This window comes from Magallana gigas, chromosome 6, assembly GCF_963853765.1.
Source record: "Magallana gigas chromosome 6, xbMagGiga1.1, whole genome shotgun sequence".
In the NCBI taxonomy this organism is placed as follows: Eukaryota; Metazoa; Mollusca; class Bivalvia; order Ostreida; family Ostreidae; genus Magallana; species Magallana gigas.
In genome coordinates, this window is record NC_088858.1 from 17240238 (window position 1) to 17362133 (window position 121896).

The window sequence follows — 121896 nt, forward strand, 5'->3', positions numbered from 1 at the left end:
AAACCTTGGAAGTTCTTAATTCACATCGATTGCTTATTACCTGAGGGTGTGTCGTGACCTTGACCCAAGGTCAATTGAGGAAGTTCAAGGTCATTGTTTAAAAAAAATCGGGCTCAGTATACCAATAATTCAAAATGTTATATATTAAATGGCTGCTTGACATGTGGTATTTTGTTTGATCGAGTCATGTTTGTTAACATAAGGATGCAAATGTCCTCATGCATTAAAAGATAACTTGAACTAAAATGAAATTTAAAGAATAGAAATTGGTTTGTGTACTCATATTAGTATTAACAGTTTCAAAAAATAGAGCAATCTTTGACGGAAATTTGTTTGAAAATTTTGGCTAAAAATAAACAGTCATAATTTAACAGGAAGTTGACGTCCGATTGATACAAAAATATATCCCAACATATGGCATGCCAAAACAAATAGTGTGTACAAATTTCAAGCATCTGCGATAAATAGTTGCTGAGAAATCTTTGACGGAATTTGTTTGAAAATTTTGGCTAAAAATAAACAAAGTCGTCATTTAACAGGAAGTGACGTCTGATTGGAACAAAAATACATCGCACGATATACTGTAGCATGCCTATTCAAATACTGTGTAATAATTTGAAGCATCTGCGATAAACAGTTGCTGAAAAATCTTTGACAAAAAATTGTTTGAAAATTTTTGCTAAAAATAAACAAAGTCTTCTTTTAACAGGAAGTTGACGTCTGATTGGTACAAAAATATATCCCACGATATGGCATGCCTATACAAATACTGTGTAAAAATTTCAAGCATCTGCGATAAACAGTTGCTGAGAATTCTTTGACAAAAAATTGTTTGAAAATTTTTGCTAAAAATAAACAAAGTCGTCATTTACCAGGAAGTTGACGTCCGTTTGGTACAAAAAAATATCCCACGGTATAGCATGCCTATTCAAATATTGTGTTAAAATTTCAAGCATCTGCGATAAATAGTTACTGAGAAATCTTTGACGAAAATTTTGGTTAAAAAATAAGCAAAGTCGTCATTTACCAGGAAGTTGACGTCCGTTTGGTACAAAAAAATATCCCACGGTATGGCATGCCTATTCAAATACTGTGTAAAAATTTCAAGCATCTGCGATAAACAGTTGCTGAGAATTCTTTGACAAAAAATTGTTTGAAAATTTTTGCTAAAAATAAACAAAGTCGTCATTTACCAGGAAGTTGACGTCCGATTGGTACAAAAATATCTCCCACGATATGGCATGCCTTAACAAAAACTGTGTATAAATTTCAAGCATCTGCGATAAATAGTTGCTGAGATAAATGCGACAGAAATGTTTGTTACGGACAGACGGACGGACAGACCGACAGACAGACAAGGGTAAAACAGTATACCCCCTCTTCTTCTTACTTGTACAGAAGAAATAAAATGCTTAGCTTCACATTATGGTAATACTCTGGAGGATGTATTCAAGGGACATAGAACAGTCTCCCAGCCTGTCTTTTCAGAAGAAACATTCAAGCAAGAATTTGCTCGTTTTAAACATCAGATGTTTTTGATGAGATATGTTTATTGTTTTTTAACCAGTTTGAATTATTACTAACCAATTTCTTTTTTATTCATATATTCATCAGATGTTGATGTTAATTTTGTATGTTGCTTTAAAATTCAATGTTCAAGTGAATGTTATTTAATTGTTTATTTTTTGACTTTCAGTGCTACTGAAATAGATTTCAATTTTCCATATGAATCAGTCTAAATTAACAGGACTGTTTGACTATTTGTCAACCACTAGACACAGTTCACTTTGCAGTTGTTCAAGTCTAATGTGTACATGTATGTCTTTTTTTTGTTTTTAAATTTAACACATCAATTTACTAACATGAATTTAATTCAGTAACAAACCATGAAATAAATTATAAAATTCACTGTTTTTAAAATAAAACTATTAAGAGTATAGTCGAAAAGCAAGAGGGGTCAGGCAGATGCTAAAAAATCAAATTTATTATAGTTTTCAAACACCAAATAATATTTTAAGGTAAATTGTTGTGAACCTTTTAATCATCCCTTTTTTTTTTACTTTAGACAGAGAGCCTCTGAGGAAGAGTTAGCAGACCCACATTTTTAACTTGGAAAGTTCCAGGGAGACAACATTTTACGTGCTTTTTATCCTGCCATGTACCACCTGATTTTGCTGTCTTGTCTCATTCCAAGTTCCACAGCATGTGTGGAAAGATTGTTCTCTTTAATGAACACAATTTGCACACCTCAGAGGAGCAGTCTTAAGCAACAGAGCTTGGATAAGATAATCAGGGTTGTGTCTAAATCCAATGGGTCTTTGACTGAAATGCAACTTACTAGGGCAATAGACCACTTCAGAGCAACCAAAGACAAATGTTTAAACTTCTAAAATTAAAGAGAAGTTGGCATGCTGAGCTCTTGAATATTATAACCTTGAATAAATCAGAGTGATAACTTTCAGTAAACATGTATAGTTTATTCTGTTTATATTTAATGTTTTTTTTTTGTTAAAATAATCTGTATTTTAACTGGTAAAAAAATTCCCAATTTCTTTCAAAACGTCGCTTTTTTCCCAAATCCATTGGCCCCGGCCCCAGTACCAAAAATGGGAGTGAGAGGCCTGCTATAGCAAGTCAAATTGTTTAAAAAAAATTTATTTTACTTCCAACCCAAATTATGCTTACTCATTCTGGTTCTTTGAATCCTTGGTACTGTCCCGAGCTAAATATATCACGTATCTTTGCTACTGCACAAGATGGGAGGGGAACTCAAACATTCTTTCCAAGGAAGCCCCAACACCAACGAGCTAGTTGACGATATGCTGTATATCTGTTTCTCCTGTCAAAACAATGCATTGAAAAGTAAGAAATTTCAGTACAATACTATATGATGAGTCTTTTTGTATATGTCTTTATTAGAAGTTAATAAAATGTCAAATGAACTTACTCGTTGATGCTGTCTGTAAGTCTCTATACTGGGACCGATACTGGTAGACTCCAGGACATAGACATCTAGACAAACAGTCTAAAATCCAGGGTGCCTTGTTATGCATGTGAGATCATTGCTGTATGACTTGATCTTCTCGGAAATTCTTTGAACTTCTGTGCAGCATCTACTTTCCAAGGCAGTAGGCATAGGTGTGCATGATCCACAATTGCACCTAAAATTTTATTGCTATATCAATAAGCTATTAATGAAATAAACGACCAACGTAAAATTAATATAATAGTACCTTTAAGAATGAAATATCACATATGTCGGCCATGTTTTACACAGCTTGTGTCCCATTAATTTTCGTTATAATAACTTTTTGCTTCAAGTCTGGGTTTTCCTTATTTCTAAGTTTTGAGGGTTTTTTTTCGCATTATGTTATTATAAAAAGATATTTTGAAATAAAATAACGCCAATCATTTAACCAAAATTAAAATAAGGATGCAAAATAGTATTCATTAGGCCTACATGTCTTACCAGTCTGTATTCTCTCGGCGCTGGTCGTCTACATCATCCTTGCTTGTCTCATCCGATTCGTTCGAATCTGTCGCTTCTGGCTCATGTTCTGCAGATGTTCATCCCGATCTTCTTCGAACGATGATACCTCAAATGACATGTTCAGGTCCAAATCGGATGAGGAAGCCGAGGAAGCGCTCGCATCATTGACAGTCGCCATTTCAAAACTGATGTTACGTGACGTCACGCCATGAATTTTCTATTTATAGCAAAACCGGACGTTGCTCACTGACTTTAAACGGGAATAGCCCTCTTATCACGGGTCATTCGAATGTAAAATTTTGGGATATTGAATTTGGGGGTGTTGCTAAGAAGCGGAACGGAAAACGGAACGGAAAGCGGAACGGAACGGAAAACGGAAAAACTTATCTAATGTTATTTACTTGATAGATTTGTTAATCATGCTAAACACATATGCTTTATGTCATTTTTAAAACATTTTTTGTAAAATTAGGAATACTGAATTATTTATTCAAGAATAATATTATTAACAGTACACGCATTGACCACTATATTGAATTCTGTCCCCAAATATCCTCGATTCCCACTTTGCTTAATATGTCTATACCTAAGGGTTCAAGCGTTTCCTTTCAGAAGCATGAACAATTCTCATCATTCCTTCTTTAAAACGTCGATCCTCTCTAGCTCATCAGCTGGTTTCAAAACACGGCTATAAATAAAGAAGTCTACAGGGTTTTGCATTTCAATAGACCCGGATGATAACGTTGAAAAGTTGTGCAAGGTCTTCTGAGTGACTTCCAAATGAAGAAAAGGTGTCAACATTTCCCATTATAAATCTCCGTAAGAAATCTGTTTTTGATCCTGTGAATTTTTCCGATAAAAATGATAATGTGTCAATGAAGTTTTCATGGATATTTCTCGTTTCATCAATTTCAATTGCATCTTTTACAGGTATGTGTATTTTTTTAAAAACCATCCAAATGTGCTGCATGAATATTTTGAGATCGACAGGCTATAGTCCCAACTTGTAATCGGAAAATCAAACCAGGCAACGTATAGAGCTCTCTATTCGGATCATATGTATATATCTGCAGGAATTAACAACTGCCAAGTAATGCAAACGTAAACAAAATTGCATAGCTAAAAATACTAGTTTCACTAAGTACCAGGTATTTTAATGTATTTTTATTTTGAATGTCGTCGCCGTACGGTTTTTTTCATCCTAATGATACTGTATCGCCTGTATGATTTAAGATCGTATAGAACCCCCAAAATTCAGTGTTGATGTAACTATATATATGTATATATATACATCATATTTGAAATATAAAAATACTCATAAAACACATGAAACGCTTTTACTAAGTGCCTACGTTACGCTTATGCCAGCAATACCATACAAGAAAAATAAGTAAAAAGTTACAGCAAATTTACTCGTTTAAACATGTTAATATTTCACAACTCGTAAACATTTCGTACTCAACTAACGCCAATTGAATATAATGCTACATGTATATTTGATAGACACTTATAAGAATATCAATAAGACAGCCACATGTTGATAATCATTCATTAGATATGAATACATGATACAAAGTAAATCGTTTCTGGTCAGTCTATACCCTTTTAAAGCGATAAACGTGATATGATGTTTTCCGTTCCGTTCCGCTTTCCGTTCCGTTTTCCGTTCCGCGTTTTAGCAACACCCTCCTTTTGGGATATTGAATTTCAAGTATTTCTCTACAATTTTAAAGAAACTTTGACTTTGACTTCACGGACACGTTTCGGAGCGTTTGCAATTTTTTGCTTCAATACGGGTATATGGGGGGCATTTTAACTATGGTCAAGGTCTGTCCGGAGTCACAGTTAGATTATTCTACCAAAGCAGATTGTAGTGAAATTAAAAGCATTATTATAGGCTTAAAGCTTGGTTATGTTAATGTCAACAATACGGTGTATCGATGTATCTATTTCGTAAATCTCCTATATCATATGCAATGTCAACCCGTGCACGCACGGGTCAAAGTCTAGTATATATAAAAATACTACATTTAAGAAACATTTACACATTCTGTGCAAGTTTACAGGTATATATATTCACAATTCTGTGATATGAAAAATAATATTTCAAGTAACTGTCAGCATAAAAATTGCAATATATACAGTTAAAAATTTAATCATTCCCTTCCTCCAATTTTAAAACATCATGATAAAATTTCAGAATGTCTGCTTTTGGCTTCGATTTCACTTTCTTCCACTCGGCATTGATTTCTCGTTGTTTATTAGGGCCCCGCAAGGATTTGCGGGTGCCCTATAGTAATCACTCTGTCCGTCCGTCCTTCTGTCCGTCCGTCTGTCACTTTTCCGTCCACAAATTTCCTGTTTTTTTCTAATAACTTTTTTTATGGTTGCCCAATCAAGTTCAAATTTGGTATGGTAGTTCAGTAGGCAGAAATACATATTTTGATGCTAAGTTTGGTTCTCTATGTCTTCTGGTTTGGAGCTGGGGTGGTGGGGTAGACTCCTAACTATGCACAAGAAGAATGGGCAAAGAGAGATAACTGCTGAGAATGAATGGGCAAAGAGAGATAACTGCTGAGAATGTTACCATTGTATACATGGAAGGCTGTGCAATATTTGTCCTTTGGGATTAATTAACCTTCCACAGGAAGAAAATCCTAAGCTTTATCTTTATCTGTCACATTGAGATTAATTACTGCACTGCCTGTGTCTGCAAATGAACTTTGTTTTGAAGTTAAGGTCAATTTTGAATGATGTGTAGTATTGTGTACATTCTTTGAAATATGGATTTAAAATATAATATTCATATTTTATTTCGGTTAAAATACCGTACACAATGATTTATAATAATTTTATTGAATAGAGGCAAAGCCTAGGTATCATTGCATTGGTATCAATTCTTTGTTTTTTTAACAAATTTTATTTCATCCCATGTTAACCCACTTTATCCCGTGGATATGACTCATTGGATATTTTTTTGATATCCCACAGTTGTGACTTTACAACGGGATTTGCCTAGGCATAATGAAGTAAAATAATGTAGAGTTTTATAAACAGTGTAAACATTGAATGCGGTGTATAAAATATGGGATAAATAGAATCTCATGATTTGTGGTATAATATGATTTTTATCCAACTTGTGTGTTTTATCCCCTAACTAAGGCTCAAGACAAAAACACTTTAATTGTTGGATGAAAATCATATCCAACTACAAATCACGAGATCCTATATAGTCCAGTTCTTTACATCTTCTGCTGGGCATTTATTTTTCATCATTGTTAATATAAAGAGGATGGAATTCAAAGTTTTTTTCACTTCTCTATATTAATTGTCATAGCGGGGCCTTTCCTGACTGGTCAGTTTTCTAGTTTTTCCAAGTACTGGGTTCATGCCCTGTACCTTGGTATTTCAGCCATTTCCTAGGCACCTCTTAGCAGAATAGGATGGAAATGCCCTCACCATATCATGATTTCTAAAGATAAAAATAAAAAAAAGTCAATGAGTTATATTTTTATTTATTTACAAAGTGGCTGAAATTACCTTTTCCAGTTTGTCAATGCACCTACAAACATTTCTCCTCATCAGGCACCCCTTTTTGGATCCACATCTTCGTTTTCCTGTTTTGGCCTCTAATATAAAATCACCCCTCACGTGCACCCTTGGCATCACTGCCAGAAACTCTGTAAGACTCCTCAATAAACCCACGTACTTTACCTGGGCACTGAACTCAAACAAATGTGTCCCTCATATATGTCTCCATATAAAATGGCATGTTAAGGCCAAAGAGTAATGATGAAAACTGTTTTAGACACATTAATTGCTGTGGAATTGTTGCGCCGGAGAACTATAAGGAGAACGTCCCATAGCAGCCGAAATATGGCTTTGTCATACCGATCTCATAATGACCCAGTTCTGAAATTGAAATTGTGCATTGTTTTATGGCATAACGATATATTTATTACTTATTGAATAGTGGAGGGAATACTGAATTTCCCGGTTTTATAAAATAATTCAACGAATTATGCACTAGGCAACATGACAACATCGTTGTACTTTCTACATTTGTCTGTGTCAATGTTTAGAGCATGGTCGTAGTTCTTGATGTGGTCCTTAAAATCTGGTTCATCCATGAACTCCATGCCACAATCTGGACAGGTAAACATGTTCTCTACAAAAAATATATTACGATGTTAATTTTGATTCCGTTTGATTTATATGTTTACACCAATAATAATGTATTTTAATATGCGACGAACCGATGATTCTTGATTCAGGAGTATATGGCAAGCTATCACACTTAACCATCGTCCATTTTTCTCTTCTCCCCCACCTTCGCCTTTTCCCAAATGTGATCAAGAACCCGAGACCGTATAAATCGAAATAAATTATAAAGTATAAAATATTCATTCAATAACAATGAACAGTGCGACATTTAACTCCGGACATGACAAAGTCCGGGCTTTTAGCTACCATTTCCATTGGACATAGCTTACTTTTGTTTATATATCTTGGTGGGACATTTTACTTTGATCCTATCATGTCAGCATGAATGTACACATTGCTCTAGTTTTCTTGTAATTGTCTCTCAAATATCAAAATCCCATGGGATTTTGGTGGGATTTTTCATCCCATCTCAAACCCCACCAAAATCCCATGGGAGAAAAAGTATTGTGGGATAAATTGTCCCATGTGGGAGAAAAAATCCCATCATTCATAAAAAATGGGATTAATTCTCCCATATAGGACAAAAAATCCCACATAATAAAGAAAATAGGATATATCCCATGATTTTTCACATAGGATAAATTTTCCCATATATCACAGATATCTTTCTCATGATTTCTCATAATAAATTATTTTCTTTTGTTATTTCACCTTAATTTGCACATAACATTAAACTCTGTCTCATGGCAATCGATTGGATTGATCAACAACTGTACAGACATTTCATATTTTCATCTGATATTAATCTTTTAAAGACATGTGAGATTGTATTGTGTTGATTTTTCAAAATACTGTAGTTGCATGTTTGCTATAAAATGCAGATTCTAATCCTAAATAAATAGTTATTTGGTTCTTCATTTTTAATCCATCTAATTAGACTTTCTTGTTATCTATTTCTTAGGAACTAATAATTTCTTTACATATTATATAGCTCTTTCTGGTAATTACCATAGGCGCTTCCCACCTAAAATCAGTGTATTAAAAATCCATCCGAAAAGAGATGAATATTTCGCACAATGATGTATAGATAGTGAGCGTCTAACAGGTGCAGTTCTTTACCTCAGCAGATAAGAATGACCATTGTAAATGTTGCTGTGCAGTACTAATGCAACGCTAAAAAAATACCTTATGCAGATTGTAAACAACGAAATGTTTGCCCAATGATGACGTTTTTTTCATATCTAATGCTCATAAACTTCTCATATTTCTCATGTACTCATTTCTCAATGTTCCCAGTTTCCATCTTGGAGTGTAATAATTATGTTGAATTGCGAACCCGATTGTTAAATACACCCCCCCCCCCTCCTCCCCCCCCCCCCCTTTTTAAAAGAATTCGGAATACTAGGACAATCTCATATCATGTTTCATGGAGTCAGGTACACAGAACAAGAACCACATCGTCAATAACGGCGATTGTCTACGCCGCATTGTTACCCATTGTACGGATTTTTTTTAATAAAAGAGAGTAAAATATAACCTTTGAAAAAAAATGTTTTATATTGAGTTCAAAATCATGCTTAAATAACTGTATCAAGTTTTGTAGTTTGATTAAGTCATTATAGTGAGACTGTTTGGGGTTTTTTTTTCAATGTGATTGTTGTTGTTTTGATACATGTATGAAGGTAACAAGACTTCAAATTGTCGCTAAGTTTAATAAATTTCATAAACGCTATTTCTATTGGTTGGTTGCACCGAGCTCAGCTTGAGCGAGTTTCTGTACTTGTGTACATTACCTGCATACGTGTAAGTAACAGTATATCAAATAAGTGTATTTTAAAAATACATGCACATACATAGTACAGAAGATCAAAGGTGGCAATGTTGCATACATCAACCCGTTAATTGCCAGACTGTCACCTTGATTAAAATTCTTATCCCTCGGTGGTTCGTTTTATATATACATGTAATTATATCCCCGACTGTTTAAGACTTGTTACCTGTAATTAAATCCGAGATGTACGGTTCTAGGATAACACAAAAGTGAAGTTTTTGTTTAAAATTCAATTAACGGGTTACAATATTATTTCCCTATAAAAGAAATTATATATGAATTAACCATTAACCATTTACCAAATGTTTCATTTTATTTTTTGAAATCTCTCTCTCTCTCTCTCTCTCTCTCTCTCTCTCTCTCTCTCTCTCTCTCTCTCTCTCTCTCCTCATTATTTGCTTGCTTAAGTACTGCTTTAAAGTACACCAGGGACAAACGGTATCTAGACTACCTACATGTAAAGTGCGGTCAATTTTTGATATGATGGAGATCTATATGTGAAAACATCCTGAAAATTTAACTGCGGTCGCATGAGTACTTTTCGAGATATTTGGGGGAAACCCGATTTCACACCTTCAGAACGATTTTTAATCAAGCCGATTTGGCGCGGGATGAACTGTGGCGTCACTGGGTCAACTACTATAATATGAGAAACAAGAATATCGTATGAAAACTGTTTGTTTTCTTTTTAAACCCATATTTTATTGAACAAAAATGCCGAATTTGGAAACTTGTTAACGTTTGCTTCATGAATTTAGTCAAATGTGTGACACATTTTGCATCACATGTGTATCCTATGTAGCAAATTGACAATCAATCAAGGCACTGTTGTTATAATAAATATTTTTTGAAATATTTTTTTGTAAAAGGTAACGTGGGGGTCTATTCCTCGTATGAGACATAAAATTCAGGCACGTAGCATCGGGGGGGGGGGGGGGGGGGAGGAGCTTGCATTTACCATGTTTACATATAAAAAATTGAATTATCATGGAGCCTCCCCCCCCCCCCCACTTTTTGGGGGAGTATGTAAGTATTAATTAAGGAAATTAAGAGTGAAATCGAAGTTACATATATATACCACGCCAGCTCCCCCCCCCCCCCCACGAATAAGGATATTTAAGATTTCAATTTCCCCTTTATTTTTTTGCTTGCTTGTCAAGATTTTTTGGATGAGTCTGATATGTAATTTCAGGCAGGTAGCATCCTTTTTGAATTGTGGGGGGGGGGGGTCAAAAACGATGCTACCTGCCCGATATTACATCAATATTGCCCGATTATTCATTTTAATATTGATTTCGGACTATTAACAATCAAAATAGCATGCACATTTTAACAAACAATCGAGGGATTATTAATGAATCAAGGCGAAATTTAAGTCCAAGATGGCCGCATGATGAAGTTTGTCTCGTAACTTCTTTGAAAATACGATAATGGAATTTTATTTTACACTTATTTACATCCTTTGTCAAGATATGTTAAAGTTTCTTTCAGTTTTAATAATGATTCGGTGTTAGTATAACAATTTAATTTAAGCTATTTGGAGTTAAATTGCTGACTATAGCGCTCGAAAGAAAGGTGTTCTTTATTGGACAAGAAATTAAGACCAGGGACGTAATTACTTCCGAAATTATTACTTCATTATTACTTGATTGCATTTTTTAAACAAGGTTTAAATTGCTGAATTGTGAGTTTTGTCATTTTTTAAATGATAAGATAAGTAACAATTAAGGCATATTTTGAACATTAGTTTCTGTTTGATAGTCTCATGCATGATTCTTTAACCACTGATTGACGGACTATACCTGTGTATTAGCTAATGAATGCTTATTTTACACAGTCTAATTTAATTTATGTTTTAGCTGATAATAATTGAGTAGCTAATTATACACAAATCAATTTACCAGTCTAGAGGTGTGAAACCTCCTCTTTGTTCTCCAGACTCGTGTACCATGTGTATACATACCCCAGACACACACGTGTCTGGAGCAGTAGCTTCGTTAGTTTACCGGTGACATCGTCTCGGGTCATTCGTGTGTGAAGGGAGATTATGTAATCAGCAACTGAATAATGAACATCAATCTGTCCATGCAAGCATTAAAGATATCGTAATCATCGGTAAAAAAGGCGACGAGAATAGCCAAAATCCCTAAAAAGAAACTTGATTGTGCCAAAGTAATTACGGATACAAATTTCTAAATCTACAATACTTAAAATAACTAGATACGTCAAAACATCAGAGCTCTATCAATTTTTTGTAATTTTTTTTACTGCAAAATGGTATTTATTTTGTAAAGCTTTTTAAGGTTATTCCCTTCCTGTTGATCTCGTAACTTCTTTTCCGCATGTTGAATAAGCAAATTAATCAAATAATGTTAAATATGTCGCCTTAACTATAATTATATTATGTAAGTAGAACAAATAATTTTCAATAATATCAAACTGATAGCATTCATGCCGTAAATACTCCATTTCATAGATCTTTATTTGTGATGCTAAATTATTAAACCAATTCCTATATATTTGCTTTGTATATCTGTTTGTATTTTTTGTATTCATGTCGTTTTGTATGTACATGTATATCGAGAAGGTCATTGTGTACACATCACAGGTCAATCACAAGTCAGTGGATTTTATCTAGATTTTTGTTTTCTCTCAACTTGATTAGCTAGTGATTAATTATGCTGTCATTTATAAAGTATTAATTATGAAGAAATTTTGGGGAAAAATCAGCGCCGCGAATGTGATTTGATCCCACGCTGGAACAATAGTGCTACTTACACCGCCCTCCGCGCAGCCACTGCGCCACTCCCGCTTTAGGTGTAAACGCTTTTATTTTAAATATAAGGTAAGGCTATCTTATTTTAAAAAAAGGAAATAAACTGAAATTAAAGTTAAGCTAATTTTTTCTTCGGAATAATATATTCTTAAAAATATAGAGTATTTCACCCCTTGTTATGATTCTTTATTCAAAACTTGAATAATTACATTTCGATGTTTTATAGTACATGTACTACCAGGGACATTTATGTATATATATGTATCACCGGTGCTATAGACACGGAATGCACCGATCCAGCTTTTTTTCCTTGGGGAGGGGGGGGGGGGATAATGATTCGGTGTTAGTATAACAATTTAATTTAAGCTATTTGGAGTTAAATTGCTGACTATAGCGCTCGAAAGAAAGGTGTTCTTTATTGGACAAGAAATTAAGACCAGGGACGTAATTACTTCCGAAATTATTACTTCATTATTACTTGATTGCATTTTTTAAACAAGGTTTAAATTGCTGAATTGTGAGTTTTGTCATTTTTTAAATGATAAGATAAGTAACAATTAAGGCATATTTTGAACATTAGTTTCTGTTTGATAGTCTCATGCATGATTCTTTAACCACTGATTGACGGACTATACCTGTGTATTAGCTAATGAATGCTTATTTTACACAGTCTAATTTAATTTATGTTTTAGCTGATAATAATTGAGTAGCTAATTATACACAAATCAATTTACCAGTCTAGAGGTGTGAAACCTCCTCTTTGTTCTCCAGACTCGTGTACCATGTGTATACATACCCCAGACACACACGTGTCTGGAGCAGTAGCTTCGTTAGTTTACCGGTGACATCGTCTCGGGTCATTCGTGTGTGAAGGGAGATTATGTAATCAGCAACTGAATAATGAACATCAATCTGTCCATGCAAGCATTAAAGATATCGTAATCATCGGTAAAAAAGGCGACGAGAATAGCCAAAATCCCTAAAAAGAAACTTGATTGTGCCAAAGTAATTACGGATACAAATTTCTAAATCTACAATACTTAAAATAACTAGATACGTCAAAACATCAGAGCTCTATCAATTTTTTGTAATTTTTTTTACTGCAAAATGGTATTTATTTTGTAAAGCTTTTTAAGGTTATTCCCTTCCTGTTGATCTCGTAACTTCTTTTCCGCATGTTGAATAAGCAAATTAATCAAATAATGTTAAATATGTCGCCTTAACTATAATTATATTATGTAAGTAGAACAAATAATTTTCAATAATATCAAACTGATAGCATTCATGCCGTAAATACTCCATTTCATAGATCTTTATTTGTGATGCTAAATTATTAAACCAATTCCTATATATTTGCTTTGTATATCTGTTTGTATTTTTTGTATTCATGTCGTTTTGTATGTACATGTATATCGAGAAGGTCATTGTGTACACATCACAGGTCAATCACAAGTCAGTGGATTTTATCTAGATTTTTGTTTTCTCTCAACTTGATTAGCTAGTGATTAATTATGCTGTCATTTATAAAGTATTAATTATGAAGAAATTTTGGGGAAAAATCAGCGCCGCGAATGTGATTTGATCCCACGCTGGAACAATAGTGCTACTTACACCGCCCTCCGCGCAGCCACTGCGCCACTCCCGCTTTAGGTGTAAACGCTTTTATTTTAAATATAAGGTAAGGCTATCTTATTTTAAAAAAAGGAAATAAACTGAAATTAAAGTTAAGCTAATTTTTTCTTCGGAATAATATATTCTTAAAAATATAGAGTATTTCACCCCTTGTTATGATTCTTTATTCAAAACTTGAATAATTACATTTCGATGTTTTATAGTACATGTACTACCAGGGACATTTATGTATATATATGTATCACCGGTGCTATAGACACGGAATGCACCGATCCAGCTTTTTTTCCTTGGGGAGGGGGGGGGGGGATAATGATTCGGTGTTAGTATAACAATTTAATTTAAGCTATTTGGAGTTAAATTGCTGACTATAGCGCTCGAAAGAAAGGTGTTCTTTATTGGACAAGAAATTAAGACCAGGGACGTAATTACTTCCGAAATTATTACTTCATTATTACTTGATTGCATTTTTTAAACAAGGTTTAAATTGCTGAATTGTGAGTTTTGTCATTTTTTAAATGATAAGATAAGTAACAATTAAGGCATATTTTGAACATTAGTTTCTGTTTGATAGTCTCATGCATGATTCTTTAACCACTGATTGACGGACTATACCTGTGTATTAGCTAATGAATGCTTATTTTACACAGTCTAATTTAATTTATGTTTTAGCTGATAATAATTGAGTAGCTAATTATACACAAATCAATTTACCAGTCTAGAGGTGTGAAACCTCCTCTTTGTTCTCCAGACTCGTGTACCATGTGTATACATACCCCAGACACACACGTGTCTGGAGCAGTAGCTTCGTTAGTTTACCGGTGACATCGTCTCGGGTCATTCGTGTGTGAAGGGAGATTATGTAATCAGCAACTGAATAATGAACATCAATCTGTCCATGCAAGCATTAAAGATATCGTAATCATCGGTAAAAAAGGCGACGAGAATAGCCAAAATCCCTAAAAAGAAACTTGATTGTGCCAAAGTAATTACGGATACAAATTTCTAAATCTACAATACTTAAAATAACTAGATACGTCAAAACATCAGAGCTCTATCAATTTTTTGTAATTTTTTTTACTGCAAAATGGTATTTATTTTGTAAAGCTTTTTAAGGTTATTCCCTTCCTGTTGATCTCGTAACTTCTTTTCCGCATGTTGAATAAGCAAATTAATCAAATAATGTTAAATATGTCGCCTTAACTATAATTATATTATGTAAGTAGAACAAATAATTTTCAATAATATCAAACTGATAGCATTCATGCCGTAAATACTCCATTTCATAGATCTTTATTTGTGATGCTAAATTATTAAACCAATTCCTATATATTTGCTTTGTATATCTGTTTGTATTTTTTGTATTCATGTCGTTTTGTATGTACATGTATATCGAGAAGGTCATTGTGTACACATCACAGGTCAATCACAAGTCAGTGGATTTTATCTAGATTTTTGTTTTCTCTCAACTTGATTAGCTAGTGATTAATTATGCTGTCATTTATAAAGTATTAATTATGAAGAAATTTTGGGGAAAAATCAGCGCCGCGAATGTGATTTGATCCCACGCTGGAACAATAGTGCTACTTACACCGCCCTCCGCGCAGCCACTGCGCCACTCCCGCTTTAGGTGTAAACGCTTTTATTTTAAATATAAGGTAAGGCTATCTTATTTTAAAAAAAGGAAATAAACTGAAATTAAAGTTAAGCTAATTTTTTCTTCGGAATAATATATTCTTAAAAATATAGAGTATTTCACCCCTTGTTATGATTCTTTATTCAAAACTTGAATAATTACATTTCGATGTTTTATAGTACATGTACTACCAGGGACATTTATGTATATATATGTATCACCGGTGCTATAGACACGGAATGCACCGATCCAGCTTTTTTTCCTTGGGGAGGGGGGGGGGGGTTCGGAGTGACAATTTAGTTTGCCAGGGGGTCAGAGGCATATTTTCGATATTTCTTTATGTATATTTAAATTTTCAAGGGGGTCCGTCCGGTCAGTGATACGCGTTTTGTCACTGCCGGTTTAGATTTACTTTTGATACTCAGCTTAGCATTAGCTTTGAAATTCATGATCATTTATACGTTCTAATTAGAAACCAATGATATTTTTTCATTATAGCCGAAGCACTTGTTCATGTCTTGAAAATGATGCTCAAAATCACGCATGTATTGCATTTAACTTGGATTTACACGAAATAATTTAATTGAATGATCAGCCCAAGTTTGTGGGATCCCGTTTAATACAGGTAAAGAAGCCCGATAATTAACAGTGTTTTAAAACTTACGCACACTTGTATTGATTGGCAAAATGTGAATATAATAATCTTCGTTTCGGGATGGCATATTCATTCATTTATTTCAATCTCAACACCATTGCACAATGGTACACAGAGATTATAATAATACAATATGTGGTATTTCTTAATAATTAACAATGCATGCGTAAGCGAGAGAGAGAGAGAAAAAAAAAAACCCATATACAACTCTGACTCGTTAATACAAATGTGAAGTATGGGGGTTCTAACCTGGGGAGCATTTTTTATTTATTTTTCTAATAAAAGCACATAATTTCCTCAAAGAACAGTGTTTTGTACTTGCCATTATAAATTTAAAACTAATAGCATTTTTTATTTTTATATTTATATTTGATAAGCATTGCTTGCGTTCTTGCTGCAACGAGTTACAACTAAGTATGTAGTGAAATTCATCTCCTATTTCACACTTATTACAATGAGCACAGAATCTTTCATGTCTGGGAATATTTGCCCAACGTCCACTTTCAATGGGTAGATGGTGATTACATGTTCGAAATCTACAAAATGTAATTGCATCTTTTTTTGATAATGTATCAAAATAATGTTCAAATTTTAACTCTTCCTTATAAATTCTATAATTTAGAGCTTTTGGGGATGATTGTAGAATAGATTGCCAATTTTGTTTGAATTGGTCTACCAACGTGAGTTTTATTTTTGCCTTTAGCCATTGTGAGTTATGTATAGTTTGATTATATAGTAACGGGCTGAGCAAAACCAGGCACGTTGGTGTCTCAATGGCAAAACAACTACCATTTACTTAAAATGATATATGTCGCATTGATCCACGTAAATATCTTATGCCAAAAGCTATCTGATTAATTAATTAAATAATTCATTAATATTGCTAGTAACGATTAAAGTTAACAAAATTGGTTAATAATGTTTACATTCACGTAATAAAAACTGTGTTTGTTTCGTGGAGACGGAAGACCTTAATGATAAGACAGTGTTCGGTGAAAACTTTCTCGCTTCTGAACTTCCAGTAAAAAAAAAATAAGAACCTTAAAAATGAATGAAAAACACTCCAAAATTAATCTAAAGATTCACAATTCACTCCTTGTATGTGTCAATTTTCCATTTTATCATGCAACTTGATAAACTGGTTCACAGTTTCCAAAACTCGGAAGTGGAGTGAAGAAAAACGAGGGGAATAATTTTGTTTTCATAAGCAGTAAGTACATGTTTGTTCTTATTTATTTTCTTCACCCAATTTTAGCCCCAAGCGAGTTCACCTGTGTCACGTGTTTCTGTTCAATCTGGTTTCTGCTCGCACGTGTCTTACACGTGTATATCTCCATTCTTTGTAGAACAATAGGGTGCTAATTAATATACACAGACTGACACCTGTAGATACTGCCATGTAAATTGGTAGATGCTTTAGGACAATAGGATAGTTATTAGGTATACACAGAATGTGTCTCCTTGGTCAGTTGACTTATCTATAAGGAATTCATAATGAACACAACAAAGACTTTTGATGCTACATGTAAAGCTTATTTGTAATTGACATCAACACAATATTTAAAAGTTATTAAAAAGATATTATAAATGAAATGAATGTGCAAGTAATAAAATGTTGAAAAAGTATATTATCATATATAGTCAATGTAATACAAATCATTGCATTCCTAAAAATATATGCATTGATCTAAATTGATAACGTTGAAATACAGTTTTGTTACTATACTTGTATTGTTTTCATTTTAAGGAAATATTTATAAGTAATATGAACAGAACCATATTTTAATTTTGTCATTAGTACAATTGGCAACATTTAAAAAAACATTATACAGTCTGGCATCATGTCTATTATAGACTGTGCACTGTTGTATTCTCTCATGGGGGGGGGGGGGAGTGAAGACTTTTGTTAGGAACCGTTTCTATTGTTATAGTCAAATTATTTTACTACTCCTATTACAAAGTAAACTCATATATCAACTTAGGAGTGAAGACTTTTGTCAGGAACCGTTTCTATTGTTATAGTCAAATTATTTTACTACTCCTATTACAAAGTAAACTCATATATCAACTTATATTCTTCGAATAATATTAATTATACATGTGTATAAAATTATCAATTATTAATGTCTTTATGCAAAGCATATTTTTACCAAAAATTATTAATTTGATGTAATATATCATATACCATATATGATGATTGTAAAACCTTGAATAACTTAATTGAATGAGCTGGACATCTAAGATAGTCTTACCAAACTAATTCAAATTTATATAAGTCCGTTGAATAATTTAAGTTATATGTACCCATACCAAAAAAAAGCACTAAAAAGTTATACCTATGAGCCCTTAAAAAAGTTACAAAAAAGTCATAACTAAGTTAGCACAATTTGGAACCATCTGATCAATTATGGTTCCAAATTAGCATCAAAAAGTTATACCTATATTGTAACTTTTTGCTTAAGTACAAAAAAGTCATAACTAGAGTGTAACTATTGACAATTTATTTTTTTCATAAAAATAAATAGGTATAAAAAAGTTATCAAAAAGTTATAATAAAGTTATCATTTAGGTACAAAAAAGTTACAAATTAAAGTTACAGAAAAGTTATCATTTAGGTACAAAAAAGTTATACATATAGGTATAGAAAAGTTATCATTTAGGTACAGAAAAGTTATAGATGTAGGTACAGAAAAGTTATACATATAGTTACAGAAAAGTTATCATTTAGGTACAGAAAAGTTATAGACGTAGGTACAGAAAAGTTATACATATAGTTACAGAAAAGTTATACATATAGTTACAGAAAAGTTATCATTTAGGTACAGAAAAGTTATAGATGTAGGTACAGAAAAGTTATACATATAGTTACAGAAAAGTTATCATTTAGGTACAGAAAAGTTATAGATGTAGGTACAGAAAAGTTATACATAAAGTTACAGAAAAGTTATTGTTTAGGTACAGAAAAGTTATAGACGTAGGTACAGAAAAGTTATACATATAGTTACAGAAAAGTTATACATATAGTTACAGAAAAGTTATCATTTAGGTACAGAAAAGTTATAGATGTAGGTACAGAAAAGTTATACATATAGTTACAGAAAAGTTATCATTTAGGTACAGAAAAGTTATAGATGTAGGTACAGAAAAGTTATACATAAAGTTACAGAAAAGTTATTGTTTAGGTACAGAAAAGTTATAGATGTAGGTACAAAAAAGTTATACATAAAGTTACAGAAAAGTTACACAGAAAAATTACAGATGTAGGCAAAAAATATCTATCTGTATCATAAACTTCAGATAAAAAAAAAACCAAGGTACATGTACAGGTGTTATATTGATGAAAAAAAGTCCCTAATGTTGACATGAACTTTTCGTCAAATTGTTTTTGCTCTTGAATAGGAATTTAAAATCATATCTGTTCATGTGAGTAGAAGAACACAAGTCAATGTTTTTGTTAATCAATATGTTTACTGAATTATATTTACATCTAATGAGTATGCTTTCCTCCATTTCTTATGGAAACTTATAGTTAACGCCTTGTTAAACGATTGTTCGAAACCTACAATGACCTTAGGAAAATCACTGAAATAATCAGGATGTCAATGCAGACTCACATTCCCATTGAAGACAATTTGGCTGTTTCTTTTAGCTAACGTACTGATGCACATTAAAAATAATATAGTAAATTTAACTTACTCTTTACAATTTATTAATTTGTTAAAAGAAAGATGTAAATATAAACAATATAATGCTTTCTTTGACGATTCATGCAGGTAATGAAGGGAGCAATGATTGCAGAAAAAATTTACATAACTCGCTAATGCGGGTAATGTATTTTTTCTGCAATGTCGCTACATTCATATCCCGCATATGTCACCAAAGAAAGCATTTTATTGTTTACATAATAATCTCAAATCATTACAGACCCTATATGCAAGTTTTTTAAATAAAGCAATAATCTAACATAAAAGCATTTGGGATTTCATGTGTGTCTAATGTTCTTGCTAAATTTGAATAGAAAGTTTGAAAAACATTATTTTGTAAACCAAAATTTGACCAAAACCTTCATAAAGCATGTTTTAGGTTAAATTCCTAACATATACTAGCATGATTTTGTTCCAAACATACTAGTATGATTTTTAAAACAGTCCTGGTTCTAGATGATACCAATGACCTGCAGTAATTTATCAGCAAACAACTGGATCTGTTTCTTGAATCTGTTCCTAAAATGTATAAAAAAGAATGTTTCATTATGGCAATTTCTTACTACATGTACTTTCATTGTAACTGTTAAAATCCTTGACAACTACCTTATACTTAAAACAGAAAATTTTATAGCATACCAAGTTGAATATATATGTGACCAGCACCTGGCAGGTGAAAACTGGTTTCTGTTTACATGGCTGCATGTATTTCTATGGGAACAGTTGCTCTTGCATCTGATCTCTTTCATAGTATTATCCTCGTCCTCCATTAATCTTAAAGAAGGCAATAATATTTAAAACATGATACTGTTTGACAATTTTCAATATATGTAGCATAAATTATTATTAAATATCAGTAAAACTTTTCAATTCTCTGTTGACCTGGTACCCCCCCCCTCCCCCCTTAAAAAAAAAAAGTCAACATTGATACAGCAGTTGCCATTATATTCTCAGATTTTTAATAATTCATTTACTAAAAGATATACATAATATATGGTTAAAAATTTAAAATCTGTATATCTTTACTTGAAAAACACACACACTTACTTTTTTCATCTTGTATTAATGATGTATCTTCAATCTGGTGTACAGTCTACTAGCTGGACTTGGTTGGGATTTTTTCTGCAATACAATGATACTCTTTTTAAAAGAGTCGGCCATAATTTGATTACATATAGAATGTACATCACTAGATATACATGGCTGCATAGGCTTTGATATAGATGGTAAAATCATGCACTTCTTATTAGAATTCTAGAAATATTCCAAATGTAATTCATTTCTAAGTGCAAAGCAATAATATAGAAATTGAGATAAGCAAACACAAATGAATTATTCAAAATGACTTGTTTGTATATCAGACTTACCCTGAATGGAAATGGTCATCCACAACTAAAGCCATATCATCCAGGTCTTAAGCATGTCTATCTTTATGAAACCACTGCTTGCAGTTTCATTACTACATACAACACGCTGTGATTCTACATATTTCTTGAAAAAATCAGGAAAATCTTCACAACAACTCCTGTCTTCTTTGCCCATTTCAAAATTTGATGGCGGAATGGCAATTGTCCAATCAGAATTCACGGAAGTCAAAGTTTGAAATTTTGGCCAATCACGATACAGCCAAGATTAATACCGGGATAAATCTTTAAAATTTATTTTGGTTAAAAAACAATATTATTTACTTAATATTATCTAAAGAATTCTGCATTTAATTGAAACAAATTTTAGTAATATTTTCTTTCCTTACAACCTGTTAGTTTATTAACCGATCATCAAAACTGGGCATTTCCGGTCTCAAGAGCCGCCATTTTGAATAATATGAGGGAATTTTAAAAACTAAATCAATTTAAATACCAATGCATTTTTACAATTGATGAATATGTAAAACCAAAAATTATAACACCTTTTTTAAATAAAACATGTTTCCCAAAGTTTATAACACAGTCCTTATAGCTATGTGCTGTTATAAATTACGATGAGAGATAGGCTAGTACTGGGAAAACATACAGATGGAAATAGCAGTACTGTTCTTTGTTAACCGCATGTCTATTAATCAAATATGTGAATAAATATGATGAACCCATCTCATAATAACAAACAATGCTACCACCCCTCCCCAGCCCCCCCCCCCTTTTCTTCGCATGCATTCGATGTCGTGGGAAAATTCTGAATCAATTTCTAGAAATCTACTCTATTCCTTTATTCATGGGGTAGGCCATGAAAAGTTGGAAAAATTTTCAGTGATAATATAAAGTTGATGCTACCCCTTAGTATTTAACAGTGTTTAAACGAAATCGTAATATGTCTAATGATGTTCAAGAGACAGATAGCAAAATAATGCTTGCAGGAGCAAAATAAAAAATGTCTGCTGGTCAAAACACACACATCAACTTTTTTTCTTAAACAAACATCAGTGTCATCACAGCACGGACTAATCATGACCTCTTTAGACACCCTTTACTGTTAACCTGGGATGTGTGTGCGTTCAGGCGGAAAGTGATTTCCTGTTTCTGCCTTATAAAAACAATAAAATTTTGGACAGGTGTTTGTGTTGCAATTGATAGACTGGATTCCCGTTATAATGGTTATGTCATTGTTTTCAAACAAATCTTAGTGATTTTACTACCCAGTGTGTGATCAACCTACATCTACCCCCCCCCCCCCCCCCCCACTTATCGTGATTTTATTAAAAAAAAAAAAAACAAAGTTATAACGATAGTTTATATTAGTTTTTAGATTTATTGTGATAAAAGTCTACTTTAGACTTGAACCTCTTGGATAAGATACACTTAAATTTTTAGTGTAAAAATGACAAAGTCCAAACACATTCACAAATTGACTAAGTTCAATGTAGGTACATTTTAGTTATACTGAAAAGTTTCTAAGTTCAATGTAGGTACATTTCAGTTATACTGAACATTTTCTAAGTTCAATGTAGGTACATTTCAGTTATACTGAAAAGTTTCTAAGTTCAATGTAGGTACATTTTAGTTATACTGAAAAGTTTCTAAGTTCAATGTAGGTACATTTTAGTTATACTGAAAAGTTTCTAAGTTCAATGTAGGTACATTTTAGTTATACTAAGAAATTTCTAAGTTCCATGTAGGTACATTTTAGTTATAGGGCAAAAAGTTTAAGTCCAATCTAGGTACAAAAAAGTTATAACTTTTATGTGCCTAAATCTTAGGTACATAAAAGTTACACTTTAGTTACAGAAAAGTTATGACTAAGTGTAACTTTTTTTTGTATGGGTAAGTAAGTAAATCATTTATTATTGTGACATGTGTATCTTTTACAACTGAGTAGTAAACAATTACATAAATCAAACACCTGCCCATTGGACTTATGATAAGTCACTGTTAACACTAAGTTATGATTTTATGCATGGGCAAGAACTTAATTAATATGTCTTAATTAAAATGCAGAATGAATAAAATTTGCAGCTAATGTCTTGGAAAATAACAAATGAGAGTTTGGATTTAGAAACTAGAGAAATTAGAGAGATTATTTGGAAAAATAACACTTTGATAAAGTTTTCTTCTGAGACTGTAATCTAAGTTCATTTCAGAAGAAATTGGAATGTGTCCTCTACATGTATTTCATCTACAGAGTTTTCATGTGCACTCAGTCTAGACAAGTTCACCCTGAAATGGTGCAGTCTCTATTTTCAGGGGTAGTACCCCACATCGAAACTGTGCTATTGTTGATCTAGCTAACAATATGTTTAGGAATGTTCATTGAGATGTATAATTTTCTAGGCAAGAATTTTCCTTTGATAGTTTTTATGTTCTTAATTTAGGAGTATTTAATGTGGATATCCATTTGCCATCTTAGTTCATGTTCTAACTGCTGTTTTCTGATATGAGTTAATATATACATGAAGTACATGGGGGCATATTTCCATAGGCTGCCAGTATATCTACATCATCTAGAATAGACATTGTGGTTTTATGAATATAGTCCTTGTTACACTACTACATGTACATTTTAATAAGTGTATTGTCAAACAACAATATTCATGTACATGATATACCATATGACTGCCCAGAAAGACAACAACTTCAGTAAATAATGAGTAACATATATACAAGGCTTTTAGTTACTAAAACATCTTGTCAATGAATAGAAGAAGTCGATCAGAAATAATTAAGTACTACATGTAGGTAACTGCAAGTTAAAAATCAGAATTAATCCTTTAAAACCTATGGCCAAAAATTTTCAGAGAATCAAAAGAAAGAAAACAAACCCGGTATATATAATCATGTTCATATTAATTAACTTTGAAACAAACCGAAATCATTCATTAGGGGAGAGAGAGAGAGTTGTTGAACATTAGGGTTCACTGGTTAAAAATACATGTATGTATTCAGAGCTTTATTTAAGCTCATTGAGCAGAGTATTAGGACCACTGAGACCAACATAATACAACTGCATAATAAATAAATGTTATTCAAGAAATTAATGGGTTCCAGCTTCTGATCCGCCATTCAGTAGATATTTTAAAACAATCTTGACTAATAAATGTCAGTCATATAATAATGATTCCAATATAAGTCGATCAGATGAGCAAATCTAATGTTTTGAGGCTGTATGATCGAGCTATAATTTTTGAGAACCTTAAATTTATCACTATTATGGGACCCAGTTCATTTAACAGGCATGGGACAATTACTTTTTCATAAAGGAAAAGCATGGTACAAAAACTTCCTTAGGTACCCGTGGGATGAACACTTCTTTAAAAATGAGTTACAATTCTCAACTCAAGAGGAACAATTAATATCTTTAAACATATTTTATTTTTAAAAAAATAATAATTTAGGAGGGAGTTACTCTCATTATTATCCAAAACTGTGTGACTTGCTCTCTTTAACTTACACTAAAATTCTATGAAAAGATGAAATTAGAAAGCTAATATGCAATTCTGAGAAAAAATATGCATCATATTGCCAATTCCATTGAGGTCTAAGAAAAATATAGCCATTTAAGTGAACCTACCATTTCCCCACTCCTCTATTTAACACAGATTCATGGGGCTCTCCTTTAGTAAAACATATTAACTTAATCTTTTAGACATCAATTGTTGTTCAACCTCCTTGAATAAGAAACCTTATTCAGTACTACATACATCTACATAATATTACCATGATAAAAGCATCAAATCACTTAGAAATACTCTTACATGTATTACACTCCCCCTATTTTGATTGTCATAAAAAGCATTTATAGTTTGAAATATTTACCTAATATTATGAAATTTGTGGCAATTTTCTAGGGTCATTTCTTACACATATTTGAAATAATCATCACTGATGCTCAGAAATTGCTCTTTTTTTGGTAAATTGGATGATTTGTAGCATTTTTATTCACAACTAGACATGCCATCCTGCATGTGTTTTTTTTCATGAAAATAGAAGTTTAACAATCATATTTAGTGAATATCTTATCTATTCTGGTTTCTAGTCTCCTTTTGATAAACCATATGCATGCTAAAACAGTAGGACCTGCAAGTATGATATGCCTACCTTTAATTTAAATAAAATTCAAACACACCAGGGTAGCTGGAGATGGATAAGAATTTCATGAAAAATGTTCAATTTTTACATGTATTTCTACATTTTTGACGCATATATACAATAAAAGGGTAAACATATGTTGATTCTTGTTCGATTCAATAGAAGTACCATAAATATAGTAGCTAGATGTTATTTGAAGGTCAAGTGTACCTTTACATATCATACATGTATGTATGCGTAATAAAAGAAGAGAGATGATTTTTTAACTAATGTAAAAACATCTTAAATATCACTTTTGCACAGGATACATACACTTGGGTTTTTAAGGTTGATACTATGATAACTACATTTGTTTACATGTAATTACTACATTTGAAAGAGACATATTCTTATAAAAAAAAAATGGGTATTTATAATTAGTCAGGTTTCTTAATGTTATTTCATAAAACCAGGGAGCAACTTCACTGCAGATTTATAAATTTAATGATTAAATTGATAAAAACTGTTTTTATCGCTTATCTCAGTAATTAACTTCAGCCTATAAATTGTCATCAGGATAGGAAATTCCAACTTTCTGGGTAGGCCAAATTTTACTCAAGTGGTGGCCATTCTACACATGTAACCGAAGAGGGAGTATAATTTATAAACTCTCCTTCTGTATGCATATAAAAATATTTGTTTACATTGTACCTTTTGTAATTAAGTCTCCCAAAAGAAGTTTGGAGACATTGTTTTTGAAAGCGGTTTCTTCTTTTTCTTCTTTCTTGCCTTTGAACTTGTCCATCGCGTTTCTCAGAGATGGTTGAACAGAGTTGTACACAACTCAAGGATATGATAGGCCTGCATACCCTGTTTTAAATTTTGAATTTATTGTTTTTAAATTGGGGTTGGGCAACCATAGTTTTGGGGGGTCAAATAGGGGTGGGGTCTAACATTGAATCCTTAGGAAAAAATTATACACTATATTGTAAATGGTTATAACTTGAAAACCGTTAAAGATATTGACATGGATTTTTCAAATGCTAAATATATTGAGTGTTAATTATGGTCAATACATGGTACATTATAGATATGATCCTTGGGGACTATATATATTCCCCAACCCTCAGGTTAATGGGAAATTACTTAATATTTGAAAAACCGTGACTCCTCACCCTTAAACCATAAATATTCTTGTTCCTTTTGTAATGGGGCATCATATGGTATATAGGTTATGGCCATATGGGGGTGGTTCCGTCTACCCCTGACACAGGAAGTGCCCTAATTTAAATATCTCATTAAATTCCTATGAGATCCCCAACCCCAGACTACTTACATTCTTGTCATTTGTGTTAAGGGGCATCAAATGGTATGTAGGTTATGGGCCCTGGGGGTTTTCCTGACCCCCATTGAACAGGAAGTGCCCAAATATCTCAAAAATGGTTGAGATCCCCACCACTAAACTAAATATATTCTTGTTCCTTGTGTCAAGGAGCATCAAATAGTATATAGGTCATGGGCCCCAAGGGTGGCCATGACCCCCCTCCCCCCCCCCCCCCTTTGAACAGGAAGTGCCAAAATATCTTGAAAATAGTCGAGATCCCCGCCCATTAATCATATATTTTCTTGTTCCTTGGGTCATGCCGGTTCACCTGATGTACAGTATCAAATCAAATCATATCAATCAATCAAAATTTTAAATAAAAATGAGTCTCCTTGCAGCAGTGAAAAGTAAGAGTTTATGGGTTTACATAAACAGAAATATTTTCATTAATATTCAATAGAATTGGTAATTTTTGGTATTTATTTTCTCAGAATTTGTTAAATCTTATTGTTATAAGCTCTATTAAGTCATTTCAAGAAGAATATGTTATTGATAGTACATATAATTTAGCACATGTAATTCATTAGATGGATATAATGACATTATCTAATAAATTAATACATTGGTTTTTTGAATACTAGTATTGCTTTTACTAGACTATATGATCAGACAATTGAATCATAAGAGTTTGTGGGTTTACATAAACAGAAATACTTTTATTAATATTCAATAGAATTGGTAATTCTTGGTATTTATTTTCTCAGAATTTGTTAGATCTTATTGTTATAAGCTCTATTAAGTCATTTCAAGAAGAATATGTTATTGATGGTATATATAATTTAGCACGTGTAATTCATTAGATGGATATAATGACATTATCTAATAAATTAATACATTGGTTGTTTGAATATTGCTTTTACTAGACTATTTGATCAGACAATTGAATCATAAGTGTTTAGTTAACCCCAACATACAATCAATCAAGATGATATATTTAGAGGACTTTTTATCCTCTGGGATAAAATATCCCAACATGGTGATTCATAGGATTTTAAATCCTATAAAAGCCTTTTAGAGGATTATTTATCCTATAAACACCAATGATGGGAGAAAAAATCCCACGGGAGTTTATATCCCACAAAGATTTTTTTCTCCCATGGGATTTTAGTGGGGTTTGAGATGGGATGAAAAATCCCACCAAAATCCCATGGGATTTTGATATTTGAGAGACAATTACAAGAAAGCTAGAGCAATGTGTACATTCATGCTGACATGATAGGATCAAAGGAAAATGTCCCACCAAGATATATAAACAAAAGTAAGCTATGTCCAATGGAAATGGTAGCTAAAAGCCCGGACTTTGTCATGTCCGGACTTAAATGTCGCACTGTTAATGCATTACTGCCTCCTTAAAATGTGATCAAGAACCCGAGACCGTATAAATCTAAATTAATTATGAAATATTTATAACAACAACAATGCATAATTGCCTCCTTCTAATATGTATAAATAGTTTATTTTTGGGTTTTATTTGAAATTTTAAAATAATAAAAATTCATTAAGTCGTTGCTTGTAAAAAACAACAGGTCTTAATTAAAGAATATATTACCTAAAGCGTATGTTAAGGACGACAACTGATCGCTCGTTAGTTTATTACTGGATACTGCCTGCAGGAATTATTCAAAGTACTCCATAATACTGAACTTTTTCTTCCTCGCTGCCTCCTCAGTCTCATCTCCGTGCTGAAGACACTGCTCAGCAAATTTGACGTATAGGCTACACAAAAAGGTAGAATGAGGGAATATGAATTCCCTTTTCATAAAAAAGTTAATTGTACTTTAACTCTTAATTTTCATGTCAGATAGTCTCTGTACAATCTCTCCGTCATCCGGGAACAATGTTGAGCAATATAGATGCTGTTTGCAACAACACCTCCGTTTACGGGGCATATCTACAGGAAAGAAATATTAGATAAGAATTTATTTCAGATAAATTAAAATGTGTAATTTATTAGTTATTCAATCTGATGTGCTCATCTTATAACCAGAAACAAGAGCACCGCGAAGCGGAACATCCCCTTGCAAAATGAAAATACTGTGCAGGGAAATGCATTATTCAGAATAAAACATGTAATTGAAGAGACCAAATATTTAACTTGTTAAAAACCATTTGAATTAAAATATTTCGTTTATTCCTATCCCCATGCACGCTCTGTGTGTATCCATGTGGGCTGGGTGCATTGGCGTGGTTGTACAATTGCTCCCATTACTATGGTAACCGCACCACCAACATGTTAAACTTTAGTAATATAATTTATTAATTCTCTTTATCCAGGGACATACATTACGCATGTAGACAATTAGTGAAAGCAAATTAAAGTTTCATATTTCAAAGGAAATGTAGCTAAGATCTGGCGATTTATAGTCTGCTCTATGAGAAAATTCGAGTTAACGTCATCATTCTAACCCCTATATTTCAAAAAGAGTAACATATCTTCAGCTATTAACGTGTCATTGAAATGAATTCCCAGTTAATCATGTTGACGATATTTGTCAAAGTCTCCTCTGAATTATAAACCTGTTCTTCTCTAAGTAAATTGCTAAATATAGCCCGAAATTCGGCTCAGACGGCTGTTTGTTTCGATTAAATAAGGGTGAACCTTATCTCCTGCTTGCTTCAATTTTTCCCTTTAGAAATCCTTTCAACTTCCCATTTCTCCAAAATGTTTGCTTCTTACCTTTATATGGCTTACATCCAACAAAATATCAAGTTGTTGATTTGAAATGTTTACTTTCACGAACCGGAAGTTGTACATAAATTTTCTTAATGTTGTAATTTTAACGATATCTTATAAATATATGACGGAATTCCATGAAAATAAATAGGGTTTGTTCTTTAAACATGCTTATGAGGTGTACGAAGTTTGATACACATGCATGCGAGGGTTTTCTTTAAATTTTGCTAAGAAGGCTGAAATGGACACACACACACACACACATGCATACATATACATACACACGCACAACAGCGATGCTATATTCCCCTCGCAACAAGTTGCGCTAGGGGATAACAACTTTATATCAACAATAAATATAGCAGACCAGAATGCATCAGAATCAAATTCACTGGGTACCGTTTACAAACTTGCACATAATATTATCTTGAATTACATTTTTAAATTTACAGATAAGTTGCAGTAAGCATGCTCATTGGGATTTAATGACTTTGGCAATATGTTAAGTTAAATTAACACTAAGAGAAAATAGATTTCATTTTCCATATTTAAATACGTAATGTAATGTAATGTTGCATGTACGTTAACCTTAATCACTTTTTTTATTCATTCGTGACATATATTTTTAAACGTTTATACAACTTTCCAACAATATTTCCGTAAATGTTTCAATATATTAATTCAAAAGCACAGATACATCAATATTATTAAAATTCTTTAATAATTCTTTTTTTGGCGCACCATACATTCTATATGAAAATATGACCTATTTAATAAAACAGTCTTTGATTGGACAGTTGGTGATCACATGATCATGCAAGGGTTTTAATATGGCTAACTGAACTCAGGTTTTCAGCAGGTAAGCGTAATTATAGCTTAAGTTTAAATAGCTTTAACAACAAAAGTGTAGTCGTAAACATAAAATATACTTACTTTTCACCTTATGTAATGGTACTTCCACATCAGTTGAGGCTTTGATGGCCATATTTGCAGCTGACTTTTTATATACTTGGGTCCCTATGAGCAATCAAGTCCCCTCGCAAAGAAGCGTATTTTGGAAATTCTCGTGCAAAATAATACCGTCAATTTTTATGTAGCCTGTTTAGGTTATCTATATATAGCTCGTTTGGGTCATAATAACCCGTTTGGTATATTATTTTCCAATTGGGCGATTGGTCCCAATCTGTTAAATTGTTGAGACTTTGACCCCTCGACGATTCTTGGGCCTCACAAGTGGTTTAGAATTTGGTGTCTTTACATCCCATGTATAAACAATTGTTCAAGAGATTGTTTTTGAGAAATGCAATGCTCAACATGTGATATGACTATAAAATCATCCTGTTAGAAAAGTGACTAGAATATCCAGGGAGAAATTTTTATTTATAAAGGATCTACATGTAAAATACTACATTGTCCGGATAGTTTGTATTTATTATGACTCCATTCATCTGATTTTATCATACCTGTTGTTCCTCAGGTGAGCGATGTGGCCTATGGGCATGTTATTCTGATATTATTTGATATACATGTTGATTTTGAATGGATGATAATCGATAAAATCAACTCCCATCAGTACTTTGATTGTTCTTGCAACCACTCGATATATTAAAACTGATTATTCCACACAGTAAATAAAAATTGTACAAGATGGCAATACGCTAATAGTATTCTCTTCAAAGAAATTTGCTCAATAACAGAAAAACCAGCAATCATCATTTTGTTGTTTAGTTCATTTCCAAAATCAGTCAATGTATATAAGGTATATATTTTTCATTATGAGAAAAATATATAACGTCAGGTGCAAATGTTCCGAATTCAAATATATACACGTAGTTAATAAATTTAAATACTAAATAAAAACAGACATCCATTGTAATATTTGTTAAAAAAGAGACTATGCATAATATGCAGAAAGTAGGAAAATAAATTATCAGGAAAGTTTGCAAAAAATTATTGTCAAGTCGAATAAGTTAAATAAAAACCGTTGACTACTTGTCAAATAAAAATATGACAATTGTTCATTACTTTGTAAGACAAATATTTTTAACTTCTCAGAATTTAGTACAGGCACCTGACGTTACCCATTTTTCTTATAGATAAGTAAACACTTCACTAACTGCAGAATTGTAGCTTCATGGAACATTCGGTTTGACGGACCAGCTAAAGTTCAGCAGGAAACCCTTTACTTAATGATACAGTATTATTAGGACTGCCTTAAAAGTAACGTTAAAGGCCAGTTTTTGTCGGACATATTTATCGGAGATTATGATGAGTTTACGTCAATTAAAGGCAATAGTGAGAGTTGATGTCAATTTTTGAGAATGGAGACATTAATGGTATTCTGTTTTAGTATACTTGAAAGCAAATAATGTATTTTTTTTCGGGGCTACAAAAATACTGAGAGCAAAAACTAATATATCTAATTAATCTGTCATTGATAATCTTTTAATTCAGTCCCAAGAGGGAACGAAAATCCACTCTATGTAAAAATAAAAAATTGCTAGCACGACTCAACCGTCCAATTCAGAAGCAAAAGCTCTTCTTTTAAAATTTATTTACATTTTAATAAATGGATACAAACCAAATTCTCAGTCTAGTATTAAATGATTATAAAAAAAAAAAAGAAAAATCAACCTTAAACATGTCAAATCACCAAAGTCGTCAAATGTAGCGAAAAATATTAAAAAATTAAAGTTTTGAAACTGAAACTTTCAGGTACATACATGTACATTTAAACCGTGAAAAGAAAGTACCAGTTCAGTTCAAGATAGTTCAAAACTTTGAAGTTGGAGTCAATTTTCAACAGGGTCAATTTTAAACGTGTCGATGTCATCCGAGTTTTGAAAAATATTTTTCAAGCCGTTGAAAAATGACCCCGGGTATAAATTTCATGACTTTTGGTCTCAATTTTCAATCCAGGTCAATATTCTTCGTTACACCGGCCTTCGATTTTTCTTTAGACGGAACCTTGGTTCGACACATTCTAGCGTACAAGAAATGATGCAAACAAAAGGTGATGAATCAATAACCGATAATATGTTACGGAAAACTCGATAAAGAAAGTTTTCAGAGAACAGTTTTTCATGGAAACACAGCAGGTCCAAGTCAGCTTTATGTTTCCTTTCAAGTGAACAGTTTTTCATGGAAACACAGCAGGTCCAAGTCAGCTTTATGTTTCCTTTCAAGTGAACACAGATGGACTGTCATTGTTTCATGGGTCTTAATTACCTCCAAATCTCAGGTATGCGACTATTAAAAAGTGTCATATGTTCTTATAGTAATGTGATATTGTGTAACTGTTGCAGCATCTGGAATTTAAGAGTTGAACCCTCATTTCCAACTTCTTCCCCCGCTTTAAAGGAGGGGGTTATAGTGTTACCCCTGTGTGTCTATAACAAACTTCTGCTGCGATCATACCCTCTAACACTGTTGAAATAAAATACTATGTATTTCTTCTACTTTTTAGTCAAAAAGAATTGAAAGTAAATTTTAAGGGAAGTCAACTTTTACTTGAACAGATAATTTAGTTGATCAACTACAATAACAATAATTTCCAACTTGGATGCTTTTAATGCTTAATGTGATAAAAAAAATTATTTCAGACTTGTGGATTATAGACATATCCGAGGCTTATTGCTGGATGCAGTGTTTGATTTTCACTGCAAGATATTTATTCCAGAACATGATTCAGTTTAATGGTTTTTGTGGCTGCCCATACTGTTACGCTCCAGGAGAGTCTGTCAAGACCAGTGACAGAGGACATACGCTAACATATCCATTAAACTGTGAAAATCCTAATGAACACCTTGAACTTTTCACTCACCTATCCATTACCAGGAACGGTGTAGAAGCGGACCAAAAGAAAGCAAAAGGCTTTAGCAATTTTCCTGGTGCCAAAGGAATTATTTTTTTTAATTATCTGCCAAACTTCGACATTTTCAGAGGAGTATGGGTTGACTATAAGCATTTTTAGGGGTAATGAAAAGGCTGATGACTTTGTGGTTTGACTAGACAAATCGAAATGAACATTTCAATATCTCAACTAGGACAAAGGAAGTGGATAAACGCTTACTTAACGTCACACTCCCGAGTCCCTCACCAGATTTCCCAGGTCTTTAACCGAAATGTCACATTTTAAAACAGCGGAACTTTCTTCTCTACTACAGATTATCGTGTTTATTCGGAATTTTGCCCATAGATCATTTCAACCACGTCTTCCTGTTAGTCTACGCCATTTATGTTTTCCTACAACAGAAAATTACAGCAACAGATTCTCAAATGTAGAAAATACCTCCTTGAATTTGTTATCAATGTACTAGTTCTGTATAGTGCGAGATACATGACATCCAATGTCCATTTATTCCTTGACCTTGAAGATAGTAGAAGACATGGGACCTATTTGGTGCTCCTCCTGCTTTTACTTTGAGGACTTTAGTGGTCAACTAAGAAGCCTTTTTTATGGAACCCAGCATATAGAAAAAGATTGCCTTCCCATCGGAAGTTCCCATAGAGTTTACCAAAAATGGCAAGGTCTTTGAAAGTAGGATGTTGTGAGCAAAATCTTTTTGACAAGACGATGGCGAAAATCGTTAAAAAAAATAAGTGAAAACATTTGTAAAGTTTTTCTTGTTTGCAGATGTATCTATTGCAGCTGCAGACCAATGTTTATGGCTTTAATGAGAGAGATGAACAGAGCTGGTGGCATTCTAATGGAGCAGCAGAGAGTTTCTGACGCTAATCATATAATACCAGTCAGATCACTTAATGAAACTTTCCAGTCAGTGCTAGTGAAAGACATTTCAGATGTATGCGTTTGTGTGAAGATTAAGAACAATTTAAGATTTGTGTCTGTCGTTCCAAAATTGAAAAAGAAAACCACAGCAGAGACAATATGTGAAAGATGAAGAATGTTTAATGACATTATATGTACATAATGACTCCCATAATCGTACTTTCTCAAAATATACGAGAATATAATACTAATTTATAGTTCAGAAGACTTTGCAGTATCAAAATATTATTTTAACCTTGAAGATATTTTGAACTGACAGCTAGTATTTATTTTAGCTCACCTGAGCCAAAGGCTCAAGTGAGCTTTTCTGATCACAATTTGTTCGTTGTCTCTCGTTGTCGTCGTAGTTGTTGTAAACTTTTCACATTTTCATCTTCTCAAGAACCGCTGGGCAGAATTCAACCAGATTTGACACAAAGCACCACTAGGTGAAGGGGATTCAAGTTTGTTCAAATGAAGGGCCACGCCCTCTTTAAAGGGGAGATAATTGAGAATTATTGAAAATGTGTTGGTATTTTTCAAAAATCTTCTTCTCAAAAACTATTCGGCCTGAAAAGCTTAAACTTGTGTGGAGGCATCCTCAGGTAGATTCCAGTTTGTTCAAATCATGGTTCCCGGGGGTAGGAAGGGGCCACAATGGGGGATCACATCGTGACTGATAAAATGTATTGTATCGAGAGAAAAAATATAGTTTTTTTTTATTATATTAAGAAATCGTTGGAAATATACCTTTCATGTAGTAGCTTAAAATGTGGTTTATTTCATAAGGTTCTTCGCAACCTGATAATCCCACCATCAGTTGGCGGTATCCCATAAGGCCTGGTCTACATGGAGACCACAAACACCTCCAACTGCCAAGCAAGTCATTACTAACATTTACCAATAAAGTCTTCACTGACAACTTTTGTCAAATCAATCATATAATGGTATTGTTGTTAATTTACTCTCAGTTCGTATTATTGTATTTTACAGAATAATGCTGACCCCCCCCCCCCCCCGATCCTGCTCCACAAATAGTAATCAGAAAAGAAATGCGACGAAAGACAACTATCAGGTCTATTTCAATTGGAATTATATTTTAAAATACAAGTACTGTAAAATATAGTGGTTTTATAAATTTTAATACATTCTTATAAGCACATAATATGGATACTAGTTTTAACAAGGGCACCGCTAAGCGGAGCATCCCCTCGCGACATGAGTTATTGTGTGTAGGGATGCATTATTTAGCAATATAGTTATGTTAATGAGAAGACCACATTCTACTAACCCTCCATTACTGCAAAAACTACATTTTCTTTACCTGTACTAGATCTAAATCCAAAAAATATCAAGTTGTTGATTTGAACTGCTTACTTTCACTTTGGTTTCAAAGATGTGAAGCGGAAGATTGATAACTCTTACTCAGAAATTTCGATTGATAACTCGTATACAAAGTTGATTAAAACATTGATTTAATGATATAATAATTTGTAATAGTATTTACTGTTTGGAAAGGCACATGCATTTTTTATTTGACTGTTATTTTACAGAAGTGTGCAATCTATGATAAATATTTTTAGTTTTGAACAAATTTTGTCATGTTTGCCCCCCCCCCCCCCTTTACTATGGTGTAATTTTATCTAAGTTTTTACATAAAAATTTGACCAATTAACATGACATTGCATTTGTTTTAATCTTTTACAATGAGGCATATTTGTGCAAAGGTTGAGGAAATTCTATTGGAAGGTTTTTTTTATTGATTTACTAGAAAATTGAAATGGAGTGCACGAACACACACATACACACACACATACATACGAACACACACACGCACGGTAGCGATGCTATATCCCCTTCGCAACAAGTTGCGCGAGGGGATAAAAATAGTACATTTGATATTAAACACCATTGATATGTTATGGATTGTGAATAACAGCAAAAATTCATTCTTCGAGTCTATCTTTTCTTTCCAGCAAATTTTGCTTTGTAAGCAAATGTCGAGATAGACAAGCTCTCTTTTCATAATAAGGATGACTTCTGCGAATTTAAAGAACAGGAAGACATGAATGCAAACACAAGGTTTGTCATGAGGATTAAGGTTCAAGAGAATAAACGGAATGAGAATCTTTACTCCCTTGAATACCATGGGAATGGTTGCATAAGATCACATTAAAACAGGGAATATCAAAAGAAGTTCTCACGACAAAAATTTCAATGTAACTGCCAACTGAATAGTTACTGTCCAGCAATATTTTCTGTTTATGAGAAGGAAGAAAAATCAAAGGCCTGAAGGGCCACAATGGCGTCGAGTTAAAGTTAATTTGAAGAGTAAAAACCTAAATAATTTTTTTAACAAGTGAAAAGCTGTCAATGTGACAGCTAACCGGGTTTTCTTTTTATATGCGAACTGTAACCATAATCCATGTCAACCCATATCCAGTGAAATAAAGTACCCCATATGCAAAATTTTGCTAAAAAGACTTAGTTCAAAAGCTGGTATTTTTTTCATAAATAATCAGAAATAAAAATCCTAGAAATATTCACACCTCTGATACATGTACAATTAATCTGCAAAAGAACAACTTTTTATCCATAAAACTGTAGGAAAAGTTATCTGTACAATGAGGTTACTCTATATGCAATATTTTGCTAAAAATTGACTAACTTCAAAAGCTGGTATTTTTTTCACAAATTATCAGTAATCAAAATCCTAGCAATATGCATACCTCTGATATATGTATAATTGATTTGCAAAAGAACAACTTCTTATCTTGAAAACTGTAAGAGGAGCTATCCGTACAATGAGGGTACGCTATATGCAATACTTTGCCCAAAAATGACTAAATTTTTTGATTTTTTTTCATAAATTATCAGTAACCAAACTCCTAGCAATAAGCACACGTCTGATATATGTATAACTGATCTGCAAAAGAAAAATTCCTATCTTGAGAACTGTAGGAGGAGTTATCCGTACAATGAGGGTACCCTATATGCAATATTTTGCCAAAAAATGACAAAGTTCAAAAGCTGGTATTTTTTTCATAAATTATCGAAAATCAAAATCCTAGCAGTATGCATACCTCTGATATACGTATAATTGATCTGCAAAAGAACAACTTCCTATTTTGAAAACTGTAGGAGGACTTATCCGTACAATGAGGGTACCCTATATGCAATATTTTGCCAAAAAATGACCAAGTTCAAAAGCTGGTATTTTTTCCATAAATTATCGAAAATCAAAATCCTAGCAGTATGCATACCTCTGATATACGTATAATTGATCTGCAAAAGAACAACTTCCTATTTTGAAAACTGTAGGAGGACTTATCCGTACAATGAGGGTACCCTATATGCAATATTTTGCCAAAAAATGACCAAGTTCAAAAGCTGGTATTTTTTTCATAAATTATCGAAAATCAAAATCCTAGCAGTATGCATACCTCTGATATATGTATAATTGATCTGCAAAAGAACAACTTCCTATTTTGAAAACTGTAGGAGGACTTATCCGTACAATGAGGGTACCCTATATGCAATAGTTTGCCCAAAAAAATGACCAAGTTCAAAAGCTGGTATTTTTTTTCATAAATTATCGAAAATAAAAAAAAAATTAAAAATAGAAAATGTTATTTATCACATAACTAATAAAATTACAACTCATTACAAATTTGCTCACCTAATTCTTAAAAAGTTTTGAATTTCAATTGAAAATTTAAGTTTATAGAAATATCTTAGGAGTTAAAAATTTTTTAGATTTTTTTTCTCTATTTTATATGAAAATAAATATTAAAATTATTATTGTGTTTAATCTTATATATTGTATACTGCTGATAACCACTCTGTCTCTCATTATCAATTTCATCTAAAATTCACAAGGATCCAAATGACACGGGCCGAAAAGATCACATACGAAAACTTTGCACTCATTTGAGTTGTTTGGCTCCTAAAAATGTAACTTCCGGACGTACGATCCCTAGATGGCTTTCGAGCTTCGCTCGACGCCATAAAAATGTTTTAAATATATAAAATCTCATACCAACCACCTGTCAATTGAGAACATCATTTTATTTTACAAATACCCAAGGGAATACAAACAGAAATTTTTGGAAGGTTGTCTTTAAAAATACCAATAAGTAACAGTATTAAGTAACATTATTGACAAGACATGGAAGCGACTACCGTAATAACTTGGATGACAGCAAGTACAATTTGAATGATCGAATGATTCAAAACCTTAAGAAAAAAATGGTAGATCCATCTGTAATTTAAAACATCAATGATGCTATTTCTTCTTCTTAAAGGTTGAACTGCTAAAAAGAGAGTACTTTTATCCAATTTTATCATTAAAGCAACGGTATATTGAAGGTAACTTCTCTCCTTTTACTGGTATTAATGAGTAGGAAACAGAGATTTAGAGAGTTTGCCGACATAAAAGAATGTATGTTTTCAACTATAGTCTGTCCCAAGTTATTGCTTCCATCGCTTTTTGATGATTTTTAATAAAATTACATATACCTGTGAAAGAAATACAGATGAAATCGTTAAAAGGGAATATATCCAAGATATCTTCATTGAACAATTATCCCTCTCCACTCAGAAAAATTCACAGGAACGAAAAAAGATTCCTTACGGAGATTTATAATGGGGAATGTTTACATCTTTTCTCCATTCGGAATACACTCGGAATACATCGCGCAATTTTTTAACGTTATCATCCGGGCTTATTTATGGTTGTGGCAATGCAAAATCTCCGTAGACTTTCAATTTCGGGATGTGTATTGAAACCTGAAGCGGTAGAGGGGGCGTTTCAAAACAGATAATCTGGACATTTTTTATATTAGTGGAAGAACGTAGTTTGAGCACAAAGGTATTTACTATTATTGAAATATCATGCAAAAAGTGGTGGAAGCAAAAACTCGGGACAGAGTAATACTTACAGCTATTTCTTTAAAGCTGAACACCACTCGTAAATAGGCACTGTCTCACAGGTACCTAATATTTAAACCATTCGACTCCGTTACAGCCGATTGCACACCTGAAACTCGTGGCCGACGTGAAGTATTCCTTTCGTTGTCTATTAATTTTTATGCGTTTAATTCTTATTTCATGTGCGTATTATGATAAACAAGGGCACCGCTAAGCGGAGCATCCCCTCGCGACATGAGTTATTGTGTGTAGGGATACATTATTTAGCAATATATAGTTATGTTAATGAGAAGACCACATTCTACTAACCCTCCATTACTGCAAAAACTACATTTTCTTTACCTGTACTAGATCTAAATCCAAAAAAATATCAAGTTGTTGATTTGAACTCCTTACTTTCACTTTGGTTTCAAAGATGTGAAGCGGAAGATTGATAACTCTTACTCAGAAATTTCGATTGATAACTCGTATACAAAGTTGATTATGATATTGATTTAATGAAATAATAATTTGTTATAGTATTAATGGTTTGGAGAGGCACAAGCATTTTTTTTTGTAATCTATGATAAATATTTTAAGTTTTGAACGAATTTTGTCAGAATGTATGCCCCCCTCCTTTACAATGGCGTAATTAAGGTCTTCCGTTTCCAACGGAAGACCTTATTGTTATTGCTTTGTTTCTTTTTCCCTTTTATTTTTTTTTTTTTTTCTTACGCTTTTTTGTACAAGCGATTTTTTGAAAACGACTTGACCGATTTTCGTGAAAATTTCAGATCTTGTAGATATTGATAAAAACCTTATATATAATTTTTTATTTTAATGACGTCATTTCCGTTCGGGAGATATTGACGTTTTAGTGATTTTTAGAGGGTCATTTTGTCCTGCTATCTCCTCCTAAACGAAAAAAGATATTGAATTTAAATTTTCAGGGATTGTAGACAAAAGATTGTAGATGTGTTTAAAGGCATTTGTGGTTGTCTGGCTTCAAAGGCGTCGAAGCTCGCCTGGACCCGAAAATCGAGTTTAAAAAAACGACGTAATTTTTAATGGTTTTCGTTCTTTATCTCCTTTCCTGAAAATATTTTAACATAACATATAGAGCAAATAAAATTTATATTTACAAGATCTTCCGTTTGATAACAAGAAAAAGGGGCTGGTCCCTTAAATAAGGGGCCAAAAGGGCTCTAAAGTCTTTCTCCCATAGCACTTTACTGAGAAATATTTTGTAATATGTTTAAGAAGCAAAAATGTTCATCTTTTACTAATTAAACTATACATTATAAATTTTTTATTATGCGTTACGTAATTAGGGGTTTTAAGGGGCCAAAAATCCAAAACTTCGATCGAATATATCTCAAAAAGGACAAATATTTTGAAAAGCAATATAGAATAAAAGATGCTTAGAATGATGTTTTAAACAATATTCAATCATAAAATTTTCGTTATCTGGCCCCAATAAGGAGATTAGGGGTCGGCCCCTAAAATGTCCTTTCCCAGATAGCTCTTAAACGGCAAAGAATTTTTAAACACTTGTTAAACAAAATATGTTTAATATCAAAAGAACTTTCGTATGATGCCAAGAAAAAGGGGCTGGCCCTTCAATTTAGGGGCCAAAATGGCTCTAAAGTCTTTCTTCTATAGCACTTTACTGAGAAATGTTTTGTAATATGTTTAAGAAGCAAAAATGTTCATCTTTCACTAATAAAACTATACATTATAAAAATTTTATTATGCGTTACGTAATTAGAGGTTTTAAGGGGCCAAAAGTCCAAAATTTCGATCGAATATATCTCAAAAAGGACAAATATTTTAAAAAGCAATAAAGAATAAAAGATGCTTAGAATGATGTTTTAAACAATATTCAATCATAAAAGTTTCGTTATCTGGCCCCAATAAGGAGATTAGGGGTCGGCCCCTTAAATATCATATCCCAGATAGCTCAAAAACGGCAAAGAATTTCTAAACACTTGTTGTACAAAATATGTTTAATATCAAAAGAACTTTCGTATGATGCCAAGAAAAAGGGACTGGCCCTTCAATTTAGGGGCCAAAAGCTTAAGTCTGTCTTCCATAGCACTTTACTGAGAAATATTTTGTCATATGTTTAAGAAGCAAAAATGTTCATCTTTTACTAATTAAACTATACATTATAAATTTTTTATTATGCGTTACGTAATTAGGGGTTTTAAGGGGCCAAAAGTCCAAAACTACGATCGAATATATCTGAAAAAGGACAAATATTTTGAAAAGCAATATAGAATAAAAGATGTTTAGAATAATGTTTTAAACAATATTCAAACATAAAATTTTCGTTATCTGGCCCCAATAAGGAGATTAGGGGTCGGCCCCTAAAACGTTATATCCCAGATAGCTCAAAAACGGCAAAGAATTTCTAAACACTTGTTGAACAAAATATGTTTAATATCAAAAGAACTTTCGTATGATGCCAAGAAAAAGGGACTGGCCCTTCAATTTAGGGACCGAAAGGGCTCTAAAGTCTTTCTTCCATAGCACTTTACTGAAAAATGTTTTGTTATATGTTTAGGAAGCAAAAATGTTCATCTCACATTTATTTAACAACATATTATAATTATTTTATCATGTGTTCCGTATTAAGGGGTTTTAATGGGTTTTAAGGGGCCAGAAGTACCAAACTTTGATAACATACCTCAAACAGAACAAATATTTTAAAAAACATTATTTTGAAAATCAATGTAGAATAAAATGCTGAGAATGATGTTCCTAATAAAATTCAACCATCAATTTTTTTTTGTTGCCCTAATAAGGAGATAAAGGGTCAAATATCAAAGTCAAGGTCATATAACCTTCAAAAAATTGCACGGAAGACCTCCTCGTTGCTCGCAACGAGATCGTGTCTAGTTTTATCTATGTTTTTGCATAAAAATTTGACAAATTAATATGACATTGCATTTGTTTTAATCTTTTACAATGAGGCATATTTGTGCAAAGGTTGAGGAAATTCTATTGGAAGGTTTTTTTTTTTTATAAAAATTACTAGAAAATTGAAATGGAGTGCACACACACATACATACGAACACGCACGGTAGCGATGCTATATCCCCTTCGCAACAAGTTGCGCGAGGGGATAAAAATCTTCCTCTCAGAAACTAATCAGCCAGGAAAGCTGAAACTTGTGTGGAAGCATCCTCAGGTAGTGTAGATTCAAAGTTGTGAAAATAATTATCCCCAGTGATAGGGTGGGGCCACAATGGAGGGTTTAAGTTTAACAAAGGAATATATAGAGTAAATCTTTAAAAATCTTCTCAGAAACTAATCAGCCAGATGATTCTTTATAATTGTTAAGACTTTGGCCTCAGGACAATTCTTTGGCCTCACAAGAAGGTTCAGAGATTAATGTAGGTTTATGTCTCATGTATAAACCCTTGTTAAGGATCTTTTTGAGAACTGCAATACTCGACATGTGATATGACTATAATATCATCTTGTTAGAAAAGGGACTTATGGTTATAAACATAAGAATAACCAGGGGGAAAATGGATTTTATTTATGCAGGATCTTCATGTATTATTATTGTCCAGATAGTTTGTATTGTGACTCCATTAAGCTGATTTTATCATACCTATTGTTCATCAGGTGAGCGATGTGACCCATGGGCCTCTTGTTCAATATTCGGAGCTTACACTATCATGTTTTGTGAAAAGTTTCCAGTTTAAAAAAAATCGTACATTTAAACTCAGACTGCAGGTGCATGCTGTTAAACGAAATACTTATTTTACCTAATGCAATTAAATCATTAAAAGTTATTGTTGATAAAGACAACCCATGACAATTATGAGTTGCCTATTAGAAATCTGATATTGGATGGTTTTGATGAAAATGATTTTTCTTACACACTTAGAAACTCATATTTTTTAAAAATCACTTTTACCGGTTACCTAGAATATTCGATCACTTTCAAATGCATATTATAATAGTAAAAAATAAAATTAAACATGTTCAAAGTTTCAGAGTCAAATGTATTTCTAAATTGGCGGTCTGAAACTAAAAAAAACAAAATGAAAATAAATGTGCTATATATGACCCATTGCTCATGTTTCAAAACATTTTGTTCTGCTAAATAGTAGGTCATCATTCCTTTTACAAATTCACAGAGACAGCATCTTATGAGTGATAGCTTATTGCCATACTCATTGAGAATGGCTATTTTAATGTGCAGTTATTTTTTATGTGAAATATGGTAAAGAATTTATATAGTTTTCTTATTCTGCACGATACAAGACCAATTAATTTTGGTCTTTGTTTCATTATACATCTTATTCAAGACCCTATAAATGACCCTATAAATACTGCTAGCTAATGACTGCTTGTCATTGAGCATCTCTTGTTATTATGATTTTCATTTTTAGACAATCCAAACATAAATAATCATAATAATGAGATATTTACAAATTTATAAAAAAAATTCTAAAATAAATCCTTTTTGAATATAAATCAAAGCCTGTATTTACCTCCTTGATTCTGGAATGTGAGGATTTGTTTCAAATTTAAAATGTTTTACACCCATTGCACTGAACAGCAAATACACTGGCTAAACCAAGGCTTCTTGTCTCTGTCAATACAGTTATCGGCGCTTTTCCAGTAGATGCAATGGCATCAACACATTGGCATGCATGCAAAGTCACTTCATTTACATGGCTTTGTAGAATAGTAAGATTTATTAAACGGTATCCTTCTGGACACATCTGTTTCACTTTCTTAATGAAAAGTCTAATAGTGTGGTTGTCACTTAATATGGTAGAAATGTATGACACTTTTCTACCAGTACCAATAGAATGTTTTTTCCAAAGCTTCTGGATTTTGATTTAAATATTTTTGCCACTTGTCCGGCTTCTTTTTAGGATGTAGTGTGGTCTTCCGTGGTGTTTCTCTTTTCTACACTTCTGATGTACACCTATTTCTTTTCCAAACACGCGTGAGGTCTTATTTTTACTACCCATTCTTATAACGTGTACAGTACACTACACTTTTCCCTTCTGGTATTCCATATATTTAATTTTGTAGTTTTGATAATTAAACAAATTTTATTTTACATGACATTCGTATGTGCACACATTTCATACCCATATATATATATATATATATATATATATATATATATATATATATATATATATATATATATATATATAATAATATACTTAACTGTTAAAAAAATTAAAATTGACTAGCTGTGATGTGCAAAATGTTGGGGCCAAAAACACGGTCCTTAGTCTAGAGAGCATGTGGTGATCAGATGAAATTTATACGATTCTTGGTATTAATTTCTTTCTGATTTCTGCAAATCATGTACTAAACGTTCCATTTACAAAATATGCAACGATAGAAAAAAGCAAATACCTTCTGCAGTCGCTCTGAGTCTCGCAAAATCTTCAAAGTTTACATCCATGTGATGAAAGATCAACCACTTTTCCTTTAATTTTTAACTTTTTTTTAACAGTTTCTTTAGATTTTTTTTTCGTACAGCAAAATTTATTCCAAAAACAGAGTGTACATGGTTTAAATAAATATGTCAAATTTATAGTATATATTTTAAACAAAAAATTCATGTGTGTACGCACAGCAGACTTTGATTATATCAGCGGATGAATTTCATCTACTTTCACTTTTGAAAAACATGCGAGACGAGAGGACATGTTGAAAGTTTGAAGTGAAAATTTCAGCTATGTAAAGCTTACATTACGTGATCATTATCATATGCACTTTCTAAAAGCCTTTGAAAACCTCGATATGGGCAATTTTACACTCAGCATTTTGTTGATTACCTATGAACCTAGTCATGCCGAATTTTATTTTTTGTCCAAAATTGCGGTTAATTCTGAAGGGTTGGTGGATTATTTTTAACTATAACTTTCCCATGCGACCGGTTGCAATGGAAAATGAAAAAGGCATTTAAATAACGGTTTACATTTTATTCTGGTTGAAAAAAATGGGTTGAATGGTAGATTAATATAATGGAGAGAAAGAGAGAGAATGTGTTACTTAAACATCACAAGTTATTGATTTTGTATTAAAAAAATCCCTTAAGGATGCATATGCAATGACTTGGATATTTATGGCGTGGTATCCCTTTCGACACACATATTCTGCCTCATTCATCTTAGGGCCATGATGAGAATGAGAGTCGCATCAATAGCACCAAAGATATTGAGAAATTCTGCAATTTGGTATAAATCATATTTAACATAATTCGCTTCCTTCTCTGGAAGAAAAAAAAATTACCTTGGAAAAAAAAATTGAAATGATTTTTTTTTGTATTTACGCTTTTTAATTAGTTAATTAAATAATTAATTTATTGATTTAAAAAAATAAAATGAAATACATTTTGGGAATTGGATATTGTCAAGTCCCTGACAAATTGACGGCTTTTGGGAATTGGATATTGTCAAGTCCCTGACAAATTGACGGTGACGGTATCAACGGCTCTGGATACACTAGTCCTAGAAATGCCGTGTACAGTAAATCAACACACTCGTAGAAGAATGGTGCCTTGGCTAAATACCTCACGGGCACTAGAACCTATGAAATATTAATTAAAATTATCATTGCTTTACAAGCAGAAGCATATTCCAATTCCTAATTCAGAAAAATATGTTGGGGTCAATGGGAAACCTGTCCTCCTGTGGAAACAGGTCCTCCTGTAACGGACTAAATTATACAACCTTGCCAAGGCTAAGACATCAATTGACTTGTCTATGGATCCTCGCATCTTTGCAGGTGCCATGAGTGGCTTGAAAAACTCCTTCGGTTTGAATGTACTGTCGAATATTCCCCTGTTTACCAATATTTTTCGGTAAAAAATGCTCGATTCGGATTGCTTTGGGTAAGAGCCCGTCCCGCCAATCGCTTGTCAATAGCGGTTGCTTTGTGAAGCGCTGGTACTTTTAGTTTGAAAGAAATAAACCCGAAGCCACGTGTCACTGCAGGTGTTAGCACGATAAAAAAAATGGCCCTAAAGTGCCGTGCACGGATTTTATTGCGCTTTTAAACGTATTTCATACAATCAATTCGAAGTAACTTTTAACCAGATAAAATCGTTACACTTTGGTGTATTGTTGAAGAAAGTCTTGACACATTATTCAAACATGCAGTCATTATTCACGGTCGATCACGTGTACACAACAGCATTTAGACTAGCATTACACTCGTGTCATTTTCTCGAGTTTATTATCATAATCTTTGAAGTATGATACAGTTATTGCACAGATTTGTAGAGAAGGTTTATTCTGATTTGTGTATCAATTGTATGTTGTTACTTTAATACGTATTTTGCATGTTTGCACTCATTTGACCTAGTTTTAGGTACCCATATCCTCGAGATGTATTTGAAGGCATCAGTGTTCACAGTTTAATTTGTTATACTAGTATGATATTTTGTACAGTTAAGTAACATAGATCTATAGTCATTATGTTTTGATTCAGTAAACTTCATGTCAAAGATCAGGTTTAGGATGTTGTTCCACCTATGTATCTTTTGATCTACCGGAACATGTATAGTGCTGTTAATACATGTAAATGCAATGTAATGTTGTCATGATACGGTTCAATTAGACAGGTGATGACCGTTCATTTTTGTTGCGCACTTAACAAGAAATTCTTAACTGAAACTTGTTTCTTGTGAAAATGAATGTTTCTTGTACAATTCATCACATAATTGTGTTCACTTACGAAGATATATGTACCTAGTATATAGCTATATTACCTATTGTGTTCTTGTTTATATTGCAAATTGTTTTCCTGCCACCTTAATTTTCATTTGATCAATAAATATGGAAACATCTTTCGAGTCTACTTGGTCACATTTATATTATTGATGTAAAGTAAAACGAAAATGTTCTAGTTGATAATTTATTTTGTTATACTTTCATGTTAAATACTGAAATCTGATTGGTTAAGACGCAGTTAATAATATTTACTATTACCCTCAGCGTTAGCAACGCACTTGGCAACGGGTAACACTAAAAAATGTTACATGCGCAAAAATTATGCGCGTACGGTTCGCTGTAGAATTCACGTTATTCCTATATAAAAGCAGTAAAATTTTCTTAAAAATTTTAAAAAAGACATTCAGTATAACAAAATAAATAGTGCCTGTTTGGGAGGATAACAGTTGAAATTGACACCCCTCGAAAACCATTGTCAACCTCCGCTTCGCGTCGGTTGAAATTGACACCCCTCGAAAACCATTGTCAACCTCCGCTTCGCGTCGGTTGACAATGGTTTTCTCGGGGTGTCAATTTCAACTGTTACCCTCCCAAACAGGCACTATTTATATATTGTTATACTTTCATGTTAAATACTGAAATCTGATTGGTTAAGACGCAGTTAATAATATTTACTATTACCCTCAGCGTTAGCAACGCACTTGGCAACGGGTAACACTAAAAAATGTTACATGCGCAAAAATTATGCGCGTACGGTTCGCTGTAGAATTCACGTTATTCCTATATAAAAGCAGTAAAATTTTCTTAAAAATTTTAAAAAAGACATTCAGTATAACAAAATAAATAGTGCCTGTTTGGGAGGATAACAGTTGAAATTGACACCCCTCGAAAACCATTGTCAACCTCCGCTTCGCGTCGGTTGAAATTGACACCCCTCGAAAACCATTGTCAACCTCCGCTTCGCGTCGGTTGACAATGGTTTTCTCGGGGTGTCAATTTCAACTGTTACCCTCCCAAACAGGCACTATTTATATAATGTTGCTTTAGATCGCCTGGTGTAGAGTTTGATGTAGGTTTATAGCCCATAAATAAGGAATTGTTTAGGATCCTTCGAGAGCCTTTCTCGAAGGATCCTAAACATTTCAACAGTTGATATAACTATAAAATCATCCTATTAGAAAAGGGACTTAATTATAAACATAAGAATACCCAAGGTTTTATTTTTACAGGATCTACATTATATTATACTACATTGTCCAGATAGTTTGAATTATGACCCCGTTAAGCTGATTTTATCATACCTATTGTGGCTCAAGTGCTCAATGTGACCCATTGGCCTCTAGTTACTCTGAAAAAATCAAAAAAACGAAAACTGATATTTTCCAGAGACATATAATTGGAAATGTTAACATCTTTTTCTCCATTCGGAAGTCACTCGGATTATCTCGCCCAATTTTCAACGCTATTATTCGGCAATCTTCATTTTTAGCCGTGTATTGAAATCTGATAAGCCAGAGGGAGCGTTTCAAAGGGGAAATTTTGGGATTTTTGTAAACTATTGAATAAATAAAATTACATTGGTTGAAACTAGGGGTATTAAATATAGAACATTATAAGAAAATTTGCGGCAAAAATATATTGATACAGACTTTCATCAGAATTATCAGAGCTAGGACTTGCTTAAACTTGAAGATTACACAAGACTAAAAATAACTGCCAAAAAAAAAAATTTCATTCGTTTCTAAATTTTTGGTTAGTATATTTTCTGACTTTTATGGTTCTGAAAAGGTATGAGAGTATCGATACCAGTAATATATATGTAGCTTTATACAATTATTGCTGGGTTTATTTTAAGGACAATATGAATATTTAGCTACCCAAGAAGTAAACTATTCATCGAACCGGATGATTCAGCGACAAATTTGATTCAGACATATGACACTCAATGTTATCAGGCGAAGACTTTAGTTTGAAGCCAAAGCCGAACAAAATGAAAAACGCAATATTTAAGTGGACGATCTATTTTTAGTCTAATGTGATAAAATCAAATGTTATATGGATATTCTAGATCACGTGCTGGTGAATATAATGTTCTGTATTTTCCTAGATAGTTGCAAAGAGCTTATCAGAGAGCTAGGAATTAATCATTCATATCATAATTTATATTAATAGTTATGAAGTATTTATATTGTTTTAAGTGGAAGAAAGCCTTTGAAAAATTTTAGAATTTTTTGCATTAATTAAATTATATGTAAGTTATTATTATGATATTTTGAACTAGAGAATGCGTCTACGGTTAATGCAAAGTCTTAAGAGTTTTAGCTTGCTTATTTTTGAATAAATTATATTTATTTTTTATACTATCTTAGGTCTACAATCACACTAAAATATTCACCGATTTCCTAGAAACTGTCATTTGAATATTGTTAGGGGATGTGTGAGATCAAAACCGGTAGTAATGTTGCGCATGGGCCAAATATGTACGTATCCCGAATATTCTCTAACACGGTTATGTGACCTATAAACATGTAATGAATGTTATTCTTGCTAAATAAATTTATTTATAATACGTTACAGATGAAAAGATATCTGCATTTGGCGAAAGATTATGACAAAAGAGGGGCAGTTATATGCAGTTCTTGAAAACAGTATGCTTAATTTCAGTGGCTGCATGAAGCGGATATTCACATGTACATGTATCTTGTATTCTTCCTCAACTATTTCGAATGTTGATGGCAGTTTTCAAAGTAATGTTGTTTTTGAAAGCTAAACAAATACGGACAAATTCATGTTTGCAATTTATCTGATATACAAGTCCCAACCGGGACTCGAACCCAGGGCTCTTACGTACCGTGCCAGCGCTCTAATTACTTAAGTACAGTAAAACTCTGTTATATAGAGGTCCTATGGACCAATGGATTTACTTCGTTATATCCGTATAACGAATTCGTAATAATAACTAGCGAATTCACTATACATCTTTCATTCACTAGACTATAACTTTTGCCGATTGAAGCCTAAAATAAAAATTACATTACTTTGATACCTTTAATAATCGGATTTTGAGTCGAAAAATTTATTTTAAAAAATTCATTTAAACTAAAATGCTAAATGGTAGTGCAAACCTTTTTAAATGTAAAGAAATTCGCTATAAAATTGTTAAATTTTGTTATTATTTACTTCTACGGGACTAAAAAAAACTACGCTATATCGTAAATTAGCTATATCCGAATTTGTTATAACCGTAAAATGTTGCAAAGATAAGTTAAGAATTTGACCGGGGACTAAAAAAAAACTTCGCTTTATCCGAGAATTCGCCATATCCGTGTTCGCACTAAACAAGTTTTACTGTATTAAGGCGCGATATATCGATAGCTGCAGGTCTAAAGCTTCCGGTCTGAAAAAATTCGGATGGACGACCTGGAAGCTACAGTGCGTCCAAAATAAAAGAAAACAATTTACGGCGCACAAAAAATGCGCTATTTTTGGACTGATTAACCCTATGTTCGAACACATTGTATACAAAAATTTGATTCCAAAAATTCATAGGACATTTTACTACAGATATCATCTCTTTACTTGCTTCTGATATTCTTTTTAACTCCATCACAAGCACCGTAAAGTGAAGTGATGCAGTTTGTTAACATTTGAAAATGGCGACTCTCGGGCTCGACGTAAATTTGACATACCTCAATTTCCGAGGTCGATAGGGTGTTTAAGAGAAAGTTTGAGGAAGTAAGGTACCGATATTAGCAGTAAATTGAATAAAGAATTTAATGGTACTAATTTTTTCCACATGTGTTCGGAAATAGGGTCAATCAGTCAAAAACTAGCCTAATTTTTTGTGCGCCGTTAACTGCAGTTTGTTACTATAAGAGGTACTGCAGCTCCCAGGTCGTCCATCCGAATTTTACCAGACTGGGGGCTACAGACCTGCAGTTGGATATATTGACTGACATTCACACACCTGTTATCCCAGTGACATACTACACTTCTTTGTAGAAATTTAAGAGTAGAATTCTACGAGTTGAGGAAATGTTGTGAAACATGTTCCTATGGAGTGACCGTGTGATTTGTACGTTGGGCGCCAAATGTAACAGATGGTGAAAAGTCAAGTCTCAACCGGGACTGGAACCTAGATCCTCCTCTGGCGTACTGTACGAGCGCTCCAACCAATGGGCTATTAAGAACCGATATTGACTGACAGTCACACATCTGCTAACCCGGTGATAAATACAATAAATTATTTCGAAGGAATTATCAGTTCATCTAGATGTATCATTTTAATGCTACAGGGGTGATTAGCTGAATGGATTATTCATCCTGTTGAGATACGGAAAAGATAACAAAATACAATCTTTAATCCCGATATGAAAAAAACAAAACGTGAATTTGGTACCCAATTAATATGGAGGGTAATCGTGTTCAAAAATCCAGACATGTAAACTTGTAAATCCGAATATGTAATCGTGTTGTTGTGCGAGTCTGAGTATGATTATGTGTAATTCTGATCATGTAACCTATAAAACTCCGGGATGAACACTTTAGAGTTGACCACGCAGGCCTTCAATCTAACTTTTCCTGCAGATGCTAATTGCAGCTGTAAAATGTTGTTTGTTATTTACATGTAACTTGCCACTATAATACAAACTTTCTATCTGTAGTCTCTGCATTTGTATTTCCGTTTTCTGAAATATCATGGCTGACATGTTGCAAATCAACAAATGTAAAGTCTACAAGTTTGTCGAATTTTGACATGACCATATATGGAGACAGTGACGTCACCGAAAGGCTAGCTGCAGGTAAAGGCATGCCGTAATCGCCGGAATAGGGACGGAATAAATATAAAAAAAAATATAAGGATGGTCTGTAATCATAATATCTCTGGATAACAACTTTTCTTAGAAAGTACTATTTTACCGATAAGAAAAACAAAGAATATAAAGATATATATTGGTTTTGAGATTTTGATTAATATGAGACATAAGAAGCGCCCTTTAAAAATAAATAAATAAAAATTCCAAAGATAAGACTAACTGTCGTGAAATTAAAATGTTATTAATTATTTTTAAAAATGTTTCTTTTTGCATTGTCAGCAATATGTAGGGAAAAAAGCCTATCATGCAGGTGAAAATTGGCATTTTTTAAAATTTCAAGCAATTATTTCGGAATATGAGCATGACTTCCTGAATGTCGGTTCAATACAGACTCACTTTGTGAAATTGGTTGATAAAAAAATCCTGGAGAGCTATTATAATACAGCTTTACAGCCACTTGTGAACATGTACTGTTTGCCATAAGCAACTACAAAATGTATAGTCTGTCCCAAGATATTTATGCAGCACATTTGGACGATTTTTTAATTAAAATACACATATCTGTGAAAGAAGTGCAATTGAAATAGATGAATGGGAAATTTCCAAGATAATTTCATTGGCACATCTTCCACTCGGAAAAATTCACAGGAATAAAAACAGATTCCTTACGGAGATTTATAATGGGGAATGTTTACATCTTTTCTCCATTCGGAATACTCTTGGATTACATCGCACAATTTTTCAACGTTATCATCCGGGCTTGCTGCAATACAAAATCTCCGTAGACATCACATTTTTAGCATTGTATTTAAACCTGATAAGCTAACAGGGGTGTTTCGACTGACAAATCTTCGAAATTTTTCCAAAAAAGTATAAATACATGTATAGTTACATACATTTTTCCGCAAAAAATTACCAAATCTTTGCAGGTCGTTTATTCTAACTAATTCAGAAAAATAGCAAGAGAAAAGCTGACAATGTAACAGCAAACCGGGTTTTCTTTTGTGTGAACAGTATCCATATTATAATCCATTTGTCAAACCTGAATTGCATATGCAATATGCAATGTATTTGCCAAAAAATGACTAAGTTCAACACCTGATATTTTTTGACAAATTATTAAAAATCTAAATCCTAGCAATTTGCATACCTCTGATTTATGTATAAGTGTTATGCAAAAGAACAATTTCCTATCTCAAAAACTGTACGAGGAGTTATCGGTAGATTAAGGGTACCTTCTTGGCAGCAACTCACCCGCCCGCCATTTTCACTTTTTCAATAATCGAAAAACCCGGTTAAAATTTCTGTCTAAAAATTCTTAGAATTCAAAAGCAATGGAGTTACAACATGGGACCTCATGGCGGTCTCCGAACCTCATGCCGCTCAAAATATATTTATCCCCTTAAGAAATTTCTTGACCCGTCTCATTTCTAGAAAAGAGTACGCATTTACTTATATTTCAGTTTAAATTGCATGTCAAATTATTTTATAGAAATAAGATATTATGCATTTCTTTTTAACCCTTATCATACAATACCATGAGAATTATATTACAGAAATTAGCGCATTCGTCACATCGGCGACGATTTTTATGTGCATGACCCTCTTCCTGTTTGGTCCAGTTTCAACCATACCTAAAAAACATTCTAAAAATAATACCGGTATTTTCGATAGAAAATGGATGTGTCCTTCATTAAAAGCTTATTGCAACAGTTAAGCTGAATATTATGTTTATGATGTATCAATTCCGGCGATTACGGCATGCCGTTTCCCCGCAGCAAAGCAGTTGCCATATAAGGTCATGTCAAAATTCGACAAACTTGTAGACTTTACATTTGTCAATTTGTATTATGTCAGATGTCCTATTGCCGAGTCTGAAGATACAAATGCAGAAACTACGGATTGAAAGTGTGCAAAGTTGAAGGTTTAAATAGCTGATGAAAGCAATAAAGCTGCGAATTGTGCATCATGCGAAGGAACTGAGTCAAATCTTACACGTGTTTATGCTCGAGTTTTATAGGTCACACGGTCAGAATTACACATGTTCATACTCAGACTTACAAACCAACACGATTACATATTCAGATTTACAAGTTTACATGTCTGGATTTTTGAACACGATTATCCTCCATAAATTAATAATGCAGTTGATACCTCAAGAAGTGACAGTTTAAACCCAGTTTAAATTAATTTCAGAATTCAATATAGAAACTGTGTTACACCAGCCACGGTCTAAAGGCACATAAGGGATATCTAAAAATCATTGTGCAAAACATGATTAACAAGGTACTAAACCTCCGATTTGTATAGTCCTTCCAAACCCACAAAAAGGCACATAAGGGATATCTAAAAATCATTGTGCAAAACATGATTAACAAGGTACTAAACCTCCGATTTGTACAGTCCTTCCACACCCACAAAAAAACCTGTTTCACGACTTCCAAATATGGTATACGCCAATGACAGAAAAAAGGTTGGAAGACTTGACTTTGACTGGTGCATTGGCCTTTACGCCAGTAAATACCAGCCTACTACTGAACCGACCTGATACACCATTGACAAACATGATCCAATTATGGTTTTTGTCGCATATTTACGGCTTTTTTCAGTGATATATCCCATATCACATATGCGATATTACTTTCCACGCCCTTTTATATATCACTGCACGAGACAAAAATCAGGTCAAGAGAAAAACAGAAGAATTTATTTGAGGCAATTCTACAAGAAACAAACAAAAAACATGAGAAAAATCAACGTTAAATAGCTTTTCTAGCCTTAAAAATGTCAACATAGATGTAATGAAATCTTTTGCACAACGCACACTAGATAACACCGTACTTATAGCGGTATATATAACCATGCCACTGTTCAAAAGCGGTACATAGCATCTGATCACTTGATCCAATTATGAATTAGGCTGCACATTAAAGGTAACATTGCAGTTACTCAACAAAAACCGATTGTTTCCGGGAATATTAGTGAGATCGTTCCCCAAATCTTGCACACCCGTTGATCTAAGATCTGTCGATAACGGTGCCTTTTTAGTAGGCGGATCTTTGCTGACTTCATTTTGTTGAGAGGTAGAGGTGCGTTTTATTTTCTTAAGGCATCACTCCTTAGGCCTGTCCTTTGCATTATTAATTGCTCATGGACCCCACTATTATACGAAGACGTGGCACATGTCCTCTTTCCAGAATGGTTGGAAAAGTTTCCGGATAAACCAGCCTCTGTACACATCGTCTTCACAAGCGTAGACAGTTTATTCCCACCAACAACCTGGCTCGAAAGACGAGGAGTAGTTCCGCCTATGAGGCGCCTGTAAATTAATTTACAGAGAAGTATTTTGAATTATACAACTCACTATAAAAGCAGCGAATTTATAATGATTATAATGAGGAAAAATGCATATGAATTACCTATATACAAACCTGTAAAAATGCTCCATTTCCGGACGACTCCGTTAGTTCCATATATGTTTCATAAATATTATACAAAGATCTCTCGTCTGAAGTAGAGCAATAGTGCCTGATACTTTTTGCTTCTATTTTTCTTTGATTAAAGCCGCCCGAGAAATTTTTTGATGTTTTGCCTTGAAAGTCAATGTAGATACCCACATTATCTTGTCCCAAACTAAACTGATCACGTGTGAGGGAGCGATGTTCGTCCATTCCGCGAAGTTCGAACAGCTTGCAGTTTTAATAGAAAACTGTATTTAACAATGATTTTGAAGTCGCACCCCCTAACAAATCTTTTTCCCACAATAAATTTTCGTCATCAGCCGAAATAGGATCAGCTTGTTTTTTCTTGAGTCCGATTCCTTTCGACGATATTTCTTTCATTCTCGCATTAGTGCGTTCCTAAAGTTGTAAAATCTTTTATCATTATTATCCAAAAAGTTCATATTTGTAACCCCGTTGTCCCGCATGTATCTTAAAATTTCCGCACAAATTTGGTACAAAGTAGCAGCTGGATATTCAGACCCGTCCTTCCGTCTACATTCTAACACAAAACACGACAGAAAATAGTTCAAATCCCCAACACTCATTTCATTTAAACCTGGAATATCTCCTCTTCATACTGTCCATTCATCCCAGGTACGTTTAGCCCAGTTTGTATTCCTCCAAATGTTCTTACTTTCCTGATTTGCGATCAATTGTTTGAAATCATCTTTTCCGGATTTTTTAACGGACTGAAAACGTTTACCGTCTGAAATCTCAGCATTTTCATGTTTAGATAAGAGGTCAAAATCACCGAAGTCTATATCATTAAAATCTCCAAGATTTTCTTCAGTAATTTCATATCAGTTGAGTGCCTGGCTTAAAGACAAATCGTCTAAATCTTCAAAATTGATCAAAAAATGAAAATCGAGATTGCTTACAACGTCCGACATGTTGACGAGCTATCATGAAATGAATCTCTTTATTATTTTTATTTCTTTGAAAGTTTGTCACTCGGTGAAATCTTGACACTCTCAGTGTTTTTTACGTCATCAGATATGCGACAAGTTGTTTACATCATATATGCCTCGTATTATTGGTTATATCGGTTTTTATGGGGCATGGAAATCGAGGGCGCGGACCCTCGATTTCCACGCCCCATAAAAACGATATAATCAATACTACTCGGCTTCTATGATGTAACCTATACTTGTCCGTAGCCGAGCTCATTTTATACATTTTAACAGTTATTAAAAAATGTAATATTGTAGATGTAAGTTTCAGTAGATGTAAGTTTCAATCAAGTAGGAGGGTCATTTTTATTAATGTTTTCTTGTGCTTCTCCGTTGGAAAACATCAACACTTGCTTTTTCCCATCCTTTGTTGTGATAATTAATCTCCTCCCAATTAATGGTGGTGGAACTCTCGTCCAGTATAACAATCCAATCCTACCTTCAACTCCGCAAAACACAATAATATTTTATATCATTACATATTTTAAGTTAAAATGAAATGCATATTAGAAAACTTAGAAAATAAGATGTTGTACATGTACATAAAGATTTTTTTTTGCAAAAACGGATCAGTGGTAGATGAGCCTGGCATCTCAAAGGAGGTATGGGGCAACTGTTGAAGCATTCTTTAGTCTTTTTTCCACGGTATTGCATGTACATTGGGTAAATTCTGATCTTTTAAAAAGTTGTTCCTTTTCCTCTCTTTAGATGGTATTCTATTTGGAACTTTTGGGGCCCCCCTTTTTTCTTTTTTGTTTCATAAAATCTTTGCATTACCCGAAGTTTTCTCTTAAAGCCCACCTGAATCATCTGCAAGGATGCATAGAGCTTCATTGTCAGCTTTGATATCTTACGTAATTGAATTATGTTCAAAAACCTCATGCCTCTTACTTTAGGATGACTGAGTTAAACTTCAATCAGCTTTATTAGAGTTTTGATTGTATAGATCCTTTTCGTTTGGCCAGGTGAGGTGTCATATGACTTAGAAGAGTGTTTATTAGGAGTAGTATTGACAAAAAGTGCCTTGTCCTTACTGTCATTCTCATTGTTGTAAAGTGTAAACATGATATTGACTTTGTGAACTTGTTTACATGCTACACATTTGTGTAATCTGGACAGTTGCAGTGATAATGTGGTAGCAAAAGTCTATACAAGGTCTTTCTCCACATTTACACGTAAGATAAAAATGCTCCTCCTTTCAATACAGATGGCAAATTTTAAGCAAATATTGATTACTGAGTATCGCGGGATTCTTTAAAAAACATGTCCTATATTTGCTTATATGTCCATTGGGAAATCGGAGACTTCTTTTATGCCTGTTTTGTGTATCTGTGTCCTCTTTCGAAGGCATTTTATATGCCACCCTCTTAAAATGGTTGATGAATTTCTTATTTTTTAATTTCAAAAGAGTTTCCAATAAAACATCAATTCGCCTATTCCTTTTTCTTTCAAAATAAATAGTTTTAGCTGATTATGGAAACTTTTTACAACATATTTGTATCAACTTTGCAATAGTTTCCTTTCCTGAAGCACTTTGCCAATTTTTCTGCTCTGCCAATGATCCTCAAAGCATTTCATAAACGCTGGACTAATTACTGCAAATTTACAACAAAGGAAGACTTTTACAGTAAAAAATAGTCTTGAATTTTGGTCGCCAACAAAGCACACAGAAAACTAAACAGAACTCTCATACTCATTAAGGTTTTCCGCTGGGAGCGGAAAACCTTACTATTATTCTGAAAAATTTTCAAATTTCTTATTTTTTTTTTTCTTCTAGACGCCAACTTTGATCCTTAATATCTCGCTCGTTTGTTCACCGATTGTTTTGAAATTTTCAGGACTGATAACAATCCGCGTGATGTTGTCGTTGCATATTTTAGTTGAGGAAAATCCCTATCCGGTTTTGAGTTATTCCCCTTTTAGTAAAATTTAACGACTTCTTTTGTCCAGGGGGTTTAGCTTTAACGATGACTGGCAGAGTCTCAAAGATGGGCTCGTTTGGAAGCTAATACATTGAATTTGTGCGAGATATATTTTATTTATTATTTAAATGCAAATATAAGGGGTGGTATAGATGCTGAAACAAAGGTAAGAAAAAAAATCAAAAAAAATCGCGTATTTTCCGTGTTAGTTTTCTACCTGATAAAAATTTGTTATAACATGTATTTTAAAAGTTCTTGGTCTTACTCAGGCCTTTCATTCGGTATGCCGAATAAAGGGCTGGCCCTTATAATTAGGGAGTTAGAGGCGTCCAAAGTTTCTTGTCAATAACTTAAAAAGGAATAAAAATTTCTAATGCATTATTGAAGCAAAGTTGTAAAGAAATTAATTTTGAATCCTTCTATAGTATTCAATTTAATGTTTTCGTAATTTATAGTCAGTATTTGCAGAAACAATTGTTGTCAGTTCGGTCCATTTTTGTGGGGGTGCGCACGTTTATGAGGTTATGAAAGGGCTTCTTGTAATGCACTAACTGATACAAGTAGTGCGCAAAAATAATTCCACATAAAATTCCCAAATGTTTTTATTCATATGTACATTTTCATTTCATATAGATGAACCTCTTTGACCTTATTTTTGTTGTTTGTTATGACTGTGCCCCTGTCTATATTTAGATGCATTACGAGACTCAGGTAACCGATCGATAGGAGAGTCGCTAGCTGTATTCAGGCCGTCGCCTAGACGATAGTGCATGTGCTTGTAGAGCTGGACGTACACGTTTAACGCGTCGCCCCACTGTGTTACTGTAACAGAGACATTTTGAATTGTTTCAGTACTGGGAGATGTGTTAATAAAATGGTTCCAATGCATGGTAATTAAACTCAACTTTTCTACAATACGTTTACACGACAGTCTTATAAAGCACAATGTGTATTACTGACATGACAAATGTACACTGGCAATTTAAACGAACGCGGGATTGCTCCCGATAGAACAATTCTTTTAAAGCAAAAAAAAAACAATACTGATTTGCGATGGATATAATATAATTATCATCGTGGAGATGATTTTAAAAAGTGAACTTAATATTCGTATACGATAATATTTGAATCCAAAGCCGCTAGTTTTAAGTTACGGTTATCAGGGATATTAATTATGACTTGCCCCGCGTTTCAGGTTTTTTACTTGCAAAACATCTACAAACGAAAATACCAAACAACCTTCAGCAGCAACTTATAAATTATTTATTCCATACACAATTCTAAAGAGGTAATCAAATAAATTTTATAAATGCTTTATGCTTGTATACATTCGCTATCTTCCATGGAAAAAAGTGGCATGGAAAAAATGTTCAATGTTCATCAAACACGCTGTAGTCTTAGCAATCGAAAATAATTAACAAACTGTATATTGATAGATTGACATATCAACAAACATTCAGACCCGCAATGTGTTTTTTTACAAGTTCTATAAAATGTAGAATCAATGACTGAATTCTTTACCGTTTTCCGTGTTGGTTATTTTGAATCACGTGTGTACGTTATGTGTAGCCATATAGATGAACACTTTAAGTGTTTAATTTTTATAAGAAATTGTGTACATGCAGAGCAATGCGATGCTAGGACAATTAAATTCCAACAATGTATATGGTGAGGCCGGTCAGACTGATACTGGTTCTGCTTGTTCTACAAATAGCGAATTAAGACGAAGTATTTAGGTGTTATATTTTAAACAAATATAAGTAATGCTTTCTTTAAAGCTTGCATTACTCAACAAAGTATTTTATTGGAATCATTCTTAGTTACCTTAACTGCATATGTACCGCTCGGTCTGTATCCCGGAAAAATTGACTACCATCCGAAATTTTTCATACAAGGTCTACATACTTGCAGCTAACATTACCTGTTTATAAATTCATTAAAAAGACGCGCAGAATCAAGTGGTAATATGTCGTTTGATATGGGATTTATGACGTCTATTTATATTGTTTTCATTAAAATTATTTCATTATTTCAAGCTTGTGGGTGGAATGAAATCAGTTTCACATGTTATATGACATAAAGATGTCCTCTCCCCACTTTTTCTCGCAGCAACTATTTTTTTTAAAATTGACATAAAAAATTGAATTGTCATGGAGTTGCCCCCCCCTTTTTTTGTAGCATGTAAAAAAATGGTATGAAAATCATGATATTATGAGTGAAATTTTGAAAATTTTAGAAAATTCTTTAAAAAAAATTCTTTTTTTGCTTGTCAAGATTTGTTGGATGAGTTTGCCCCCCCCCCCACTTTCAAAAACGATGCTACGTGCTAGGAAATTACTCCTCTTTAATAAACAAAACAAACTAACAAACATAACCGATCCAGATAAATATAATTACATCTATCAAAAATAACCTTAAAAAACAAACTACACATTCATCCTTCACCCACAATATTGCCTTTTCGATATTTGTCATCGTTGTAGACCCGTGTGACAATCTGTTACATTATATTTGTAAGTAGGTGCTTGCACAACAAAGAACCCCTTGCTGATCTACATTTTCAATAACGCATACAAAGAAAAAATATATTTTGATTTATTTTTGAATTTCTTTTGATGTAAAAAAAAGAGAAGAAATTGGTTCTCAGTCTCTCTTTATGCCTGTTTGTTAGCGGTTAATCCAAGTTCATTTTGAATATCCTTTGGTAATTTAAAAAATGCGATGTAAATTTTTTTTCATGCAATATTTCGGACAAAGCAATGAAGAGTTGTTTCTTGAAATTTTATTAGACCATAAAATTGTAAAATGCTAGCATTGAAAATTGTGCCCGATTTCTTTCTTTTTTTTTAAGGTAAAACTTTATTGATTTAAAAAATGATTCTTTGAGACAAACAAATTGACATAATCAATAAGAGTTTGACAATCTCTAACTGCAGGTCTGTAGCTTTTAGTCAGAAAAAGAATCGGATGGACGACCTAGGACACAGATCGTCCATCCGAATTTCTTGAAAATTGCCATTATTTTCGTACGCGGACGCAATACTCACCGAGACTAAATGGTTCGTATCTTAAGTTTTAACTGCTTTGAAAGGTTATATTGGTTTTTGATAATTATGAACATGAATATTTAAATAAAAATGGTTAAAATTATAGTAAAATTACCGGCATTGGTCTTCTCCGTGCGCGGATCTAGAAGGGGAAGGGTTCCAGACCCCCCCCCCCCCCCCCCACCCAGCGAAATTTCTTTCAATTACGTGTACATTATAAACTTACCAAATATGCCTCAGACATCCCTTGGCAAAGTCAAATAACCGTCTGACTTTTCAACCCCCACCCCGGAAAAATTTTCTGATCCGCGCATGTTCCCCCTCCTCGAAATACAAAATTATTCTTCAAAACCCCTTGTAAAATTTCCAGGATCTCCGCATATATACTAAGAGATTCATTGGCGCTTGCGTTTGATAAAAATGCGTGTAAAACGTTTGCCAATGGTCTTTTTACCTTCGTACCGGGCATACCCACAGTCCCACTCTGTGAATAAAATGCGGCGAATCAAACTAGAGACAATGTGTTAAGATCTGTATTTGCCTATAAACATGTAGCATCATCGTGCAAATTGCACTGTTTAATTATATTTTTTTTTTGTTGACTTTACTTGTAAAAATCGTAATTTTTTCTCACAGTTCATATCTTACAAAGTTACTTTTTTATTTAGTGATTGACACTTTTCAGACTTTATATGTGATTTCAAAGAGACAGAGTGTCATGTCTCAAGGACTGTTAATCTCTTAAAACATCATTGTGCAATTATCAGATTTTCATTTCTTGGACATTAAAGACTCACTGAGTTTATTTAATTATTTTATATCTGTGAACCTTTCACTCAGCTTACTTATATCATTACCTGTCAATTTATACTCATTGTTAAGATTCTTATAAATAGTTATGTACAATTGTCAATGCGCAGTCTGGAATACGTCAGCCAGCCCACGTCCGACTCTCCCAGAGTCTTGAGTCCGGAGGCCACTACTGGCCATATCCGAATTGTTTGTAACATGTCTGTCTGTTAAATTGTTATAATGTTGCCATCGTTGAGTCTCGTCCAATAATGTGGAATCTTGCATCAATTGCCTGTTTATTTCTCTGGAACTGTGTACTGGTGGACCTTCGGGAATACGGCAAACCTACCCTTCGTTTTAGCTTACGGCCCACAGCGCGCCACAACCTTATACACTTTACGCCAACATTCCCTCACCCGGTTCGTACTGCACACGACCGATGCAGATCCAGACGAATTCTCTATCACTGTAAAATCTACGCAGTCACAGATATATAATACTTTGTTTCTCAGTGTTTACACATCTAATATTGTACTATGGTCAGCTATCAAATTTTTGTAATACGTCACAAGTATGACGCAGCTACGACGGAAAACCTAATCGTTGCTTGCAACGAGCTCGTCTCTAGTTGTTCTTACAATACTGTTTGACGTTGCGAGTCCATGACCTGTATATATGCCATATGCACAAATAATGTTGCAAATCATTTCCAAAAATAGACACTGTTGCAATTCAAGAAGGATTATCTTCATCTTCATCATGACATTCACTTTTGTGTCTGGAGACTTGACATACATTAATAATAAGGTTATAGCTGCATCATCCTCCTCATGTTGGAAATACAAAATACCAAAGAGTAACCTCTGCGAAACTGGTCGGGAGCCAATAGAGTACTCAACTTAAAACTGAAAACCGCTCCTAAATAAGCACTGTCCGCCATATTTCTCTATCAGCACCGCTTTCCCTACAACTCCTATAAGCCACAGACCTCCTAACAGTTTAAAGTATTTCGCTGTTACAGTAGAAGTTACATCTGTGTGGACGTACATCTTGCCTCGCCGTGTTACTCGGTCGCGATTAAATTTGCAAGTTGTACGCACTTTTCTCAAACCAGGAGAGTACTAACATCAAATTTACTGGTCAATACATTTTTTATCCCCTCGCGCAACTTCTTGCGAAGGGGATATAACATCGCTACCGTGCGTGTGTGTGTATGTATGTATGTGTGTGTGCATATGCATGTATGTATGTGTGTGTGTGCACTCCATTTCAATTTTCTAGTAAATTAAAATAAAACCTTGCAATAGAATTTCCTCAACCTTTGCACAAATATGCCTCATTGTAAAAGATTAAAACAAATGCAATGTCATATTAATTGGTCAAATTTTTAAGCAAAAACTTAGATAAAATTTCACCATTGTAAAGGAGGGGGGGCATACATTATGACAAAATTCGTTCAAAACTAAAAATATTTATCATAGATTGCACACTTCTGTAAAATAACAAATAAAAAATGCATGTGCCTTTCAAACCATTAATACTATAACAAATTATTATTTCATTAAATCAATGTCATAATCAACTTTGTATACGAGTTATCAATCGAAATTCCTGAGTAAGAGTTATCAATCACCCAGAGCAGAAGTAGCATGACAGAACAACGTTACGGTGAGTTAAGAGCTTAAAGCTGACATGAATTCTTAAAAGCATTTGGTCGCCATATTAGTTTTGATCGCTCCTCTACTGCCACTGGGGTATATATACCGGTTGAGAAAGTTACGGTCGGTTGCTTTCCGACCGAGGCATTCAGGTTTCACGGACTTCTAAATGCATAAACTATACATAACACTAAAATGTTTGTAATAAAGAGTAAAAGAAACAACAATCAATAAAATACAAAATATATTTATTCTTTGAAAGAATTTTCAAGGTACTCGTATCCGTATTATTTTAGACAGATAGTTTTGCCTTACTTCGCATGCACATCGAACACATGTGTCGTTGATACAGAGTGCACAACGTCTGCATCTTTTTGAAAACCCCGGCGGCACTATATCCAACTCAGTAGCTAAATGATAGTAAATCCAAGAAAGGAACAACGTAACAGCGACTCTTTTCCATCGGTTTTATAAACACGCTCCGTTTTCATGCGATCATTGGCATTGCTCGATCTGCCACAGTGTGTGGTTGCGCATGTGCAATGTTATAACATACACAGGAAAATGGTCTACAGTTATCGAGAATTTTTGAAGTTATGTGCCGGGATTTCAGTCTGTCTTGTTTCAACGTTCATTGGATATATTCCTTGACTGTGCAGTGGTTATATTATTTTTGTTCAAAACGCGTTTCTACACGTCTTTTCGTCCAAGGTGACGTGTTCGGGTGTATGAATTACCTGAATGCGGTGAAGCATGAATAGTGCTCTCGGCCTTATATAGGGTGTGTGTAGCGATGAGCAGAATAGAAATCGACAACTAATATGGCGGTAGTCGGAGATAAAAAGGGAAATAATGCGTATTTATGAATTCATGTCAGCTTTAATGTGTTTGAATGTTTGTTATTATCCCCTCGCGAAACTTTTTGCGAAGGGCATATAGCATCGCTGCTGTGCGTGTGTGTGTGTTCAGCTTGGAAACCAGTTTAAAAGAAAACTCTTGCACGGATATTTATCAAACTTCGTACACTCATTTGGCATGGTAAAAGACAAACCCTGTGAATTTTCAAGTCAATGAGTTAATTATTCTTTAATAGATCGTTAAAATAACACAACTTTTACAAATTTTATGTACGACTTGGCAATAACTACTTCTGCTTCTCTTCTGTGAAACCAAAATGAAAGTAAGCAGTTCAAATCAACAACATGATATTTTTTAAATTGAGATCTAGTGCAGGTAAAGAAAAAGTAGTTTTTGTAGAAATGGAAGGTTAGTAGAATGTGGTCTTCCATTTATATAACTATATATTCCTAAGCAATGCATCCCCCACACAATAACTTATGTCGCGAGGGGATGCTCCGCTTAGCGGTGCCCTTGTTAATTTTACTCTATATATTCCTATGTTAAACTTCGACCCCCCATAGTGACCCAAACCTACCCCCGGGAGTCATGATTTTCACGACTTTGAATCTACACTACCTGAGGATGCTTCCACTCAAGTTTCACCTTTCCTGGCTGATAAGTTTGTGAGAAGAAGATTTTTAAAGATTTACTTTATATATTCATATGTTAAACTTTGACCCCCCATTGTGGCCCCACCCTACCCCCGGGGGTCATGATTTTCACAACTTTGAATCTACACTATCTGAGAATGCATCCACACAAGTTTCAGTTTCCTGGCAGATTAGTTTTTGAGAAGAAGATTTTTAAAGATTTACTCTATATATTCCTATGTTAAACTTCGACGACCCCCCCCCCCCTCATTGTGGCCCACCCTACCCTCAGTGGTCATGATTTTCACAACTTTCAATTTACACTACCTAAGGATGCTTCCACACAAGTTTCAGCTTTCCTGGCTGATTAGTCTTGAGAAGATTTTTAAATATTTACTCTATACATTCTTACAGACCCTGAAACGTACTACTACACCACACGCTCGCTAAACGGTTCACACGAAACGCTGAACGGTTTAAACGAAACGCTGCACGCTTTGCCCGTAACGCTAAACGATTTACACGAAACGCTGACCGGTTTACACGAAACGATTCTCGCACGAAACGATTTGCTCGCTTTTCACACGCTTTGGACACGCTTTTATCCTGATCGATTCGGGTGCTCTCGGATTTTTACCCTGAATCTGTTTGTAAGAATAAATTTTAAGAAAACACGAAATAATAGAAAATCTGATATTAGAAACATATATTTACATAAGTATTGAATTGATTAATAAAATTAATTTGGTACTTATATTTAAAGCAAAAAAATATTTATTCACAGAATTAGCCAAAAATACTACTTCTATAATAGAATTATTGCTCAAGAGAAATATCCATGATTCTTATAAGTGCCGTAAATAATAAAAATTCCAGAGAAAAATGTTACCTTAACACAATATTCAATACCAAAAATAAAATCCGTATGATTACAAACTGAAATCGGTTTTACAGCATTCGGCGGGATTTGTTTTTTCTTCTCATATTAGTATTTTTTTTGGTTTCAGAGAATACGATGTAAAAATACTAACAGTAAATAAGCCTGTAAATATTTACATTGATAATTTTGAAAGTTATGTAAAATAAAATTAGTCACGTAAGTTAGAAAAATGCTATAAAACAACCGATTATTTTTTTTATGTCGTATAATTCGCGTAAATAAATGTTCCGTACATAAAATCACAGAAAAAAAAATCAATCGATTAAACAATAAAGAAAGTTGTCATTACTATTTCGGATTTTGGAAATAACAAAAAATAAAAATAATTTAAATATTTGTCTCAATATTCGTATACATAACCGGCACCCCGCATAACGGCGTACAATATATCGATCATATAAATCTATTTGAGTTAAGTACCATGCATATAGATTCCCATAATATTTAATTGCATGTGTATATTTTAGGAAAAAATCAGTGTGTTAATTACTTGTTGTTTTCTGTTATCAGTGTTTAAATAATTAAAATAATTTGTAGAAATATTTTTAATCGGGATTCCGAAGAATTTACTTCCCGCATTTCATAGAAACGAACAGTATATTTTCTTTCTATGTTTACATTTAATTTTGATCAAATTAATGTTAAATAATCTATCATTTAAATTGTGTGCATAAACAATTACTGATTTCGACTACCTTGAAGTCATTAAATTTATATTGGCTATTGACAAAAGAAGACACGCGTAACCATCCAATGAAAACCAATACACAGAGTTTGATTGTCAGGTTAAGCCAGGTGCAAGTCTTACCCGATGTCCGAGGTTATGTGTGCTGGTTATACACAGCCGAATAGTCTCAGTAACTAGTCTTCTTTCAATACGCGTACCTTTCATTTGTTTGTTAAAAATGAATTCAATTTTGTAAAAAGATAAGTATATCATTTCTTATAAAACTTTTCACGAGAATATCTACAAAGGAGTTTTGCCAATCACAAACAGTTTAAAGTAATGTTTAACACGAGCGCTATATTGAAACAATCTGATGAACGTTTCACTCGGTTCTCGCACGCTTTGCCCGAAACGATTTACACGCTTTGCCCGAAACGCTGCACGCTTTGCCCGAAACGCTAAACGGTTTACACGAAACGCTTCACGATTCACACGAAACGCTAAACGGTTTACACGAAACGCTAAACGGTTTACACGAAACGTTTCTCGCACGAAAGTCGCACGCTTTTTTGGTGTAGTAGTACGTTTCAGGGTCTGTATGTAAAACTTCGACCCCCATTGTGGCCCCATCCTACCCCTGGGGGTTATGATTTTCACAACTTTGAATTTACACTACCCGAGGATGCTTCCATACAAGTTTCAGCTTTGCTGGCCGATTAGTTTCTGAGAAGAAGATTTTTAAAGATTTAATAAATATATTGCTTTGTTAAACTTTGACCCCCCCCCCCCATTGTGGCCCCACCCTACCCCGGGGGTCATGATTTTCAGAACTTTGAATCTACACTACTTGAGGATGCTTCCACACAAGTTTCAGCTTTCCTGGCTGTTTCGTTTCTGAGAAGATTTTTAAAGATTTACTTTATATATTCATATGTAAAACTTCGAGCCCCCCCCCCCCCCCCCCCAATTGTGACCCAAACCTACCCCCGGGAGTCATGATTTTCACGACTTTGAATCTACACTACTTGAGGATGCTTCCACACAAGTTTCAGCTTTCCTGGCTGTTTCGTTTCTGAGAAGAAGATTTTTAAAGATTTACTCTATATATTCATATGTTAAACTTTGACCCCCCATTGTGGCCCCACCCTACCCCCGGGGGTCTTGATTTTCACAACTTTGAATCTACACTATCTGAGAATGCATCCACACAAGTTTCAGTTTCCTGGCAGATAAGTTTTTGAGAAGAAGATTTTTAAAGATTTACTCTATATATTTCTATGTTAAACTTCGACCCCCCCCCCCCCCTTGTGGCCCCACCCTACCCTCAGTGGTCATAATTTTCACAACTTTGAATTTACTCTACCCAAGGATGCTTCCACACAAGTTTCAGCTTTCCTGGCTGATTAGTCTTGAGAAGAAGATTTTTAAATATTTACTCTATACATTCCTATGTTAAACTTCGACCCCCATTGTGGCCCCATCCCATCCCTGGGGGTTATGATTTTCACAACTTTGAATCTACACTACCCGAGGATGCTTCCATGCAAGCTTCAGCTTTGCTGGCTGATTAGTTTCTGAGAAGATTTTTAAAGATTTACTAAATATATTGCTTTGTTAAACTTTGACCCCCCCCCCCCCAATTGTGGCCCCAGCCTACCCCGGGGGTCATGATTTTCACAACTTTGAATCTACACTACTTGAGGATGCTTCCACACAAGTTTCAGCGTTCCTGGCTGTTTCTTTTCTGAGAAGAAGATTTTTAAAGATTTACTTTATATATTCATATGTAAAACTTCGAGCCCCCCCCCCCAATTGTGGCCCTACCCTACCCCCGGGGGTCATGATTTTTACAACTTTAAATTTTCACTACCTGAGGATGCTTCCACACAAGTTTCAGCTTTCCTGGTCTTATGGTTCGTGAGAAGATTTTCCTAAAATCCTAATTATCTCCCTTTGCAAAAGGGCGTGGTCCTTTACTTTCACCACTTTGAATTTCCTTAGGCTAAGGATGCTTTGTGCCCAGTTTAGTTTCAGCTTTCCTGGCTGATTAGTCTTGAGAAGACAGGGTTGTCTCTAAGAATTGATGTAGCAGGGTGAAAAATTAAAGTAGAAGGGGGGGTCTGTCGGTCCTCCCCCAGCGGGGGTTGCGGGGACAGAGCCCCTGCATCCGGGGGTGCAGGGGGCCGAAGGCCCTCGGCCGAAAATGAATTTCAGAACTTTTAATTATGATTTGGAGGCCTCTGAAGAGGCATAAAACTCATATTCTACAATTCATTTTTAGTCATTTCACTAAATAATTTCAATTATCTCTACATCTCTCATTCATATAAATTCAATTGACATTTATTTAACTTTATACTGACACAATTGTTTATTATTTTTCTTGTAATCTATGAAAATTTTAACAGAATGTTAACAAGTTATTTATTAACTCATTACAGATTTACATCCATGAATGATGATGATTCAGATTGATCACTGACAGTTTTCAATTTTAAAATTCATCTTTATAATCATAATCAGATTCATCATCAAAACCTTCATCAGAATCTGGAGAACTTGTATATTCTTGATGTAGTTTATAAGCTTTCACATAGGCTGAAATTTCTTCCTTCACAATTTCCTTCCGCATGTCTCTATCTGTCTGCACACATGCATCTACAGTCTGTGGTACATTTTTATTGGCTTCATTTGCAAGTCTATTCTGTTCAACATCTTCTTCACCAGTTTGATGAGTTTTTTTTGGGAATCTTCTCCTTTTCTTTGCTGCAATCCATGACTCTACAGTATCTGCAATTACAGATTTGGCCATTTCACTGCCAGCTTCTTCTCCATTGATGGAGATTGCCATCAATGCATTTAATGTTTTGTTTTGTAGTCTTGATCTTAATCTTGCCTTGAGTCTCTTTACACAACTGGCTCCTCTCTATGGCCATGCATTAGATACAGGAACTACTAAAATTGCCTCAGCAATAAAGCTTAACCTTGGATAAAAGTGTGATGCCTCAACAATTTTTTGCAAACACCACTGCAATGAAGTCACATTGCAAGGTCCATTCGCAGGCTTACATTCTTCTGGAACCTCTGCTTTCATATTCAGCATGTCATACTTAAACTTTCCATACTCTGCAACTATTTCTTCAGTCACACCATTTCTTCCTTTGGGATTCACTTAGATTTTTGGTGAAGTGATCACACAGTACATGGATTTGAGATTTTCCATGGCTTTTAAATCCTGGGGAGTCTTTGCCTGGGACCTTTAGAGGATCAAAAACACTGACAGCACTCAAAACTGGTAGACAATCTCTAAATCTTCTGTCAATATTTTTTATCAATTCATCAATGTAACTGTTCATGTGATTTTCTATCAGCTGAATTTGGTGTTCTGTTGCTTTTATACCTAATTCTGAGAGTCTTTGTCCCTCTTTTAAATCATCCTTCAGCCTTTTTATTGGTGACGTATTTTCTTTAACTGCAATGAGTTTTTCTGTTGTGTATTCCAATGTTGGTCCTAACTTGGAAAAGTCAATAGTTCCAATCTGAAAAGTTTTACGAACTACTGTTAGTAATGGCAAGACTTCAACAAGCATATAAATGATGCCAATAAATTTTACACACTTCAGCTTTTGGTACAAACCAAGGGATGTTGGGTCTTTTTCCTTCAATGTGTTCAATGTTTGGAGAACTGCTTCATATTCAGAGTCAATGGCCTTGACAGAAGAATCAAAAGATAGCCATCTAGTGGTGCATGCTTTTTTCAGTCTTTTAGAGACCCCAGTTTTTTACTCTTGAGTTGTCAATTGTAAATTCTTTATTCTCAACTGTATTTGCAAGAAGGACGCCATCTTCTTTGGGGATTTCTGTAACATGTTCCACAGCTGCATCAACCATGTATGTACGTTTTTAATATAACCAACATTCTGAAGAATATCTGTGCATGCCAAAGCCAAACGATGGCATATGCAATGCACACTGATAACTTGAGGGTTTTCTTTCTTCAATAGAGTTGCAACTTCTGATTTTACACCGGTCATCACAGCAGCACCATCAGAAACAAATGCACAAAGTCCTTTTTTGTCCAGTTCAAATTTTTCTAAATTGTTGAATATTGTTTTTGTGATAGTTTTTGCATCTGCAGATTCTGCGTCTTCGAGAAGATCATTCACAGATAGAAATTGTGTCTTCACTTTGCCATTAGCTTTGCTGTAGTATTGAATGAAAGTTACCATTTGTTCAGCTACTGAAATGTCATTTACTTCATCCACCATCAGCCCATAGCAGCTTCCTTGTCCAACTTCTCTTAAATATGTACTTTGGACTGTTTTACCCAGTAGATCTATTATGACAGACAGTGCTGTTTGTGATCTATGTTGAAAATGCCTCATTTCTTTCAACCCTAATCTCTCTAAAAGTAACAACATTGGTCTGACTTTACAGTTTGGCAACTCTTCTTTAATAATCCAGTTTACAGTTTCAAACACTTTCACAAGAACTTCATCAGCTACCTTCTCTCTTTCCGATATTTCCCTTTGAAAAAATGAGACTTTTTGCAGCATTTCTGAGGAAATAGCATTTTGATGTTGTACAGTTTTACAATGATCAGTGAATGCCTCTGGACGGATTCTCTTGGATCTTTGTTGAAAATCTTTTGTTTTATTTTGGGTGTTCATTGTATCATGTTTTCTACAAAGGTAACAATATAAACCCTCTCCTTCTGAGAAAATTGCCCACCATAGGTTTGTCGTTTCACAGTATGACATCTTCTTATTCTCAAGCCAGCTATGTTGCAACTTGTAGGTTTTTAACCGGGTTTTCCAACGGAAAAATCCGGTTATTAAAATGGTGAAAATGGCGGGCGGGCGGGCGGGCGGCTGCCAAAAGGGTACCCTCATTGTACGGATAACTTCTCCTACAGTTTTCAAGATAGGAAGTTGTTCTTTTGCAGATCAATTGTACATATATCAGAGGTGTGCATATTGCAAGGATTTTGATTTCTGATAATTTATCGAAAAAATACCAGGTTTTGAACTTAGTCATTTTTTGGCAAAATATTGCATATAGGGTACCCTCATTGTACGGATAACTCCTCCTACAGTTTTGAAGATAGGAAGTTGTTCTTTTGCAGATCAATTGTACATATATCAGAGGTGTGCATATTGCTAGGATTTTGATTTCTGATAATTTATGGAAAAAATACCAGGTTTTGAACTTAGTCATTTTTTGGGAAAATATTGCATATAGGGTACCCTCATTGTACGGATAACTCCTCCTACAGTTCTCAAGATAGGAAGTTGTTCTTGTGCAGATCAATTGTACATATATCAGAGGTGTGCATATTGCTAGGATTTTGATTTCTGATAATTTATGAAAAAAATACCAGGTTTTGAACTTAGTCATTTATTTGCAAAATATTGCATATAGGGTACCCTCATTGTACGGATAACTCCTCCTACAGTTTTGAAGATAGGAAGTTGTTCTTTTGCAGATCAATTGTACATATATCAGAGGTGTGCATATTGCTAGGATTTTGATTTCTGATAATTTATGGAAAAAATACCAGGTTTTGAACTTAGTCATTTTTTGGGAAAATATTGCATATAGGGTACCCTCATTGTACGGATAACTCCTCCTACAGTTCTCAAGATAGGAAGTTGTTCTTGTGCAGATCAATTGTACATATATCAGAGGTGTGCATATTGCTAGGATTTTGATTTCTGATAATTTATGAAAAAAATACCAGGTTTTGAACTTAGTCATTTATTTGCAAAATATTGCATATAGGGTACCCTCATTGTACGGATAACTCCTCCTACAGTTTTGAAGATAGGAAGTTGTTCTTTTGCAGATCAATTGTACATATATCAGAGGTGTGCATATTGCTAGGATTTTGATTTCTGATAATTTATGGAAAAAATACCAGGTTTTGAACTTAGTCATTTTTTGGGAAAATATTGCATATAGGGTACCCTCATTGTACGGATAACTCCTCCTACAGTTCTCAAGATAGGAAGTTGTTCTTGTGCAGATCAATTGTACATATATCAGAGGTGTGCATATTGCTAGGATTTTGATTTCTGATAATTTATGAAAAAAATACCAGGTTTTGAACTTAGTCATTTATTTGCAAAATATTGCATATAGGGTACCCTCATTGTACGGATAACTCCTCCTACAGTTTTGAAGATAGGAAGTTGTTCTTGTGCAGATCAATTGTACATATATCAGAGGTGTGCATATTGCTGGGATTTTGATTTCTGATAATTTATGAAAAAAATACTAGATTTTGAACTTAGTCATTTTTTGGGAAAATATTGCATATAGGGTACCCTCATTGTACGGATAACTCCTCCTACAGTTTTGAAGATAGGAAGTTGTTCTTGTGCAGATCAATTGTTCATATATCAGAGGTGTGCATATTGCTAGGATTTTGATTTCTGATAATTTATGAAAAAAATACTAGCTTTGGAACTTGGTCATTTTTTTTCAAAATGTTGCATATAGGGTACTCCATTTCACTGGATACGTGTTGACATGTATTATGGATACAGTTCACATAAAAGAAAACCCGGTTTGCTGTCACATTGACAGCTTTTCTCTTGTTTTGTTTTCTTTTTCAGTAAGACAAAAAGACTTAGAACTTTCAAAACATTTTGTCTCGCATATGTCATGGTGGTGAACATGTTTCTCAGGAAATAAATCAGTAACTTCTGATATTGAATGGTTTTTAACTTGAGAACTGCTGCTGCTAGCTTGAGAACTGCTGCCGGGGACTTGTGGACAGCTGCTGGGGACTTGAGGACTGCTGCCGAGAACTTCAGAACTACTGCTAGGACTTGAATTTTCTTTTGGGTTTGACTCTACAATAATAAAAATGCAATTTATTTTTGCATGGCAGTAATACACATTTTGTTTGCATTTATTTTTATTACTGATAAAAATAAATAATGAAAATAAATACAAACAAACTGTAGTGTGTGATCATTTCATTTCTTTCAATAAAAATCAATTCATCATTATTTAAAATTAATTATATATCAAATATTTTTTATCGTTTTTACATCTTATTTTACACTGACAAACAGGCACAAAGAAAATTAAAACCTATGTGAAAAGTAAATGTGTTGCAGTTAGTAAGTTAGTACTACCTAGCAATGGATGAGTGCAAGCTATAAAAGAGCGTGGCTTTTACAAGCAGAATATAATACAGAGATCACAGGCATACATAAAAAATAGATATTAAGCAGATACCAGAAAACCTACTGCCAGGCATACAAACATTACAGCATTTATATTTGGGAGACTAAGGGAAAAAATTACCTCAACTCAACTAGATAATTTGGAATAAAAAAAATATTAATGTTTTCTTATTTTCATTTTCAGCATTTGTGTTACTTTACCTAGATATTGACAAGGAAGAGAATTAACGCTTACCATCTTCTATTCGTTTGCGTTTGCACTGGACTTCAGTTGCTTGATCTTGTGTGCTTTCTCGTTTTTCTTTGCTACAAGAATTGTTAACCAATAACGTGTAATAAACCTTAGTTATACATTTGGTAAATATTTTTTGTGACACGTTCAAGCTCCCTATAATCGAACATGAACGTAGTCTTAGGGCCTACCTGTTTTTAAACCCAAAAAATGCCAGTTTCTTCTGAGCTGCCATCATATACACCGGAAGTTTAAATCGAAAAAGAATTATAGAATCAAACAAAACGGAATTTAAAAATCCGTAAAACTAATCCCGAACCGGAAGCGTTCGCGTTTATCGATAGCGAAGAAAATGTTTACAATTGTGATTATAATTGAAGGAAATTGTATTACTTTGGTTTCTAGTTACATATCACTTTAATTTTTCTTTTTATCAAATTTGAACTGCAAAAATAGCCGGGTAATTACGTCACTATAGCCGGGGGAATTCCCCGCCTCCCGGGTCTTAGAGACAACCCTGAGAAGATGTTGAAAATGTGAATAATTTACAGACAGACAGACGGACGACAGACAAAATGTGATCAGAAAAGCTCACTTGAGCTTTCAGCTCAGGGGAGCTAAAACGTAAAAGAAAGAGGTACAAATCACAAAGTATATATGACTGAATTTTCAATGAGTTTTTGTTCTTTATTAGATTTTGAATACAGAAGTATTTCAAATAACTGAATTTTGATCACTATTTGAAAATATAGTCAGGTTTAGTGAATTATATGATATGTATTTGATCATGTTGAAATTTGAATAAATATTGTTTGTTAATATCATATGACAATAATTTACAAATACTATTTCAAAAAGTATATGTGCTTTTGCAATAAAATGTTATGTAAAATAATTATTAATTACCTATGATTTTATATAAGATTAACTGTTTTTGTCAAAGGCCATTTAGTCATAGAATTCAAAAAGATTTCCATATATGATATTGTTACACATGCTTTTAAACTAACAGTTTTAGAGATAAATGATCAGAATATTAAAAAGCATGTTTAAAAATTGAGTTTCGGAAAACCAAGTGTTGATTATAAATTGCTTATAACTCTTAGATTGACTCTCAAAATTATATATTTCCTATATTATCCTATAGGACTGTAAATAATAAAAAGAGAAAAAATAAAATTTGACCAAAATCGTGACCATGCCCCGTTAATGGTTAATGAAAAGCCTTTAAGGAAGTAACTAGTACCTATGTATTATGTCTCTGACCTATAATCGAAGCAAGTGGTTATTAAAAAGCCTTAAGGGATGTTACACGTACATATAACCAAACCAATATAATCGACTTACCTATAACACAGTTTATCAATGTCACTTGACACTTCTATGTTACTACATATACCCGTCGGAAACGAGGATTTATGGTCGGTATAATCAGTTTTTTTAATCATTTTTATTTATTTTTAAGTAATATTTAGGGAAGAGGTTTATAATGGAGAATCGGATGGATGTTTGTTTTGGGGGGGGGGGGGGACTATTTTGGTAGGGAATTATTTTTTTTATACCTGACAAAATCAAGATCGTATATCATCCATGTACTGAACAATTATATTTTGCGCCTTGAAACAACAATGCTGAAAAAATCAAATTATTTTCATTTCGTTTTATCTATTGTGATTTGATCTTTTGACAAAAATGCGTATGATCGATACATTAACCAAATGAATACGGTAGCTTTTTATTTAAACGCGAAAGACGAATGTCGCCATAAAATCGCAAAAAATGCTCTAGGATATTAACATCTCTCTTTTATTTTCTAGACGGATGTAAACTAAGGAAGCTTTAAAGCAATATTAGCTGCAATTTACATGTTGAAATACTTTTTTACGAAAATTCTATTTTCTACTAAAATGACAAAAAAGTAATGGTTTTTAAATTTCCTTTCGCTATATTTTTATGGGAAAAGCCATTAAGGAGCGTTAATTGGAGAAAAATTGAATTATTGTCGTCCTGTACAAAAGTTGATCTGCTTTATATTCCTCATAAGAAAAATCTGTCTTCTGACAAAAATTAATGATATTTTTAAATTTTTCTTATCATAAAAGTTTAAGCTACATGCAGACTTATCGTACTAGCAGGTCTTTGCAGTAAAATAAAATTAAAATTCTAAAAAATACAGCTCATAGTGCTTTAATAGAATTTTGATGATCGCGATTGTATCTCCTCGGGATTTGATTAAAAATGGTTGAACCGCAAAAAATGAAAATCAAACTGATTAAAATCAGATCCTTAGATCCGCTTACATACATCGCTACACAAGGACAAGGAACGAATCGAGGATCTGATTTTTAATCATATTGAATTGAAAATTCACGTAAAATAAGGAATATGCAGTAACTTAAAAAAAAATCATTCAAAAATTTCAAAGGCATGTACGTTTTTGTAGATTAACTAATCCGGCGATGAAAGACCTGATGAAGTATGTAATGATATCCACTGTGATATCATGCATGATGATGAATACTGTTGCCATGACAACAAACAACCGTGTCCTTCTTGGTGGTGTGTTGGTGGCTTCGGCTCTTGCTGCGTCTAATTGTAAGTACATGTACGACATGCACATTTTAGGGACTGAAATTTTATTCACAATCCTCCTTGTCCATCAGTATATGTGCATAAAGCTGAACAACGCTAGTAAATAAGGATTGTTTGCCATATTTCCCTATCAGCACCGCTTTTCAATCAAGCCCTATATATGCCACAGACCTCTTAACAGATTTCGCTGTAGAGGTCTCGCCTGTATAGACGTTCATATTGCCCCGCCGTGTTACTTGTTTGTGATGAAATTATCAAGTTTTCCGCATTTTCTCAAACTAAGAGAGTACTAACATAAAATTAATTGGTCATTGCATTATTTACAAACATAATATGCACATAAAATAAGAATGAAATGCTTAAAAATCCAGTGACAACAAAAGGTACACAACACGTCGGCCATGAGTTTCAGATGTGCAATCCGGTGTTGTAACGAAATCGAAGGGTAAGTCTATGACTTACAGATTCATAGATAACACTCTAACCCACTGCGCTTCGCTTTTGGGAAAGAATAAATTTATAAAACTATAGCCACGAATAGGTCTTCCGTTGTTGCTGCGAGTTGAAAATATATATGATTTGGTGTCAAACGATTATAATGACTTAACTTTCAGTTCTGTATTTAAATCTTTCTAAATATTTGAAGACTATGTGCAAGGTTGAAATTGTTGCGTGCTGTCAAAATTTTGTAAATAGTCGAAATTTATGGCTTTCCTTACATTTCTATAGGGCTGATATTATTAAATGATACAAGTAGACTTAGACTTTCAAAAATAATTATCAGCTATCAAAGATCAGCAGGAGAATTTATGCAAACGTGAGCGTCTAAATTTTACACCTGATGGTGCTGTTTCATAGAGACACCGCTATGTAACGTGAAATTAAATAACCTTAGTTACAGAAATGAACATTACTTCTCTTGACGATGCAATAATATGCAGAATCCTTATGTTTATATCAGTTTTTTCTCCTTTATCAGATCAAAAGTAATTCTCTTGGAGAAAATTTACGTATTTATTTTGATAAAGAAAACAGGAGAAAAATCTATAAAAATAGGCGAAAAATCATGGTGTTACGGTTTTTATTTTCTGTCAATTTAATCAAATGTGACAAAGGAGCATATTCGGGCGGATTTTTCGGGTAACATGTACATGAAATAAATTTGATGCACGTTCCATGTTTATGTTTTGTTTATTATTTTTATTTTATTTTTTGTACTCCTCTGTTGTATCATAAAAATATATCAAGAAATTACGTACATGTCACAAGCAATCTTGTGTCTTCTCAATGACATGTGTCAATTTGAATCTAAATGATTTCTAAGTGGTAAGGTTTTCAAAGCTTTTGAATGGTTTTGATTATGAATTCCTACAGTTCTAAATTTGAGGTTAAAAATACAAATAAATAAGAGGATGTAGCAAAAGCCATACAGGCATTATTTCTTTTGTTTTAGACTATTTCAGAATAAAAAATAAAATATTCTGAGTTTTAGTTAGCCCACTAACTAAATTGAGTAAAACTTCAATTGCGCTTGTGGAAATTGGAATTCTGGAAGGAATTAGACAGTCTGGTTTAGTGAAATTCGAAGAAGTATGAAACTGATCAGTTTCTTTGTCAAACTGTGCATAAATGTATTGAAAGACTGTCAATGGGTACCGTCTGTAGCCACGGTCCGGAATCCGTATGTGCAGTCATACATTGTATGTACATCGCTACACGTTTACCTCCTCACCTACAGCTATACAAGAAAGGGTGCAACCGTCATGTACACGTGCATATTATTACAATTCTGGAAACTATTTATCTTGCATTTTAATAGATTGGGTATTCTTTGTTGACCTAAAATTAGTATTCCACTTTAACCTTGTAAGTAAATTATGTTGCATTACAACGTAAATTAAGTTGCATTACCACCTCATTTCACAGACTTCAATAAAAAGTTTTTTTTATCAATTTTCATATACATGTAATTAGCAATAAATAAAATCCCCAAACACACATATCTATCTCACTTAAGTGTAACTTAGAGAAGCGCAGATATTTTTCGGAGGCAGGTATGTCGCCATATTATAGTCTGTAAGTCAAGTGACCTATCATGGTCTTTCAAAGAAATAAGAAATCTGTCGACACTTGCAGTACTTTGATGATTTCTATGGCGACTGACTGCATAGCATAATGTAGTCGTATTTCATAACTTCTAATCCCAAGGACAAATTTCCTTTGACATAAAACTTTTAATTATATTATATTATATTTATTCTGTTCATAACTATAAAAGTTTAGCATGTTCAACAGGTTAATTTATTAGCCACATTCTAAGATTACGATCTCTCACCTTTAGTGTGAAAATGATTGACTTCGATTAATAGCCTTATTGTTTAACAATTGACCACTGTAGTAAAAGCACCCTTCCAACTGTTAATCAATTACAAAACAATTCATGATCTGTAGCCATAAATAACCTGGGGCTATATATGTTCTAAGCTGTGTGCGCTGAAGCGACACAAGATTATCGGTCGCACGTGGCGGTTGAATTAACACAGACTGACCAAATAAGCAAACGTGTGGGAAAGTGAAACACGTTAAGGAGAAAAAGTTACACGTGAAAAGAAGTAATCAAAAATTGATTTTCGACAGATCTGGATATCTTTTCGCCAATTTAAAAAAAAAAAACCAGCGCGAGTACTTGGCAGCGGGGCGGGGGGAGGACAACACAGCAATGAATTTGATTTCACAATGAAACGATCGACCATTTTAAAAACAGTACAGACGTTATCAATATGTGACCGATAGAATCTAAACAAAACTTGTTTAAAAACTCGTGAATATTCTTTAAAATAATCACCGTATGTCTTAATTCAGGACACTCTTTTATCGTGCCAGCACCTACCGCAAACATGTAACATGGAACTTTGTTTATAATTTGATTTGATTTTTTAACTACCTTTTACGCTATCGTATAAATTAATGCTAAATCAAATGTACAAGTAAAATAAATTTATCTTTCATCTTAAACTAATGTAATAGTTGGAAGCATAATAAAAAAAATAGTTGTGTTCGTACAAAATATAAAAACATGTAGAAGAACACGAACCTACCGCGGATCACTTATCCACTCGCGCGGGATCTCCTCGGCCATGTGCGAGGGATGGTCATCATTTAAAGGTTTAATTTATGTGGTTTTTTGTTGATTTAAAACATTATTTGTACAGTTTTAAAAACATTTTAGACTTACAAACCAACCATTAATTTATGTCTGACAAGTGCTTCCGATTTGGATAATATCGCTTAAATTTATTAATTTTCAGAGCGACTTCTTATTTTACACTCCAATGTTTAATTGAATAAATACAAGATGAACAAACTTTTATAACATGAAATTAATTAAAAAGAGTTCTTGTATTTACGGCTATATAAACTCAAACACGTTCTTATACATGCAAGTGTGCGAATCTTGTGAATTAGATAACCGCTTACCGCTAGGTAGTGGAGCCGTGGCTGATCTCCTCGGCCGTGGACGAAGGATAGATTACGTAAAGGTACAACACACACGAACAGCTCAGAACCCAGAGAGATTTGAAAAGTTTGCAGTAAAGTAACTAAAAACTAGAGCAGAGCTCGTGGCAAAGCCCCGAGTAGGTCTTCCGTTGTTGCTGCGAGTTGAAAATATATGTTATATGGTGCCAAACGATTATAATGACTATATTTTCTGTTCTGCTTTTGTTATAAAAACGTGTTGTGATTGAAAGCCTGTATATAAAACGTGTTTGAAAAAAGAAAGGAAGAAAATATTTTAGGAAAACTATTTGTCGAGCAGAGTTTATGTAATCGTTTCAAACATTCTTTAAAAAATGAGATGTTTAATGGCTAGTTAAATTTTCAAAGGGTAGCAAGCATTGTTATAAACAGTATGTACTCGTGATTCATGTCAGGAATTGTATTTCTTTTTTAAACTAAACGTGCCTACAAAACACGTAAACTTTTCACAAAGATAAATTCTATATTAAAATATTTCTAAATTTTTGAAGACTATGTGCAAGTTTAGAATTGCGTGCTGACAAAATGTACAGACCCTAAAACGTACTACTACACCAAAAAAGCGTGCGGCCTACGTGCGAGAAACGTTTCGTGTAAACCTTTCAAAGTTTCGTGTAAACCGTTTGGCGTTTCGGGCAAAGCGTGCGAGAACCGTGTGAAACGTTCATCAGATTTCATTCGGAACTCCCTGACAAGTTAATTGTTTCAAAATGGCGCCCGTGTTTTACATTACTTTAACAAAATTGAACGAATTTTTAACAAACAAAAGAAAGGTATATGTATTAAAAAGACGACTAGTTACAGAGTACATGTATATTTAACGTTTTCATGCGATGTTTCAGTACTGAAACAATATTAAACAATATTAAAATTCGCTATACATAAAAAATATTAAATACAGTTAGTGAAACATGATTTCTATTGGAACAAACCTAAATCAACTTTAACTTGCACGATCATGTTTTGATAGGCATGTATTTTTATTATTCATTTACATCGATAACTCTTACTGAGACCATTCGGCTGTGTACAAGCAGCACACATAACCTCGGACATCGGGTGAGACCTGCACCTGGCTGAACCTGTCAATCAAACTCTGTGTATTTGTTTTCATTGGATGGTCAGGCGTCTCTCTTTTGTCAAAAGCCAATGGAAAATTAATGACTTCAAGGTAATCGGAATCAGTATTTGATAAAGCACATAATTTAAATGATAGAAAATTTATTAATTATTTGAACAAAATTAAATGTAAACATAGAAAGGAAAAAAAATTATTTATTATGGGAATCTATACGCATGATACTCAATTCAAATAGATTATATTATGATTTTATTATTTTATGTAGTAAAATCACCCTTCCAACTGTTACTCAATTACATAACAATTGATGACCTGGGGCTTTAAATGTTCTGAGCTGTGTGCGCTGAAGCGACACACAAGATTCTCGGTCGCATGCGGCAATTAAATTAACACAGACTGGCCGAATAAACAAAGGGGTGGGAAAGTGAAACAAAATGTTACACATAAGAAGAAACCACCAAAAATGATTTTCGACAGATCTTGCTATCTTTTCTCCAATTCAAAAAAAAAAAAAATCCAGCGCGAGCACCTGTCAGCGGGGCGGGTGGAGGTGGGGGGGGGGGGGGCAGCAATGAGTTCGTTTCCACAATGAAACTACAGAAGTGATTAATATGTGACCGATATTTTTTAAAATAATCATCGAATGCCTCAATTCAGGGCATTCCTTTATCGTGCTAGCACCTACCGCAAACATGGAACTTTGATTATAATTTGATTTCATTTTTAAACTATCTTGTACGCTCTCGTATAAATCAATGCTTAATCAACTGTACAAGTAAAATAAATTTATATTTTCATCTTAAACCAATATAATAGTTGAAAACATAATAAAATATAGTTGTGTCTGTGCAAAATATGAAACATAAACGCGTCATAAGGAACATGTACAAAAACACGAACCGACCGCGGATCACTTATCCACTCGCGCCGGATCTCCTCAGCCATGTGCGAGGGATGATCATCATTTAAATGTTTAATATTTGAGGGGGGTTGTTGATTTAAAACATTAATTGTACAGTTTTTAAAGTACTTTACCCAAACAAACCAACCATTAGTTGTCTAACGATTCTTCCGATTTGGAGTAATATCGTTCGTTAATATTCATTTACACTCAAATATTTAATTAAATATATATACAAGTATGACAAACTTTTATAACATAAAATTAAAACAGTTCTTGTATATACGGCTATATTAACTCAAACACGTTCATATGCATGTAAGTGTAAGTCGCGGTGTGCGAATCTTGTGTATTAAATAACCGCTTACCGCTAAGTAATGCAGCCGTGGCTGATCTCCTCGGCCGTGGGCGAAGAATAGATTACGTAAAGGTACAACGCACAGAAACGCACAGCTCAGAACCAAGGAAGATTTGAAAAGTTTGCAGTATAATGACCTTACTCTATCAAATAGAAGTTATATATTTTAAACTTAAACTCCACAATTGATCTATGTCTATTATTGCTTTAGAGAATGACATTGCTTTTATTAATTAAATGAACTATTTCTTACTTGACATCCAATCGTTTAATCCACAAAAGATTTTGTGTAATCAAAACTAAAACAATTCTTGAGTTCGCGGCTAAATAAACTCATATATGAGAGACGCAATTCTCGTGTATTAGATAACCGCTGACCGCTAGGTAGTCCAGCCGCGAGCATGGTAACCGATTTTCTTGGCCGAGGGCAAGGGAGAGCTTACATAATGGTACACACACATGCAGCTCTGATTCAAAGTAGATTTTAAATGCATGGAGTTAATAACGAAAATATAATGCATAGAGTTTTTTAATTCCATATTTTGTGGTTTACTAGAAAAGAAAAAGAATGTTTTGTTTTCCAATTGCCGTTTTTAATGATTGTGCACTATAAGAACTTAACAACAATGACTTTAACTCCTAAAGGAAAAGCTTATACTCCAACAACAAAAAAATTCTTATGAATTAATGCCTCCTGTATAAACCAGCATACTTTCTGCGGCAACTTTATGCCAGTTGTACGCACAAAGACTTTCGTTAACTTGACAAATGACAACAGGTACATGTCAACATGTAAAGCTTTTTACACTCATACTACACAAATCACTTATAAAATAACATTGTTATGACCTTTATGAGATCCCAACAAACAACTTTTCCAGCGACAGCCATATCAAAATCCAAACCGTTTTTGAGTTATTAAGCAAAAACTTTTAGGGGCTATTGGCCCTTAATTTAAGGGGCCAGCCCTTTTTTATTGGTGTTAAATGAAAGCCCTTGATATTCTGCCCAATTTTTTTCAACATGTCTTAACAAAATATTTTTCGTTAAAAAGATATGAAGGAAAATATGTCTAAATTTTTGCACTTTTTGGAATCCTGTTTTTTGACCCCCTACCTTTTCCTAAATAAAAAACGTAATCCAAAAACAAAAACTAATGTGCACCACTACAATGTCTCTGCTATTCAAATTCGTTGGATTCCCATTCCCTGCTATCATAGTCTCGGAGCCTTTGTCTGGAAACCAAAGGCCCTAAAAAATTTTATAAGGGGAATAACTCGTTACCGGAAAGGGAATTCTAACTTTTATGAATTGAGGAAGATAGTGTTTTATAAAGTCCATTAGCCCTGAAAATTTGAGCAAAAACCGTTCACAAATGAGCACGATATGAAGCCTCAAAGTTCGCGTCTAGGAAGAAAAAAAAAATAAATAAATAAGAACTAGAGCAAAGCTCGTTGCAAAGCAACGAGTGGGTCTTCCGTTAATGTCGAAAGTAGAGCCGGAAGTTCTTGTAAGAAGCAGAGCTCTTAAACCAACAACAAGAGTAACTGAAATAAAAAGATGAAAAAATCGAATTATTCCAGGTACGACTTAACAAAATCCGAATGATTTTAAGTACGAATTAACAAAAACCTTTCTGATTTCAAGAACGACTTAACAAAAAAAATCCGAATGTGTTCAAATACGACTTAACAATTATTTTGTGTACGAATTAATTTTTCTTTGAACATTACGCTATTTTTCTAACCAAGGACGCGGAATCAAAATTTCCGGAAAAATCAATTTTTAAACCCCGATATCTCTGTAATGCATCGTCCGATTTTCAAACGGATTTCAGATTTGAATTCACCATGGCAAGTTCTATAAGAATGTAGTATTGTCTTATTTTGTTCAAAAAAATGAAAATTTCCAAAAATTGGAACTGCTTCCGGTTTTGAGCAAAATTGATGAACAAAATTTTAAACCCCCCAGTACATTAAAGAATTGATACATCTATCATCAGTAAAAATTTCAAAGCGATATCTTTAAAGTTTACGGAGATTTCTTCCGGACAAAATCACCTTTTTTAAATTTAAAAATGGCCACCAAATTTGAACGGAAGTGACGTAAATGCTGAAACTTTAACATCTTGTAGGCAGGCTAACTTTACAAAAGCTCTGAAAATTTCATTGAAATCGGATGAAAACTTTTTGAGATATAAAGCCGAGAAGGAGTCAGAAAAAAAATAAAAAATAAAATAATAATAAAAAGAAACCGAAGAAAAACAAGAGGGTCTTCCGTTGGAAACGGAAGACCCTAATAATCTTAACCAGCACAATAATAGAAAGGTCTTCCGTTGGAAACGGAAGACCTTAATTATCAAATAGAAGTTCTTTTTTTTAATTAAACCCCACAATTGATCTATGTCCGATATTGCTTTAGATTGAGAATGGCATTGCTTTTATTAATTAACTGAACGATTTCTTAAATGACACCCTATCGTTTAATCCAACTGAAGAATAATAAACCTTTATGTGTAATCAAAACTAAAACTATTCTTGAGTTCGCGGCTAAATAAACTCATAAATGAGGGTGTCTTGCCACTTAGCTAAAATTCTGAATTTTTTTTATGGGTGACTAATTTTAGCTAAGTTGGAATGGTACACAGGTAAGGGAGTCAAGAACAAAGGAAATTAATTACAGGTGAATTATAGTCTGTTCAATTATTGACCTTAAGTGAATTTTTAATTAAATATTTACATTTTCCAGTGTATTTGCCTGTGATAACACTACGTATTGATTTTGTACAATATAACCAATAACTTCAAACGACGCGAAATTGAGGCGCCAGCGGGGTTTGCTTATCTATATTTAAATATTTAATTGTACGAAAGCTTAAACTTATATAAATATAAGTAATAAGGAATCATTATTTGAATATTATGATAATTTCGGTCGAGTATTATGAGGTGATAATTTCGGTCGGGGCGTGATCGAAATAATCATAAAGCCCTTCGGGCTTTAATGGATTTGATCACGCCCCGAGCGAAATTATCATTTCATAATACTCAAAGATAAAAAAAAAATAGCAGCCAATTTTTAAGATTATGTTTAAAATAGAAAAAATAGTTAAGTAGATACTTGTAATAGAAGTAAATTTTAATAATTAAAAGGGTTTTTTTTCTATGATTAATTTTAGGATAGCTTAATTTTATTTTATGTAAAATTACTCATTATTCATCGAACATTAGTTTGATTGAAGTTTAATATTCCTAACTTTTAATATGTAAATCTCTCAATTATAAATGAAACAAGTTACATGTAACTATGATCTATTTAAGCCTTCAATTTCTGCGGTGTGTTGTTTATTTAAGCAAATGCTTGCTAGGCCTATTTATTTGTTTTATTTTTATTTATTTTTTTAATTTTATTTATTTTTTTTTTAAATTCTATTTAATTTATCCAATTTATAAATATTAAACTTTTGAATAATTGATAGAACTCAAATCTAAATTTTTATAACACTGAAATCCATATTGTCAAGAATATATGACTATATATCACAGGTGATTTTTTACATAGTTCACACCTAAAACAGACGATACCCAGTGCTCACTCAGGTGTGAAAATCACAATTTTAGCTAGGTGGGAAAAAGAATTTCAGAATTCTAGCTACGTGGGAATAAACTTATATGAGAGACGCAACTCTCGTGTATTAGATAACCGCTGACCGCTAGGTAGTCCAGCCGCGACCATGGCGGCCGGTTTCTCTTGACCGCGGGCGAGGAATAGCTTACGTAATGGTACACACATATACACAGCTCTGATTCAAGGTAGATTTTAAATGATATGCATGCAGTATGATTACTAAAATGTAATACATAGATTTTTTTTAAAATCCGTTTTTTGTGTTTTACTTGAAAACAAAAAGAATGTTTTGTTTTCCAATTATTGTTCTAGGATTGTGCACTATAAGAACTTAGAATAACTACTTAAACTCCTTAAAAAAAACATGTATTTCAAAAAAATAATTTTTTTCTTATGAATTAAAGCCTCCTGTATAAACCAGCATACTTTCTGAGGTAACTTTATGTTAGTTGTACGCACATGGACTTTCGTTAACTTGCCAAATGAAAACAGGTTCATGTTAACATACATGTATAAAGCTTTTTACACTCATACTACACAAATCACGAACAAAATAACATTGTAACGACCTTTATGAGATACCAACAAACAACTTTAAGTTCATATCGAAATTCTAACCGTTTTTGAGTTATTAAGCAAAGAAATTCCAGGGCTATTGGCCCTTAATTTCAGGGAGCAGCCCTTTATTATTGGTGTCAAATGAAAACCCTTGATAATCTGCACAACTTTTATTCTACATGTTTTAACAAAATATTTTTCGTTTAAAATAAACAGGAAAATATGTCTAAATTTTACCACTTTTTAGCTCACCTGAGCTGAAAGCTCAAGTGAGCTATTCTGATCACTTTTTGTCCGTCGTCCGTCTGTCCGTCCGTCCGTCCGTCCGTCTGTCCGTCTGTCTGTCCGTCTGTAAACTTTTTACATTTTGAACTTCTTCTCTAAAACCGCTTATCCAATTTCAACCAAATTTGGCACAAAGCATCCTTATGGGAGGGCAAATATAAATTGCAGAAATAAAAGTCCGATCTGTATTCAAAGCGGAGAAAACCTTGAAACTGTAGAAAAAGGGGGTGAATTTTTAAAAATCTTCTTCTCAAGAACTTCTGATTCCAATTCAACGTAGTTTAGCATAAATTATCCTTATGGGAAGGAAAATATAAATTGCAAAAATTAAGGTCTAATTCTGTTTCAAATCTGAGTTATTACGAAAATAATAATAAAGGAAAGGCGTGTTTCAATCAGTTTAATAGCCTCGGATTCGGCATCCGGTAAAATGGGTAGACAAGACTTGGCCTGGGCAAAACAAAAGATAAGCAGTTATTAATCTGCCAATCTCATTAAAATTTCAGGATATTTGATGGACCAGTTTATTTGTATTTGCTGTAAATATTGCTGCAAAATAATGCGTATTTGGAATTGACGATTGCCGATCTGCCCCGGCTTTTATTTTGCCACGGCCCGGTTTTGCTTACCCATTTTACCAAGACTCGTATTCCATACTTCTAAAACGAGGTTCTTTGTTTAAAGCAGCCATGACATTATACGAAAAAGGGTCGATCTGACTATGATGAATTTGCTTGTTGTGCAACAGTTCGCGTATGAAGGGAAATTTTTGAAACATGAAAAATATATTGGTGCCGATTTTGTGAAGTAAATTGAGGCTAAATATTTCAATGCGTTGACAGTTTTCACACATGACGTTGATGTTAGCTTGTTCTGATTTTCGTTTCGTTTTCATTATTTATGCTTTGTAACCTGGAAACTGTCGTCTGTATATCGTGATTTTTACGTATCAAATCAAACAGAGACTTCGGTAAATCAAACAGTTACGTTAACTGTTTACCTGCGCAAATTAAGCAAAATCTGATGTAGGAGTACTGAAATACAATTCATTCTATCGGTAATTCGGCATTATTTTTTGCGTAATGGTAGATTAATGCAATAGGTTTTTGTTGAGATGCTCGGCATTTTCTCTAGTTTATTCAGTTTAAATAGAGTTTGATATCGCTTACGGAAATATGTAGGTATATACATGTATATATATGATTCATTTCGAAAAAATAAATTGTGTTCTTTATTTGTTATACATGTAGTGCATGTTTCTTGTGTTTAATTGTTAACAATTTCTTTTTACTAACCATTTTTGAGTGTTTGCTTCGAATTATAAGCAAGATACAGAGATTTGCTAACAATTCTATGTTTGTACACAGATCTTAAAAGCTAAAGATTAAATCAAAGTACTGATAGTACTGAAAAGCGCTAACCCAGCTTCTGTATGTATATAACAGATATATGTATATAGCATTTCAGCTTCTGTATACGCACTATATTTCCTCATCACTGCATGACAGTCCCTGCAATGATGTATGTAAGCCCCGTACATTAAATTCACAATAACCCGTAAATTAGATTCACAATAGCCCGTGCAGTTATGTTCATAAACCCCTGAAACTGGTTCCCTAACCAGTTTAAATGATGTATACTTTTGCTTAGAGGGGGCGGTTATTCGATGCACCGGAAGTTGAAGTCTAACGACAATAAAGGGCTGAGCTATGCTTAGCGCTTTAAAAAGTAAAAAAATTGTCAATATTTATTACGAAAATTTTCAAAATCTGTTCTTCCAGAAACCAACTTATTGAATTGTAAACTTAACCTTTTTAGCTCACCCGAGAATGGGGCCACAATGGGGGGTCGAAGTTTAACAAATGAATAGAGTAAATCTTTAGAAATCCTCTTCTCAGAAACTAATTGGCCAGGAAAGCTGAAACTTGTGTGGAAGCATCCTCAGGTAGTGTAGATTCAAAGATGTGAAAATCATGACCCCTGGGGATAGGGTGGGGCCACAATGGAGGGTCGAAGTTTAACATATGAATATAAAAAGTAAATCTTTAAAAATCTTCTCAGAAACTAATTGGCCAGGAAAGCTGAAACTTGTGTGGATGCATCCTTATGTAGTGAAGATTCAAATTTGTGAAAATCATGACCCCCGGGGGTAGGTTTGGGCCACAATGGGAGATCGACGTTTTACATAGGAATATAAACAGTTAATCTTTAAAAATCTTCTTCTCAGAAACTAATCAGCCAGGAAAGCTGACACTTGTGTGGATGCATCCTCAGGTAGTGTAAATTCAAAGTTGTAAAATTCATGACCCCCGGGGGTAGGGTTGGGCCACAATGGGGGATCGAAGTTTAACATAGGAATATATACAGTAAATCTTTAAAAATCTTCTTCTCAGTAACTAATTCGAAGGCAAAGCTGGAACTTGTGTGGAAGCATCCTCAGGTAGTGAATATTCAAAGTTGTGAAAATCAAGACCCCTGGGGGTAGGTTGGGGCCACAATGGGGGATTGAAGTTAAACATGATTATATACAGTAAATCTTTAAAAATCTTCTTCTCAGAAACTAATTAGCCAGGAAAGCTAAAACATGTGTGGAAGCATCCTCAGTTAGTGTAGATTCAAATTTGTGAAAAGCATGACCCCTGGGGGTAGGTTTGGGCCACAATGGGAGGTCGATGTTTTACATAGGAATAAACAGAGTCATCTTTAAAAATCTTTTTCTCAGAAACTAATCAGCCAGGAAAGCTGGAACTTGTGTGAAAGCATCCTCAGGTAGTGTAGATTCAAAGTTGTGAAAATAATGATCCCCAGGGGTAGGGTGGGGTCACAATTGGGGGGGGGGGGGGGTCAAAGTTTAACAAAGGAATTTATAGGGTAAATCTTTAAAAATCTTCTCAGGAACTAATCAGCCAGATGATTCTTTATAATTGTTAAGACTTTGGCCCCAGGACAATTCTTTGGCCTCACGAGAAGGTTGAGAGTTTACTGTACGTTTACATCCCATATATAAACTATTGTTAGGGATCTTTTTGAGAACTGCAATACTCAACACATGATATGACCATAAAATCATCCTGTTAGAAAAGGGACTAATGATTATAAACATAAGAAAATCCAGGGGAAAATGGATTTTATTTATACAGGATTTACATGAATTATTGTATATTGTCCAGATAGTTTGTATTATGACTCCATTGAGCTGATTTTATCATACCTATTGTTCCTCAGGTGAGCGATGTGGCCCATGGGCCTCTTGTTTTCTGACCCCAAACTTTTTCTACATAAAAAACGTAATCCAAAAACAAAATCCGATGTTCACAACTACAATGTCTCTGTTATTCAAATTCGTTGGAATCCTATTCCCTGCTATCTTAGTCTCGGAGCCTTTGTCTGGAAACCAAAGAACCTAAATTTTTTTATAAAGGGGAATTACTCATAAACAAAAGAGAATATTAAAATTTATTAAAATAGTGTTTTGTAAAGTCTATAAGCCCTGAACATTTGAGCAACAATCGTTCAGATATCACGCACGATATCAAGACTCAAAGTTCGCGCCTAGGAAGGAAAAAAACTAGATTCGATATTGTTGCAAGCAACGAGTGCGTCTTCCGTCCGTTTTTTTTTTGTTTTTTTTTTTTTTTTTTTGTTTTTTTTTTAGTAGATAAGACGACATTTAGGACGAAATTGCTTATTTACGCAAAAAGATAGAAAAAAAATTTCGGCACTCGTGACGGCCGACATTTTCTTTACCGAGGTGACCAGTAAAACGGTAGATCTATCATCTCTGAAAATTTCAGCCCTATATCTTTACTCGTTTTTGAGAAACGTCGTAGACAAAATTGACTTTGAAAAATTGTTTAACGACAAAAACTTCCGACCGGAAGTGTATTTTTTAAAATTGAAAAGAATTCTTCAATTTCAGATAAAAACACATTCTAAAAATTTGAACAATATCGAACCAGCCATCTCCGAGAAATCATCTGCACAAAATCGGTAAGAAACAAAAAAGAATAATAAGACTAGATTCGATCTCGTTGCGAGCAACGAGTGGGTCTTCCGTTCAATAATTTATTTTTACATGATTTAATTTTTTTTTTAAATTTTCAAAAAATTTAAAATTCATCCAATCATTTCGAGAAAGGTGTCATTAGACGCAGAATTCTAAGCGCAACTTAGATATCAAGATTAAAAATTATTCTGATGTCATTTAAACACGAATTAATTAAATTTAAAAAAAAAATTTAAAATTTAAAATTCATCCAATCATTTTGAGAAAGATGTCATTAGACGCAGAATTCAAAGCGGAACTTAGATATTATGTTTAAAAATAAGTATGATGTCATTTAAACACGATTTAATTAAATTTAAAATTTTCATAAAATTAAAAATCATCAAATCAATTTGACAAAGATGTCATTAGACGCAGAATTGTAAGCGCAACTTACATATCATGTTTAAAAATTATTCTGATGTTATTTAAACACGATTTAATTAAATTTTAATTTTTTTTTTAATTCAAAATTCATCCAATCAATTCAACAAAGATGTCATCAGACGCAGAATTGTAAGCGCAACTTAGATATCATGTTTTGAAATTAGTCTGAGGTCATTTTAACACGATTTAAATGAGTTTAAAATTTTTGAAAAATTTTAAATTCATCCAATCAATTCGACAAAGATGTCATCAGACGCAGAATTGTAAGCGTAACTTTAATATTATGTTTTGAAATTAGTCTCAGCTCATGTTAACATGATTTAATTAAATTTAAAATTTGCAAATTTTTTAAAATTCATTCAAATACTTCGAGAAAGATGTCACTAGACGCAGAGTTTTAAGCGCGACTTAGTTATTATGTTAAAAAATTAGTCTGAGGTCATTTAAACACGATTTAATTAAATCTAAAATTTTCAAAAAATTTAAAAACCATTCAATCAATTCGAGAAAGATGTCCTTAGACGCAGAATTAAAAGCGCAACTTAGTAATTATGTTTGGAATTTAGTCTGAGTTTATTTAAACGCGATTTAAATGAAATTAAAATTTTTGAAAAATTATAAATTCATCCAACAAAGATGTCATTAGACGCAAATTTATAAGCACAACTTAAAATCACGTTTTATAATAAGTCTGAGGTCATTTTAAAGCGATTTAAATGAGTTTTAAAAATTTAACTTCATTCGATCAATTCGAGAAAGATGTCATCAGACGCAGTCTTGTAAGCGCAACTTAGATATCATGTTTAAAAATTAATCCGAGGTCATTTGAATGCGATTTAAATGAGTTTAAAAATTTTTTTTTAATCTAATATTCATCCAATCAATTCGGGAGGGAAGTCATCACACGCAGAATTGTAAGCGTAACATAAATAATATGTTTTGAAATTAGTCTGAGGTCATTTAAACACGATTTAATTAAATTTAAAATTTTAAAATAATTTAAAATTTATCCAATCAATTCGAAAAAGATGTCATCAGACGCAGAATTGTAAGCGCAACTTGGATATCATGTTTTAAAATTAGTCTGAGATCATTTTATTAAGATTTAATCAAATTTTAAATTTTTAAAAAAAATTAAATTTCATTCAATTTATTCGAGATGGATTTCATTGGACACCAAATTGTAAGCGCACCTTAGATATTATGTTTTAAAATTAGTCTGAGGTCATTTTATTACGAATTAATTTAATTTAAAATTTTCAAAAAATTTAAATTTCATCCCATCAATTTGAAAAAGATTTTATTAGACGCAAAATTAAAGTGCAACTTAGATAATATGTTTTAAAATTAGTCTGAGGTCATTATAACACATTTAATATGAGTTTTAAAATTTAGCTTCCCTACTCGGAATTTCCGGACAATGATTTTCCTCGTGAGGCTAGATGTTCATGTCATCTATCATTTCTGAAAATTTCCGCTTCTTATCTTTGCTTGTTTCTGGGGAAATGTGTGGACAAGGAGTATTCGTCAAAAAAGTGTCCTATATTTTGACCCCAGCTTGTTTCCATACTCGGAATTTCCGGACAATGATTTTCCTCGTGAGGCTAGATGTTTATGTCTTCTATCACTTCTAAAAATTTCAGCTTCCTATCTTTGCTCGTTTTAGAGGAAATGTGTGGACAAGGAGTATTCGTCAAAAACGTGTCCTATTTTTTGACCCCAGATAGCTTCCGTACCCGGAATTTCCAGACAATGATTTTCCTCGTGAAGCTAGATGTTTATGTCATCTATCATTTCTGAAAATTTCAGCTTCCTATCTTTGTGCGTTTTTGAGAAAATGTGTGGACAAGAACTTTTTTAAAAGTGACAAAATGGCGGATAAGTCTTAACCGGAAGTGATTTTTACAAAATAAAAAAAAGCGTATCAGCATTAGATAATAATAGATTGATGCTGAAAATTTGACAAAAATCGGACCACCCATCTCCGAGAGATCTTCTGCACAAAAATTGTAAAGAAAAAACAAAAGAATGAAAAAAAAAAGTGAAAAAGAAACATTACAATAATAGAAGGGTCTTACGCTGAAGACGGAAGACCCTAAAAAGTGAAAAAAAAACCAATAGAATAATAGAGGGTCTTCCGCTGAAGAAAAATAAGAATAATCTTAGCCAACATAATTATAGTAAGGTCTTCCGTTGGAACAGAAGACCTTAAATAAACTTGATTTTTTGTGTTAATTTCGATCGGAAGTATGTTACAATATGGATATACCATACAACCTTAACACAAGCGTAGATATGGGGTACCCTATATCCAAGATATTTGACTTTTTAAATTACTTAATTACTTTTCACTGTGCTTTAACAGGTCGAGGAAACTATTTTATGTGACGTCGGAATAAATCTACATATTAAATGAGGCAACGACGTAATCGACAAACTGACCAATCAACTGAATGACATTCCTGGATTGCTACAAAAAATACTACATTTAAAAAATGCGACTTTTTTAATTGCTTTTAATTAATTTTTTTCAAGCATTTTGCGCACTTAAAACAATATTTACACTATCTCAAACTATTTTCATGCTCACATTTTTACAAACACCCATTTTACAATGGTAAAAATTTGGGTTCATCAACTGCATTGTATAAGTCTATTTGTTGACAAAAGCCTTAAATTACTGCCAGCGCTGATTTTTAAGTGAAGACAGATTTCACCTGATTTCCTGGTCCTAAGCATTCGACTCGGAGGTGTTCGTACAGTGTCAGGCATTCAAAACCTCATGTGGCCACTTAAAGGGACTTGGACACGATTTGACTTAAAATTTTCAAATTTTATTTTTCCATTTTCAATGTTTATATTTATAAATATAGAAGTTTATAATGCTATGTCAAAATTTGAAAGTCAAATATCAAGTTATAAGCAAGATACGGAGTTCTTAATTCTTTGTTTTGTAAACAAAACTCGAATATTGTCATTTTTACATATGTGTTGTATCGGTGCAAGATTCAATCAAATGTATCTTTCTTTTGTTGATAATAGTATTAATGAAGATACTGAATTAGTTTAAATTGTTTTTACATGTCATTTTGTCAGAAATGGTAATTCTGTACATTACATTTTTTTGTAAACAACTATAAGACTCGAGCTTTGTTAACTTAACAACCAATTCTGACTTCTGTATCTCGCTTGTAACTTGACTTAATTAAACATTCAATATTTTGGTCCATCATTTAAAATGCACTAGTAAACCATTTTATACATAAAAAATTAAAATAAAATTTTTGATCTTAAATCTAAGTCCAAATCCCTATAAAGCCTAAGTGTAAATGGTTACGAGATGCGTGTTTGGTGCATACTCTTGATATCAATCCATGTATTCTTTTAGACAGTACTTACAGTTAGTGTATGCATCTACTCGGACTTATGGCATTCCATTAGAGCGAGTATATACAAAGATGACACATACTACTTATATATGCAGGCACATATGTACAATGATCAATGTACATGTGCATTGATTATTACTGTTGTGTTAAATAAATGTCATACAACAATAAACATGTACCAAAATGAATTCAGTTTTAAATTCTTGTCAACAAATAGCACTACAACAGCGAAAAACACAAAATTTACGAAAATTAAAAACTAAAATATTCAAAGACTTTATGAGAGGTATTTCAAAGTACTATTTCACATGGAAAATCGGCAATGTTTGTTAATGTGAGCATGAAAAATCTTAATAAGTACCTAATGTTTGCAATTTTTACAAAACATTGAAAGTTTTTATAAATTGACGTTCCCGCAGTCATTTAAAATCCAGTCGTCAGTTGGTCTAAATGTTTACCTTTTTACAATAAACACGTAGTAAATCACATGTGTTGCTTTTTATTCACTCATTGGACAGTTGTTCGCGGTACGCATCGCTCTGCGCAATGACAACAATATCCATATAAGGTAGTTTCCCTGACTTGTCTAAGTTAAAGGGGCATGGTCACGATTTTGGTCGAATTTTATTTTTCTGTTTTTATTATTTGCAATGCTTTAGGAATGCATTTCTAATGATCAAATTAAAAAATCCAAATCATTGTCGGGTGTAGTGTTTTATATCTTAATGGAAAGTTCCCGATATTTTGGAACCAACTTTGTTTCCCTTCAAGATGTCCTCTACAACTTTTCCGAGGTCGTCCCCGAATAAGTTATCCATCACGGGATGACCCTTGCAACAAAATTCTTTGAACTCCTCGTTCTTTATTGGCCTTTAAAAATAAATCTAACTGTTGAGGTTGGAGCACAATGACAATGGCTTTACATACCAGTGCATTGGACTTTTGAAAGCGGAAATCTTAGTCCTGATTTTCCTGTTCAAGTGGACCCAGACTTTACTGTTCACTTTGGCCATGACAAAATTAGTACCGTGTTTTGGTCAGCAGTATTTTTTGAAAACGTATTTGATATTTCATCTGTTATGCTTTTTTTCATACCGTCGACTTTCGCTAACCTTTCGAAGATCGGTTTGCCAGATTTTTCAGCCGAACTTAAGCACCAGGACTTGATGTCAGATTCGCTGTTCTGCGTAGGTGTTTTGCTTGTTGAGGCCAATTTGGGTAGGGGTTGTCCTGCTCTTTTCCCTTCTCTCCACTTTTCATAGGATCACTAAACACGCGTTCTAGCATATTCTGCAATGTTTGTGTCGGTGTTAACATAGTTTTGATTTTCAGTCATTTGTTTCTAAATTGAATACGCAATTGACTTGTTTTTTCAGGTACGTTTCTTTTATTAGTTTGGTCGTTACGACCTTTGCCATTGACGGCCATTGTTTCTGAGTATTAGCTCTTGTCTCTGACTCACCTAGCTTTTGTCTCTGGGCGACTCACCACATTGGTCACCTTTAAAACAAGAATAAAAGTTCCAAAAATAATAAGTCCGTAAAATCACTAACAAGTCACAAAAATGTCAATGTAAACGCAAAATTAAACTACCACGGACAAGAGTTACCGGACATTTATTATTTTCTTAATATTGTATAATATATGAAACATTAATCAAAAAAACATTTGGTCCATTGACAGAATATACTCCTACAAAAATTGGTCTACTGAGAAATATATACTGGTATCATAGTATATTATTAACCTGTCAAAAAGGCTAAGACAAATTTCAGACACCTTAGTATTCACTAATCCAGATCCATAAAGGATAATATTTAACCAATAAAGTCCATCATTTAGATGCCATACAAAAGAGAAATTATAAAATTATGGAATACAAATAGATAAATTTCCAATATGCATGAGAAGTGGTGCTGATAATATGGAACATGTATACCATTAATTCTGGATTCAACAATAAGACCACGTCTATTTAAGTACAGGAGACTTTAATTCAATGCTTGACAACTCAACGTGTTCGAAAAAAATTGTTCTAGTTAGTACATATCATACTAGCTTACATGTCACGTAGTAGAATTTTGTACATTCACAAAGTTACCTGAGGTAAATTATAATATTCAACATGTATCAACGCTTGGTTACAATAGGGAAAGCAAAAGTATGAAGTAGCAGTTTTTTTCTCATTTAAACCTTGAGCGCATGTTTGTCTATTAATCCCCCATTGACATAACTTAGATAAAACAAATATACAAAAACTGTTAAGGTGGATCACTACACCACTATTTTCTCAAATCAACAGAAAATTACTTGATTATGATAGATATCATAATACATAAGAAGTGTTTAAGTCAAATAGGCAAAAAATGTGCGATTTTGGAGTAAAAATTACATTTCCAAAAATTTAATTCAGTTAACATAAACAAAAGCTCCGAGCAGATTCTGAAGCCCAATACTTTAACCACTGAGCTACGACGATATACAAACCACTCGAACGATATATACAGTTTAACAAAACATTTAAATCGCCATCTTCTGACGTAGTGTCTTAAAAAGTATAAGTGTAGGTGTAGTGAGGTACCTTAAATGCAGAACAATAGACAGACATGCGCTGACTATATACGAGGTCAGTATAAAAGTAGTCGTCCTCATTATCGTATGGAGATTCAGGAAATTTTGATGACCCCTGCCTATGAAAACAAATGCGAACTTGGTAGCAAGATACATTCATCTAACGCAATTACGTAAAGTTGTATTTTGGATGTTGACCACTTCTGCAATTTAAAGAAAAATGTTTGTTATAAAAGTTTATTTTCTCGCAAATATCGCATGTCCTTAAATGCAGTCATCCTTTAATGCACTTTGAATAATTTTTTCAAATTGCGTAATTTTTTCATTGTGAGTTGCCACAGAACACCTCTTCCTTGTTGCAATTTAATGTAGTTTGCAACTGCTAGAAAAATATTTTAAAAAAAATTAAGTCTAGGACCGACCGCTTCTTGCGATTTCGCGCATTTTAAAATCTCAATTTCAAGCGTTCTAAACAGGAATGTACGAATGCTTACTATGAAATTCGATTACATTTTTAGCTCACCTGAGCTGAAAGCTTAAGTGAGCTATTCTGATCACATTTTGTCCGTCGTCCGTCTGTCCGTCCGTCCGTCCGTCTGTAAACTTTTTACATTTTAAACTTCTTCTCTAAAACCGCTAATCCAATTTCAACCAAATTTGGCACAAAGCATTATGGGAGGGCGAATATAAATTGCAGAAATAAAAGTCCGATCTGTATTCAAAGCGGAGAAAACCTTGAAACTGTAGAAAAAGGGGGGTGCATTTTTAAAAATCTTCTTCTCAAGAACTACCGAGGCAAATTCAACGTAGTTTAGCATAAATTATCCTTATGGGAAGGGGAATATAAATTGAAAAATTAAGTGCTAATTCTGTTTCAAATCTGAGTTATTACGAAAATAATAATAAAGGAAAGGCGTGTTTCAGCTTCGCGTTCGGCATCCGGTAAAATGGGTAGGCAAAACCTGGTCTGGGCAAAACAAAAGATTGGCAGTTATGAATCTGCCAATCGCATATAAATTTCAGGATATTTGATGGACCAGTATATATGTATTCGGTGTAAATATTGTGCAAAATAATGCGTATTTGGAATTGACGATTGTCGATCTGCCCCGGCTTTTATTTTGCCACGGCCCGGGTTTGCATACCCATTTTACCAAGACTCGTATTCCATACTTCAAAACGAGGTTCTTTGTTTAAAGCAGCCATGACATTATACGAAAAAGGGTCGATCTGACTATGATGAATTTGCTTGTTGTGCAACAGTTTGCGTATGAAGGGAAATTTTTGAAACATGCAAAATATATTGGTGCCGATTTTGTGAAGTAAATTGAGGCTAAATATTTCAATGCGTTGACAAAATATGACTCAAACTTAAGCGAACTGTGCATGAGCTCTGTATCTTGCTTATAATTCTACGATTAATGCCGAAATTTTGGTTGAACATTACAAATTCTGTATGAATTAGAGTATGTTAAATACTTGTAAAACAAAATAAAAGAATGATATTCTGTATATACCTACTCTCTGGGGCCCCCTCTTTATACAATAAATAAAGTAAAATTTACATCAATTTTGATAGTTTTTCAAACACGAGTAAATAAAAACGACATCTTTAAAACAGTTTCCTTAGTTCTGACACATTTCTGTTGCGGGGATAAAGTAATTATCGCTATTCCTAAGAAAATATCACAGCGGAAAACTATCCTGGTTTGTACGCGAGGTAAATAACAGTCATTTAATTATAATAGAGAAGACAAATTAAATTTTTGAATGTTTTAAATTTGAGGAATTGAGCACATTGAGGTACAATTTTCTTCTTCACATCTATACATGTAGTATTTTTCAAATAAAATACAATAATTATTATATTTTTTAAAAAAAATACAATAACTAGTAAGTAGTTGATGAAAAAAATGTACCTATATGCTCTATGCTCTCATTTACTTTGATCGCTTTACAAGGGGGGGGGGGGAACGAATATATATAGGGAATTGGAAGTTAACAACTTAACAGTGTACACCTACCAAATGTTTAGTTTCATATCTTGCGTAGGATTTTCTTATTCTGGTAAAAAATAGTATCTCATGAAGGTACAATGTCAAAGATTACGTGTATGCAAAACTAAGTGTAAAAATGACAATATTTATTTTTTGTTATTCTACCGAGGGACCATATTGCACAATATCTTTTGAACGCCCATTGTTGCTCAGGTGAGCGATGTGGCCCCATGGGCCTCTTGTTATTTTTCATTTAGATGGGGACTACATCTTTAGTCCACTAGAGTTGGCAACATTGACGACTGTTGTTCTTGTATTGAACTTCCCCAGAAAAGGTAATGGGTTTAATTAAAATACTAGCTTGGTGAAAGTAAAAAAAAACTATCTTAAAAAGATTAAAACTCATGTTAGTTTCTCCATGTTTATTTTTATGTAAATGTTACTCCCTAATTTTATGTTTTGTTATTTTATTTCCATCCATCAAACTTCAGTAGTCCAGAGAGAGAGTATTATCCGAAAATTTTGGAATATAAAAGGCTACTCTGCTACTTTTTATTTTTTTTAACTGCTCTACATTTTTAAGACAAAATCATACATTTGCTTCGATGCAATAATTACAGAATCCTCAGAATCCTGCACGGCACCGGGGTATACGGCTGACACCGTGTTGGGATGCTATCGTCTGTATATTAATGAACCTAAGAGCAATACTGACGCCAGACAACAGTGTGCTAATGATGGAGGACGGCTCCTGTTACTGAACTCCGAAGCCGAGTATGACAGAGTGAAATCCTTAATTGGTAAACATTTTCTTAACAAAACTGATTCTTTGGTAATTAACACAAGCTTAAAAATAAAACCTAGCAAATATTATAGAAAAAATACATAACCTGCATTAGCCAGTTATGCACACGTACCATGATATATTTACATTCACCAAGTTTGATTTCCTCTATTTCTTACGGAAATTAATTGCAATTCATAGCTGTGTATAAACTAACAGGACTGAAATATACACGCCCCGTTTAATAATTGGTCGAAACCTTGAGCAACTTTTAAAAAATCACGGACTGCATGAAGTGGTCATGATGATGTCAGACTCAAACGCCCAGAAAAGACGAGTATGCTGTTTCTTTTACCTGACGTCTTTTTGAAATTATCGGTAATTTAGTTAATTTTTCTTTCTCTTACAATCAATTCGTCAAGTTCTTGAAAGAAAGACGTAAAAATAAAATAATAAAATGCTTTGTTTGATGATGCATGCGGGTTTTGAAAGTAGCGATTATTGCAAAAATAAAATTGACATTACCCGCTTACGCAGGCGGGTTATGTATTTTTTGTGCTATGTCGCAATATATATATATATATATATATATATATATATATATATATATATATATATATATATATATATATATATATATATATATATATATAAAAGGTCAGCCGGTGCAAGTCTGCGGAGTCCTTGATCTCAATGTACATGTAGCTTTAGATTTTATGGAAATTTACACAAAATTTACAGAAGAAGATATCAACGATCGGTGTATAAATCATTTGCTACTCTAACATTAACTTATCTAAGCAATTGCATTTTAAATTCAAGAAATGCGTAATATCACGCGCCCCCGAGCTCTTTGTTTCACTGGATTGCGTTATTTCAGTCCGTTCAGTTAGAGCTGTATGAATTTAAGTCACAAAGGAAAAAAAACAGTGGATGTAAAATGTGATTAAATGCTTCCTTTGGTGTTCCATGCGGGGTAAGAAGGTGGCGACATTGCACAAAAGAATGTTTCCACCAATCGATAAAAAGGGCTTGTAGCTATTGATTTCAGTCGATCTTGTCAATTTCCACAGAGCTCTGAATTACAATCAATTTCCGTAAGAAATAGAGGTAATCATGCTTTGTAAATGTAAACATATATCTATTAACTCGTCTTAGAAATCAGTTTGTTCTTGCAATCGAAATTCAGTATTTATCTCAAAGATGGCACTTGCTCATTCAACTTTAGTGAACAGCTTGATATGCAGCCTGAATTAACATTTTGCCCATATTTATTTACGAAATGGTGAACGATTTAGTTAAAAGTTTAATATTTAAAAAAAAATAGGTTTTATTGTGTACTTCCACACGTACAAACACTCGTATGAATTTTTATTGGGGGGGGGGGGGTTAAGTTTAAATTTAAGTTATTTTTTTGTTTTGTGTTATAATTTCTGGGGTATTTCTGTAATTCCCTTTTGCGTAGAACTATTTTGATTCATTGAGCATTACATGATGTTTTTATTGAATCAATTTTCTGAATCTTTATACAAAGTTCTTTTTTTAAGGACATCAATCTAACACGACCAGTTATAATTAATATTAATTTTAATTCCTTTCAGATGAAAATTCGCTCTCCGGCGTTTGGCTTCAGGGATTGAAAAGTTCCACTTCCTCGCCATGGTTAGCTGACAATGGCGACCCTCTTCCTTACCTAGGCCCAAATTACATAGATTATCCTCCACCTCCGACATTAGGATTCTTCCAGAATTCGCGAGGAGAGACTGGTGGAGAAGAAATAACATCTCCGGCTCCTTTTTTTTGTGAAATTTGATATTCTAAACAATTTTGAGAAATTAAATGAATTGTGGCGTTGGTTTTAATCGTAGGATACTTTGTGACAGCGACAGGAATGGTTACTTAAGCATTGAATCATTTTTTGTTTGAAAGATACAGTCTCATAACTGCAGCGGTGTGTGCTAACAAATTGAGTAACGCGCGTAAGCATCGCTGCAGTTATGAGACTGTATCTTTCATTAATCAGGATTTAATGCTTAAATTTACATTTTTTTAATTTCTTGTCTTGTCTGTTAATGTGTTTATACCTTAAAATTCCTATATTATCCTAAGGGAAGTTCATATTAATAGAATAGCCATTGTAACAGCCACAAGCGTGAACTTTGATTTTCGCTTTTGACGTTGCACTTTACAGCGGTGTGTGCATACAAATTGAGTAACGCGCGTTTTTTAATTGACGTTATCCCAAGGTTAGTTCAAAGCGTGAACTTTGATTTTCGCTTGTGACGTTGCAGTTTACAGCGTTCAACGTTTGTGACTTCATAATAAAACTCGTCATTTTAACCTTTGAGTACCCTGTGTGCATTGCTAAAGCATTGAATGATTTATTTTTGGCGTCGTCTTGTAGATAACTGCCGTCAGGCGAGCAGACAAATTGAATAACGCGCGTTTACGCGTTATGATTATTTAAATCATGTAAATGCTTCCCTTTCTGATGAAATCAATTATTTACTTAAATAAATCGATACAAATTGCAGATCACGGAGGGAGTAATTAAGGGAAAGGTACATTTATGAATTCTGTTGAAAATATATAAAAGTAAGTCAATTTCACTCAAAGTTTGTCAAAACTTTCTAGTACTACAAGATAATGTTATAATCAATTTATCAAACATCATAAAGTAAATTGCCTTTATCCCATTTATAATAAGATAAAAATTCAATTAATAAATATGCAATCATGTAACTAGCTAGCATTGCAGTAAAAAATACCCTGCGTATAAGTGTTCTCTAAATTTGTTCTGCAGTTCTAAAGAAAGAATCTTTGTGTATATGGTTACATCTCTCATTAATTTATTTAAAAAATTATCCACACAAGGTGAGTTTAGGTACGTAGATTTTTACCCTGTAGATTATCCATACAAGTGAAAGTTACCATCATGGTAACTACAGCAACAGACGCATGCCAAAAGTAAAGATAATTCCAAGATGGCGGCTGTACCGAGACGTGAAGCGAATGGGACTTTTTATTCCACCTCAAACTGTAAATAAAAGTTTAAATGACCTACATAATACTTTGTTATGTCTCCTCTTGCCTTCTTGCCTTAATTACAGTTTGGATGCGTTTTGGGATTGAATTTAAAAGATTTCTAATGAAATTCACGTCGACCTCCATCCAGATGTTACAATTATCTCTCTTCTAGCACCGCAACACCTGTGATATTTTGACCTTGTTTTTGCATTTCAATTTTTAGTTTTTGCCACATGTTTTCTATTAAGATCTCGACTTTGGACTGGCCATTCCATACAATTAATTTGGTTTTGATTGATATATTCTTTAACGATTCGGGCTCGATGGGCAGGAGCATTGTCATCTTGGTATATGTAGTCATTATTTGGGAAATGGCGAGCAATAAATGGCCAGACGTTGTTTTCAATTATATCGATATATTTTGCAGCTTTGATGTTACCATTTACAATTGTTATGGTTCCCATACCTTCATAGGTAATACACCCCCATATCATTATACTCATGCGTGCCCATTCTTCTTCTGGTCGTCTACGAACTAAAACACGTTTGTCCACACCCAATCCACCTTACGCTCGTCACTAAATATACTGTAAACGTACTACATTTAGCTGTGTATTCTATTTAGCGCTTTTGGCGGTCTGCGGCTTCCGCTAAATCAAGTACATCGCTAAATGCCATGCATATATGTTCAAGAATAGTCACATTCAGGAATACGCTAATTCAAATCTACGCCAACTTGTTCAAAAACTAATTTCCGCCAAATACCGTACAAGCCAAATATTATACGTTTACAGTAACTCTACTCCAGTGTTCATTTACAGTTTTCTGTCTGTTTAATTTACACCATGCAAGTCGCTTTTTCATGTTTTCCGCACGAATTCGGATACTTTTTCGCACAACACACTGGTGGAACTTTTCCTCGTATATTTTCTCTGAATTATTCGTTTTGACACAGTTTGAGGTCTAAACTCATTAAATATTTCACATATATCAGGGTGGGTGTCTTCTGTTTGCTTTTACGACAGATCCAAGTTTCCGAGTATCCCTCCGACAACAAAGATGGCCTCCTACTTCGACTTTGGTTTTCTACACTTCCTCGGTCTTTCAAACGTCTCAAAACTCCATAAACAGTTGGTAGTGGATGCCCTGTTTGCTAAGCAGTCTGTCCCCTTGATACCCGCGCTATGTAACTCAACAATCGCATTTCTTTCTAACAATGACAGCTCTCGTCTTTTTGTTGCCATTGTTGAACGGGCTATATATAGACTAGCAGACGGTGTCACACTTCCGGTTACCCCAAAGGTCAGACTTCTACGTCATAACTTTCAGTTTGCAAAACAAGAGGGATAACTTTGAATTTATAACCTAGATATTCACCTATGAACTTACCGTTATCGACGAAAGTAAAGGAAAGAAGAGACTAACTTATCTTCACTTTTGGCACGCCTCTGTACTAATATAAGAAGTCTGCGGTATGTCTGTGCAAGTTCGGCAAGTCCGGTTTTTTTTTAAATGTAGATTTAGTTTTGATTAAAAAATAATATAAAACTGTTTAATGATAACTACAACTGTCATTCAGAAAGCTTTACAGTGCATCATAAGGCAGTTTTGAGACTTTTCATAATCTTACGCCGAAAGAAATGGAGGTTGTTTCACTGAATCGCATAGATTTCTGTCTTGAAATAAATGTAAGATAACCCGTTCATAACCAGTCTAAGTGCTATTAGCCGTAAGGGAAAAATATAAAAAAAAAACCAATGATTTTCATACACAAGAGGCCCATGGGCCACATCGCTTACCTAAGCAACAATAGGCATGATAAAATCAGATTCATGGAGTCACAATACAAAATATCTGGACAATGTGGTATAATACATGTAGGTCCTATACAAAAAAAATCTGTTTCACCTTGGATATTCCTATATTTATAATCAAGATCCTTTTCTAACAGGATGATTGTGTAGTCATATCACATTCAGCATTGCGGTTCTCAAAAAGACCCTTAACAATTGTTTATATACAGGTTATAAACCTACATCAAACTCTGAACCCCTTGTGAGGCCCAATGATCGTCCAGGGGCCAAAGTTTAAACAATATTACAGAATCAGCAAAATATCCAAATGCTTGCATATATTATAATATTTCAGTTTTGGTGAATAATTAAAATGTTTTCCTTGTACAACTGAATCCCCAATGTGGCCTAGACTACTCCTAAAGATTGTAATTTAAACAAATTTGTATCAACACTATCTAAAGTTGCTTTCACTAAAGTTACAGCTTTTCTAGGCAATTAAAGATATCTAAAGATATTTTTCTATTTATTCCTGTGGAAAAATTTGTCCCCCTCCCCTTGTAACGCCATCACATCCCCAGCAATCATGATTAACCTTGAAATCTCACTACCTGTCGATGCTTCCAAACAAGTTTCAGCTTTCCTGGCATAATGGTTTCTGAGAAGAAGGTTTTTAAATATTTACTCTATATATTCCTATGTAAAAATGCAACCCCCCATCCATCGTGGCTCAACCCTACCTTCGTGAGTCAGGATTTTCCCAACCTTAAATTTACACTATCTGAGTAAGCTTCCATGTTAGGTTCAGCTTTTCTGACCAAATGGTTCTTGAGAAGAATATTTTAAAAGATTTACTCTAGATATTCTTATGTAAAAATTTGGCACCATTTGTGGCCCCACCCTACCCCAGATGGTCATGATTTTCACAACCTTGAATTTACGTCTGCTAAGGATGCTTCCACATAAGTTTCAACTTTCCTTGCCAAATGGTTTTTGAGAAAAAATTTTTAAAGATTTACTCAATAAATTGATATGCAAAAAGTCAACCCCCAATGAGGCCCAACCCTACCCCCGAGGGTCATGATTTTCACAACTTTGAATCTACACTACCCGAGGATGCTTCCACATTAGTTTCAGCTTTCCTGGCTGATTGCTCTCTGAGAAGAATTTCAATGATTTACTCTATATATTCCTATGTAAAAAAGTCGAACCCCCCCCCCCCTAAATGAGGCCCAACCCTACCCCGACGGTCATGATTTTCACAATGTGAATCTACACTACCCGAGGATGCTTCCACACAAGTTTCAGCTTTCCTGTCTGATTGCTTTCTGAGAAGAAGATTTTTAAAGATTTACTCAATATATTTCTATGTAAAAAGTCACCCCCAATGAGGCCCCACCCTACCCCCAAGGGTTATGAAGGTCACAACTTTTAATCTACACTACCTGAGGATGGAACGTTGAATTCCCTTAGTTTAAGAGGATGCTTTGTGCCAAGGTACTTTGAAATCGGCCAAGTGGTTCATGAGAAGATGTTGAAAATGTGAAAACTTTACAGACAGACGGACGACAGACAAATTGTGATCGGAATAGCTAACTTGTGCTTTCGGCTCACGTGAGCTAAAAACGCTTGCAACTTTGGAGGCTAGTAGCGCGTCCTTTGTATCATGGACTGTTGAAAGGTTGAAAAAAGAGCTCATAACTAGATGAGCATCGACGAAAGGCAGTAAGACAGATGAGTTGAGAGTTGAGAGGTACAGTACATTTCAGTGATTTTTTTTAATCAGAAATGGTGAACAGTTCATTCGTTTCTTTTTAAAGGTCAGATGTTTGTGTCTATGCATATAATGCTGTGGTTGTCGATATTATATGATTGTGACTTAAATACATTACAAATCTGGCGATAGGTTAAGAGCATACGAAAGAAACAACAATTCTGAGAGTGAACCAGTCCTTCTACCAACCCTTTCATGGCCTTCAAGGGGATTCTAGCAGCTAACAGAAGTCCTTGGAGACATTATTCAACAAGAGGCCAATGGGCCACATCGCTCACCTGAGGAACAATAGGTATGATAAAGTCAGCTAAATGGAGTCATAATACAAACAATCTGGACAATGTACAATAATAAATGTAGATCCTGTATAAATGAAATCCATTTCCCCCCTGGATATTCTTATGTTCTAACAGGATGATTTTGTAACGTGCAAGGGGTCACTGCCTGTGATCCCCGCGGGCCCATACCGGAGATAGACTGGGATAGCCCTAATTGCTGCCAATATTTACAAGAGCAGACTTTAATCACCGCTCCTGTACATAAATAGGGTACCCAACGTTACGCAGGCAGGGATGACCGCACACCTACGCAACTCAACAGGTACCAACGTTAACGCAAGCAGGGATTGCCGCACACTGCACTAGAAAGGCTAGAACACCAGCAGGGATGACCACACACTAGTGCTCCGCCGCAACCACCACCATTACAAGCAGGAATGACCGCACTCTTGTAGTAATGCGATACAGGGCAGGGATGACCGCATACTCTGTACCGTAGGTTCTTAAACAAGAAATAAGGTAGAGCCAGGTTGTCCACACACTCCATCTATCCCAACCTGTTCAAGTTTAACCCCAAACAGTCGCTCAATGTAACTCAGTAGAAACTGTCCCTATATACATGTATGTGCCGGCCTAAAATAATTCATAGTATCTAAGAATTGGAAATCAAAAATAAACAAACCAATCCGTCCTAACCCAAAAATACTTATGCAGAACAACATATATACATTGAATATTAATTATTGTATAAAAATAATCATCACAATAATTGGATAACAGTGGATGCATTAATTAAAATAATCAAGAATCAATAAATCAAGGGCAATAACTCAATACAGTAATACAAAAAGATTCTAATGAAAAAATACCTGCATGCTTCAATTTTATTGTCATATCACATTTTGAGTATTGCAGTTCTCAAAAAGATCCTTTACAATTGTTTATATATGGGATATTTAGCTACAACAAACTCTGAACCTTCTTGTGAGACCAAAGAATTGTCCTGGAGCCAAAGTCTTAACAATTATAAAGAATCATCTGGCTGATTATTTTCTGAGAAGAAGATTATTAAAGATTTACTCTATATATTCCTATGTAAAACTTTAACACCCCCCCCCCCCCCCCCCCCATGTGGCCTCACCCTACCCCCAGGGATCATGATTTTCACAACTTTGAATCTACACTACCTGAGGATACTTCCACACAAGTTTCAGCTTTCCTGGCTGATTAGTTTCTAAGGAGAAGATTTTTAAATATTTACTCTATATATTCCTATGTAAAACTTCGACCCCCCATTGTGCCCCACCCTACCCCAGGGATCATGATTTTCACAACTTTGAATCTACACTGCCTGAGGATTCTTCCACACAAGTTTCAGCTTTCCTGGCTGATTAATTTCTGAGGAGAAGATTTTTAAATATTTACTCTATATATTCCTATGTAAAACTTCGACCCCCCATTGTGCCCCACCCTACCCCAGGGATCATGATTTTCACAACTTTGAATCTACACTGCCTGAGGATTCTTCCACACAAGTTTCAGCTTTCCTGGCTGATTAATTTCTGAGAAGAAGATTTTTAAAGATTTACTCTATATATTCCTATGTAAAACTTTAACACCCCCCCCCCCCCCATGTGGCCCCACCCTACACCCAGGGATCATGATTTTCACAACTTTGAATCTACACTACCTGAGGATACCTCCACACAAATTTCAGCTGTCCTGGCTGATTAGTTTCTGAGAAGAAGATTTTTAAAGATTTACTCTATATTTTCCTATGTAAAACTTCGACCCCCCATTGTGGCCTCACCCTACCCCCGGGGATCATGATTTTCACAATTTACACTACCTGATGATGCTTTTACACAAGTGTCAGCTTTCTTGGCCGATTAGTGTCTGAGAAAAAGATTTTTAAAGATATACTCTATATATTCATATGTTAAAATTCGAACCCCCATTATGGCCCAACCCTACCCCTGGGGGTTATGATTTTCACAATTTAGTATCTACACTACCTGAGGATGCTTCCACACAAGTTTCAGCTTTCCTGGTCTTATGGTTCATGAGAAGAAGATTTTTTAAAATTTCTTGAAAATTTTCATAAATTCCTATTTATCTCCCTTTGCAACAGGGCGTGGTCCTTAATTTTCACAATTTTGAATCCCTTTAGGCTAAGGATGCTTTGTGCCAAGTTTGGTTGAAATTGGCCCAATGGTTCTTGAGAAGATGATGAAAATGTGAAAAGTTTACAGACAGACGGACAGACAGACAGACAGACGGACGACAGACAAAATGTGATCAGAATAACTCACTTGAGCTTTCAGCTCAGGTGAGCTAAAAACTGTGTGCCGAACTAACTGATATGTACTTTGTACATCGATTAGCTGGTAAATTACTTTATTCTGATTCAGAAAGTGTTAATTATTTATCTAGAACTTTGCAAAACAGCACCTGTACGTATGTACCTGAAATTCTAAGGTAACAAAAGGCTGCAAAATTTGTTACAATAGTTTTTGGGGTGTTTTTTCTTTTATCAGGGGATAAACAGTGTTCTGGTGATGTGAAAGCAATTGAAAAAGGTCGAAACTTGGTGGAAAATAGGAGGATTCAGGCAGTTTCATTCATGTTTAATGGCAATGAAATTTATCTGTCTGGTATTGTCGGGGCATCAATGAAAAATAAGGTAACGTGTAGCACAAAAAACCCAAATATTGTTATAATATAATTATTAATTATGTAAATCACTTAAAAAATCCAAATATTAACCTAGTAGATAATGCTATTTGTAAAAAAGACTTATAAACTTCTTAAATAAACCTAAGTAAATCACTTGTTTTATATCTTTACATTACCAGGTTTCCTACACTTTCAAGTTAAAGCTTGACAAAGTTACCGGAGATATCCTCAACTCGCACTGCGAGTGCCCTGCTGGTCGTGGACCTCACAGTACCTGCAAACATGTCGCAGCAGTTGCTCTCATGCTTTCAAAGTTTGTGCAGGAGATAACGTGGACAAGTCATGTACTGAAAACTTCAAGGTCTTTCATAAACCACGTTACAGTTACAATGGTAAGTATGGTTGTAAGCAACTGAGCTTACAAGTACCATACATCAAACATACAATATAACAATGCCAGCTCATTTTTAATTACCATATATACATTTATAAGATTCATTTTGAAAGTTAATGTTAAATTTATAAAGCCCAGCACTAATAGAAAATGTATGAAATGAGCAGATTTTCTCTCCCCATCAAATATATATAATTATTTAATAAGTGAATATCTATATTTTACACTGAAGGCGCACCAGTAAAAGCCGAGGACCTAATAATAAAAAGAGGTTTGACTGAAAATTACCTAACAGATCCCAGGCAAGTTAAATCTATACTTATAAATTAAGGCATTTTGCAAATAAACTACAAAACGCCTGCACCAGAGTAACTGCTTACACCTTTGCTATTTCAAAACGTGTGAGATGATGTCCGTAAGCTATAATTGAATTTTATCCGATAGGTAATTATTGTAAAATTAATCAAATACCTACTTTCATTTTTGATAAACAAGCCCGAAATAGCAAATATGAAAGTAAGGTGGTGGACACGCTTTGGCGGATCAAAGTCAGCGGTAGTCTGCATCAAAATATATACTTATACTTGCAATGAAATGATATTGAATGATTATGTAAATAAATAATACATTTATCGGTAACTTATTTAGAGTATACAAAGAAGTTAATATTTGACAAATGTTGAACAAATAAAATGAGCCAATTTGTGTCTTGAATGTGCGATTTTAGTTTTGATGGATAGAACGCTTGCGAAGCACGACCTCTGGTGATAAAATGGGATAGAACTTTCCAAAACGGGGTAACCATGCAAGAACGCGAATTGACTAATTAACGAAAAGTGTAGGACGAGTTCATCGTGCATCGCGGGCAGATACCTTGGGTCGGACTTCATTTAATACAAAGAGTTAATGAATAAAATGGAACAATTAATTTGATTTTAGTATTAATCGGAAAAACATGGGAAGAGAGAGAAACACACACACACTAAATACCCATTCACTTGTTTGAATTAAATACAATAAAAAATAATCAAGAAGTGGGATTTTTTCAGTCATCTGCAAAAAATTAACAGGATTAAGTCCACTTACATGTATATATTTTCTATTTCAGTTTAGATTTTTCAACCCTGCACGCTCCTCTAAATATCCAACAATACAGATTGATTTTTTTTTAATTTTAAAAAATAAGATAAGGAAAAACTTGGACAACGTATATACAAAATGAACCTCCCTAAAATGGTTCAACATATTTAGCTTTATATCATAACAATGTGTAAAGTGTTAATTCCCGCGTTTGCGCGGGCTATCACCTAGTACAGAAACAAAGCTCGATTTCCAGAGCGAGCTGTGAATGTGGTGTTTAACTACTGTGCCATGACATCGGACAATTTGACTTTTTGATACTTGCATTCTAAAGCAGATATGAAGGTACTTGCGTCACTTTCTTTCAATAATGTCATTTAATTTACATATTACTGCTTGTACCTTGTGTTATAAATTAAATTTTTTTTAAATCTAATGTATATTTCTCTTTGCTATCATAGTCAGCTATATTAGACCATGATTACCTTATTATGCCCATCACTGAGTACTGGGTAGACAATGCTTTACAGGTCAGTCATGAAATAATATTACATTTAGGAATATCAGTTCTCTTTTCATTAGTTCCTAAAATTGCAATGAACTTAAAACATGTCATAATTTTTAAATAGGTTACAGAGAGAGAAGCACCTGAGATCCAAGAGAAGGCAAGAGACCAGTCATCCTCAAAGTCCTGTTTCAATGAACGTAGTTGGCGGATAACATCATCTAGATTTGGTGACATTTACCTTGCTACTCAAAGGAGGAATACGACCAAATTATGTCAGTCCCTTGTTCAAACGTCTGCAGCATCTTTTCGCAATGAGGCAATTTCACATGGCAAAGTTTACGAGCCATCAGTAGTTTTGAAGCATACACTGGCCTCACATGCAGTATGGTCATTTTCACACATTTTTCTTCATAATACAGCAGAACGTTTACAGTATTTGTGTCTTATGAATGTTTGCCATGATGTACCATAATGTGGAGAGATGTGTATTTTCAGTGTGTTCAAGGCATAGACAGACAGCACCTGCAGATAGCGAGATTATACTTGTAACATAATCTGTCAAGTTATAAAGCACATATTAAGAAAACATTATTGATACCATCAAATAAGAAAGTTGAACTAAAATTCAAAGAGTATCAATCAATATTATATATTGTCATTGACATCAAACAAATATCAATAGCTGTTAAATTAGCAAATAAAGAAACTGGAACAATACAGAGTTCCGAGACAATGTTACAATAACATACCATTATATTGTATTTGATTTATAATGCATATACCAGATAATATTGAACAATTACATACCAAATATCAAAAGCTACACCTGAAAGAGAAGGATAAAAAAAACAAAAGCAACGCTTACTTGAAAAAAACATCAAACACGTTTACATTATAAACTATAATGAAATTAACCAATGCATAACACAAAAAGAATATTACTAAAGTAATGCAATGCAATGAAATCAATTTTAAAAATCAGGATTTTCAAACCTAACTTGTTAAAAAAACTGGCGATAAATTTTAACCGACAATATAGGTTTGCTACCCTGATTCAGTGGTGTCATACTCGGAAAAGTGTGCATGGCACACGATGTCTTCTTTACCGAGATTCCATAGGTTTTTTGTTTTCCTGTCCATCCGCTTTATTGCCACCCTCCATATCAATCGGAATCCTTCGTCCAAAGGAAATTTGTATCCCCCAAAACAATCACAAAGTGGTACACAACAATATTTCACCATTATTTTTGTCGATTATGTCAAGCTTTTGACTGATAATGCGTTTTCGGCATCCCCAATAAAGCTAAAGTTAAAAACCGGGAACGGCGACAGCGTAATCCATTTCATGTCCCCCTAGTTTTGACTCTTCGGTGGGGCCAAAATAGATGTATAGTGTTAATGCATATAATGTTAAGACTTGATCTTCTCTACACCCACACACATCTAAGGAAAACTGAATTAATAATTTTCTAGACCAGGGAGCCCTCTACCAAAATTATAAATTTCATTTTCCCCGAGGTAGGGGTCTGACTCTAGGGCGGGGCCAAAATGGCCAAATAGTGTTTTTGCAAATAATGTTTAAAAAATCGACATATTTTTTTCTGCTGATACTGAATAAAAACTTATATTTTTGGCGTCGTCTTGTCGATAACTGCCGTCAGGTGAGCAGACAAATTGAATAACGCGCGTTTACGCGTTATGATTATTTAAATCATGTAAATGCTTCCCTTTCTGATGAAATCAATTATTTACTTAAATAAATCGATACAAATTGCAGATCACGGAGGGAGTAATTAAGGGAAAGGTACGTTTATGAATTCTGTTGAAAATATATAAAAGTAAGTCAATTTCACTCAAAGTTTGTCAAAACTTTTTAGTACTACAAGATAATGTTATAATCAATTTATCAAACATCATAAAGTAAATTGCCTTTATCCCATTTATAATAAGATAAAAATTAAATTAATAAATATGCGGTCATGTAACTAGCTAGCATTGCAGTAAAAAATACCCTGCGTAAAAGTGTTCTCTAAATTTGTTCTGCAGTTCTAAAGAAAGAATCTTTGTGTATACGGTTACATCTCTCATTAATTTATTTTAAAAATTATCCACACAAGGTGAGTTTAGGTACGTAGATTTTTACCCTGTAGATTATCCATACATGTGAAAGTTGCCATCATGGTAACTACAGCAACAGACGCATGCCAAAAGTAAAGATAATTCCAAGATGGCGGCTGTACCGAGACGTGAAGTGAATGGGACTTTTTATTCCACCTCAAACTGTAAATAAAAGTTTAAATGACCTACCTAATACTTTGTTTTGTTTCCTCTTGCCTTTATGCCTTAATTACAGTTTGGATGCGTTTTGGGATTGAATTGAAAAGATTTCTAATGAAATTCACGTCGACCTCCATCCAGATGTTCCAATTGTCTCTTCTAGCACCGCAACACCTGTGATATTGTGAGCTTGTTTTTGCATTTCAATTTTTGGTTTTTGCCACACGTTTTTTATTTAGATCTGGACTTTGGACTGGCCATTCCATACAATTAATTTGGTTTTGATCATATATACTTTAACAATTCGGGCTCGATGGGCGGAAGCATTGTCATCTTGGTATATGTAATCATTGTTTGGGAAATGGCGAGCAATAAATGGCCAGACGTTGTTTTCAATTATATCTATATATTTTGCCGCTTTGATGTTACCATTTACAATTGTTATGGTTCCCATACCTTCAAAGGTAATACACCCCCATATCATTATACTCATGCGTGCCCATTCTTTTTCTGGTCGTCTACAAACTAAAACACGTTTGTCCACACTCATTTCCACCTTACCCTCGTCACTAAATATACTATAGTAACTCTACTCCAGTGTTCATTTACAGTTTTCTGTCTGTTTAATTTACACCATGCAAGTCCCTTTTTCACGTTTTCCGCACGAATTCGGATACTTTTTCGCACAACACACCTGTGGAACTTTTCCTCTTAAATTTTTCTCTGAATTGTTCGTTTTGACACAGTTTGAGGTCTAAACTCATTAAATATTGTACATATATCAGGGTGGGTGCCTTCTGTTTGCTTTTACGACAGATCCAAGTTTCCGAGTATCCCTCACCGACAACAAAGATGGCCTCCTACTTCGACTTTGGTTTTCTACACTTCCTCGGTCTTTCAAACATCTCAAAACTCCATACACAGTTGGTAGTGGATGCCCTGTTTGCTTAGCAGTCTGTCCCCTTGATACCCGCGCTATGTAACTCAACAATCGCATTTCTTTCTAACAATGACAGCTCTCGTCTTTTTGTTGCCATTGTTGAACTAACGGGCTATATATAGACTAGCAGACGATGTCACACTTCCGGTTACCCCAAAGGTTAGACTTCTACGTCATAATTTTCAGTATGCAAATCAAGAGGGATAACTTTATAATATAATACTTATAACCGAGATATTCACCTGTGAACTTACCGTTATCGACGAAAGTAAAGGAAAGAAGAGACTAACTTATCATCACTTTTGGCACGCCTCTGTACTTAGAAGTCTGAGGTTAGTCTGTACAAGTTCGGGAAGTCCGGGTTTTTTTTAAATGTAGATTTAGTTTTGATTTAAAAATAATATAAAACTGTTTAATGATAACTACAACTGTCATTCAGAAAGCTGTACAGTGCATCTAAAAGCAGTTTTGAGACTTTTCATAATCTTACGCCGAAAAAAATGGAGGTTGTTTCACTGAATCGCATAGATTTCTGTCTTATAATAAATGTAAGATAACCCGTTCATAACCAGTCTAAGTGCTATTAGCCGCCGTAAGGGAAAAATTATTAAAAAAAAAACAATGACTATCATACACAAGAGGCCCATGTGCCACATCGCTCACCTAAGCAACAATAGGCATGATAAAATCAGCTTCATGGAGTCACTATACAAAATATCTGGACAATATGGTATAATACATGTAGGTCCTATACAAAAGAATATGTTTCACCTTGGATATTCTTATATTTATAATCAAGTCCCTCTTCTAACAGGATGATTTTATAGTCATATCACATTCAGCATTGCAGTTCTCAAAAAGACCCTTAACAATTGTTTATATACAGGTTATAAACCTACATCAAACTCTGAACCCCCTTGTGAGGCCAAATGATCGTCCAGGGGCCAAAGTTTAAACAATATTACAGAATCAGCAAAACATCAAAATGCTTGCATATATACATGTAATATTTCAGTTTTGGTGAACAATTAAAATGTTTTCCTCGTACAACTGAATCCCCAATGTGGCCCCAGACTACTCCTAAAGATTGTAATTTAAACAAATTTGTATCAACACTAACTGAAGTTGCTTTCACTAAAGTTACAGCTTTTCTAGGCAATTAAAGATATTTAAAGATATTTTTCTATTTATTCCTGTGTAATAATGTGTAACCCCATCACATCCCCAGCAATCATGATTAAATTTGATTAAACTACCTGTCGATGCTTCCAAACAAGTTTTAGCTTTCCTGGCATAATAGTTTCTGAGAAGAAGATTTTTAAAGATTTACTTTATATATTCCTATGTAAAAAGTCGACCCCCAATGAGGTCCCACCCTACCCCCAAGGGTTATGAAGGTCACAATTTTTAATCTACACAACCTGAGGATGCAACGTTGAATTCCCTTAGTTTAAGGATGCTTTGTGCCAGGTTACTTTGAAATCGGCCAAGTGGTTCATGAGAAGATGTTGAAAATGTGAAAAGTTTACAGACAGACGGACAACAGACAAATTGTGATGGGAATAGCTAACTTGTGCTTTCAATTCATGTGAGCTAAAAGCGCTTGCAACTTTGGAGGCTAGTAGCGCGTCCTTTGTATCATGGACTGTTGAAAGGTTGAAAAAAGAGCTCATAACTAGAGGAGCATCAACGAAAGGCAGTAAGACAGATGAGTTGAGAGTTGAGAGGTACAGTACATTTCAGTGATTTTTTTTTTATCAGAAATGGTGAACAGTTCATTTGTTTCGTTTTAAAGGTCAGATGTTTGTGTCAATGCATGTAATGCTGTGGTTGTCGATATTATATGATTGTGACTAATTAAATACATTACAAATCTGGCGATAGGTTAAGAGCATACGAAAGAAACAACAATTCTGAGAGTGAACCAGTCCTTCTACCAACCCCCTCGGAGTTTCATGGCCTTCAAGGGGATTCTAGCAGCTAACAGAAGTCCTCGGAGACATTATTCAAAAACTGTGTGCCGAACTAACTGATATGTACTTTGTATATCGATTAGCTGGTAAATTACTTTATTCTGATTCAGAAAGTGTTAATTATTTATATAGAACTTTGCAAAACAGCATCTGTACGTATGTACCTGAAATTCTAAGGTAACAAAAGGCTGCAAACTTTGTTACAATAGTTTTGTTTTTTGTTTTTCTTTTATCAGGGGATAAACAGTGTTCTGGAGATGTGAAAGCAATTGAAAAAGGTCGAAACTTGGTGAAAAATAGGAGGATTCAGGCAGTTTCATTCATGTTTAATGGCAATGAAATTTTCCTGTCTGGTATTGTCGGGGCATCAATGAAAAATAAGGTAACGTGTAGCACAAAAAAAAACCAAATATTGTTATAATATAATTATTAATTATGTAAATCACTTAAAAAATCCAAATATTAACCTAGTAGATAATGCTATTTGTAAAAAAGACTTATAAACTCCTTAAATAAACTTAAGTAAATCACTTGTTTTATATATTTACATTACCAGGTTTCCTACACTTTCAAGTTAAAGCTTGACAAAGCTACCGGAGATATCCTCAACTCGCACTGCGAGTGCCCTGCTGGTCGTGGACCTCACAGTACCTGCAAACATGTCGCAGCAGTTGCTCTCATGCTTTCAAAGTTTGTGCAGGAGATAAGATGTACGTGGACAAGTCATGTACTGAAAACTTCAAGGTATTTCATAAACCACGTTACAGTTACAGTTGTAAGTATTGTTGTACGCAACTGAGATTACAAGTACCATACATCAAACATACAATATAACAATGCCAGCTCATTTTTAATTACCATATATACATTTATAAGATTTATTTTGAAAGTTAATGATAAATTTATAAAGCCCAGCACTAATAGAAAATGTATGAAGGGAGCAGATTTTCTCTCCCCATCAAATATATATAATTATTTAATAAGTGAATATCTATATTTTACACTAAAGGCTCACCAGTAAAAGCCGAGGATCTAATAATAAAAAGAGGTTTGACTGAAAATTACCTAACAGATCCCAGGCAAGTTAAATCTATACTTATAAATTAAGGCATTTTGCAAATAAACTACAAAACGCCTGCACCAGAGTAACTGCTTACACCTTTGGTATTTCAAAACGTGTGAGATGATGTCCGTAAGCTATAATTGAATTTTATCTGATAGGTAAGTATGGTAAAATTAATCAAATACCTACTTTCATTGATAAACAAGACCGAAATAGCAAATATGAAAGTAAGGTGGTGGACACGCTTTGGCAGATCAAAGTCAGCGGTAGTCTGCATCAAAATATATACTTATACTTGCAATGAAATGATATTGAATGATTATGTAAATAACTAATATATTTATCGGTAACTTATTTAGAGTATACAAAGAAGTTAATATTTGACAAATGTTGAACAAATAAAATGAGCCAATTTGTGTCTTGAATGTGCAATTTTAGTTTTGATGGATAGAACGCTTGCGAAGCACGACCTCTGGTGATAAAATGGGATAGAATTTTCCAAAACGGGGTAACCATGCAAGAACGCGAATTGACTAATTAACGAAAAGTGTAGGACGAGTTCATCGTGCATCGCGGGCAGATACCTTGGGTCGGACTTCAATTAATACAAAGAGTAAATGAATAAAATGGAACAATTAATTTGATTTTAGTATTAATTGGAAAAACATGGAAAGAGAGAGAAACACACACACTAAATACCCATTCACTTGTTTGAATTAAATACAATAAAAAATAATAAAGAAGTGGGATTTTTTCAGTCATCTGCTAAAAATTAACAGGATTAAGACAATTTACATGTATATATTTTCTATTTCAGTTTAGATTTTTCAACCCTGCACGCTCCTCTAAATATCCAACAATACAGATTGATTTTTTTTAATTTTAAAAAATAAGGTAAGGAAAAACTTGGACAACGTATATACAAAATGAACCTCCCTAAAATGGTTCAACATATTTAGCTTTATATCATGACAATGTGTAAAGTGTTAATTCCCGCGTTTGCGCGGGCTATCACCTAGTACAGAAACAAAGCTCGATTTCCAGAGCGAGCTGTGAATGTGGTGTTTAACTACTGTGCCATGACATCGGACAATTTGACTTTTTGATACTTGCATTCTAAAGCAGATATGAAGGTACTTGCGGTACTTTCTTTCAATAATGTCATTTATTTTACATATTACTGCTTGTACCTTGTGTTACATTATAAATTAAATTTTTTAAAAATCTAATGTATATTTCTCTTTGCTATCATAGTCAGCTATATAAGACCATGATTACCTTATTATGCCCATCACCGAGTACTGGGTAGACAAGGCTTTACAGGTCAGTCATGAAATAATATTACATTTAGGAATATCAGTTCTCTTTTCATTAGTTCCTAAAATTGCAATGAACTTAAAACATGTCATAATTTTTAAATATGTTACAGAGAGAGAAGCACCTGAGATCCAAGAGAAGGCAAGAGACCAGTCATCCTCAAAGTCCTGTTTCAATGAACGTAGTTGGCGGATAACATCATCTAGATTTGGTGACATTTACCTTGCTACTTAAAGGAGGAATACGACCAAATTATGTCAGTCCCTTGTTCAAACGTCTGCAGCATCTTTTCGCAATGAGGCAATATCACATGGCAAAGTTTACGAGCCATCAGTAGTTTTGAAGCATACACTGGCCTTACATACAGTATGGTCATTTTCACACATTTTTCTACATAATACAGCAGAACGTTTACAGTATTTGTGTCTTATGAATGTTTGACATGATGTACCATAATGTGGAGAGATGTGTATTTTCAGTGTGTTCAAGGCATGGACAGACAGCACCTGCAGATAGCGAGATTATACCTGTAACAATCTGTCAAGTTATAAAGCACATATTAAGAAAACATTTTTGATGCCATCAAATAAGAAAGTTGAACTAAAATTCAAAGAGTTATAATCAATATTATATATTGTCATTGACATCAAACAAATATCAATAGCTGTTAAATTAGCAAATAAAGAAACTGGAACAATACAGAGCTCCGAGACAATGTTTCAATAACATACCATTATATTGTATTTGATTTATAATGCATATACCAGATAATATTGAACAATTACATACCAAATATCAAAAGCTACACCTGAAAGAGAAGGATAAAAAAACAAAGCAACGCTTACTTGAAAAAAAACATCAAACACGTTTACATTATAAACTATAATAAAATTAACCAATGCATAACACAAAAAGAACATTACGAAAGTAATGCAATGCAATGAAATCAATTTTAAAAATCAGAATTTTCAAACCTAACTTGTTAAAAAACTGGCGATAAATTTTAACCGACAATATAGGTTTGCTACCCTGATTCAGTGGTGTCATACTCGGAAAAGTGTGCATGGCACACGATGTCTTCTTTACCGAGATTCCATAGCTTTTTTGTTTTCCTGTCCATCCGCTTTATTGCCACCCTCCATTTCAATTGGAATCCTTCGTCCGAAGGAAATTTGTATCCCCCAAAACGACCACAAAGTGGTACACAACAATATTTCACCATTATTTTTGTCGATTATGTCAAGCTTTTGACTGATAAAGCGTTTTCGGCATCCCCAATAAAGCTAAAGTTAAAAACCGGGAACGGCGACGGCGTAATCCATTTCATGTCCCCCTAGTTTTGACTCTTCGGTGGGGCCAAAATAGATGTATAGTGTTAATGCATATAATGTTAAGACTTGATCTTCTCTACACCCACATACATCTAAGGAAAACTGAATTTATAATTTTCTAGACCAGGAAGCCCTCTACCAAAATTATAAATTTCATTTTCCCCGAGGTAGGGGTCTGACTCTAGGGCAGGGCCAAAATGGCCAAATAGTGTTTATGCAATTAATGTTTAAAAAATCGACATATTTTTTTCTGCTGATACTGAATAAAAACTGACTGCACACAAAGAAAGAAAATAAAGCCATCTATCAAAATATTAACTCCATGTCTCCAAATGTAGGGATTTGAATCTAGGGCGGGGTCAACGCACAGGTAGGGATTCTTAATGCTGGGTGTGGCCAAGATGGTTTTCTAGTGTTAAAGTATATAGTGTTTAATAAACGTCTACTGACACAGAATAAAAACTGACTCCATGTGAAGAAACATTAAGCTGTCATCTTTAATAATATTTCATGTCACCTACATGTAAGACAAGGGTTATGGCTGGAGGGGGTATATATTTGTCTTAACATTTTATTCTGCTCATGAATGTAAATGAAAGAAATGAGTTAATTCACATATTTAGAAAAGAGAAAGAATGAAACCGTCTCTCAAAGTTAAGATATAGATAAGATATAGTTTAATGAGTTATCTTCCCCTGCCTCTTCATAATGACGTTATTTATCATGAAATATAATGTAATTAAGAAGTTGAATCAGCTGCAAATATTTTTTTCATTTCATTTTTTTTCAGTGATGGATATTCAAGGTGTGAAAATTAGTTCATGATATGGATCGGATACCATAAGTGAAGACTTTTCAAGCTATATGCTACAAATGATCTTGTTATCCCCTCGCGCAACTTGTTGTGAAGGGGATATAGCAGCGCTGCTGTGTATGTATGTATGCCTGTGTGCCCATGCATTTCAGCCTTTTTAGAAATATTCAAAAAACACCATCGCATGCATGTTTATCAAAAGTACACTTCATAAGCATGTGAAAAAGACAAACCCTATTTATTTTCATGGAATGCTGTCATATATTTTTTAAAATATCGTTAAAATACAACACATAGTATTTTTAAGTACGACTTCCGGTTTGTGCAAGTAAACATTTTAAATCAACAACTTGATATTGTGTTGGAATTGTAGGCCCTGAAAAGGTAAAAAGCCAACGTTTTTGAGAAATGGGGAGTTGGAAGGATGTCTAAAGTGAAAAACTGAAGCAAGCAGGAGATTATGTTCACCCTAATTTAATCA

General features: G+C 33.8%; 1 protein-coding gene, 2 long non-coding RNA genes and 1 other non-coding gene across 5 annotated transcripts; 2 read left to right on the top strand and 2 right to left on the bottom strand.

Moving 5' to 3' along the window:
* Positions 1 to 18475: 18475 nt before the first annotated feature.
* Positions 18476 to 22549, bottom strand: LOC117684523 (uncharacterized). The gene is made up of 4 exons (XR_004598244.2): positions 21253 to 22549; positions 20933 to 21007; positions 20525 to 20659; positions 18476 to 20404 (listed from the first exon to the last, which is right to left on the bottom strand). It is a non-coding gene; the product is annotated as an uncharacterized lncRNA (long non-coding RNA).
* A 40949-nt stretch (positions 22550 to 63498) lies between these two features.
* LOC117689421 (uncharacterized) lies at positions 63499 to 102027 on the top strand. 2 transcript variants are annotated; one of them, XM_066088927.1, is made up of 5 exons: positions 63499 to 63543; positions 76502 to 76653; positions 99644 to 99721; positions 100007 to 100186; positions 101772 to 102027. In XM_066088927.1, exons 2-5 carry the CDS (start codon positions 76518 to 76520, stop codon positions 101981 to 101983), a joined length of 606 nt encoding a protein of 201 aa, XP_065944999.1. In that variant the 5' UTR covers positions 63499 to 63543; positions 76502 to 76517; the 3' UTR covers positions 101984 to 102027. The 2 variants fall into 2 exon arrangements, with proteins under 2 accessions (XP_065944999.1, XP_034326356.2); XM_034470465.2 differs by lacking the exon at positions 63499 to 63543 and adding an exon at positions 75395 to 75479.
* LOC117689422 (uncharacterized) lies at positions 73222 to 74320 on the bottom strand. The gene is made up of 3 exons (XR_010715151.1): positions 74250 to 74320; positions 74062 to 74132; positions 73222 to 73487 (listed from the first exon to the last, which is right to left on the bottom strand). It is a non-coding gene; the product is annotated as an uncharacterized protein (transcript).
* Positions 102028 to 110271: 8244 nt separating the features above from the next.
* LOC136276572 (uncharacterized) lies at positions 110272 to 112547 on the top strand. The gene is made up of 3 exons (XR_010715086.1): positions 110272 to 111537; positions 111654 to 111722; positions 111822 to 112547. It is a non-coding gene; the product is annotated as an uncharacterized lncRNA (long non-coding RNA).
* Positions 112548 to 121896: the final 9349 nt, after the last annotated feature.

Coding starts and splice junctions, on each gene's coding strand:
- LOC117689421 (XM_066088927.1), top strand. CDS start 76,518: ATGAAAGACCTGATGAAGTATGTAATGATATCCACTGTGATATCATGC. Junction 76,654..99,643: donor GGCTCTTGCTGCGTCTAATT/GTAAGTACATGT, acceptor TTTTTCATTTAG/ATGGGGACTACATCTTTAGT. Junction 99,722..100,006: donor ATTGAACTTCCCCAGAAAAG/GTAATGGGTTTA, acceptor CAATAATTACAG/AATCCTCAGAATCCTGCACG.